General features: G+C 43.4%; 3 protein-coding genes and 1 long non-coding RNA gene across 27 annotated transcripts; all 4 read right to left on the bottom strand.

Annotated features, from left to right (window-relative positions):
* Positions 1 to 1,525: 1,525 nt before the first annotated feature.
* PRRC2C (proline rich coiled-coil 2C) lies at positions 1,526 to 72,015 on the bottom strand. Of its 19 annotated transcripts, none has more exons than XM_065072165.1 (34): positions 71,878 to 72,015; positions 53,062 to 53,216; positions 51,672 to 51,849; positions 49,061 to 49,167; positions 45,882 to 46,019; positions 44,052 to 44,302; positions 43,602 to 43,681; positions 42,534 to 42,667; positions 42,363 to 42,450; positions 41,948 to 42,083; positions 40,846 to 40,920; positions 39,476 to 40,091; positions 38,471 to 38,640; positions 37,602 to 37,848; positions 36,320 to 36,533; positions 33,160 to 35,523; positions 31,761 to 31,969; positions 31,004 to 31,158; positions 30,205 to 30,559; positions 29,631 to 29,716; positions 28,482 to 28,670; positions 25,521 to 25,772; positions 21,432 to 21,521; positions 19,640 to 19,741; positions 15,344 to 15,548; positions 14,210 to 14,413; positions 13,405 to 13,526; positions 12,691 to 12,827; positions 10,449 to 10,683; positions 9,872 to 9,994; positions 8,069 to 8,287; positions 6,921 to 7,024; positions 5,068 to 5,194; positions 1,526 to 3,412 (listed from the first exon to the last, which is right to left on the bottom strand). In XM_065072165.1, exons 2-34 carry the CDS (start codon positions 53,174 to 53,176, stop codon positions 3,152 to 3,154), a joined length of 8,088 nt encoding a protein of 2,695 aa, XP_064928237.1. In that variant the 5' UTR covers positions 53,177 to 53,216; positions 71,878 to 72,015; the 3' UTR covers positions 1,526 to 3,151. The 19 variants fall into 19 exon arrangements, with proteins under 19 accessions (XP_064928237.1, XP_064928244.1, XP_064928243.1 ...); XM_065072172.1 differs by having other exon boundaries at positions 44,052 to 44,287; XM_065072171.1 differs by having other exon boundaries at positions 44,052 to 44,287; positions 71,830 to 71,984.
* Positions 72,016 to 72,501: 486 nt separating this feature from the next.
* On the bottom strand, positions 72,502 to 79,571 carry FMO4 (flavin containing dimethylaniline monoxygenase 4). Of its 2 annotated transcripts, none has more exons than XM_065072203.1 (9): positions 79,115 to 79,571; positions 77,636 to 77,805; positions 77,149 to 77,337; positions 76,616 to 76,778; positions 76,087 to 76,232; positions 75,528 to 75,727; positions 74,996 to 75,348; positions 74,620 to 74,689; positions 72,502 to 73,256 (listed from the first exon to the last, which is right to left on the bottom strand). In XM_065072203.1, the coding sequence occupies exons 1-9, from the start codon at positions 79,566 to 79,568 to the stop codon at positions 72,869 to 72,871; spliced, it is 2,133 nt and encodes a 710-aa protein (XP_064928275.1). In that variant the 5' UTR covers positions 79,569 to 79,571; the 3' UTR covers positions 72,502 to 72,868. The 2 variants fall into 2 exon arrangements, with proteins under 2 accessions (XP_064928275.1, XP_005498907.2); XM_005498850.3 differs by having other exon boundaries at positions 78,987 to 79,198.
* FMO1 (flavin containing dimethylaniline monoxygenase 1) lies at positions 79,559 to 87,201 on the bottom strand. 3 transcript variants are annotated; one of them, XM_013368909.3, is made up of 9 exons: positions 86,964 to 87,201; positions 85,351 to 85,533; positions 84,944 to 85,132; positions 84,697 to 84,859; positions 83,840 to 83,982; positions 83,308 to 83,507; positions 82,650 to 83,005; positions 81,501 to 81,573; positions 79,559 to 80,548 (listed from the first exon to the last, which is right to left on the bottom strand). In XM_013368909.3, exons 2-9 carry the CDS (start codon positions 85,474 to 85,476, stop codon positions 80,206 to 80,208), a joined length of 1,593 nt encoding a protein of 530 aa, XP_013224363.2. In that variant the 5' UTR covers positions 85,477 to 85,533; positions 86,964 to 87,201; the 3' UTR covers positions 79,559 to 80,205. The 3 variants fall into 3 exon arrangements, with proteins under 3 accessions (XP_013224363.2, XP_005498906.2, XP_005498905.2); XM_005498849.4 differs by having other exon boundaries at positions 85,351 to 85,521; XM_005498848.4 differs by having other exon boundaries at positions 80,494 to 80,631; positions 85,351 to 85,521; positions 86,964 to 87,102.
* A 206-nt stretch (positions 87,202 to 87,407) lies between these two features.
* LOC135580110 (uncharacterized) lies at positions 87,408 to 104,213 on the bottom strand. Of its 3 annotated transcripts, XR_010474291.1 has the most exons (8): positions 103,770 to 103,860; positions 102,212 to 102,533; positions 97,344 to 97,459; positions 96,981 to 97,176; positions 95,066 to 95,234; positions 91,909 to 91,999; positions 89,306 to 89,382; positions 87,408 to 87,530 (listed from the first exon to the last, which is right to left on the bottom strand). It is a non-coding gene; the product is annotated as an uncharacterized LOC135580110 (long non-coding RNA). The 3 variants fall into 3 exon arrangements; XR_010474290.1 differs by lacking the exon at positions 87,408 to 87,530 and having other exon boundaries at positions 89,247 to 89,382; XR_010474292.1 differs by lacking the exons at positions 87,408 to 87,530; positions 96,981 to 97,176; positions 103,770 to 103,860 and adding an exon at positions 103,926 to 104,213 and having other exon boundaries at positions 89,247 to 89,382.
* Between the last annotated feature and the right edge of the window lie 1,739 nt (positions 104,214 to 105,952).

Genomic DNA, 105,952 nt, shown 5'->3' with positions numbered 1-105,952 from the left:
CCCAAACTAAATAGTTCCTTAATTTATGGGAGGCTCAGCACAATTATTTGTGATGACCAGAGATTGCACACTAAATCCCACTCAAATTAAAAAAAAAAAGCAAGAGCTATTCCAGCGTAAATGTCCAGGAGCAAGTTATTTGGGTAAATGTCATAAAAATATTCAATTAACCAGTGTCAGTGACTGAAAGCTCAACCTGGCCTCAAGGCAGCCAGGGTGGTTCAGGGCTCTTTTGAGGAGACACACACATCAAAACCATGTTATTCGGATGCATTAAATGCCCAAGCATTTGCTTTTAATTAAGTTTCTGCAGAAATATTATCCTTGTTCTACTGAGCTCAATAGCCAAAAGCTTGGTCTATTCCCACTGCTAACTGTGGGAAATTTGTCTGGCTTTTCTAGTGGCTTTTTAGAGAACTTCAGATTAATCCTTCTAGCAGCATTTTCTTAAAACCAGAATAGCCTGGTGAAGCAGTTCCCATTTTTAGGGGGTCCTTCCAAGATGAACCAGAAGACAGAAAATAAGGACAACTTCCTCAAACCAGGAAAATATCAGCATAACTTGATAACCATGGAAACCATCTCTTTTATGGCACATTTACAGATCAAAACAGCATCTGTCTTCCTTCAGTTCTCCTACTGTCATCCTCCTTTCCCCGAGTGTTTGCTGTAGTTGTGCTTGTACGGTTCCTGTAAAAACAGCGATTTACCCCAGGTGTTACCTACTCAGTTACTTCTGCTTATTACTCCCGCTGTGGATTAACAGCACATTTATTTACTCCACTTGGCTATAGCTTGACTAGAAACCCCCAAATGAACCAACTCCAGCTCCTCTGGTGCCCCAAACCACCGCAGGGCCAGCAGCGGCACCCTGACTGCAGGCAACTCCACGGGACTCCACCCTGACACCTGCTGTCCGTCCTTTGCAGCCCTTGGGGGTGCAATGCCAGCCAGAACCTCCTCCAAGGGCAGGAATGACTTCTCAGGAGGCTTCGTGTGTTTGCCGCGAACCCAGAGGTCCCTCTGGTGGCAGCTGACATGAGTCAGTAACCGTGTGATTTGAATGTGTGGTGGCGAGCGTGTGTTGTGGGAAGGGAGCGGGTCAGGAGCAGCTCAAGGAGGGAATCTCCACATCCTCGGAAGGAAACCTCTTGCTTTTCGGAGCCTGTAGTCAGAGACACTTGCTGGGCTCATCCAGGTCTCCTCTGATGAGCGGTTCCTGCTCTAGGAAAGAAAACTTGAGTCTCCAGCAGCAGGCAGCTCACCGACACGCTGGACATGCAACGTCTTGCAAACCCAACCAGCGGGTCCTTCCAGAGCTGCGTGGAAGTCGTGTCCTGCGAGACCTTCACTGGAGGACAAGATCAAAAGTGCTGAGGGAAAGAGAAATAAGCTCTTTCAAACTGTTTTTCTATAGAAGTCTGTTTTCTCATGGTGTCTTACCCACTCTTCGCTTGGCACACGATGTTCAGGTGCTCTCCTCGCATCCTGCAGCACTGTGCTAATCATGAGATTACCCGGATACTTTATTTAGAGAATACTTTATTAGTTTCTGTAATCAAACCCATGTAAATAAGACCGTACATATTTCATACAGTGCATTACCCCTGTACAAATGGAAAAAAAAATTAAGTTTAACATTTCTAGACCAATATGGCTGTTAATTTCTGTACAATGCCAACTCACACTACAAGTGGGATACTTTTTTCCAAAGTTGACATCACAGCTAAAGTTTCCAAAAATTCAAATTATATATATATTTATATAAAAAGATAACCAATAGCGATTCACTAGGCATCAATAGCAGCAACAGCCTTTCCAGCTTCTGCAGTCATTTGAACAAAATTATACACATTAGACTTTCAACTCACTCTTCCTTCCAAAAAAAAGTAAAAAAAAACAATCCCAGAAAAAAACAGCAAATTCTGCTACTGATGTGGTACCTGGTGCTTTTTATTAGCTTTCTCAATCATTGTCTCGAAAAAAAACCTCTAGAATAACATTATTAAAAACAGCTCCAGAATAGCACAGTCACTACTACATATCATAAGCAGGTACAGGATATCTTACATTCACAGAAGTATCATACAGTACTGTCCTACAGCTAGAATACTAGAGGATACAATTAAAAAGGCATTTATTTGACTTGATTCTACTTTCCAGCACACTGTGGGCAAGGAGGTGGTGCAATGCAGCTCTGATATAAAGAATGCACCTTTTTAGATAAAACTCTCTTTAATCCGATAAGGTTTCTTTTATTCTTGTGGCGCACTGCTCAGTGCTCGTTGCTGTATACAGACATAAGCTGGAAACCGTTTAAAGATCACTCGCATCATATAAAGACAGCTGGACAGAGGTGAACAGAACAAATTCGACTACTGATGCAATGAACCTTCCAACTCCAGAGGTGAATGACTGAGGGGGAGGGAGTGGGTGTAAAGAACACAAGTGGCCAAGTAGCATTTTCATGTGGTGATCTAAATACAGTATATTGTCATCCAAGAAGCAGCAGCCAGCAAAGCACTGCCCTCAGAGGGAAATTCAACATCATCAGCGTTACTCTGAGTGTTACGGTAGGTTAGACGTCGTGTGGCAAAGGCAGTTTTGCCAGCGATATGAATCCCTCTGTTTCGAATAAGACAGAAGCTTCTTAAGTTGCTAAAAACTTAACACACGTTACTTGGCCCAGCACCATCTTCAGATCTGCATTTCTCATACTCATGGGTTTATAAAAAGATAAATAGCAGCTGAAGATCAGAGCCTGAAGAAAATAGAGAGTATTCATCTTGTCAGCCTGGAACATGCCACCCCAGCCACCTTCTTCCCCACTGTTGCCATTTCTCTTTTTTTTCCTCTCCACTCTGGGAAGCATACAGGTGTGTAAGTCAAAACACGCGCACACGTGTAGAATGTGCACACACCAAAAGCAGCTTTCATGCTGTTAGAGAAGATACAAGCCCGAAGAGCCCAGAAGCTCAGCTGGATACACAGCAGTTCGCACCCATAACTGCTGAGAGCTTCCATGCCCCTTCACACTGTTCAGAGCCCCGCAGGAGAGAAGACTCTTGTCTCATCCTTTGGGCTACGAGTTCATGCTGCTGTCACCCCACCCGCCCTCCCCTCTTCCCCCGCCTCCACAGAAACACAGCCTCTAAGATTTTGTTTCTTCAGTTTTGATTGCCTGAGGTTTGATTGGTCCAGTTCTGACAGGTTTCGTTGCTGCAGCGGGCGCAGGGGGAGGCTTCTCCTCCGCTTTGTCCTGGCACACTCCTGAAGAGTCAGGAATTGCTTCGGCGGGTTTGCTTCCATTCTCCTCCACTTTCTGAGCTTTGCCTCCCATGGGTTTGCTCTGCTGCTGCTGCTCCGAAAAGAATCTCTGGGTGGACTGTAGCACCTCTGCTCTCTGCTTTGCCTTAAAGGGAGAAAATATGTTTACTGAAGAGAGGACATTGGAATAAGTGACTTCACAAAAGTATTTCCCTAAATGAAAGAGGAAGGACTGACCACAGTGGCCAGACTTTCTTAGAAAGGCAGGGTCCATCCAGTTGCTTCCTAGCTGTCACCACATCTGGGTGCTTGGCTCCTCAGCAGTACTTCAATGTCATGCCCAGGTTTCCCTTGCTCCTCCTAATACTCACCCCAGAAACAAGGATCAAGGACAACAGTTTGAAGCATTATTTAACATCTTTTAATGCTACTATTATTGTGAAGCTTAAAAAGTATAAATGCTGCCTACAGGAGGTCCGTGCCAGCTGCCGTCTCTCCTGCCGCATGGTCTGGACCTCTTGAGGGCTGTATCACAGCAGCAGAATCTCATCTGAACACCCACATTTTTCCCCCTGTTGTTCTGGACACAGACGTCAGAGTCCTCAACGGGAATACAACTGAATCTGGTTCAAGGCTGCGTTATATGTAAGGTGAAGCCTTAACTGCTTCCCAATCAAAGCAGGCGCTCATTCCAGGGAGCAGAACTTACTGCTTGGCTTCCTTTAAATTCCTCCTCTGAATCCTACTGGCAACCTTGACTTGCACCTGTTATGTTCAGCCTTTGTGCTTCTATGTTCCAGTTCTACACTGGACCTTCCATTTGGCAGTGAAGCAGGGTGCAAACCAGATGCTTCAGACCAAGCACTTGGCTTTTCTGCCCAGACTCAAGCAAAGCAGGACATGCATTAAGAGTTCAATCTTTTGGAAGCAGCATGATCAAACCCAACACAGTCAAACACCGCTTTTGAAATGAAAAAGGTCTATCTTATACAAGGAACCACAACCACAATAGAGACACTAAGCCTACACATACCTCTTTAAGTATTTATGCTTTTCACAGAAAATGGGGGAGGGGAAACAAAAAGCCAAACCCGAAACTAAAACAGCAAAAGCTTGTAGCAAGAGGTCTTGGCATTAATACTGTGTAGCTGCTCGAAGTAACTCAACCAGCAACAAAAAAAAAAAACAACACCCTATGAACTCTGGCATGCAGGACTGCAACAATAGTCTGATGTTACTGGAGCCAGATGGACACCCAAAATCCTTTGCACTGATTTCAGCCGTCCCCTGAGGTTAAGGCTGGGATGCTGGATGACTTGATCAGATGTAACCAAGTGTGACAGAATAACTCACATTCTTCTCAGCAGTGTTTGCAGGGAGATTCAGAAAACCAGGACTGCGTATTAGTATGTGCTAAGACTGGCTAGATTCAATTCATAATATGGTGATCAGGACATAATGATCAGGTTTTGCAGGACAAGGTGCATTACAGCTGCATGGGCAAGTCAGCAGAAGCAACCAACCATCTGCTTTACATCATTCGCAACTTGTGTTAAATTCCTTAGCGTGCACAGAACTCTCAAAATTAAACACACCACAAAATCTGCACTACTAGTTAGTAAGATCAGAGAGGGTTTTTTTTTGCCTTCATCTTGAAATCATTTTTCTCATGCCATTTCATTTTAAGGATTCCATCTTATATCCCTCCCCATGATAAAACCTGAGGAATCACAACAGAGTTAAAGTCACCAGGTTACACAGAGAAACAGATTAGTTTGTAGGAAGCCACCAGTCACCTACCTGTGGTGCAAACTGTGCAGGAAATGGCTGTGTCATTCTCACAGCAGCAGCTGCTGACTGAAACTGCTTCTGGTAGACAATGCTGTTCATTTTATTGGACTGGTTGTTAGGACTTGTAGAACTGGCCCTAAAGAAGAGAACACCAGTTAGAATCACAGTGCTCTCATCAAAAGAATGATTCTGCCTTTAGTAACAACTAAACTAGAAATTCAGCACTGGAGTGAAGGGCAATCTCTTAGAGAACCTGGTCTCATATTCTTCTGTACCTACAGTTAGTTTCAAATACAAACAACTCAGAACTCAAGAATACATAAACTATCATCAGGAATATTTAGGTTACGGAAAGACCCCAGGGTAGTCTGCATGGAAGAGACCTTTCCCTAAAGTATTCACAAGACAAATACTGACCTTAAAAGTGTATTCCCCTTCCCCTCCCTGCTCTCTTACATTCAGTCATACTCCCCCACACTCTTTGCTCCGTAGTGTCAAATTCAGAGCTTGTCACAACAGGCATTAAGCATGCACAGCAGAAGCTGCAATGTGCAGCTGCTTCCACTCTGACCTCTTGTCAAATGTTTCAAAATGCACTTGAACAGATTTGAAGAATTCACAGAAAATACTCTCCCTCTATTTTATTTGGTTAAGAACACAACCCTCCATTAAAAATCTTAAGAGGTCTTGAATGACCATGAATTAAATGAAGCCTGAAAGATTATCGGGGGAAGGGCACCGAACAGCCCTCAAAGAAAGAGTGAACAGTGTTCTTTGGGAAATGGACCTTGACTTGCAGAGAGTTCTCATGCAGACCGTGTGGGTGATTCACTTAAAGTAAAATGAGCAGCAGGGCACCGGTGGTAAGGAAGCCAGAGCTAAACTCAATGCATAACAACATTTTGTAAGCTTAAAGCAGTCTGTGTTCAGTTTTCACTTTGAACCCTTGAGACCTATTAGTTTTCCCAGTACCTGTACACTTAAGAGCAAAAGCTTATGATAAGCCCTGCTTTGGTTGCTGGAAGAGCCATCTCTTGTAGAATCTGAGATACACCATCCAGTCACTTGCTCTAAATGCTGACTAGCTTGTGAATTCACATGTTTCTTCTTCCTCATCCCTTCACTTTTTTCTTACGTAAAGTATTGGAGGCACAACTTCAGCACTGCATGTAGGAGGTCAAACTCTCTTTTCTGCTTCACCAGAAAAGCCTGAACATGGTCAGTCTGCTACAGCAAGAGCCACCAAACACAGCTTCTGTGCATGGCAGCACAGCTTTTGAGAACAAAATGATCTTGAAGCAAAGTTCCAAGTTCCTTCAGCCCACTAACAACTTCACCCACTAGAAGCCCAACAGGTTTACCATGAAGTGAACAACTTTCTATTAATTCTGACAATTAATCAAGCAAACCTGTGAGCAGCTTACTAATTTCACTTGTGAGAAGCTTATAGATCTTGCACCAGCTCTTAGGTCTCTAACAGAATTGTTGACACAACTAAGATGTAAACCTTTAAGTGTTTTTACTTTAAGCACCGCAGCTAAGAAAATGTCTTAAGAGTTTTACCCAAGTACAACTTCCCTGCCACTTCTTTGTTTTCCTGGTACAATCCCAGGTCATTTTAACATGACTTGTTTGGCTTAACTTAAAAATATTTTAAACATTGTATTTCCAAGCTATTTACTTCCAGTCAAGTATAGCAGATCAGATGACCTACTGGAATGTTGCTTTTAGGCTAAGATTAAGCACTGTATTTTACATTAGTAGCCTCTCACTTCATACCTTTCAGAATTAGCTGCTCACACATGACTAGGCACATTTTCTAGATCTGATTTCAAGGCATTTTGAGTTTAAGAGAGATTTACCGGAAAGGACTGGAGGTTGGAGTAGTACTTCTACCAGTAACTGGTGGTGTTCCAGGTTTAACATCAATGCCACCTCCAAAGGCCTTCAGGTCCATTTCTGATATCTGAAAAACACAGCAATTGACATGTTAGTTCTTATTCAAAGAAAAATTACATTTACTAAATAACTGTCAGCTTACCTCACCTTTTTCCCAATGAAAACAGATCAGTTACGTGGAGGTGAAAGCCAGATTGCAAAACAGCTTCTTATAATTAAAGACAACCCCAGCAGCATAAAAACATCTGCGTACAATTTTCCTGCACCATTTGGCACTTCCAGCAATGGTACTGGATTTCTAACTTGATTTTCCTGCATAATGAAAGGGGGTTTGTGACTCATTTCACATATTTTGCCCTAAAAAAATGTTTTGGGGATGAAATTTCCTTCTCCATCCCAGGTACCACATGAAATTATTACGATACAATCCTGAAAAATGCTGAAGTGAGAAGTGTTGTAAAATAACCCAGTTCTATTAAAAAAAAACCAAAGGCACAGCAAAAACAGAGCTGCCATTCATGAAAGAATCTGCAGACTAAACAGAGCAATGAATCCTCATGTTATTTTGCAGATCCACTCGACAGAATAAATTAGTCTGGAACAGTATCTGTCCACACACAGCCATGAAACAAAACACTAACAATAGGTCAGTTTCAAGCCAGTGGCTGCTTTAAGTTGACTTTCTTCAGTAGGAACATGATAGAACCCTTAAAACAGGACAGGAAAGTCACCTAAGGCCACCATCCCACTGTAGCTCTTCCTCTTTTCTTGTTGAAATGAGTGATCATTTTCCAGTGTTAACTGTAGCAAGAAGTACACTGCTGCTTGGAAGATGGGTTCATAAAAATTATAAAGGTAAAAAGGTCTGGACAGATCCTATGAAGCAAAAAACCTGCATGCTGCAAAAATCACTACATACTCTGGTAAGAGAGCTTCTACATTAAATACCCTACTAGTCCATGATTAAACTTCACTGGCTTTTCTACCTTCCCCTCCCTACCTTTCAAGGTCAATGCAGATGCAAGAATCAAAACAGGTTGCCATGCTGGTGCTATAAATCAGCATATAGCTGTGCTTTGTACCATTTTTTGTACTGTAGATTTACTGTTACCTTTCCAGTTGCGGCAATCATGCTGTGTTGAGTTCCTGCTGGGATTAATCCTCTGAAAGGCTGGGTTACTTGTGCAGGTCTGCTTAAATTTTGAGCCTGCGCTTGTGGTGGTGTGTGCTGTAGTGGCGGCTGTAGAGACTGGGGTAGGGCGATCAGCGGCTGTGCTGTGGATCCAAAGTTGGGCAAAGAAATCTGTGATCCTGGCAAAGGTACTGTCACCTGGAAAAAAATACAAATCCACCAGTAACATATACAAGGGCCATTATTTAACTTTCTTTACTGCTCTATGATTTCAGCTACGTTCAAAGTAAATGGCTTAATGAGTTCATAAATCTACTCAGAGAGCTGAAAGTAAATAATTTATTGTTTAGCCTGTCTTTATCATCAGTTCTAGTGGCGTTTGGGTCTTTGCTTTTCAGAAACAAAGTTACATGGAAAGGTACTAACTCCAACATCATTCAACGTGATTTCATGGTATGAAGAAGTAAATTTAATTAACCTCAGAAAACAAAACTGGAATGAAAGAGCCAGTTGTTATGGTGTGATTTTCTTTTTTTTTTTTTTTTTTTTTTTTAAATTTTTTTTTTTGAACTTCAAATAATTTTAGTCATTATAAGGACAGTGCTTGGGATGAAAAGTAGATTTTACTTTCTGGGAGTTCCAACAGCCAGCATTTCTGAGCTTAAAAACAACCAATCAACCAACCATGCCCTGCTCCTTGTTTAGATTAACAGGGAGTGCTGTGAGCTGAAAGCAGCACAGAATGGTAGTGATAAACGTGAAAAGACCAGAGTGACCTGACTGGCAGAACATGCTGCATTTCCTAGTCTGACTATCAATCCACAACCTGCAAAAATTATATTCTGAATGTGACTAGAAGAATGATATATTCTCCAGATGTGAAAGATTCACTAAGGTTCTACTCTGAAGGATAACAGATTAAAAGTACAGAAGCATCCAAGCTTGAATGCATTAAAGACATAAACCCTTCTATAAAAGGTCCTTAAAACTTTATTCTAGATTTTCAATAAATGAGATCAAATTTTTTAAGACTTTTTCAGATATCGGTCTTGACAACTTTTCATGCACATGAACTAGCCTATTATGATAAACCATCCCATTATAAGCTGTATTTTTTAAAGCCACTTACAAAAAAAAAAATAAATTAATCAGAAGATGAACTAAAAAGCATCCTGTGAATACAATGGAATACTTGCACATAGCAAATGAACAGGTCTTTCACAAAAGAATTCAGAAGACTTAAAACTGCTGGAGTTATTTTACATACCACCTGACACAGGTTACTGACTCGGTTGTACTGTTTGTCTATATGATCATCTATCTGTTGACTTCTCATTTGTTTTCTACATATTTGAAATTGTTGATACATGTAGCAGCTCCGAGGTTTCATTTCCATGAGACTTGGTGTTAAGAATTATGGCTACACTAAGCACCTGGAGTTTGTTCCTCTCTCCACCATCGCTAACCCATAGCTGCTCCCACAAAGGCTACATATGCTGCAATCAATTAACAGCATCACTGTTCCAACTAAATCTTTGCCTGTCACTGGAAAAGGAAGAGAAGGATGCCAGAGACAAGTGATCAGCATGAACTTGTAGGCCATTCAACTTCTCAGCAACTCAGTTTTTCAGTGCTGCTGCAGTAGCTTTCCTTTGCTATAAATTTTTAATTCTTGCATTTTAGAAGAATTAAGGATTATTTCAGCCCCCATCTCCATGCCCACCCCACAAAAAACATCACTGACAACATGCTTTTAAGAAGTATACAATTTAGGAAATTTACCATGCCATAGTTTACCTGCTGGAGAGCGCTGGGAGACTGTGCAGTGTTGTAGAAATTGCTCTGGCCAGGCTGTTGAACTTGTCCCGAATACAGATTTGAAGCCTGGGTGAGTGTAGCTCTGGCCTAGGAAGAGCAAAAGACACCATTATATTAAGAACACTTCAGAGAGCAGTTCAGAGACAGCATGGCACCTTATTCTGTATTTCAACCAGTACAGTGGAAATCACAGCATAGCAAGCTGACAACCTGAAGGTTTCAGGTGGTGATAAAGCTTTCATTTGCAAGTGGCAGAATAGCTATGTATCACCTACCATAACAGAAATTAAACCTGAAGTTCCAATTAGCAATAGAAGGGCAAGGAGCCCTGTAGTTTGGGGAACATTCCTCAGAGATTATGCTAATGTACCTTTATGAAATTAAAAGAACATTCTCTTCCAAGAGTCTTAAGTTTCCTGCCACCTTGACTATCACACAATTACGACAGAGGTGGGCTTATCCCAAGCTTGAGCAGTACTTAAATTATCACTGCATTGTCTGTATCAAACCATTAAGTTTTGCATTTTGGAGCACTTCCTACCTGAAGAATGTGTGTATCGATAAGCTGAGAGCCTCCCAGTCCTGAAGCTTGACCAAGCTGATGTTCGTATAAGATAGGGATAGGTTGTGTATTAGAAGTCTGTTGAAAAGCCAGGCTTGACTGTGCCTTTGCAAGCTCCTGGTGTTGCACGGCTGGGAAGTTGTGTAAGGCTGTACCAGACAGAACTACTGGTGACGGCTGAGACAAACCGCTTTGCATAAAAGCTTGCTGGGATCTACAAGAGATTGAAGCATTATACATAAAAATGCAGACAGAACTCAACAACGAGCCACCAAAAATTAAGAACATGGGTTATATTCCTCAAATAGAATTAGAACCCTTAGCTCTATTGAACAGATTTTCACATGAGAAAGGTAGATTTTTATAGTCACTCTGCACACTATAAAATAACAGATGCTACTTAAGGTCACAAGAAAAAATTACTAGGCTTTTTATTTAAATCTTTAAGCACACTTAGCTATGTAGATGTGCAAGCCATAGTAGTTTTTGCATAACTTACCTGTAATATACCAAAGCTATTGGTTCTCAGTTCCTGTGCTATAAGGCAGAACAGTGGTAAAGTACCACATGTGAGTAGTTCCACCTAGTCATAAAGTAAACTGCTTTGTTCCCTTGAGTTCACAGATCTCCATAGTCCAACTCTGAATACTTACAGGTTAAATCACTAGATGCTGACAACCGAAGCTTCCAAATGAATTTTTTGGCTTCAAAACAGCAACACAGACACACACCACAGCCTTTAATTTTAACTAGATATTAAATTCCATTGTCACTAGCACAGGGAAGTTGCAGTCTGTCTAACAGACAAAACCAGTACAGTGATGCACCACCAACGGGTTGTTTCAGTCCGTCACACTTATTCATCCAAATGTTTCCATTCAGAGCCCAATGAATAGCCACCTTTGGACTGAAGAATCAAGAGTGTTTAAATAAATGCCTTTCTCAAAGCTCCTCAGCTCAGAGGAGAGTGTTTTTGATGTAAAAACACTTTTCACTCTATCACTTGGGTGGTATGTACCAGCATAGCACTAGTCCTACTAATCTGTTAGCATAGCGGCCATGTGCTTGCCAGCCAAAACACCTGGGTTAATTTTGTTCTGTTCCTTTTCTTAATTACAAAACATTCTTATAGTTGCACTTTGAGCACTAGAGAAACTTTTCCAGAATGTTTGCAGAGGACTGCCTTCAATGTAGCCAAAAACATTTTCAGAAGCTTTTTGTTGTTGTTTTTTTTTGTTTGTTTTGTTTTAACCAGTAACCTGTACATCTTAAATCTTACCCTCCCCTGCACCTTTACAGATGTGGGAAAAGTATTTGGACTCATAAACAGCGCAACCCAAAACTCCATTAATACTGGGTTTGTGCACGACCAGATCAGCCAGCAGCATTTATTTAATCTGGACTACATGCCAGACTGATTGTGTTTCTCCAACTAGCCCACTGTTCGCAACAATTTTTGTCAGCTGTAGCAAGACAAGCAATATCTGGTCCAACAAAGTCAGCCATGAACAAAGTCGGGATACACATGTAGCCAATTAAACCTTCTTTGGCTTCAGCCTTCTACAATGCAATGAGCAGGTTTTTCTACAGCACACGCAAAACCTGTAATTAAATTTCCAAAGAATCTTTCTCAAAGTGAAACTAACAAAATTGGTCAGAATTATACCATTGTTGAATGAGTTTTGAGAGGAACTGCAAGAAAGCTTTGGAAAGGCTTAGAGTGGAAATTTGGCTATCAATGCCATTTGAGAGATACTGGTCTGCCTATGATGTTTTAGAGCAAACAAAAAACATTTATTCTAAAATGTACCTTGCTATCCCCTATGCATCTGAAATCAAGTTTCCGCCACCTATGGGGTTCAAATTAGGATTTTGAAGTTTTTCAAAGGCTCCAATGTTGGTCCGATTAGAAGATAAATACAAATCACTGAATGAAAGGGACAGACTCCTCTTTTGCTTTTCTCTTCATATGCAAGACTGATGTTTTCAGTTTTTTAGCCTCATTTCCTAGAGAGATAAGTATTATGCAGAATTTTTGAACCCATGATTTCACAACTACATCTGCGCAGGCAGACCAGCCAGACAATCCAGACAAAAGAGATTTTGGGGAAGACAGAAAGATGAGGCAGCTATTGAGAACAGAACACAAGTCAGCAATGAAGCAAGTTCTGTAAATTCTGCTGCTTAAAAAAACCCAAAGAAATCTGCATACACTACCTACCTATAGGGTTGTAAAGAGGAGTTAAACAACTCCTGGGCTTGTGAAACAGCTGGTGCTGCTCCTAAACTCAGCTGAGCTTGATGCTGTCCTTGCAGAGGTGCATAGATGGGGATGGGGATCTGCTGAACTGAAGCAGGCTGCATAAAAAAAGAAACCATTAAATATCCAAGGACAAAAGTCACAGAGAAAAGTGTGCCAGGATTTGTATAACATTATAAAAAGTAAACAAAGAATGTCAAATCATTATACCATGCTGCACACTTGCTCCCATTCAGAAAACAACTTTCTAGTTAAATTTTACACTTTCCCTTGCAAATAGCCAGCAGAAGATGAATGTATCATTTAGATTTGTGTACAAAACAACTGCACAAGATTGCATATAATTTTGTGCTACAAAAGTTGAATAAGCCTGCACTAACATGGCCACACAGAAAATTCCTGTGAATAAGTACTTTTACATAAAGTATATTTGTGAGTGAAAGCTTATTATCTCTGCTTTCATGACAAATGCTTTCATTCTCAGGAACAGCAGAGATCAAACACCACCTGCATGCACCAGAATAAAATGGCAATGGCAGGCATGAGCTCATTTTTGCAGAGTCCTACTCCCCTCTGCCTCCATTAGCTCAGTAGTAGAGCTTTAAAGGCAATATGGACAGGGAGGGGGGGAAAAAAAAAAAAAGAAAAGAAAAGAAAAAAGAAATCCCCAAATACCTGAGAAAGCCCTGGTTGAAAGCCTTGCTGCTGGGCCAGAGAGGGTGGTGCCAAACGTGCATGTTGGGTATTGAACAGATGACTTGTATCCATATAAAATGCTGGGATTTGAGCTGCAGTACCTCAGGAAGAGCAATACAATTAGTACCTGATTCCAAAAAACTCCTTGCTAGAAAGGTTTTAATCAAGAGTTTAGAGATGCAGCCACCCTCAGTACTTGTCAGTGTCACAGCTACCAGAGAGACTGGGAAAGAAACAGAACTAAAGAGCCAGGTGCCTAACCAGCTTTGGTATTATTTCCAATTCACCCCAGAATCTATCAGGCTTGCATACACATCTTCAGTCCCATGCAGTTCTTGGGGGATGACCAAGAGATTCTGGCTAAAACAGGAGTTTTGGTGAAGGGTGGGGAAGAACATACTATGCTGTAATGTAATTTAAGTTAACTATGTGTAAGGTTTTCTTTAAAAAAAATGCCATGATTCTAAACTATTGTAACATTTTAAGAAATAATTCAAGACTTGGTCATTCTTGGTCTTAAATAGTGATCTAAAAGTCTGCAACAGAAAAATGGTACATCAAGAGATTCAAATTTACTTTCTTCAACAAGCTAACAACAGCATTATCTTGACACTCATAGAAACATTCATATTCAGAGTAAGACACAATTTGTGAGTATTTCCTTAAAGAATGCTCTCCATCATTCTCTCTTTACTGCAGATAAAATCAGAACTGAATTCCACTCTTCAGCTTCAGAACTCCATAAAAAGCACATGCATGGCTTCTCGGCCACAAACACTATTACCTGCTGCAGACTGAGATACATAGACCTGGGGACTTTGCTGCTGCTGGGCAATGAGGGATGGCATGCAGCTCAGCTGGGAAAAGTGACTCGCAGAAGCCAGGCTGCTGGTCTGCAACTGCTGTGGCTTCACTTTACATATATTAGGAGGGTCTGAGGTGCTTGCAGTCTTCGTACTCAGTGAAGATGTTGTGTATGTTCCAGCTCCTAGAAGGAAAGAAGCAACTGATACATCATAAACCAGCTAAAGATATTGCAAGGCCTCATCTTTCAGTGGTCAAAGCTTTGGGACAGCTATGCAAGCACAGCCACAACTGGTGAAGAACACGGAAACCTGATGCAGCTGTTTCCATCACTGTAAGATGGACAGAGAGGACAATTCTCTTAAGTTCACTATAGGAAGTGCTGCAACCATAATATGTCTCCCTTCTCAAGTATAGGAGCATATAAAAATACTGAAGTAGACATCTTGGTTAGTTATGCAACAAAATATTGCAATGTACAGTGGTTGTGAGTCTCACGGTTGACAGCAGTGTGCCAAAAAAAGGCTTTTTTCAAACACTTCAGCTGAGATTTGGGCATGCATTCTAATATTCCAAGGTCTGAAGATATAACCAAATATAGCACCTTTTGCTTGCTACAAAGAACCAAAGGGGAAACCAGCACTGTTTGTGAAGAGCAGCTGGATATTTGCTCTGCTTAGTGCGAAGGGCTTTTGGCACAAGCTGTCAATGCTCTGACTCCAAAAGAAAGGCCACAAACCAAAGAAAGACTGCAATTAGTTAGATATCAGAACTATCATCTGCTCCAAAATCTACTTGCTTGCCTTCATTCAGCTGAACAAAATGAAACCAATAAGGCAAGCAACAGGAGAAGTTTACCTTCTCTTCTGAGTCCATGTAAGTAGCACAGGCAGAGAGATGTCATCTTAATATTTTCAGCTGAATGAAGTGAAACAGGCAAACTCCTTGTTAATTAAAAGGTATTTGGGAAGCTGCTGTCTAGATTTGACATTTCATACTAGCATAAAACTTCTGTTAACTTTGTGTTAAACATAATTCCAAAGGGAATCTGACCTCTTGAAAAACATAACCAAGGAACAATTCAACAGGATTATACAACCTTGACATCTGGTACCTGATAGTGAAGTTGTTGGTGTAACTGAGGCCACAGGAATAGGAGGCATTGAAGCACTAGAGAAAGAGCTGTAAGTACCACTGCTTGGCCCAGCGTTGCTGCTGCTGCTACTGCCACCAGTGATGGGAGATGCTGCCGAGGTCACTGGCGAACTCTTCTCCCCCATGTTTGGGGAATTCTCCCATGCTTTGCGTGCAGACTCCATCTATATAAAAGAAAACAAATTCCCTCATCTATTAGGAAGTTTCAACTAGTCAAAGAGTCTTCCTTTTTTAACAGTTTTTTTTAGTTCAAAAGGCAATTCAGGCTTCATGCGAGCCTCTTTTTTAAAAGTCACCATAATCGTGCAACTCTGTTCATGCAAAAAGCATACAGCCTTAAATTGGAGCTTCTTATCTGTTCCAGCTGCACACGTGCACCGTTCATCATCTTAACATTCAATGCTCAAAAGAGGATTCACTCACACTAATTTGGCTTGGTTTTGTTTGACATGAAGAGCAAAAGACACAGTGAGCAAAAAGAAAGTTAAAAAACCCTCTAAATATTTTCATTAAGTCCTTTACTTACAAGTTACTTGGGCCATTTACATGGAATAGCCCCTTGCTCACTTGATAAATCATCCACTTTGACCACCAAAAATACCTAATGTACACTTCAGTAAACATGAGAGTAGTCAAGTTTAGATTTCCAAAGCAACTGCTGTTCAAGAAACAATCACGAGCTGGCACAGCTTGTGCACACTGCTTTACATTAATATTAAAAATGCTTCATGCTCTCTATTTCTATAACAATTAGAAGTTTAAGTCTTGCACAGCAAGAAAGATGAAACTTCAATTTAAATATTGTATACACAGTTATTTTCCACTTAAAGTGGAAAGAACTATTGTTTTACTGCAGCCAATAATGATCTAATTATTGATACATTAGACACGCAATACCACATCTGAGTTGTGACATTTTTGAGGGACAACTGAAAAGGAAATAATATTCAGACTACACTCACTAATTTAAAGGTTCAAACACAGCCCGTGGACTTCTCTACATCCTTCAGCTATCCCCAGCTCAAACCAAAGATTCTGCTAGGAGAGCTGGATGCCACAGGCTGAAATCGCTCACCTGCAGACTGTAAACTTCTCAAGGCCAGGTGCTGTCTATAACAGTGTATGTAAAGGGGCAAATACATGCTCACCAACAAATCTGACCTCACTGCCCCCTAACTTGACTTGCAGTCTCTGAAAGTCATACCTTCAACCTACTCTGTTTTACATGAGTTAGGCACAGTCTGGACAGACCAAACATGACTTAAGTTTATTTGTCTAGATGCTTCAGAAGTCATCAAAAAAGCAAAGCAATATTGAAAGAAGTGAGTAACAGGTGATCAATACACATCCACACAGAAAGTGGAGATCTGTATTACTCAAGGGAGTAAAAGGGAAGGAGGAAAACTTCGTTACACATTAAGCTGTTTGGAGCTAAGTCACGTATATTCATTTTTGAGACCATCTTCTCCAGCAATCATTCTCAGTTTCTCCACCACAACATTCTCCTCCAAATTGTTCCGATTTTGGCAGACAGGGTAAACTATAAAATTTATTACTAATCTGCTGGAAAGGATTTTGCTTAAGGTGGAATACAGGTAAGACTACAGTCTCCTTTCTGAACACCACAGGCTCTGGTAAGACAGGGTAGTGGTCTTGTTCTGCATTGGTATTAGGAGAAAGTGAAGTACCACCTGTGAATGTCTGAATACAGAGGTGTAGAAGTTCTATGTTCGAAGAGATTCTTGATGTTCTAGAGAAACTACCGATAGCAAAAGCTTGAGTTTACATATTGTATTTTATTGTCTTCTATTGTCTTCTATTTTCCAATTTGCAATAAAAGGCATAAAACAGAATCCTAGCAGCTTTGCTTTTAGACAGCTCCATAATAACCTCTGACTTCTGAAAAAAGATGTAAAAGCAACTGGTACTCCAGGAGTGCCTACACAGCACCATCTACAGACCGGACCTGAAGGAGTGAGAGGCTCAAAATTGAAGCTGGGGAAAGTGTTGTAATTTTACTGCTTGTTTAGTTATGGGAAAAGAAGAGCACAAGTTGGAGATCACGGTTGCTCGAGGCTTCTCTTCACTGGTGACACATTTGGACCTTCTCATCGCAATAATGGTCCAGTACATGTTACCCAAAAACTTCACAAGAGACAAAATGCCAGTGTGCATATCCTTAAGTAAGACAAAGTTTAAGTGATCAGGAAAAAAAGGGGAAATGTGTCAGATTCTGGACCAGATGCCTACAAAGGCATTTTTGATGGAACCTCAGAACATGGAAAAGGTTCAATCAGCTCAGTTTCAGATTGCTTTGACTTTCTTTTACTCAGTTCCTTACCTACCGGCTAAGTCCTTAAGAGGATGTCTGCCTTAGTAAAGGTGTCTTTAGCAAGTTACTCCAAGGAGATCTCAACAAGGCTTCCTATAAGAGCATCTTATACCTACACCCTGGCAGAATGATGCCAAGTAGCGAGAGCAATTGTGGCTCAGCTGCCCTGCTGAGTCTCCTCACAAACAGCTTTCTGTCACAGAGGATGAAGGAAAGTGGAGGGGCAAGGATTATTCCTTTATGGAGGCAGAGCCTGGAGATTTTGTTCTTTAAGGAAATGCTTTCCTCTCTGCTGCTCCAAAAGCATCTTTTAAAAGAAGCAAGGATTATATTGAAGAGGATGACAAAGAGCAGCTCTGCTCTGTCTGAACCAGAAGGCCTGTTGTGAAAGTGATAATCTCAGTGCATGCCTCAGGAGAATCTTGTTGCCTTCTGCATTTGCAAAAAGGAGCTAGAGCTCCAGTGGCTAGAATAGAGAAATTAGAGACAAAGCTGCTTCCAAATGCCTTTCAATTCAGATTTTGGTCAAAGTGTTCTTCAAAACAGCCTCAAAACATGGATCTTCAACATATTTTGTTAGCACACATCCAAGACCTATCATTCACTGAGAAAGCAATCAAATCACTGACACTGGAACAGCAGGATGAATGACACAAACACTGCAATTTGCTTTGGAACTGAGTGGTGTCACATTCTTTGCAGCATCATGCTATAGTAACATTCCTACCTGTGTTACATATGAACCAGATATCCAGCTGCTAAACAGTTAAGAGACTGCTATTTTAGAAAAATGCTTTTAGGCACCAGAAAGTCAGATTACGGTATTTTATTACACAAGAATGCCACAGAAAACCAGATTTTTGTTAAATTACTTGTCCCTCTCCAGCCCTCTCCCCATTTTTGGTCTATTGTTTCAAAGTGATGTTACATTTTTTTCAGAAAATAAAGCATTAACAAAAGAAAAGCAAAGATTCAACAAGAGATCATTAATTGTCATCTGTAGAGAACACGAGCAAGCAGCTGTCAAACCACAGCAGTGAGATGCAGACCTCACTGGGATTGACAAGCAAGTTTCTCCAAAGTGTTAGTTTCTGCAGTTTCATTTCCTCTTTTAAAAATTTAGAGAAACTGAAAGTTCAAACATCACTCTCCCTGTATACTAGCAGCAGCAACAATATTTCCACTGGTTCTCTCCTGCAGTCACAATCACAAAGCAGATCTCAAACACCAAAAAAAAAAAGACCAAAAACTTCTAAAGAAACAGTAGCAAAGCTAGAGCCCAACTCTATGTTAGTGAGTTATACAATGCACACAGTCCAAAATCCAACAAAACAGGAAAACACCATTCAAAATATGCTACACACTTGCTCTACACTGGAGAGCAGAAAACAACAGAACATTTTTAACACAACAAAACACGCTCTGACTACCTGATCAAACTGCCCCTCATAGACATCAACACACCACCTACTTTTCATTATTTAGAACTTTAGCCATCCAACTCAAAACCACATGATCACTGCACCAAAATCTTATAGCTAAGAAGAAATGAAGCGACTCCTTACAGCCTTTAATAACAGCCCAGGCACCTTACTTTAAGCTTAACTCTCAAAAAACCCTCAGAGTCTTATAGTTTGCCATGAACACTATGGTACAATGCTAAAATGCTAAGATTTTTGTTTCAGGGCAGTGGGAGCCAAGATCGGTTGAGATGCCAAGTGTTAATGCAAAACGGGGTTAGAGATTTATAATTTAAATGCATCCTTTGATAGAGTCTTGTGTTTCAGCCATCCGTTTATATGCGAAAGCAGTTCAGCAGAGGAAACAAAGGAAGGCTCTAAAAAAAAGGTTCACCAGCAAGTTCTCCATTAACCTTTTCCCCTGCATGCAAGAAAACGACCCTTAGAGGGATGTGGTACATACCTTGAGGGTGAGGTCGACGGTAGCGGGAGAAACTGGAGTTAGGCTGGAGCTCTGTTGTAGAGTCTCCCTCCTAGGGAGGGGAAGGGTGTGGGGCAGGGGCACCTGAAAGGCAGGCAACACACATCACATTCTAACTACGTCTACTACAAAAGCCCCAGAAAAGCAAAGCTCAAGCTTTATTAAGTGAGCTACAATTTCTTCAAGGCTTGAGCATTTGGCAGGGAGATTTTGATAAAATAAGGTGAAAATCTGGTAGGTGGGGAAAGGTCATCCAGCAGTTGCTGAGATGCTTCTCATTTGTAAGAGGCTGAAGACTAAGGTTCTAAAATGTCCATGTCTTCTGCATTAACAAATACCAATTTTCTGTTTTGGGATTTACTTTAAAGTACCATTTCAGTTTAGTGATATGCAAAAATTCTTCCCAAGCCAAGTTTGTCCCCTTTTGTACCAACAGAGTACACATGGGGGGCTTCATGACCTTGAGGTCTGAGATGCAGTTTCTGGAAAGAGGAAGCTGTAAACCTCCAAAGTCACAGGACCATGAAACAAACCAGAACAGATTTGCCCTCCAATCAGTTACCTTCTCTTTCAACTATGAAAAAGGTGAAACTTCAGGAAAGAAACTTGACATAATGCTATTGCTACCTTTGCTTAAGAAAACACTGCTGGATTTCCTGGAAGTTTTAAAATAAATGTAACAAAAATACTGCAGTGGCCAGTCGATTACTTCTATTCCTTTCTCCATTCAGAGCAGAGCTAAATGACTTCAACTGGATGAGATGATGCTCCTCTGAAAGACACAGATAACTGAAGCTTTGAAGCAGGTAAGAGCACAGTTCCTTTTCAGCCAGGAGCCCCTACGTTGGAAATCCAACTCCAACACGCCACAGGGGAGCATACATTAACACCATTAACACTGAAGAATTCAGTCTTCAACACTAACCACCAAAGGCACAAACCACAACACCGCCACAAAATCCATCAGAAGAGTAAATTCAACAAATATTGCTTCAAAACTGCACTAAAGGATGCTGCAGTAAGCTGAAAAGCACTTAGATGGAATTCACAAGGCAGCTTCATAAAAACCTGTACGATTCTTTCCTCCCCCAATCAACAAGTGACTCAACTCTGAGCTAATTGTATGTCTGCTACTCAAACAACAAAATCCACAAGATCCAAGTTCCCTGACATGCCAGCACACTCCAGGTAAACTTGATTTCACTGTAAGTTACAAGCCAGCTGCTCCTCTCAATCGTTCCACCATGCTCACACAGTCAGGATCATCAACTTTACAAGGACTGCAAATATCTTATCTCCGTAGCACCTGAACAACAGAAAGCCTGCTGGTTGCTTTCAGAAACCATTCAGCTGCTCTCTTTATGTGCAGTTGCTGTGATTTCAGGCTACAGTTCAAAATTGCTTCGTCTGTAAAAGCCGTTCTGCAAATTCCCCTGCAGAGCTTTGCTGCTGGTACCAGGTTCAAGCCCCAACTGCTGCTGAGCACGCACACCCTCACTGTGCCTATCTTGGCTTCTCGACAATTGTCCCTACACACATCTCCACTTTCTGTGCTCTTTAGCTCATTGTGGTTGTTCAAAAGCCAAGAAAATACCTGAAGAATTCCAGAACAGATCAAGTGTCATTCAGAGTATGATAACTGGATAATGCAGAGCTAGTTAACGTGAAAGAAACTCTAGTGACTTGCTTACTTAAGGCACTATTTTGTGCTTTAAAGAAGTGTGAAAATATTTTCTTGTCTTCAAAGTCAAGACGATCACTGCAATAGACTTACGTTCGTCACCAAAGTCTCCTCCATTTTTGTACTGCTAGTAGCCACTGTATTAGGATGAGAAGAAGGTGTAGTGTAGTCTGTTACAGACTCCTGTGAAGAAAAATAATTCCATTAAAATATCTCCCTTACCTAAATTAGATTTAAATTTCTTGGACAGATGTCAGCCTTTCTACAGGAGGAGCTCACGAAGCAACAGAAGATTAGAATGTCACACCAATTTTAGTTTTTTCTTATAAGGCATATCCAGCAATCCTAATTACTGAATTGTACTGAGGTTACGAGAATTCTTGGGACATTACAGCTTGTCTCATGACCTCACTATGTACAGCTGGAGACAAGTCAAAATACAGTACGTAAAGCAAGAATATATAGAGCAATGTACTGCCTGGGCACCAGACATAATGAACTGTGGTGGTGAAACCACAGAATTACAGAATGTTAGGGATTGGAAGGGTCCTCAAAAGATCATCTAGTCAAACCCCCTGCCGGAGCAGGAACAATTAGCATTTGTCACCCAAGATGCTTTAGCCACCTGTAGGCACTTTCACCCTATGTAAAACCTATTAGCCGAAAGCTTTCTGTAGCTTTAAATAAATACAGAAATTTCTTGGGTAAACATATGACAAGCAAGCCCCCCCACCCCAGATTAAAAGGAACACACAGTGATGGCTGCAATTTGCAAAACAATTTTCTTTCCTTCAAGTCTTGTCTCTGAAAGCCACAGGACTCCATTTCTTTGGATGATGAAGTCTACCTCCAGATTTCTGCACTGGGCAGTGATTTCGAGGAAGAAAAAAGCTGAAGTTTCCAGTCTACCCAGAAGCTTTCCTTGAAGCTTATTTGTCACAGTTAAGTGGACCTTAATGCACTCAATGAACAAGGTCCCATGGACCCAGCTGTAGCCAGGGACTTCTGCAGTTGTAGGTACAAACTGCCTGATTAAAGCGGATCATTGTGAACACTATTAGCTCTCTAGAGAATGACCTACAACGAATGAAAATGGCACCAAGTATTTCTGTGAAGCCACATTAAACAAGTTTTTTCAGTTCTTGTCACTGGCTATCTACTGAACATATTCTGTACAGGCAAACAGGTGTTATCAGAACCTGACCCAGAGACGCTGTTCGGTAAACACTGTGACCCTGGATTAGCCAAGATTAATTCTCTAGCAAGCACTGCAGACTCCTCAGTTTTACATGTCTGAAGCCCAAAAAAAGCTGTCATTTTTACAGAGCCAAACACCAACGAACTGAAAGACAAATTAGCAGCAGAACTGTCGATGAGTGCTGGACTTGCCAACACATAATGATTTTGAAAGCACAAACCACATGTTTGTCTACTTGCATCCAGCCAGTACGATAAGCTATTAAAAAGTGCACACTCAATTTACTCCTGAAGCCTACGGCAACGTCTCCTAAAAGAGCAATTAAAGCATCAAGATACCGCCAAATAACAAAGAATCTTCTTTAAAAGGATGACCTTATTGCTTCAAAACTTCTTGCTTCAAAATCAAGTTTTTCAAGCCTAGCACAGCAAGCTAAGCCATAATGGGGTAAGAGAGGAAACAATGTGCACACTGACTTATTTTTGTATTTATGAAGCAAAGAGATCTGTTTTTTTCCATTTAGTTATTTCATTTGCCTATTAAACTAGTGAAATATGAGATATACAATGTTTTCCACAACCCAAACTACCAAGTTGCACATTTGTATTTGATTGTAATGGGTAACCTTAGTTTGGGTAGAACAAAGCAAGCACAGGAGGCAGGTTTACTCACAAGGTCCTTCTAACGAGGTAATAACTGGCTTTTCTTTTTTTTTTTTTTTTAAACATGCATTACTGCATAAGAAAGAGAAAGCTTTTAATATAACGTTACTAAAATTCCTTCAAGGTTTGGATGCAAATTTTACAGAGTCTCAGCTCTTAAATTGCTAGTTTTCTCACTTCAGAAACTTAACAGCACAAAAATGCTTTTCACTAGAATTAATAACAAACCACCATATCAGGTCTGGCGCCCTTAGAAGTATTTGTGAAATGCTGAACAAGGATGAGTTACATGCTGAACATGCACGTAAGAAAATGTTTTGGCCATAAGACAACCATTCCATAAATGGTAGGTTAACCACAACCCTTCATTTACTGGTACATTAAGCCTAGGAATCTCCATTAGATACTGCTTACCACCGCAAGCTTTTATAATTCAGTTAAAGTGATCCTCCTGTACAACTACTTCATTGAAGAAACTAACTGATTATTATAAAAGAGTAAGAGTAATAACAGCAAGAGCAAAAAGCTGTACATGCTTTTTGGAGTTACCTACAAGTTATTTATACCTGAAGAACAGGTGAACTTTTTATAACTACCTACTTTGCCAAAAGGAAGAGATCACAAAACCTAAAGTGACTTTATGAACAAAAGGACCCAGCAGACCTCAGAGCTGACCTTGCTATGAAGGATCACGGTATATATGGTGTTAATTAGCTGTTTGATTCATTACTGATTTATGTAAATCACTCAAATGAGGGAGCTTGTCAGATACTGAAAAACTATTCACAAGTACAGCCTGTGTCGTTTCAGACATAATCTCTGTAACACGTAGCTGTTATCAACTACCTGTGCAAACGTTTCAGTGCCATGTCCACAACCAGGTACTGATCGTCCCTGTGACCTGAAAGCTTCAAAGCTTTAGAGATGGCAGGGTGGGGAAAAGCAAACGGTAAGGTGTCTTACACCATTCAGAGACTTATAACACAAGATAGTCTTTACTCCAAAAATACTGCAAAACCCAAGAGAAACATCTGCAACTGCTTCAGAGCAACATGCTTATGTTCTGAACTTAAATTTCTCACCAATATGAGTTGATTTATATTTGCACAGTTTCTAAGGTAAAACACGCTCTTACTAAGATGTTTGTTTTGGATGGATGGGGTACTCTTACCTGCTTCTAAAGGACAGCTGGCTTGACTTTCACAAACACTTAAATGGCCAAACACACTAAAGAAAGTGTGCTTTCCTGGAAGCTCAGTAGTAGTCTCTGAGAAGGATGTTAGAGTGTCAAAATAGAAATCATTGAGGTTTGCTAAAACTTGAACATCTGACATTCAAATAAATAGACTGAAGGTTGTCATCAGTTCTTCCCCTCTCTAAGGAGCAACGTAAAGAGTACAAAAACAAGAAGAAAGCAGTTGTGATACAGTATGGGAACTCCAGGGTTGGAGCAGTATTTGAAGCCATTTTAAAAGACACTTTAAAAAGTAGCAAGGCCAGTTTATTCCTGCAAAATCTACATGAAGCTTACCCAATAAATATGCACGTTGTTGGTTCAACTTGCAGAGAATTAAATATAAAATATGGTCCCCAGGCAAAAAGGAAAGCACCTCTGTGGATGTTTTTCAACCAGTGCTATCAATGTACCACAGCCAAGAACCGAGCTGTAGAACAACGAATCCTGACAGCAAGTCACCATCTCACTGTCGAGCAGTTACAGAGAAGTCAGCAGAGTTCCACACAGACAGCTATGATGAGTCCTCAGCATCCTGAAGGAGTTCTGCCGGGGCTATCTTGACAATATCCAAGCCAACAGGAGCTGACGACCCTTACCATGCCCAATGATTTAGCATATTCCTACTACAGAGATTTATTTTTTTCCACAGAACAGCACTTAATTCACAGCTGCAGCTCATCCACACACTCAAACAATGATTGTGCACACTACTTCACTCCAGTTCTCTGCTGAAAACCACTCATCTTGAATATTTCACATATATTTGAGCTTTCAGAATCTACCTACACCAGGCTCCAGAGCCACTCCACAGCAAGGCTCAGGACAGAGTTTTCACATTCATAAGGCAGCAAAAAAGTTTAAAACTTTCCAAGCTGATCCCTGTACAGGGTTATGACAAACAGCATGTCTCCATATCACTTCTGGAGAACTGTTTAATTCAAGCAGTAGCAATATGTTTCATATCTGTTAATTTAGTGGGCTCTAGTGTCCAGGTAACTACAGCCAGCAGACAACCAAGTGCCAATTACATCATTGTAATCGTATTGTTACACATAGTGCTCAGTAATTTGTTAACATTTTCTTACCTTTGTGTTTGTTCCAAACTCTGGAGCTGACACAGATATCATTGTTCCTATTTCCGTGCTCAGTTCACTTGCTGCTTTGGTTTCCTTTGTAGTGACAGGTTCTGGACTTCTGACAGAGGTGGGAGATGGCTTCTCCTGTCCCTCAGGCTCTCCCTGTTGGGCATCCTTCACCTTCCTGTTCTTTAAAGAACGCTCTTTCCCAATAGGACCAGGTTTATACTCTTTGTTCTCTACCGGACTCAAGTCTGGAAGCTAAGTTAGTGTTAACTTGTCAGTTATGTCTTCCCCCCATGTCTTATCCCACAAGAATACTCTAACATGCTTAAAATAATTTTGTTTAAATCTACCAATCCTGAAGGGTAAGGATTTTCTAACAGATAAATCATTTAAGACTAAGTTAGCAGTATGTACATTAAATGCATTCATTTTAAACATTAGAAATCTAAACCACTGTTTTCAAGCAATAGGATGTCCTAAGTAAAGTGGCAGAATTCAACTAAATCTAGTTAAAACCTATGGAAGAAAGCCAGCCTGACCCTCCTTACACGAAAAGCACACAAACAGGTTAATTTTCAGAGAACCAGGATTTCACAGGGCCCCAGGAAACTAGAACAGAAGACTCTACCTTCATTTGAAGATATGGCAGTGTGTGGATGTTGGCAGCGTTTTTCCCTAGGAACTGAGCACTAAGGGGATATCCAGAAAAAAAACAATGAAACACCAGTGGGCACTCATTGCCTTATATTGCAGACAGCATGGCTGGAATAACTGCTGCAATTCAGTAGTTCCTTTTTGTGCAGCTGGATTAAAGCAGAATGAAGACCCTCAGGGAACCAGAATGCTCTGCTGTTTAAACAGTCATATCCTTTCTGGCTGAGACAACTCAGCTCTTTTCACTGCAGAGCAGCATTAAAGTTCCTTAAAGGGAGTCCTTAAAATCCTATTCCTTAGGCTTTCAGAGTAGAAAGGCAGAAGCTGCTGGTATTGCCTCTATAAATACAAACCAGCTGTTTCAGGAGCAGATGAAGACTCTCTACAATACAGCACCTGTGGGCTTTGGAGAGGATGGAGTTTCCCAAAGGTATCTGGTACCCTTGAGAGGCCACAGAAACTGGCTTTCAGAGGGAAGGAAGAAAACAACAGTGGAAGCAGATGCCTGAGCTCTGCAATGCAGCAGTCAGGAACATCAAACCCACCTCGCCCCAAATATTTTTTTGTTCTAACAATTTAGAGAGGCAGAAATTCCTCCAGACACTCTAAGGTCACACTTGGAAAGGTAAATCGCTTTATTCCAAGTATGGTCCTCTTCCATTGCCCATATTAGTACAACAATACCAACCTCCAATCCTGACCATAAGTTTCTATTTAGGCTTCATAAAAAACATCATCACCATGGGGGTGGTGGGTATGTAGGAACTGTTGGTTTGTTGGGATTTTTTTTTTTTTTGTCATCAAGACAGTTAAAGGATTACAGCCCTCATATATTCAGAAGAGGGCACAAAAACCTTCAATTCCAATGAATTTACTGTTTAGTCACACATTTGTCTTTCAACAAAATATAAAGGAGTCTTGATAGCCATAACCAAGCAGAAAAAAGGAACTTTCTACACAATGTAAAGCAGACTCTCAATATATCCAACTTTGTGAAGTTCAGCATCTTTAAGTGATTTATGGGGGCAGTTTTAGGCATGATGCTAGTATCCCTGAGATACAGGTTTTGAATGTGCTGGGCTATTACAATTCACCACCAATATTAACTACTGTGTATTTTTCTGCTGTATGGTTTTTATATTTTACAATAAAAAACATGAACTGCAGCATATTCACTGAGCGCCTCATATAGCAGAAGTTAAATTAATTCTATGTAGGACCACACTTTCAGATTCCAGCTTTTTTTTTGAGAACCAAACACAACGAACACAAAAAAACACCCAGTCTTCTAAAAAGACAAAAAGGCTTTAATTACATTAGAAGCGCTGCCAAATCTCAGACATCAAGAGAGACTGAAACAGCTAGTTCTATAATAACCAGCCAAGTTTATCTGCTATAACCATCTCTTTCTGGGAGTAAGAAGCTGGTGACGAGTGTTAGCAATGCACAGATAAGTATGCATTGGAGCTGGAAATAACAAGAAAGTTAATTTCATTAATGTGAAATATCACTAAGTGCAACCTAAATAACAATAGAACATATTACTCTTCATGAGTGGTAACAATGTAAATACAAGAGGATGACTGAATGGGGCTCCTAAATCTCCAGAGGAGAAGTGAAACACCCTTTTAAAATTGAGATAACTTTGATTACCTATCCAGTCTTCCTAGAATAGTTACAAATAATTATCCAGACATCTGTGCATTTGAATTTGAGACTTCAGATCAGTGGCTCTAATATTCCTTCTTTTCCTCAAAACACTTATTTTCCCGCAACTTGATGTACTACTTGTTTTGGTAATCTGGCTACAAACCTAAGCAGGGCACCATCATTTAAATGAGAACAAGACAGGGACGGTGGCAGGAAGAAATACTGGAACTGGAAAGAGAGCCAGGGCAAATACAGAATGTCTGCTTCAAAACAGCTCTCAAAGCCTGAGCAAAGTAAACTCAAGAGAAAAATCAAAACCCCCAAACTAGAAAACAAAAATAAAACACTCCACCACATCCACAGTCTCCCAAATCTATTGCAAACTGTAATTCCACCCCTGCTCGAGCCCCGTCTGTTCCAAACACAGAACCAATGGACCATCTCTGCTGGGCTGGGCCACTGCTCTCCTACACTTGCTTCTTGAACTCAATCCCCCCATCTTCTCTGCAAGAATCAACTTGTTGATTGTTTTAGGAAATATACAAGGGAAACACAATTTTTATAGGTGTAGTCCTAACTGAATGAGCATTCCGTTAATTGTGATCTCTTTTTGGCTGAACTTTAAGTTTAAAAGTCTGTACTGACGATATGACCTTTTACCTTTTGTGCTTTGATGGGTCCAGCCCGAGGCTGCTTCTGTCTTTGCTCTTTTGGTTCTGGCAGCTTGTCAGCGGACTTCTCAGAAAGTACAGGGCCAACTTCATTGTCACTGCCACTGGAAGCTGGGGCTCCAAACTGAATAGTTTCTATACCAAGATCGACCCCACCTTCTTGCCCAGGCTTTGTCCCCTAGTTAAAAGGTAAACATTTAACAGATTTCAAAAGATTTCAAAATTAGTACAATGTCACTGGTTCAGAAAAGAATACAAAAAATGCTTGATTGAAAACCACTAAAAGGGTACTTTCACCTTCTGCCAGCAAAAGCATTATTTATGACTGCAACAGATTTGCAAGAGTAAACAATCTATGCATGTACACTTCCTCCTCCTCAAGTCCCTATTGTTTATACAAGCTCAAGAGTAAGGAAAAAAACAGTAGAGAAATATGTAAACAAGATCAAGATGATTAACTGGTGGAGAAGGGGGAGAGGGACAAGTGTAATATAAAAATATCCAGATTCAAGTTCACAACATTTTCCTGAAATTTCAAAAATATTCAAATCAAGACCAATAAGAAATTAAAAACTATTTCCAGATCTCCTTATGCAGTTAAAACGGTCTCTTAAGAAAGTTATGTCACATTCTTACAGTTTGAAACAATGAAGATCAGAAAAGCCCAAGAAAACAAAACCACAGGAGTTTAAATGTAAAATTTAGGGCTGTGCAAATTACATGGGATAAGCTGAGCTAATAAAATCAGACAGCATCTACTGCTTTTATTACCTCTGATTTAAGAAGGTACACAAAAACCACTTAGTTTCTTGGAGATATCCTGTTTCTGCCTACATTACTGAACCGTATAGATGCTAACTAGACAATATTTTTACTTAAAAAAATGCACTGAGTGACAGCTATCTATAGAATCTGTGAAGGGCTAACATTTTATTAAGAGAGCAGTTTTTCCATGCTGCAATCATAAAAGCACTAGCCTGTATCCTGTGTTGCCGTTCTATCTCTTAACTTCATGGAATTCTACACATATGTGTAAGTATGCACATGCCTGAATAAATGGATAAACTGTACACAATCCCAATGAGATACAGTTTAGATAAGCTTCACATACAGCTACTCTTCTTCCTGCCATTCTTACCTCTGGAGATGTAGCTGAACCAAAAGATGTCAAAGGCTTGTTCCAAGCACTGACTGAAGGTGGCTGAGGTGGGCTGATGGGTCCCACTGGTAATTAAGAAACGAGAGTTTATAAAAAAACCCATGTTGCTAAATGCATTTGACTAAAGTTATCAGTACACTGAGAATTAAAATTATGGAAGTCTTGATTAAATGAGGTTTGGTTAAGAAACTGTCAACCTATTCAGCAGTTAACAATATGCTACCTATTTGTCTGCTTTCAAGTGGGGCAGTCATCACGTTTGGAAACATGACCAAGCCCAACAGAACAGAGATTCCTGATGGAAATGACAGCTGCTCATTCAAAGTGAATGAAGAACATGACAACAATGTAAAATACTGAATAATATCATACTGCAGAAATCTCTTTCCAGAGGTATTTGTAGGTTACAGCACTGCACTCGGGAATGCCACTCTCTGTTCCCTATGCAAAATTCATTTGCAGGTTCAAATAAGACACCAACAGTGAGCTGGCAATCAGCATTCTCTAACTACAATACTTGCTCCCCACCCCAAAACCAAAAGACACCACTTACATTTTTTGGAGATGTCATTTAGAACTGCTGTAGGAGGCACTTTGTTTTCCCATAATTCAGTTCCTAGACCGTTGTGAGCCTGGGTGTTCTGCAAAACTTTGCCTGACACCGTGTATTCCGTGCTGGCTGTCCCTCCTGCAGCCTGAGTTTGTGTCTGAACAGGGGCTGCTTGTGGCTGTCCTGGAGTCTGCGCTGTACACGGAGGCTGTGCCTGAGCTTGAGCCTGAGCTTGTGCCTGAGCCTGAGCTTGCTGTGCAGCTGCAGCTGCTGCCTGTTGCTGCTTTTTGGCAAATCTGGGTGGGAGCTTGGAATTCTGACCTCGATTTTTTTCGCTTGATCCTTTTTTGGTCCAAACCTGTAAACAGAAGTCAATTATTACAGCTGATTGTATGAACAACCAGTTGTACACTGTGCAGCAGCAAAACCCAAATTGGTTAAGCCAGTCTTAAAGCAGTTTTCATTAGGAGTATTTAACTACAGGAACAATGATATATTTCTCATCCATCTCCCTCTTGGAATCAGCTGATATACAAGCAATAGTACAAATATCACAGTATGAAAAATAGTGTTTCCAGTCTGCCAGTTCCACCTGCCTGACAATGACCAATCAGGATGTATGGAATTCTAAGATCACTAAGTTAAAATGAATTTCATTTACTAAGTCTGAACAACTTAATAACTAGATAGCTGTATTAATATTAGGTGAAAATATAGCTTCTTGGGAATGAAGATACTACACATTTCACAACATTCTCAGTACTGCAAGGAACTCGTTCCTATTATAAATGTTGGTCTGTACCTGCACTGTTTGTTCTTCCTTCTTTCTGCGCTCTTCATCTTGCAAGCGTTTTTGTTGCTTCTTAGACACCACTTCTGTGAAACCATCATCATTCAAGTTAGATTGGGAGTCTTCAACTACTGTCACTTCAGGGTGATCATCAATGATCACAACACCTATAGAAAAATGAAATGCTGCTGTTTTAACAGCTTCAGATGCAGTGCACCAAGCCAAAATCTGCTTTAGAGTGGAAGCAATTTCTCCCCCCACACAAATGGTGGCCCTGATTATAGGTAAGCTTCTGCTTGACAAGTTCTTTCCCATTGAGTTTGGAGACAAGGAATTAATCTTTAAGAACTGAAAAACTGGAAGTTCTTGTATCAGACTCTCCAGGAAATAAGAACTAAAACATAATAATGAACAGCATTCCTGAGTATCAGCTGTAAGCTTATCAGTGATCCACCTTTGCTTATGAAGGTTAAGGAAACTATTAGTGTGTAGTGGAAAGCTGTCTGAATGACAGAGTTAAGATCAGGTGATAGAACAAGACTGTTCTTATCTATTCATAAAACCACAATGAGATTTGCCACCTTTTAGAGGCACACACATTGTTAATTAGATACGAAAAAGGTAGCGTCCCTCAAGTACACAATTATTCTGGTGTTTTTTAAAAAACAATCACCTTTCCTCTTTTCTAAGTTTTCCAACGTCATCTAGCTCTATATGCAGGAAAGCTATCAAGATTACAAATTGTTGTTAGCATTTTATCGGTACATACTTGCGTAATTATTAAGATCAAATTGAGACAAGGCATCTGCTTTTTCTTTAGGCTTCTTTGGACCAGCCTTAGGCTCTTCTCTCTTTTTGCTACTTGCATCCTTGGTGGTCTTTTGTCCTGCAGCAGTAACACCTCCTTCCTCCTGATGCACAGAGTTGCTGTTGGTGGGATCAACACTAGGGACAATCGCTGTCTGCTCTTCAAATGGCCTATATCAAATTAAAAAAAAAAAAAAAAGGCAAAATTAATGACCAGCCATAGAAAACAGCTAGCAAGCAAATGCAGATCACATTATAGGGCTACACGTGTCTACCGTGCCACTTCTTAGTAGGCTACAGACTTTTACTCAGCTCCTCAGTGAACTTAACAGCAAAGCCCTTTTGGGGACATATCAAATGTCCTGCTACCAAAAGGAATCACACTAAAAAATGCATAATTTTAAGGCCAACTCTGGTTTGGTCTATGTAGCTAGGGACACTAAAACTCAACAAGTATGCAATTCAGAACTCAGTAAAGCCTTCCATGGAAAAAAAACCCAAACAGCAGCTTACAGCATGCAACGTGAGCAAATATATAAACAAGGTACAACATACTTGCTCCACAGGCTCACTTCCCAAAAGCTATCTAAAGCCATAAGAATCAGATTTGCAGCATTCTAACTTTGCTGCAGAACCTGAAATACCCAGCTTTTGCTTTAACATCATCTTTAAGTGACTAGCCAAAGAAACTTTTAATAGTTTTCACTCAGAGGTTAGAGCACTGATCAGAAATTTTTAAGCCCAAGTAAAACCTGAACTTAGGATACAACAGCCTACAAGCACAAGAGTCCTGGAGTACAGGGTAAGCATCCAGTGAAGGAATGCCTTGTCCTGCCTCCCACTTGTCAGACTACTGTGCAGTGTGACTACAAAACAGTGGGCAAATAGTAACATTAGATAATGATCATGTTTCAATCGATTTTAGCATGGAGAAACAAAACAGTCCCATGGGCAAACATTCCTCAACTTGCTTGTCTATGGTAGGTGATTGATCTAAAAATACAAAAAGCCAAATGTGATGCAGCAACCTGTATATTAAAGTGAAAAACTGCTCACACTAGCATTTCAGCTTGCATCCAAATCTTGAAAAACACAGCTCAACTCTGAGAAACAGCACTGCTTTTTTTTAAAATTAGACTTTAACACTGCACACACCAAGAATACTCTGCTCTTAACCCTGTGTTCCAAGTGTCTGTATATAAACGAAAAAAAACAGAAAGTACACAGCTACAGGTGCATGTGTTAAGTCTTATTCTCTTTTCTAACAGTTATTACAAATCTAAAATAACTACTCATGATTTTGAACCACAAGAAGACAAGACTAAGACCATATGTGCTTCCTAACAGAAGCTGGTACTCACCCTCTTTTTCCATTCCTGGGAGGAGGACCACTCCGCCTTTCACCCCTAGGCCCTGAGAAGTTCCTCCCTGGTTTAGTTGGCCCATTGTTGCCACGTCGGTTTTGACGGTCTATTCCAGGCCGCTGACTAGAAAAACTTCTCTTGGCTATTTCCCTTTTTGGAGCTCCAGCATTTTCACCTGCTTTTGCAGCCACCTGTGCTGCTGCATCTGCTGTTTTCTTCTCATCCCTCTCCCGCCTCTCATTGAAGTCACTGCTTTCTGAAGCCGTTTCCCACTCTTCATTTGCCTGGTCTGATGAGTTCTGGTTGGACAAATCAGGTGTCTTACTTCCTGACACATCCAAAGCAGTGTTGGAGGGTTCATTAACCGCGTTACTAACTGTGGCACTTGTTGATGAGCTGGTTACCGCCTCATTTATCTTTGATGCGGCCTCTCTTTCTTTTAGGCGCCTAAAGCGTGGTGGCTTATCTTGCCTTGGAGGTCGAGCAGGCCTCTGTCTTCGTGGCCTCTCTCTATTTGGATCAAATTTTCTCTCAAATTTTGGAGGTCTTTTGTCTACTGGTATAGGACCATAATGTTCGTTTCTTCTTGGAGGCTGCCCATCTTCTGGTTTAATGATCTCTGTTTGCCTAGGGTTCCACTGATTCTCTCTGTAGGCTGGTCTCCTTATTGTGGATGGACGTGGAGGACGACCACCAGGATCCCTGCCACCACGCCTGTACATTCCGCCTCTGCCCCGTCTAGAAGGCTCTCCTTTAGGAAGAAATCCTGGTTTGGGTTTGTTCTCATCATCTCTGACATATGTTTTTTCTAGGGATCTGTTGTCTACTCTGATAGCATTTTCAGGTTTGAATGACAGGGGCTTTGGAGGTTTCTTGACATCAGTTCGCTCTTCTCTTTTTGGGTGCTTGCCTTTGATTAGACTGTCTTTGTCTGAAAGCAGTGTGTCACTTGCGCTTTCGTGAACTTCGCTGTCAGAATCCGTCTCTGAACCATGCTGTCGCCGCCGTTTTGGGATTACTTCAAAGTCAGAACTCTCGCTACGAGTTTCACTCTCTTCCCTTTGCCTCACAGGCCCTGAAGGCACGTGTTCTGATCTAGGCTTAGGATCTCTGTAGTGTGGGTACTCTCTATTGTGGCCTCTACTACCCCGACCACGTCCTCCATAAGAACCCCTGTAGCTACGACCTCTAGAATAATACTCCCCACGACCTCTGCCTCTGTATCCCTGATCTGGGAACCAGTCTCTATCCCTAGCCTCTTTCCAGTATGTCCTAGGTGGTAAGCCAGGCTCTCTTTTCACAGGTCTGGTTTCTAAGCGTGGTTTCTCCACAACCTCCTTGCTAACAACCTTCTCGGTCTGCTTTTCTTCCTTCACTGCAGTAGCGGGCTGCTGAACGTGTGGCTGCTGCTGCGCTGCTGGCTGAGCAGGCGGCTGCTGTGGTAGCGCAGGGGGAAGCTGTGGAGCAGCAGGCTGAGCAGCGGGTAGCTGCTGCATGACTGCAGGCGCAGGTGGCTGAACCACAGCTTTAGCTGCAGGTTCCGTTTGACCGCTCTCCTGGCTTGCTGGTGTCGGAGCAGCATCCAGGGTTATCTTCTTAACCAGAGCAGCGCTGCTGGAGGCGGATGTCTCAGGCTCAGCCGGAGGCAGAGGCACTTGAGGTGCTTCCTTTTTGTCACTTCTTTCAGACTTGCCAGGCTTTTCACTAGCTGGCTTTTCTCCTTCTTTCTCCTTCCTCTGTTCACGCTCTTCTCTCTGTTCACGCTCTTCCTTCATATCTCTAAGCACAGGCTTTTTAATAGGACCCGATCTTCTTACTGGTCTATCACCACCTTCATCTCTTCTGCCATAACCTGGCCTAGGACCCCATCTTGTTTCAGACTTAGGTTTGAAAGTTTTTTCAGGTTTTGGTCCTTCTGATGTTCTATTACTAATCAAAATTTCTTTTTTGGGCTTAATCTCGAGTCTCTCAATTGTCTCCTTTGTCTCAACAGACCTGTTACTTAGTTTAGGGATATTTGTTACTGTCTCATTCCTCTGGTCTTCCGATTTTAGAGAGTGACTTGAACCATGGGAAATGCTTCTCTTCAGTGAAGAATGACTTTCAGCCACAGGCACCAACTCTTCTGGAGAGCTACGTGTAACTTTCTCATTCACTCCTTCAAAATTAACAGCAGTGTTAGGTTTGTCAGTTTGGAGAGGCTGCACGTCTTCCAAAGGCCTGCTTGGAAACTTCTGTACCTCCAGCTCCCCTGACTCTCTGAAAAAGTCTGTCTTTGGATGAGGGTCCAACTGGTTGTGTTCTACAGAATAAGCAGCAGCAGGGACAGCAACACGTTCTTGCTCCAAGTGTGCCTCAGACCTAAACAGCAAGCAATAAAGATTGTTAGGGTGAGGGAGAAAATTTTACTCGTCAGTATTTACTTAAATGAAATAGTTTTTTGTTTCTATGAAGGATTAATATCAGATCAAGGAAATAACAGGTATTAATTTTCACAGTGGCTGCTAGTTGTGGAGGTCCATTTATCTTTTATCCTGATTAAGAGTTCCGTGTCAAATGTACAATTTGTTTCAGGAATTTATTATTGGCTATACACGCAATTTTAAATGGAACTTCCAAGTTAGCAGGCTAATATCACACTTACTACCCAGACATTAGTACAGCAAAAAGAATTTTTGGGTACTTTTAAGATGTAGAGGAAGCTTTCCTGGCCATTCATCATGCAGTCAAGGTCCAAAGTGACTTTCTTGCTTTATACCACTTGTACGTAACATGCCACTTTTGAAACTAACATACATCAGACAGAAGTTCTCTGATATGGATGTATGGAGAGCAGATGGAGAACATGAAAACACTGCAGTATTCTAGAAAACCGAAAATTCATAATATTACTGCAATTACCATTCATCAAACTAGGTTAAAGATGCTAAACGAGGGGTAAATTGTCCTTCTACATCCCACTCTGTACTAGGCAGCCATGTCTCTTGTCTTATACAACAGTGCCAAGCATCCCCCAGTCTCAGCTCCTTTTAAAGTTCTGTGTAAAAAGCAGCTATGCCTCAGTTTAAAATGCGTTTTACAACACAAATTACAGCCAAGCATGTAAGCACGGATGGCTTGGAGAACAGTCAGACAAGAGCACGTAACTCAGGCTTACCTCAAGTCATCAGGCTCTTCTAACACTTTGGGAGGAGAACTAGGTTGCTGAGATTCTGCGTGAGGGTACGGGTCTGACCCCCACATCATGCGAGGCTCTGACAGAGAAACAGTGTGCTCTCTTGCTGAGCGAGCTATATGTTCAAATGAATCTGAACTAGTTGCTGATCCCTCTATCTGGTCTCTTCTCATCAGTGGTTTGGGAGGCATCATTCCTGTGACAGATTTAAGTTCAACAATTTAAACCAGTTTAACATTAGCAAACAACCCCACCTCAAGACAAACAAAGCATATCAGGAGGTACTGAGGAAGACTATTCTCTCTCCTCTGATCTCCCTTCCTCTGTGCCTTCTGTTGTTGAAATCAAATGTCTACTCTCTGCCAGCTGACCTCAGAATGACTAAATCATATTCCCCACTAGTACCAAGAAAAGGAAAACCTGTCTGCTTCCACTGTAATGGGACAAACCAGGTCTGTAGACCTGTAAACTTGTGGGTGAAGTTTCTGATGCAAGATCTGAATGGGAAAAGGCAATATGAGTGTACACACAGGCGGGATTTTTGTGCTCTACTAAGCACTCTGGGTCCCTTTTCGGGGTAAAATTTAAAAGAAATTCCAGAGTTTTCACTGTCTTTGCTTAGCCTGCCATTTCTTCCATTCATTCCTTGTACTCATTCAGGATACCTATTCTCTTGCTCATTAGCTGGGTAAGTATCTCTGTTATACTGCATGCCAGACTTGTATTATTTATGCACAATAGCTTTCCTAGCTGCAAGTCAGATGGCCATTCCACAAATTAAAAAGGATGTTTTAGAGCCAAGAATCTGAAAATACAAATTTAGTAAAACTCTAGAAGTGCTAATAAACAAAATTTCATGGTTTGTTTTAAATAAGCAAAGCAGTATCAAGTGCTAACATGTAATGAAACACAAAAAGTAAATACAGTATTTTTCTCAGTTCAACTTAACCCATGCCAGCCTTAATACCTGTAACAAAGCAAGGCTTACACCAACATTCTGAGTACATCCTTAACTGACACTGACATACCTGCACTACAGGAGAAAGCTATGATTTTACTTTATAGTCAAAGATACACATTGACACATGACTATAATTTTTCCAGCATTACTAAAATCTATTTTGTCTCAAACAACAAAAGAATGTCATTTTCTTTCTAAAAAAACCTTACCCATTCAGTGTTACCATACATAGTGTGGTCAGCAAAAGACTTCTATTTCAAAACCAAAAAATTTCAATGGTCAGAAGGTGCTGCTGAATTTTACCTGGATGAATAGGAGGCATATCCATTGCAGGTCTTCCGGACATCATTCGTGGGTCCATGTAAGATTGCATCATAAGCCACCGTGGATCAAAGCCCATTGAAGCTAAATGCTGAGGATGTGGTTGCATGGGCTGGTAAAGGGGTCTGTGCTGGGGAGGCGGGACAGGGCCACTCGACGGTTGCGAGGGAGCAGACTGTGGAAGGACACCTTGCTGTTGTTGCTGCCACTGCTGCTGTTTCATTTGCTCCTGCGTAACAGAAAACAATAGTACAAGACTTTTTGTCAAGATGAAGACTTGAGCAGAATTTAAATAACTTTTGGAAACAACAAGTACAGTTATGTCCAAGACACTAAGCGTTCTGAAAATTAATCGCAAACGTGCATCAGGATGAACTAGGAGAAAAGGGGGAAAACCAGACTGGACAATTTAGAATAGCTACTGATTTGCTGGTATTCAGCAGAGACACAGAACAACCTATACTTCAGGCATGTCATTAATGCAGAGTGCTCTATCAGACCATAGGACCCAAGTCCAAATAATATTTGTGAGTGTCATGTCCACTATGGAAAAGCTGCAGAAACAATGATCATCAACTCCCAGGTTCCACAGGGCAATGCTCTACTTTGGCAAGTGATGAAAAAATGGCCAGTTTTAAAAGCCTTTTGCCTTCTGCTCACTTGCATACTTTACAAGTGACAAGAAGAGTTTCAATGCAGAGCAATTCCTGCCAATTCCATACATATTATAGAAGCTGGAAACCAACAACTTAAGCTTTTTGAAACTACTGTGATCACATTCTTATCCAGAAAGAGGCAGAAGAAATCATTCCTTTAATGAACTTCCTTCTTTTAATGAACTGGTTAGTTACCTGCTGCCTCTGAAATCTTGGTGGTAATGATTTCTGGAACTGTTTAGAATAGCCTGAGGAAACAGCAGGACGAGGCTGAGATCCTGAATCTGGCTCGCTCTCATGAGTCACCTGTGAAATCTCTTTCTCATTCCGACCACTGTCTTGTCGTGTAAAGACTGCTTGATCTTCTGAAAAAAAAGGGATGTAGGAGACAAAAGTGAATCTTAAAACTACAACAATTTCACGACAATGTCAGATAGAGGATTTTGTTCTAAAATGAAAACAGTCTGCCTTCTCTAACCTCACAGCCTTAGTCTGCAAAACCAATATAGGCAAAAATAGTTAAAAAAACAACCCCTCAGAACAAATGTTGTTAATACATCTCTCAGTGTCCCTTTTAAATTCAAATACACTGGTTAATCGACCACTGGCATTTAGGTTGTAGCTATTATGTGATTTAAGAAGTGCTGTCTCAGTGCTACCGTATTACATTTGACTCAACTGGTAGACTGTGCTTAAGAAGGTTGTGTTATCCTTTAAATGGATAAAAGTGATTGTAAAACCAAATCTTCGTTTATAAAAAAAAAAAAAAAAAAAAAAGTTATCTTGTGGCATTCAAGTTCCATTATATTAAAAAAAAAAAAAATGCACCAAGCTTAAATACGCGCTCTTTGTGTCTACTTCTATAGGCTTGCTGAAAGAACAGAATAGCTGAAATAATTTACATTGCTTTTTAGCAAAATGAGTTGCTGACCCTCCTTTAGCAAGAAAAGAAAAACTGCTTTTCTTTCTGTATTCTTCAAAGTCCAGCCCAAATGACAGAGCCCAGTTTTTCCTTTAACATTTTGATGAGCTGGTCAAACAGGTCTAGCTAAAAGGACAGTTAGCAGCTGTAATGTACCAGGAAAATAAATGGTCTAGATGCACTAAGTTAATTAGGTATGCAAATTAGACTCCTAGATTACAACTATGCTCTGTGACTCAGCTTTAAGACAGACAACTCCTACTCGCATGCAAGCATACCTTTTTCTTCCTTGTTATTCCTGGTTTCACTTTCTTGTTTTTCTACTACAGGTGTTGCCACAGGTTCTACAGGCTCAGGAACCTCATGTACTGGTTTCTCCTCTTCTTTCTCTTTTTCAATCTCCTTCTCTTCTTTTTCTATCTCCTTTTCTTTCTCTAGTTCTTGTTCTTTTGCCTTCTCCAGTTTTTCTTTTTCTTCTTTTTCCTTTTCCTTCTCCCTTTCCCTCTCCTTTTCTTTTTCCTTCTCCCTTTCTTTTTCTCTTTCTCGCTCTCTCTCTCGCTCCCTCTCCTTTTCCCTCTCCCGTTCCCTTTCTCTTTCCCGCTCCCTCTCTCTCTCCCTCTCCCTCTCTTTCAGAGGGTCTTCCCGGGAGGGTTTTGTCATGCAGCCAAATTTCTCATTTAACCGTTTCAGCTTTTCAGCACAAGCTGCTTTTCGCTGTTCTTCCATTCTTCTTTCTTCTTCTTCTCGTCGCTTACGGGCTCGCTCAACCGCAGCGGATATCTCTGACTGCTGTCGTCTCCTCTGTTTCCAGATTTCATCTTCATCTGGTACTGGTTTAGGGGGAAAGGGTCCCTGCCTTCCAGGTCCTATCTGGCGATCAGGTGGAGGTGGGTGCTGCAATATTAGCATTGGTTAGGTCAAGTCAAGCACTTATTATATAAACAACTATCTGTCAACACATGTATTTGCATGGCACCTTTAAAAATCAAGATTTGGATAAAAGAAAGCAAGCCTCTACCTTCCTGCTCCAGTTCAGACTCAAGCAACCTGAGCTCAAAAAGGAGAGGTAAAGATTTATTTGGGCTCACATCACTCCTTCTCCCCGTCACTAAGGCACAGTGACAGTAAAGATGACAAACATCTTTTAGATTTAGTTACACAACGCCCTAAATCACAGATACCCAGGGCGGATGTCAGACAAAAGTCCCCCAAGGAGCCAAAGAAATGCAAGGTAGCTCAGGTTAACAGAGATTTTAATAAGGACTGTTGAAAAATCGGTAAGAAGTTACTACACACACATTTCAATTGGGACTTCATCTCCTCACCTGCCTTGGCAGCCAGCTCTCCAGCATTGTTCCCATGCCCCTGTCCTCTCTGCTTCCCAAACGGGGCTGGAGAACTGAAAGCTCTTGAAGTTCTCATGCATTTCATATGCCACTTACAAGATGGTGCTGCTTTACACAACTAGCAGCACAGCTCTGTTGGAGTCCCACTCTTACTGGTCCCAGGCACTATGACCATTTCACTTGCTAAAGAAAAGGCTTATCCCTGTGTGAAGCATATTTTTCCTTTTCTAAGTCAAAATCCCTCCACCACAGCATTAAAGAATTTAACTCAAGGACATGAGGAAAGTTCTAATCTTTCTTACCGGTGGTAGAATAGATTTTGGATGAAGAGCAGGACCACCTCTTTCATGTATAGAAGGCTGTGCCGGACCCCGATCCTGTTGGATCAGATGAAGTACAAGGGTTAAGCAAGCTTATAACAACAGTCAAGCTGACAAATTTCAGATTTTCTACATTATACTGCATTAAGATACTACAATTAATGAACTATCTGCATACAATATAAATTTGCATGCAAACCAAGGCTAAGAACATTTCCACTTTATGTACTGAGAGCTACACAATTACTTTAACAATTCAAACATCCAAATTTCAGAGTTTATATTACTGCACTGTTTTTCCTCAGATTCAATGTAGCATCAAACCCTGAAAGAAACTGGGACATTTATATACAGAGAAAGTGCAAGTAAAACCAATTCAAGATCTTCCAGTTTTATTATTACCAGTATCAAGAGAAAACATTTCTGGGAAATTTTTAAATAAAGCCAACAGTAGCTTTTTCTGGGGGAAAAAAAAAAGAAGGGGCTGAAGCAAGCACAAGCTGAGGTGGTTGCCAGCCTTCCTCTACTAGAGGATAAACCCAAAACCAAAACAGTTGAGCTGATGAATTCTCCTAAGTCTGTATAAAATCTGACTGAGATGTCAGAAGTGAGCTGACACATTACTGCTAAGTTGCTCTGAAGAAAGTGGGTCACAGTACCAAAAAAAAATAAAAACCAAAACACACCCAACAACCCCACACCCAGGAAAGATGTGTGTGCCAAAAGGGTGCTATTTACTCTGTGCCACTATGAAACATGACGGACACCAGAATGACTTCATTCACTATTACAGGGATGGACAGACAAGTATTGAGTTAAAGCTTGTCAGCTGAGTCGCAGTAACTGACACAAGAGTTCTCATCCCCTCACAACTGTGGATTAGAACACACTAGATAAAGACATCCTATTTTTATTTTGCGACCCGAAGCAGTCAAGTTGACTAAGCAGCACCTGATCAGTTATCACAGCTCAGAGAAGTAGTAGCTAGTGCTTTCACTCATGTGCATAACCTTAATTGACCTGACACCTGAGTCAGACCTCTCCTGATGAGGCTGTTGCCAGAGGAGCTGAAGAACACACAAACCTGATCAGGCTGAGAGCTTTTGCTATAAGACCCTTTGGTTGCTGCTGTGGAAACGTGGGTGGCAGACTTAGTCTGTTCTTCTGCTTCCTTCTGGCCATCAGGACTCTGGGAATCTTTTGATGGTGTTTGTTCATCACTATGTGCAAAGAAATAAGAAAAATTGAAGGTATACTCCACACAGGTATCTTCTATCCTCAATGTTTTTTACCAAGTATAAGGAACTTTTTTCAGCAAAGATCATTTCTACTACATGACCAGCTGACTGGAGTCTACAGGAGGCCAATGCATTTTAATAAGGTATTAAATGATTGGAATAAATGTTATGGGAATGAGTACTTGCACTCATTTCATTCAACCTTTCCAAAAGCTAAGCTAGTTAAACAGCATTCACACCCAACTGGCAATACCAACTCACCCACTTTCCTTCTCTTTTTGACTACTTCCTTGTTCATCATCATCACTGAAGTTCAACTGCTCAGTGTAGTCCACTTCACTCTGAGCACCTGAATGCATAAGCAAATATTCAGTTAATCTTTCAGAAAGATTCAATGTAGAAATAACAGAAACCATTAATTTTATTCCTTACCTGCCCAGCCTTCATCAGCCTCAGCATCTAGATTATCAAATTTATCAAGTTCTTTAAGTTCACTAGCACTAAGAATGGATGGGCGCTCAATGGGTTCTGAACACCATGAAGGTGGCCCTCTTCCTCTTGGCCCTCTGAAAAGAGAGAAACAAAGGCCACTGTCACTGTTTACCCAAAAAATTACTAGATAAAGGGTCAACTTGTATGACAATTATTTGAGGTATACAATACTGTTCTCTCAGCTACAACATATATGTGAATTATAATCCACATGTAGTCAAAATAATCACTGCTACACCACCAGATGGTTCTTTATGCAAGATCAGATGCTTATAGTCTTGCTTGTCCACTTCACAAACAAGTGAAACATTAGCTGACAGCAGAATGCCTTGTCGCTTTCAAACAACATACTGCATAGATCTGACATCCTTCTAATTACCAATGTATCCACCTCAGATATTTCTTTATACTTTCCATGCTTTCCCACTGTCAAAGGTTCTGTACATTTTCCCTATGACTATACTTAAGTTCTCCCAGCCATCCTTCTCAGCCTCTCAGTCCTCTTCCTGATCCCAACCACAGATCATTTGTCAAAGTTTGTACTATAGCATCTCTTGCTTCCTCATGCATGTGCACAGCCATCCTCAGCTATGGAGAAATGCACAGAAAGGACAAAAATTAATTTTATAGTGCATTACAGTTCTACTTTAGTTGGAGAGCATTAGAGTTGAGAACTGGGAATCAACTCCTTTCATTATAACAATGGAAGAATTCTTTTACTGGCTAAATACTGGCTGAACAGTGTCCTCAGGTGACTCCTGCTCTTCCCAATCAAAAATCCTGTAATGTGGAAAATTCCCTCAAGTTTTGTAGTGGAGTTGTCAGACACAAACCACTCAATGGCACTGCTCCACAGAAGCCCAACTTATGAGACTGACCAGTGGTATTTCTTATGCAGTGCATACTCAACCAAAAATACTCAGTGCAAGTGGTTTTTTATTTTTGTTTGTTTGTTTCCATTGACTCAGAGAGTTCATACTCAGACAAAAGTAACACAAAGTTTCTTACCTGCTAGGCTCAGAATTGGGAAATCTCATTGGACCTTGCATGGAAGGAGGATATGCCATTCTAGGATACTGATTGAACATCTAAGAAAGATTTAAAAAAAGAAGCCATTCATTTAAAAATATTGTATTAAGCATACTGAGATCAAAGGAATCACACTGGAAATACAGCAAGACTCTTAAGACAGTTTGCTTAATATTACAGAGTGTGTGACATGAAGTCACCAAGGTGGAGTGATTACGAGTGTAAATGAACTCCTGGCAAGTTCAAACTCAGTGTAGCAGGAGCAGCAACAGACAGCCACATCCTCTGAGGAGTCGGCTGCAATCGGCTGCCCCTTCCAGCACAACTACTAAGTGTGATATGAAGGGAGGAGAAAGGGGCATTAGGAAACCACATAAGCAAATAACCGATCTCTGCTTCTTAAAAACTTTTGATGTGACCATCACTCACATAAGGTGGCATCATTGCTCTGTACTGAGATGAGATAGGTGGTGGCTGCTGGCCATTCAGCTTGGGCTGAGGAACCTGTGGTAACCGCACATCCCTCTTCTCTGCTGCCTTCTGGCCATCGTTTTGTTCTGCAGGTGTCGCGTTACCATCTTCTTGTCCAAGAGCCTTAGCTTCTGGATCAGACGGAGAACTGGGCGAGTTGCTCTTATTACCACCTTCTCTCCAACTAGTAGCATCTACATGGACAGAATCAGTACAAGAAAAAACAAGAACAGACTTTATATTACAGATTTAGAGACAGGCATGATGAAAAACACATTCTTCCCACCCAGTTTTCAGTGACACAGCGACCTGTGCAGACACATGTTCATATGTGGTACTGAAACAAGCAAGGGCCACTTGAGAAAACAGGGTCTGTTTTCTCATCCTTTTCAGCCCTACAGCTGTGCGCCTGAAGACTAAAGTTTATCGACTGCTCTAGTTATCCTACTCTACCTTCCAAAACACAATGCAATTTAAGAAGGATACAGATAATAGCAGAGGAGAGCTTTAGCTGTGGCAAGTCAGGGCCACTGTTGACTCAATTTGAGAATGCTGTTAAGGGAAAGATGAAGCTTCTTAAGCAGCAAAGGTCCACCACAGAACCCTCAAGCAGCTCAAAATAACACATACCTTTGTCTTTCTAAGTAAAGACAGGTAGCCAGAGTTTACCTCTGTCTGATAAGAATGAAACAGAAGCAATGAGAGCTGCACTTCTGGATGTGAATATAGCAAAAAGTCTAGGAAAACTAAAGGATTTTAATGGCCTATCACTTGTGACAGGCAGCCCATTCCTTTAGGAGTTTCTGCCTACGAAACATGGGTTAGGACACAAAAAAAATAAAGAGTAAACTTAGCAGAAGTACTCAGATCCATGGGGACCAAAAAAAAATTCAAACGCACACTGTAAATAATGTTCCTTTAGGGGTGCAAGCCCTTTAAGCAGTGCTAAACTGTGCTCCTACGTATCCATTACAGTTCTTCCACTTATCTTTGCTGGGGAGCACAGCTGCTAAAGGGGCAGCACTTGCCAAGCTCATTTTGCTTTCTGCTGTCAGACCTGAAAGAAGGGCTTAATATAGCATGTACAGTGCTGACCAAAACTGTAACTGTCTGAAGCACGCTGAACAGGCGTGTGTAGCCAGTTTCTCAATTTGATGTTGGACATCTCTCAAATTTCTTGACAACTTATTCTTTACACCAAAATCAAGCGAGGACCTGAACAAGCACATGGCCTCAGTCTGCAGGACCTGACAAAAAAACTGAGATAAACCGAGGCCTGGAACACAGTAACTAGTTTATGATCCCCTGAGAACCCAAGCCCTCTGAAAACAACACACATCTTGTCTAGCACTTTCTGTAGATTACAGGATTTTTCAGGCTACTCTCCCAGGAGTACTAACATTTGTGGACAACCTTAATGATGATTTATATGATTAGTTAATATTAGCAGATTTATTTTAGAATGCATTTTAGCTTTTGTGACATCAAGCAGCTGGAAGAAAATTCCAGTGCTGTGCAAGTAACAAATGTTCCCCAGAGCACAAGTGGAGTACTAAGTGGTGGAAAGCAAAAGTGAACTGCAGGATAGGATTAAATACCCTATTTTCCACACACCAGAAACACAATAAAGCAGAAGAAAGCCCTAAAAAATCTGTTTGTTCAGTGTAGAAGTGTGTTGATTAAACCAATCCATCAATTTACTTTGTATGAGATGCAAGTAGTCTTGTAATATAAATGAGTCCCACACAAACCCATGCAATTTCACAAGAATTTGTAGCATATACTTACTTTGCGGTCGCAAGTTGGGTCCTGATCCATGAAGCTCTTCAGGAGCATCTTTCTCTTTGCCTGACTTTTCCTGATCCCCAGCTGCCGGCAGACTGGGAAACTCTTGCTGGAAATAACTATTTACTTGAATAGCTGGACCTACACAGTAAGATATACACAAAGTCACAACTTTCTGTAGTCAAAACAGTTCAGAAGGAGATAAAAGCTTGATCATCCTTAAAAAAAATTATCTTTAAAGCCACATTAATTTGTTGGTAACATAACTCAAATGAGTGAAGAGCAAACCTTGTAAAGTATTCACATTTGCTACCAAAGTTGAATTTACTAGGCCAACTATCACATTTGTTGCGGCTGAGAAAAATCCAGAAGCGCCGGAGAGCAATAATGGGCAATAGAACAAGACTTAACACAGGAGTATCTGAAGTTCATCAGCTCTGTTACCACTTTTTTTTTTTGCCCCTCCTTCCAGACAGAAATTTCGTTTGTTTTATTCTACAACTACAGTCAATCCAAGAAACGGCAGCTAAGTTACTGCAAAAGCCTTTAAGATTAATTACTGTTCTAATAACAAATAATTATTCAGGACTTTAAAAGGTCACATATTTACATTATGAGAAAAGTATCAGAACTGTAGCTTTCTTTGATTTCTAAAATCTTTGACATCCTAACTCTGGATTGGAATTTAAGACTTCTGTTGCAAATGGTAGGGAAGCAAAATATATAGACTGTCTTCCTTTTTAGCAGCTTTTTTTAGAATTTACTTTGAATCCATTTCCCACACTCCCCCTACAGATAATGGGTATTAACCTATTAGGTCAACAGCATTCCAGTGCCAAATCACTGATAATCTTACTGAGGGAAGACTTGTATTCCAATAGTCTGAATAATGCCCTGTTCCGACACCTGTCTTTACTACTGGCTACTATAAGACACACCATACTAGCCTGCATGGACTATAGGGCAAACTCACAAAAAAGGATGTGAGGATATGCCATCCAAAACCCCCCAACCTCTATGATAGACATTTTTCTAGCTAACAGGTAGAAAAGCTTCTGTTTTCTCCTATCTGTGAAATAATAAAACACAGGGATTCCGTTGTTTTGATCTTTTGTTGTTGTTGGTTTTTGTTGATGAAGGTTAAGAGTCAATCAGAATAAACTCTTTAATCTTTATACTTTCTTTGTAAAGGCGTAACAGCAAATACCACTATTTATCCCTGTGCCTACAAACTGCTTTGAATCTTTCAATCTTTATTACAAGTTCACCTGCTACAGATCACATTAACTTGTTTCTTGATGATCCCAAGCAGCTACATCCAGTGACTTAAGGGAACAGAAAACCGCAGCCACTCTAACCAGGTGGCCTGCCCAGGAAGGGAGCCTCTTTGAAGGTCCTGTGCCATGCAACATTCATGAGTTTTATGAAACTTGAAAAATGTTTTCTGCTTAAGTCTACACAGAGAGAGCAATCATGTTTTAATTGTAAAGCAACAGCATCCTCAGTGATCAGCTTGACAGCGCCTAAGCTATCAACCTGAAATAACCAGATGGTCAGCCAACAGTTCAGAAGTTAAAGAATTCAAAGATGTTATTTATGGTAGCAATTAACTCCAACTCTTAGCCAACGCATGCTGCCATTACATTTTGAAAGTCTTCCCTTTCTGCACGACCACCAACAGCATCAGAGAAGAATTTAGTCTTGCCTCACTCAACCGAAAGTTTTACAAGAGCATGAGGCACCAGCTGAACACAATGACGGCTGGCATGCGTTCAAGGCATCTAGAAAAACTACAAGTTCCACCAGCCAATTGCAGATCAGGAAAGCACGAGCACAACAGGTGTAACCCAAGTTTCAAACTGAGGAGGAGAACAAGCAGCTGATACAAATTCACATTCTGCATTTCTTCTTGAAACAGCAAACCCACTACTGCATTAATTAAAAGAAATGAGGGAGCACCATCTGGGCTTGGCACACAAGCTGCCACAGTAACTACAACATAATTAGCTAAATGCATTTTGAAGCTACTGAGCCAAATCACTATTTCCTGTGTCACAGAGATGATCTTATCAGCTTATGTAGAAAGGCTGGCATGCAGATCACTTTCCATCAGTGTTAATTCCCTTTTTTTTAATTCTACAAAACTCCTGCAAAAGCTTAAAGGTGGAGAGAGTTCCTATATTTGATAAGGAGGAAACACTAAAAGCTAGAGAGGAGAGCAAGAAGTGGGGAATCTGGAACTGTCACTTCTAATACTTACTGAAAAAAAAGGCAAAATCAGATGTGCAATGTTAACAAATTCCAAATAATGTCTTAGAAGTTAGCTCTACGCAATTCAGATTTTACTATTCATAGGTCTATCCAGAAGAGAGCTGACTTCAACTTGGAAGGCAAAACTCTATTTGATAGCCTCAAAAAGCTTGCAAGTCTCAAATTTAAGGAATAAAACATGTTGTAGGTTATTTCTCATAATGGAGACACAGGAATTCCAAGTAACCTCTCACTCTACAAGCAATTAAAAAAAAAATGCTAAAGATTTAGCTCTGATCTTACATCTGTAATGAAACCACTCAAACTAAGGTGCAGGCTAATGGAAATAGTTCTCCATCCTTTCATACGATTATGTTAAAAAAACCAAACCACACCTTTAATGCTTTTCCTAGAAAAACACCTCTACTTGAACACTATCACTTTGAAAACAAAATAATCAAGGAATCCTAAAATAAAGGAAGAAGTATTGTTGTAGCAGTAGCAGACATTTAAATAGAAGCAAGACTACATTTTGCACAAAATGGTTCAAAATTATTACTACAATTGCCAATAACTGTTTATGGTTCTCCATCCCATGCCAAAATTGTATGCATTATAACTACTGACTGAGATCTTCCTTTGTCACCACAGCCATGTTCAAGATCTGTCACCACGAATTCCCTGTCAATCCAGAAGAGGTGACTGTGCCAGACTTTTAAAAGGTAGTCAGGCCAGCTGCTACATCAGGCTGGAGCTCACCCAAGTGACAAGGGACCAGCTTACATTCTGGCCACAAAATTTGCTTCCACAACATTCTTGTTTCCAACTGGCCCAGGTCAAGACTCAAACAGCTGCTGAGTCTTGGGGTCTCACAGCAGCACTCACAGCCTGCTAGGCCAGTCAAGAACCCCTCCACCTCAAACATCACTTACCATCTTGTCCACCTGGTTTGGTGTTGGCCCATGATTTGGCAACAGGAGCTGCTTCTGGAGGAGCAGGAACAGCAGGTTTTGGCTGTGTCTGCGGCACGTCTGGCTGTCTGAAATGAGAGGAAAAACACTTCTGAATACAAAAGGGTGAGCACAGAATAAGATCATCAGGGTTACCACTGCAAGCAAGTGAAACAAACAAGGTAGCTATGCAGCTGAAGAACCAATGAACAGCTTTCTGCAGAAAAAATATTTTCTTATATAAAAGGAGTCATTATAGTAACAGTTAAAAATTGGAATAAATTAGCTAATTCTTTCAAGAGTAGACTTCCCAAAGTGCAGAAGAATGAATGAAAATGGCTGGGCGGAAAACGCAGTCAGGCATGAATGGAATTATAACTTTTGAAGTAGTGTACTGGACAACCAAAAAACAATCAATCTACAACTATGGAATCAAATAATTTGGAATAATGTTCTCTTGCCTCAGGAGCTAATAGACAAAAGCACTTAAAGACCACCATAAGCTGAGAGAAGACAAACATATGTCTGAAATTATAAAGTAAAAGGAACTGATAAGGAAAGCTAAAGGCTTTGTGAAACAAATTTATTGGTATCACGAACCAGATCCCAGAAGTTTAAGTCTATTAAGAATAAAGTCTCAATTTCATCATCTTAACAATGAAGAGGCAGACATAAGCACTCATTTTGTTCAATGTAAGAACAGGCATATTCTTGAAGTCTACAGCTTCAGTGATGATGTTTAACCTCTTTCAAGAACAGCTGTTTCTGAAATCTGCATATTCAGACAACTTAAGACTCCAAAGCATTAGTATCTACAATTCAAGACCTCCAGCTCAGTAGTACTCATTTTTGATATAACAAGAATTACGGGGCAAATCCAGTAGCCTAGAATGACTTAATGAGAAGTCGGTTCCATTTGGGTTCTGTAGCAATCAGTCCAAAGCACTATCTGGTAGTCTCAGAAGGGACATAGAAGGAAACACAACAAAAAAAACCCCCAACCAAACAAAAAACAAACCACACACACAAAAACAACAACAACAACAACAAAATCACTGCCACAGAGAAACACAGTGGCTTCTCATACGGATAACTGAATGCAACTTTGCTTCCATACATTACCAGAAAAATAATAAAAATAATCCTCATCTTTTCTGCTTCCACTTGGTTAGCTACACATTTTCTAAACAGACTTGGGAAGCTGGAACTTACATGGCTGTACTCTGTCACACAGAAGTGAAACAAGGAACAAGATTGTTAAGAGTTTACTACGTTCACTTCTACTGTTTCAAAGCCAAATCCATTCGGAATTTGAGTTATGCAAACACTGTCCTATAGGTGTGCCATTTGATAAGGGAAATAACTCAGCTTGGTGCTAGCTGAATTCATCAAATCAATACACAACAAGCTGCACTATCCAGAAAAAACAGACTGAAGGCAATACCCACAGAAAGTGTGGCATGTTGGGAAAGGAGCAGAAAAAATTTCCATAACCACAGCAGTAACTCAGTCATGTGAACTCCAACGCAGTGATACAAGAGAAAAAGAATTAAAATTGTAAACTTGTGTTTCATAAGCTTAAAACAAAAAGTTAAACACAACAGTATGCTCCTGAAGTCTAACAGCTTTTCATAGAGATGTCAAAAATTGACATTTAAATATAGGAAAGTATACAGGGAGAAATAAGGGGACAGTAAGAAGGGAAGAAAAATCTTTAATAACCTTTTGTTTTCACAAGTGCTAGTGACATACGATCAGTGACTCTTTCTTCAAGTGTTTTTCAGAACAATTTATGTCAAAGAACAAACACTTAAAGCCCACTTCTACTTTTGTAGTGAGAATCATATCCTATTTTCAGCTTACATGGCAAAAATTTGCTTTAAAATACTTCCCAATTAGCTTACTGAACAGTTTTTCTATTTTATTTAGCTGACCTTCTGTACAAGTGTGAAATGAACTTATCAGATGAAACTGTACTGAGCGTGGAAAATTATACACAGTATACAGCAGTGCATCAATACCACTATCACTTCTAGTTTGTTTATGTTACATATTGAGGGAGTGTGAAACAATTATGTAAAGTTTAAGATACAGATTTTTTATAAGTCTGTAGGATTTATGGCATATACAGCATACTAACCAAAATGCAAATATTAAGTATCATTAGGAAAAATAAAACAGGGATTCAAACAAATGTATACAAACCAAGAATTTTTTTACCTTTCTTTGCCATGCATCAGCACAACCACACTAAATTAAACAGATTTATTCACACTCTCACAAACTTTCAAGTTACTATTTAATTTATCTGCTATGTACCTAAGGGTACCTAGAGTTTCAAGAGAATTTTAAGGTGATTACACTGATTTTACAAACACATGCTATAACATTTCCTGTAAGTAGCCTTCAAAACTTACACAAAGGCAGCCACCTCAGGTGGCGAACCTCAGATGGAATTCATAATATTGCTTCCAACTTAAGTGTGAAGTTCTGGGGGTGGGGTGTTTTTTGGGGGGTGTTTTTTCTCTCTACTTTTGGGGAAACTTGAGAGCAATGGCACAGCAAAACGACCCAGATCTCATCAGCCACTTACTTTTCTTCTTCGTGCTGTTCCTGTTTTGAAGCCCATCCTGTGCCATCTTTAGGCACAATGTTCACATTAGGGTCATTGCCTTTGTTCTCTGCTTTGAGACTGGGGAGGTTGGCTGGGGGAGGCATCCTCCTTGAAATAGCAACTTTTCCAAGACTCTGTAGTCCATGGCGTGCGGCAACTGCATGCCAAAATAGAAAGTGTAAGGTAACAATGCTGTTTAACAGGTAGTGTTCATGCAAAGCTACATAAATCAATAAAATGGTTTGCAAGAAACTCAAAAAAAAAAAAAAGAGTATAAGAATTAGAAATTCAAATTTCTTCATAGTTTAATTAAAAAACCAAACCAAACCAAAAAAACCCCAACAGAATTAGAAATACTTGCTTTGGGAGAACTTGAGTAATTTCTGAATAGTGAGTCACTATAGTTAGTCTATTCCAGAGATTAAAAAGAATATACAGCCCCACCTTTATACACAATGCTCAGTAACAGAAATCTAGAGGAACCATTTAAAAATACGATGCTGATGTCTTAATATCCTTTTATACATTTTCAAGCATCATTATCTTGCTCCTTTTGGAGTTTAATGTACCTTAATGAGTCCAAGAATACCCACATGGGTCCAGCCCATTTTTTTTCTTCTGCCAGTTTCAGCTGGCAGATGCTGCTCTTGCAAAAACATTGCTACAAATTGCATTTACTCCAGATCACAAGTAGGAAAAGCAATATGAAGCTAACACACTACAGGAAACGTTCAGCCTACCAACTGATCAATTCAGGTGAACAAATACAAAACACTCCTGTAGGCATGTCCTATCATTACAAACATCTGTCTCAACCTTTAGAAATAATATTGTGGCAAACTTTAACACAGTTTGAACAGACTTGCACTCTTTCAGCCCCCCAATTTATGCAGGTATGTCAGATCAAATTCATCCCCCTCTAGTTTTCAAATCAATCAGTCATGGAAAAGCAGGCCCACAGTGGCTTTATGTGAAACATCAGTATAAGTTTCACCCAGTCTTTGACTGCAAAACAGACACAGCACCTGATCTGAAATTGAGCATTTTGTTCTTGTTAATCCAACCCCTCCAGTGCTGCAAACATTTTCTGAAATAAAGGGCACAGTTGGGGAATGGCATGTCATACGCTGATAACAAATGGAGACTGCAGCTATAAACCAGTTTTTATTTACCTATACTCCCTACAAGACTGCAAATGCTGCCTCCCTGAACTGATACTCTTGTTTATAGCTAACCGGAAACTGTAATCAACATTGCTTTCCAGAATTAAAAAAAACTTGCCGTGGTTAAGTGCTCATATATTTTGCACTTTTAATTAGTACTACAGTAATGATGAAACAGAATGCAAAATTAAATTGGGCTTACTCACCTGTGGTTTTCTGAGTTTCCAGTGACTTTCCCTTGTAAGTATTAAACAGACTGAGTGTTGCATACTTTGTTTTTCCATCCTTTGCTTTTGTACTCTGGCCTGACTTTTCCGACATTTCGATGGAAAATCATCGAGTCTGGTACCTCCTGCTCACCCTTCAAAATTTGCCCAAAAAGAAAAACAACAGAAAAATAAATCAATTTGACTATAAGTCGGTACTAACACAGAGTTCACAGGACAAATGTGGTCAGCATATTTAACACCATTAGCAGTGTTTCATTTAAGCATACTAGAGATGCCATAGAGTACTTTAGCCCCACAAATACCTAGCCTTATCTAACACTATGTAACTTTCAAGTATTTCCACCTCCACAATTTGAATGTCACAAAATCAGTAAAGTCAGCATTTAATTAATATCAAACCCTGTAAAAGTGGTAAATATTGTCCACAATTTCACAGAAGAACCCCACAAGCAAAGTTTACATTAGCAGCTCGCTCCCTGCTGGGGGAGAACAATGACTTCACCTGCTCCCAAAGCAAAGTGCTGAGATACTATTAACTGTGGTACAATATTTCTGGATTTTTTTTTTTCTATTAAAATCATCATGAACTCAGCAGCTATAGAAAGTAGATACACCAAGTATTCTTTATCAAAACTGGCAACACAGTATGCTTAGACAGGGAGAGTGAGAATTCTGAAACTGAGAGTTAGACTATTCTTCTTGCAGCAGTAAATGACAGGGCTGTTATGGCAGGTCATCTCTTCTCCTTCCTCCTTCCCCCAGAATAGCAGGCCTTCAGAAAAAGAACTCAGTAATTATCAGTGATACTTCACTAGAACTTCTTAGAAGGAACTTGCTAGAGTTGCTGCCCATCAGACAGGAACACAAATGAACATTCACTTGAACAGAATATTAATACAAAGTTGATTTATCTTAACAACACTCAAAAGCCCTGCTACCCTCTTTACAATAACATTTTAAAAATACATTTCCATATGAATTCCAAAATAGTTATGTATTCTCAAATCCTCTTGTGTTTCACTCTAAAAGTAAATCGCAAGAAGCAATTCACCCTGCTCAAACCCTTTGATGATCGACAAACTCCCTGGTCAAACTCAGAGCCTCAGAAGATCTTCAAAGGGAACTTGATTCACATGCAAGGCACTAATGTATTAAGACGAGTCTGCACAGACAAGCAGTTCAAAGAATAAAACACTTATTTGGTCATTGCAGACATTAACCAATGTCAAAGGATCAGGGAAGTTTCTTTTATAGAGGACGATAACATTCCCTCCTCTGTTTAATACCTCAATTTACAAGCTGTGCTTGAAAAGATTAATAAATGAAGGTGGCAAACAACCTTGGGATGGTCTAGCTTCAGCAAGAGTTGGGCCAGAGAGTTGCTATTCTATTACAATACACACAGACAGTCTTCAACTTCATATTGGGCCACACACATGGCTAAGAAATACATCCTCCCTCTCACAAGGAGAAAGGAACTCCAAGATTTTTTTTTTTTTTTTTTTCCCAGATTGGTCAGCATTTGGCTATTTCAACAGTATGTGTTATGCCAACAAACATTCCACATGCCATCAAAAAAAATGAAATACAGGAAAGAAGCAGGGTGAACCCAGCCCACCACGCAGAACACGTCACCAGAACACAGACCTCAGATAAAGCTGTTAGGCCATCCCTTATCTATCAAAAATACTACATATTGAGGCTGCAAGCTTTCACTGGAAGCCACAGCTCACTACTCAAACATCCTATAGGCACAGGGAAGGAAGGGAGAAAAAGACAGCCTGATATGGGAATTTAGATCAGCTTATCTATGGAGCTATCAATCAAGCAGATTTCAAGCAACCATTCACTCTTCAGGCTGCTCCAGTACTTATTTGCAATTCAACAACATGTCAAGCTTTGTCCATTATTATTCATGGCCACACAGCCGCTTTCAGCTTGTCTGGAGACCTGAATCCAGGCAGACTAGTTTATCAAGCTGGAGTCTAAATCAGACATTAGGCCCTGCATTAGCCTCTTCTTCTGTGAGGAAAGGCAATTTATCATGAGTTCTTCTGTAAAATGTCCATGACAGAACCTGGCAGATTCCTTTCCTTCAATTCTCCTGTTACTTGCTGGTCCCAGACTTCTACTTATGGTAAGAGAGTCTATCACAATCATCCTGGAGCATCAAACAGAGGAGAAGGTACTGGGCAGATGATCACCAGGAGCGCATGGGTGACAAACAAGCTGTCAGGTGTGCATATAACTGTATCTAGTAATACTCTATAATAACAATGCTTGTGTATGCTCAGATGCTCTTTCAAGTGAGAACTCATATACAGTTTTAATTTTCAGCCCAAGCCTCACCCCAGGCCCAGATTTTGTAAACAAGAAGTAGTTTTGCAATGGTGAGTAATCTAGTTGGTAAAAAAACCCAACAAAATAAAAAGATGACTCAGGTCATTTCTTGTACCCCAGTTCACCAAAGCAGTGAAGCCCTAACGGATACAGGCAAAGAATGTAGTTTGAGGATGGCTTAAGACAATGTTGAGTTTTAGTCATACTTTCCAAAGCCTATACCTCTGGTAGAGATCAAACATGGAAAAACTTAATCATAACACTCTTCTTTACAGAGTAAGACATAATTAATACTTGGACAAATCGTAATTGTAACAATGTTCTCTCTAGAACATTTGATAGCTTAAAAACAGGAGGTACTGATCATGTTCCCCAATAATGACTTTTTACATCAAATTTACAAAGATGGTCTGTTTGTTACAGCTGAGCTCTATGCCTTTTACAGTATTAAAATTCATACTGTTTGACAAGTTGTTCCAAAGTTACTCTACAAATTAAAAGAAACGGAATATTTTAAATTAATTAGAAATGCACATTTCTCAGTAATCTGACCTGTGGAAAATAAATCAAGCACTGCAAACAAGCCAGTCAATACATTCATATTTAACTAAGTTCAGAATCACAGAATGGTGTGGGTTGGAATGCACCTTAAACATCACCTTGTTCCAACTCCCCTGCAATGGCAGGGATACCTTTCAGCAGACCAGGTTGCTTAATGCCCTGTCCAACCTGCCCTTGAATGCTTCCAGGGCAGCTTCTCTGGGCAGCCTGTCTCAGTGCCTCACAACCCTCATTGTGAAGAACTTCCTCCTTTTATCTCATTTATCTTCTTTCAATTTAAAGCCATTACCCGTTCTCCTACCACTACATGCCCCTGGTAAAAGTCTCTCTCCAGCTTTCTTGTAGGTACACCTTAGGTACAGAAAGGCTGCTAGAAGGTCTCCCCGAAGCCTTCTCTTTTCCAGGCTGAACAAGCCCAACTCTCTCAAGCTGTCTTCACAGGAGAGGTGCTCCAGCCTTCTGATGATCTTTGTGGTCCTTTTCTGGACTTGCTCCAAGAGGTCCATGTTCCTGTTATGTTGCAGGTCCCAGAGCTGAACACAGTGTTCCAACTCACAGGAGTGGAGTAGAAGGAGAGAATCACTGCCCTCGACCTACTAGTCAAACTTCTTCTGACACAGCTCAGGATACAGTTGGCTTTCTGGGCTGCAATTGAACATTGCTGGGTCATGATGAGCTTCTTTTAGAACTGATACTGCTTGCCAAGGAAGATACACTTGCAAAATTAGCTTTTAAACCAGGTACTCAAGCCAAGGATGACAAATCCTCCCTCTGAAGAGCCCATCTGGCCCTTATAAACATACCTGCCAGGTCACACATTAAATAAGCACCCAGTGCCATCTAACAACAATTATACAGAGATAACTGTATATTTTCAAGCCACATGAAATGTATCCAGCTCCAAGACCTCTGCCTTTTCATTCAAACTTCAGTGGTATATGCTACATTCCCACACATAAGCATTGGAATCATTCCCTCTGTAGAAACACCTACAAGGTATTTTAACCTAGGTCATATTTAATTTGTGCATACAATAGGTTGGCAAGTACTAGACTCACAAGCAATTCCCAATTTGCCCTGCTGTTTATATTTTTTGTTATTATCAGTAAGGTAGCTATTAGTCTGAACACTATTAGTCAAATCCTTAAATGTGAAGTGCTGCTGTCCACTAGGTTTAGACTCACTGTCACGTGAGTAAGAACACGAGACAGCTGCACATCCCTGAACAGTAGCAACATGTAAAAGATGTCAGAACTGCTTACCAGAATTCAGTAACTAACGTGATATCGAACAGAAAGACAGGCAGCAGCACAAGCAATAACAGCAGCTGGCTGGGTTCACTGCACTATTAAGTTTAAAGAAGTCAGTATTTCATTTTGAATGACCATAAATTCACTGACCTTCACTGTGGCCTTAATGTTTTAAGGTTAAAATTATTACTGTAATTTCTGTACCAGACTTTTTTCAGACTGCAAATGGTTGGCCTGTTTAGATCCTGCAATGAACACAGAAGCATGTGTATAGAAATTAGTACAGTAAGTAGCTGCCATAAATTCTAGATATCCTAGTCTCTCTTAAGGAATATTTACTTGTACCCTCTTAGATACTTACAGTTGGTAGAAAAACAAACAGAACACAGTATGTAGAACCATATTTTAATAATAAAAATGCAGCAAACAAAACCCCCATATCTACCACATAGACCTTTTCCACTAAATTCCTAGCTCTCCTGATCATTTCAGAATTTCCCAAAAAGACTTGCTTAGCATTTAATGACACTAGTTCATATGTCTGTAAACTTTGCATAGTGTTCCATTCGGACCAGCTGCATACGAGACGAGATCTTGCCTCCACTTTGGAAAAAAAGTTCTTATGTGATTCAATAAGGAAGAAAGTATTACATACTTTGAGGTTGCTTTTGAGGACTAGAGTGGTAGAGAAGTTTAAAACATCTAACAACTCAGCAACTCTTGTCTGGTTTCCTTCCTTCTCTCCCACCATGTCCATTTCAGTATTTTGTAGTTTTATTTAACATATGAAAAAAAAACAGTTTTACACACATGTGAAAACAGAACAGCATTCTCAGTAAGCTACAGTATTTTGTTGTCTTGGTGAAGAAGCACAGACAGACACAGAAAGTGGAAGAGAGCTGTGTGAAGTTTAGGTAGAAAGTTAGCTTCTTTATTCCGTTTCTGATAGGGAAAGATCAACTCTTCTTATTACAATGGGAAATAACTGTATTCTCTGTGTTACTGTCTTCCAATTAATATGTTTGTGTATGTGTTTGGGGCACAGCATACAGCATTCCTCACCTTTGGGAGAAATATTACTATTCCTTGTATTTTTCAGACATACCATCCTAGCTGATGTAAGCACAGATGACCACATGACAAACTCTCTAGATCCATATTTTTTATGTTGTATTATTAAACCTCTAAGCATAAGAAGTCCATATTTTTGCACAAGTGTCAAGAGACTTCAGCAATATTACAGTTATCTTTTATGCAGTCCCATCTCAATAAATCCCATATCCCATGCCTATTTAGCCTAAAAGCACAAAGTCGGGACCGGTAAACTGTACATTAGCTTCACAGGATTCTGAACTCTTAAAAACATTAAGTAAATACTATAATAATTCTCACATTCTCTATTCAATACAGCTGGGATATCTAGTCCCTGCCACCTCCACTCCAAGGGCTATATTTTGGCTAAATTTGAAGGATAAGCTGGAATTACTTAAGGCAACGCATATCATTCCAGACTCAAACCTGCTGAGGATTTCCTAGGACCTTCAGCTCTTGGTACCTCAAATGCTCATCTGTGAAGTGGGAAACATCATAAAAAACACTACATGAAAGTTTATTCATAATGGGACACATTAGCACCTCTCTCAAAACAGAAAACAAGAAACAAAACTAGAAAGACTTTTCATACCCTATTTTGAACACAGTAAAGAAAGTGGTTAAGGGGCAAAAAACATCATATACGAATGTCATTTGTATCCAGCCATAACTCTGCTTTTCTTGGAATAGCTTTGTTTCTGGCACACTGAATAATGTGGTTCTGTTAAGTTTTGGAACTAAACAATACAACCAAAATAAATGAAGTTTTTTTGCCTCATGCTCAAAATCGATGTTAGAGGCAGATGTTCCCAAGTTCAGTGTTATTAATTTCAAAAGAGCACTCTTGATCTCTCAAACAAGCCTTGTGTGCAAAATCCCATATAAATGACATGGCATTAAAAGGAAAGGCTTCATTTCAACTGTAAGTCTGGCATGATGATCTTACACTTACACCATTCTAGTGCCCAAAGCATCATTCTGGGACTGAGGTTTTCAGGTCCCATTTTTATAAAACCAAACAAAACAAAGCACCATTTTGGGTATTTGTCCCACTTTTAAGAATTCTTAATAGCTTCAGCATTAGTCAGCTTAATACGATGTGAAAACAAGCCTCAAAGACCTCCACTAATACTTAAGTAGAAAAAGGCTCTGTCAAATCAAAGTATCTACTAAGAAAAGCTTCTAAGGTCAGGATTTTCCTCTCCCCCCAAGAGCAATTTGCAGCAGTGTTCGTTGTCAAGTAGGTTGTTGCTAAGCAGGCTGAAAATGGCAGTAAAGACTTCAGGGACATTTGAGCTTCTATTTCATGTAGCTCAGACATGGTTCTATGACCTACTAGAATAGAAGCTCTCCAGATCTTCAAAGAGTTCTGGGTAGATCCCACTACAACTCATTCTTGAACAAGATATTTTCTAAGTTTTATTTTCTTATAAAGCCAAGCTAGTACGCATTTCCCCCCCTGTTTTTCTTCACCGTCTCTAGATTTTGGGCTCACCAGTTTTTAGCAAAGCCTGAAAGAATGTACACAATGCAAAGAGCACATTGTTTCTATAAATTCTGTGGAGGTAGGTGGCTGAACAGAAAAAGAAAACCCTTTTCATCACCTTCTCTTCCACACCCATCACCTCAGAGGAAAAACTGTAGCACAGGATAATCCCCGAGGCACTAAACAACCTATAGAGGAGTATTATTAATGGCCACCAAACAGGAGAAGGGGAAAAAAAAAAAAAAAAAAAAAAAGAGCTTTGCTCCTTACAACCCAAACACTGTCATGAGAAAAGGCTGTAGCAAAGCAGGCTTTGCTAGTTCTATTATTCTTCAAATTACTCCCCTTTAAAGCCTAAGAAAGTCTTTCCAAAACATTACCAAAACTAGATATGTCAGGTGGAAAACAGATCATGACAGAAGAAAGCCAATTTAGGACATTGTCCCACAAACACATCTTATAAAAATGCAGTCTGCGGATGCCAGAAATGAGCATCCACAAACATGTCTGTATCAGTTTTAAGAGACACCTCACAACAGCCTAAATATAGCTACTAATCTAAGCAATGAAAAACAACCAAAATCAGCCACCCACAAAAAAGTCTACAAAGAAACCAACTTTACCACAAAGCATATGTTATCTACAGAGCAAGCAAATCTTTTGCTGCCTTTAAAAGACTAGAAGGCATCTTGTTGAATTGTTTTCTGTGAGAAATACTAGTCACCAAGAATATGGCCTTCCAAAAGAACCACCAGCAACAAACCACAGACATCTCAGGGAAATTAGGAGTCTCTCAAGCCCAACATGGTACTAATAGCACTGACTAACACTTTAAAAATAAACTTTTAGGACACAACCTGCAGCAGAAAAATATTAGCACAGACTAAAATAATCTGTCAGTTCTATTAATTTTTTCCCCAGTGCATTCTCGAGAACAAAAGGAAAAATGAGTTAAGAGCAGCTGGCTGGAGTAAAGAAAAAACCTCACAGGTAAAAGGACAGCAACCATGCAAACCTCAAATTTGTCTCTATCCACCAATTTGAATATATATTTAAATATATGTGCAAGACTATTTCACTTAACACGCGCAGAAATCATATTCCTCTGGAACAGCCCTGACAAAGGAAGCCTGATCCATAGGATCAATCATGATCGACATGCCTTTTTAAATGTGCCCATATAACAAGGAATCAAAAGCCACAGACAGGAGAAACTTACACTGGCAATAAAACTGTCAAAAATGCACTAAGTATTTTCATGTGTCACACAGCTTCTTTCTTTAGCTAAGATAATTTCTAATACTTGTACTGTTTCTGAAATCTTCTGAAGTAACCTCAGGTAATAGAGAAGTTATGGTCCCCTCCCCTCACAGACAGAATGATGCCAGTACAGCTAGTTAAGAACTCTTGGAAAAGAAAGGACAGTGTTTATCTTACTTAGTTTGAGGATTATTTTTACTGCATGTTTATATTCAGAGAAACATTTGAAGCTGTTTAGTATTTTGACAAATACTATCTAAACATTACCTAAGGCAATACTGTTACCCAGAGATTCAATGCTTTTAATGTTTATATGTCTCTTTCTTCCACATTTTACACCAGCAGCCCCATCCGTCTCCCACTGTCTAGTGCAGAAGAGCAGCTGTTCATCAACACAGATTTTATACTTCCTTTTGCTTTTTACAAGGACAGAAGGAGATAATGTAAAGAGACACTCAAACATAAATGCAAGTATTCTTACGAACAATACCCTGGAATTAGCATGCACCTCCCTAAAAATTTTATTCAGTTCTCAACTATTGTATATGCAGAAGACATAATACCTCTGTCTAATTTAGCTCTATAATTACACTTTTAAAGTACTCTCCCAGCTGAAGATTCTTTCCAATTTGATATATAAACTGAGTTCTATCACAAGAAGTGATTCAAATCTAAAATGTACAAAGTTCTATCAATGAAACGTTTAAATAGTATAAGACTGTCTACAGAAGGCATGTGATAAATTAACAAAGAACAAAAATCCATGTTTTTGCAATGAATGAAGGTAGCAGGTTTTAAAAGTTAAGGCACCTAAAGATGACAAAACAATTGACTACCTTTTTTTAAAACACTTTTTTGTTGTCATCATAAAGAGATGCAAAGCAAGTTCTCTTGAAAATAAAAGGTTCTCTCCAACCTCTGTACAGATTTCTTTTGGCTGTGATAACACTCAATGTGGGTCTTTAAATCCTTATCATTTCAGGCAAAATAAATAGTTAAGAAATGGTTTTAAGTAAAAAAAAAAAAAATTCTAAGGAAAAAAGCTGGAAGGACAATGCACTGGCACCACTCCTCTCACTGGTAGAGGCTGATGAACTGAAATTAAGTTTCAGTTCAAATTTCAGACTAAAGCCATACCTTTTCAATCTATTTAGGTATATATCTCCTGCTAAAGTCAATGGGAATTAAGCTCCTTCACAGAACCATACCAGCTAAAGCTCCCACCCTGCGACTCAAACCAGCAGAGTGGCTGGTAACTTTCTACAGATAGTTTCACTGTTACCATTCAGAAACTCACCAGGAACCAGCAACATATTTAACTTTCACTTTGTAGCTACCAAAATACAAACAAGCTCAAGAAGTAGCATTGGGGTTTCCCACTGAAACAAACAAAATTCGTAAGGAGGCAGAACATAACCACGGAGGAGAGGACCCAAGAAAGGAACAGCCACCCCCAGGCAACCAGCAGTGAATGGGTTCTGGAGTCCAGACACCTGCTAGCCAGCAGCACATGAACAAAGGAAGCTCAGGACCAACTAACAACCCAGCCCCGCTTTTCTTTCCAGCAGGGAGAAACATTTCATCAGACTACTGGCTCTTATGTCTTTACATGAAGGTTTTAGCTCTTTCTAGTCAGCTTTCCAGTAAATTTACATCCTCTGTAAAGGAAAGACAATAACTTTGTAAACATAAGTTTAAAAAAAAATATTCTATTTTAATTGTAAGTATCAAAGTCAAGTGTCAAACAAGGTCAAATTAAGAAACTCTCTTCAATGTGTTTTGTATCTTCAACCTACAGATGATAAAGGCTCCAAAGCTCTCCCTTCTTGCTTGTCACATTAAACACTATTTTCAGATTTTCAGAAGAAAGCAATAGTTGAATATAATTCTTGGAATTATCAGAAGATAGATAATGAAAGAGGGTACAGGGATCACCAGAGTTTTAACAAAAAAAGGCTCTACTGTTGCCTGCAACTTCCAAGTCTTGAACATATTCACTCATCACTGTACCTCTTTGTTCCACCACTCACACAAAGCCACACATTCTCTTCCCCTGAATAACTAAAGTACAGTTGAATAAATTCAAGAGTAACTATACAGCTTATACTAAATTACATACACAAGCTGCTCTCTAAAAATCATCCTGCTTAGAATATTTATATCACAATTCTGAACAGAAAATCCAACATTTGCTATGTCAAACAGCAGGACCTTTAGGCACACAATGCTCCTACAGAAACCCTCTCCCATACTTACTGTAGCATTCAAGTACCTAAGAAGTGAAATACACAATGTCTAGACTCAGCCTTAAGTCTCTACTCTTCTACAGAGTCAAAAGAATTGATGACTGGCTTAAAATAGATAGAAATAATTTCAATTTGGCTTCTGAGCTTAGAAAATTTACTTGGGTCATTTCAAACTTCTTTGCAGCATGAGGGATACTTCTTTAGATTAACATACTGATGGAATTTGCATAAAACCAAATAATAAAGACACTGGACTTAAAGGCTGAATTCATACAGCATAGTTGCACATGTCACAGGCACCATAATATTATGGGAATCAGAAACCTTGTATGTGCCACTAGACCAAAGGCATGTTAGGTTCAGCATTCACCCCTGCTGGAATGGACCAGAATGATCCGGGTGTAGGCACACCAACAGTAACACTGACCCAGCCTACCTTGCTTCTGTCCTTACAGTCATGGTTTGGGAAGGTTGCATTTGTCCCAGACAGCTTTCCACTGATGACCAAAGTAAATGTGGACTCATGCTTAAAGAAATAGTTCCCTCTACATCTGCCAGCAAGCTCAATCAGTAATGACTGACAGCGGAATGAGCTTACAATTCTTTTCAGTGCAATTCCCAGTTTGGGTTGAGTCACAACAAAGCACTAATACAAAACTAATCTCACTGATACATGAATGAAAACCTTCGCAAGACTGAAAAGACTACAATCTATATTATATGAGAAGAACACATTTATTAGACTAGAATTTTACCAGTGGGGTATAGTAACCACATAAAAGAGTACGACCTTCACTGGTACTACAAGCATCTAGCGCTTCACTCACTTGTTCTACATAAACCAGACTAGTACAAAAAAACTTAACACTACCACCACATCTAAAGTAAAAATGACAGACCAATAACTACTAATAAGTGTACTGGATTAGAATAATTCTTTCAAGTACGAGCCCATTTTCAAGTTATCGAAGTACATTTAAGCAGCTTCTTTGCCAGAAAGGATTTTTCAAGATACTCCAGTAGAAACTGACAGTGCGTGCCACACATAAGTCAGAACTAGCACACCATAAAGCTAATGTGCTAACACAACACAGCTATCTTGCCATGTTCTGAAAATCCTGAAACATCACTTCCAAAAATTTAAATGTTTTGCAAGATTATGAAATACATTTCAATACAAATATATTTTTTTTTTTCTGAAAATGCAAGATCCAAAACTTTGCAGCTCACATTTAATACAGGCTATTTTATTCCTTCTTAGCCTGATAATTTCTTTGCAAGTCTTTGTCACTAAGCATTTATTTTTTTGCAAGACAGATTTTTGCTTTTCCAGCTTCATGCAGTTGGTTAAGAAACTTTTTAAAACTGTAGATTTTTAAGTGTGGCAGGAGTTTTGAAGTGCTGGAAGGAATCCAGAACTAGAAAAAAAAATAAGAACAATTTCTATACAATTAAATAAGCATCATAATGAGATGCATTCTCATTACTTCTGAGAACAGAACAATGTAAGTGCTTTCACCCAATTAGCTTTTCAACTTGCAGATGCCAAATGAGATTTTTATTTTCAAGATTTGCAAAAGCATTTATTAAAGAAATTTCCATTATTTAGAAGAATGAGAAAACTTCAAAGCTTTCAAAACTGAATTGCTGTCTATTTAAGAAGATAACATAATAAATTAAGACAGAAATAAGCCATGTACCTGCTATCAAAATATAGTATTCAAACAGTAGGTTGGTAGGCAGCACTTTTCTCTGAATACAGAAAACTAATGTGACCCGTCGTACCTATCAGAAGTATTTTTTAACTGAAAAAGTTACAGCTATTCACTAGGCCTCTTACAAGCTAATTTAGGTCAGTTTATCCTGACTACAGCTGCTCTCTCTAATGGCATCTGTTAATGTTTAAGATCACAAACAGTCCCTTAAAAAAAATTACACACACACTTAGCATGCTGTCACAAGTATCACTTTGTTTCTCGCTCCACTGCATCACCTCATTCAGCAGAAGCCTGGAAAGACAAAAATACTGGCATACCCATTGTTCCCAGGCACACAGAAAGTGACACAGAGAGCTTCCTTAGTGACATCCTGAGCAGCTGTCGCTCTGTCCATCTGAGAACAGGGGAGCAGAAGGGAAGTCCACAGCAGGGCTGCAAAAGCAGCTACACAACGGATGACATACAGATGTTCCCATGTCTGTTCAAACGGGAGTGCTGAAAATATTCAAACAGTCGGCACTTCTCTGCACTTGCTACATATAGAATTAATTGCATGAAAGAATAATCAGAACTGGTGATGGTGGGTTTGAGGATCTATTTGCAAGAATATAGAAAAGAAGCAGAATTCCTCGCACCCCACAGCAAAATAGTTATGAGCAAGAAGTTTTCACATATTACCAGATTTTCTCTTATTTCTACACATCCAAAGCAACAGCCAGTTTCAGCTGCACTTGAGCAGATCTGACTTTGGCTGCAGACTGAGTAGGGCTCATGATCTGTTCTTCTGCAGGCGACTGTCCGGGATGAGCTACCAGAAACAACAGCTGAGCTGAACAAGAGCTGACTCCTTAAGTCAGTCACAGTGTTTGCTGAAAAACACTTCTTTTTAGAGTTAAAGAATATTTTTAGGAAGCTGAGGAGAGATAATCAATAGGTACATGAATATAGACTAGATTACTGACAGATGAACAGAAGCTGCAGCCATTTAAAAACACCCATTTCTCCACTGTTTCATTATTCCCTTTCATTTTAATACTCTTGCTCCAAAAGCCCTTGCACTTTAGTACAAAGTCTGAAACAAAGTCATTTAAACCAGTGGCATATTTCCAACCTTCCCCAACTCACCGCATGCTGAACTGGACAGTGGAAGAGGGAAGGACAGATTAAGAGACAAATGCAAAGCTATTCCTTACTGTGAATAACTCAAAGAACCTTTTTCGAAACTTCCATTTCCTGCTTCTTCACCACAATTTCCAAGCCAACTGCAGTAATTAACATTTCTTGACAGAGGAATTGACACTTGCAGCATTCTTCCCATTGAACCACAACTCACTCTGAGCAGTCAATTTTTTCTCCACATCATGCCCTTCTGCACCTTTCAAGTATCCCTGACCTCAGCTGCAAATAAGCAAAGGTTTTTATGCAAAACTTGGTTTTCCAAAGCTCCTATTCATAGATCAGTCCTTAAGTAAAATATATAGTTATTTCTAAGGGTTCTGACTTCAGAAATCAGTTAGATGTTGCTCTGAAATAATGTTCAAGGTAAGCCCTTCTGTTCATGAGCTCTTTCAGTGTATTTTGGAAGTGCACAAGAACCAGGGCTACATTCTCAAAGATTTTCATTCCTCTTCAGAACAGCTATGCCAAAATGAATTCCCTCTTCTCTAGCTATTTTTCCAACTTTTTTCTGTTCACCTTCTCAAAATAGTCATCAACAGTAGGAATCTACAGAACACAAAATTTTAAACAGAGTTCTGTACAATCTTAGCACAATGAAAAAAACTGTTCAAAACCAGCTACTCTAATCAGATATCTAATGACTCGAGCTACTTATCAACACCTTCAAAACTTCCCGGCTTGCTCAGTACCCAAATTCTGTGTTGCCTGTAACTCCAACCATACTCCCAATCTCACTCATGTATATCAAAAAGAATAATTTCTCCTCTGTATTAAAAGATGTTAGAGCATATTTGGTTTTAAGGCTATCAAAGATACTACCACTGTGATAGCAAGAGCCAGGGTTGACAAATGTACCAGCTTGTAACATAACATTGACTCCATCAATAAAAAACTTCAATCCTGTGCTTACAAAGATGGTAGAATTTGCAACTTGGTCTGGTCCAGCTTTGAAGAGAGCTCATGGCTGCTCACAGTCCCTTCTACCTGCTGCCTGTTATCCTCTGGATCTCTGGTTACACATTTTTCCCTGTGACTCACTATTTTCTTAGAACAGAGATCATCTTCTTCACTGAAAGAATGCTTAGCATGTAAGAGATGCAGCTTCAAAAACCACACTGACAACAGTTCTGGACAACAGTGGCTGATTACAGTACAGGTCAATTTCAGCCTTCTGCTTTAGACAGGACTCATTTATGTTTTGTTAGGAAAAAAAAAAAAGATATGAGCTAAATTAGGAAAGCCTTATCAGCATACTCAGCTTTCTGCATCTGCCTTTCAGCATTACAGAACCCATTTTCCATGGAAGTTAACTTGCATCTGCCAAATGGCTACAGATGAAGCTTAACATTCTCAGTTGCTCTTGGTTCTCTGTTTTTTCTGCTTGGAAAAACACAATGCCATGTGTCCCCGATACTCTGCTTTTAAGATGCATTAGGTAAATAATTAAGGCTCAATATATTACCAACATAAGTATCAAGAAACTTTTATTTGCCCAAATCTAAGTGCATACTACAAAACTCTGTCCATGTGGGTAGCTTGGTTTGTAGCATGAAAAACATCTCCTAACCATGGTGACTCCAGCAAATTAACCAAACAGCTGTATCACAAACCAAAGGCAAATTTTTCTTACTAGAATGCAGCCTTTCCTCCAGACTAACTATACACATTGGCAAAAGAATATGTTATTGTTTCTCCTCACTAAAACACTTCTGCTGATGCACCTATGTATACCTAGATACAGGAGGCACAGACTGTCCCAAACGCTATAATAAAAGCAAGCTCTGTAAATACAATAATTTTCTTTTTCAAAATGAAAGCATCAATGCATTGATCTAAAGACAGTGAGGTCCTTCAGTAGAATATATGGTTAGTTTGAAATAGAAGAAATAATTCATTCCTAAAGCATATCAAGTCTTAAATTGGGAGAAAATCATTGGCTTCTCAAAGAAAATGAAGATATTCCTGCACGTTCACCTTAGTTGAAGATTCCAATCAGTCAAATAACATTTCTTTTAACAATAGTAATGAACTATTACTCCTGCAAACACAATTTAAGCCTACCATCACAATTTTGATGTACAAGTTAAAATTTACAAACACTGAAATCTAGGAATATAACGGTCACATTGTTACAAAATATTCATTATAAAACAAGTTGTAGCTGTTTACATGATTTAATGAGGACAGCCTGAAAAAGTTTGCTTCTCTAAGCTGAAAAAGTTTGATTTGATAGCTTAAGCAAGCAGTGCAGCAAAAAATGGGCAACCCAGCCATTGCTGCGTTTACTACGAAAAACCATTTGGTACCTCTGAGCATGATGAGCTACATCTTCTATTCCAACTAACTAAAATTTGAGTAAAGCTGCCAAGTCACTTAAGAATCAGCTGTACATTGATTTAAAGAGATATTTTAATAGATTCCTCTCGGTCACCTGGCACTGGGTGATGCCACAGTTCTTCAGGCACTACTTGTATATTTGATGTACATTAAAATAAATGGCAGTAATTCCTGTCTCTGATACTGTAATCCCCTGAAAATGTAACCCACTTTATTTTCAAACACATATCAGTTAAAATTTATCACCTCATACTTCGGATTGAAGATATATAATGTTGATTCTGCACTATAACTTTACCGTTAATCAAGACAGTGTCAGACACATAAAAACATGACCAATGTGAATGATACACAGCTTCTCCCTTTAATACGTGTTTACAATCTGTAACAGATCAGTTCGTTAGCATTTAGTTAGAATGTTATGTAATGGTTGAGGTATTTGTAATAAAAACAGCCTATTTCTGCTAGACTGTTCTTCATAGACATAAAAGCTGTCTTCATCTGATTTTTATTAGGACTTCATCTTCCTTTGCTCTTTATGCATTTTTTAAGACTCCTGTGCACTCCGTTATTGTTTCACCAACACACAGAGTATTATTGCCTCAAACAAATCTCAGCTTTTATTTTCAAACCTGCTTTCACCCACGAGAAGTTTCTATGGGGTTTTGTGAAACCCAGACCCCTCCAAAAAAAATGAGGGCATGAATGAAGTTGAGTGAAGAAAAAAATTTCTTACAGAAGGTGAACAACTGGTTCTACCAGTAAAAACACCACTGGCAGTCCCATCACTACAAGCCAAACATCCATCCCCAACTAGTGGAAAGGTGGTGTATTTCCAGGGTGGAGGGTTTTTTTCCCCTCAAACCTTCCATTACTGTATATGGCCTCTGAAGATATCCCACTCCTTTTTTTTAGCTTACATCTCCAATACTCTGTAAAAGGGTTTATTCCTCTGATGGAGCACACTATAAAAGGGTTTAATCCTTTTGCAAGAGCTACCTTTTTCTTTTTATCTGCACATCTAAGCCTCTTATCCACACCACCCTTATATGGTATTTAGAATACATTTTCCATCCTCTCTCCACTTTCACATCACTCCTGTTTGGTAGCCTGGAAAATATTCTGCAACAAAGTGACTTGTGCTTTCAGTAACACGGGACACCTGGCTGAAGTCAACCCCATACAACATACCCACTGCTTTGACTTACATTCTTTCTCTTGACATACAGCATTCATTCAGACAGAACAAAACCCTACAGGAGAGCTCCCTTCTGAATCGCATCATCTTTTCCTTGCTCATTTCACTCTCCCTAATAGACTCCAAGATGTGGGGAAACAACCTATAGAAGACCACAAATCTGTACCATCGAACAAGGACTCCAGCAACCAAATTAAAACCATTTTGCTGTACAAAAAACTAGGGTTCTTGTTATGATGTCTAAATGAGAGTAAACAAATTTTAAATTGCTACGAAACTTCAAAGAGATATAAAATTTATATTAGCAAGACTCATAGAAGTGACTGTGTATTGATTTGTACGCATTTTGCAAGCTATTTTTTACCAAAGCAACGTGCATTATGCAGGAAACATATACACTAAGGCAGAGTTCTGGGTGACAGAGACACACAGAGGCCATAACCCCAGTCTCCACATATAAGCATTGGCCTATGAGAGAGCTAAGTTCTCATTTTAAACAGTCACCTCTTAAGCACACATGTCCACCAAAGCAGTCATACTCCTCACACACTGAGCACAATACTGTGAAGGACAAATTACCTTTTCACTGAATATTCTCCAAGTTCAAAGAACTCCCAAAACTTCAAGACTCCTTAGTCCCAAGGCGACTATGGCTGAGTTGTACTAAACCACCCCAAAATTAACATCGAAGAGAAATTCTCTAGACTATAGAACACAAAAAAAATTGACAGCCATTCAGCTCCTGGCAGTCAGTATTAAACGGTGATCCTTTTGTTTCTCACTGATGGACAAATGAGATCATGTCCTGTTTCCTCTGCACTCTGAAAAGCAGTTTCTTCTCTGAGCCGAGCTCTTAAGACTAGACAATGGGTAGGCCCAATACCTCACTGCAGAAGAAATAAAGCTATTAAAAATTAGAGTTCTGTTCCTTCATTTGGAAATAATATTAGTTTCTACCAACATGCCCATCTGATATCAATGAAAAACAGTCCTTCCTCAATGATACAGAGTTCAAGACCTTTCACAAAGAACACAAGCTTACAAAACGTATGTAAGAGACACAAAAAAGAAAAACCATTCAATGCCCAATGCCACACTCTCATGGATGGTCCCCTTCCCCATAAAGAGAGCCTGAATCAGAAGCTCTCTGGGCCGTCTTCAGCCCCAAGATTTTCAGTCCCTGCATTGCTCCATGATGGCTCCCATTACACCCACTGCATTATGCCCACTGCAGACAAGCTACCTGAATTTTAGCCATGTCATCTACCCATGCTCTCACCATCCTCTAAGCGCTATCAAGAACACCTCTGACTCTGCTCACCCCACCCCTACAGATCTCTTCCCTAGGAGCAGAAACAACAATACCTCTCAACCAGGGCTTCACTCAGTCCTATGTCAAATAACCCAGAAGGAGCCTTTTACTGTACACCTCAAGAACTGTAGATGAATATTTCAGAGTAAGAAAACCAAAGTACCGCGCCCCGCGTGTGCCTCCAGCATCCCTTAAGAAAAGGCTCCCTTCCCCGCCGCGTTTCTGGGGAAAGAATCACAGCCACAGAGCGAGCACAACCGCACGAAGGGGATGGCGCGTCTTCCGAGTAATCTCCCCCGAGACCTGGAACCGTTAAAAAAATGGGGGGGACACACGACAGGAAAGAGCGCGGGCGAAGAAAGCACAGCCGCAAGAGCGGCCCTCAGCCGCCTCCATCGCGGCAGCCCCCTCCCGCCGCCCCCGTGGGAGGCCCGGCGCTGTGCCCGGCGCGGGGTGCGGCCGGCCCCAGGCGGGGATGCGTTGCGGCGCGGCCCAGAGGCGCGGTAAGGCTGAGGCCCGGCCTGCCCGCCCGCCGCAGGCCCAGGGCCGCGCCGCTTCCCTCCGCCGGGCCGCGGCGAGCAACGGGGCGCCTGCCCCCGGGGGCACCCCCTTCCCTGCTGGCCACAGGCCCGCCGCCGCCAGGCCGGCCGGAAGCCGCCCCCGCCCGGGGCCATGCGGCGCAGGCCGCTCGTCCGCTCCTACCGGTGCCGGTCCGCGTTGCAGACCGGCGGGGCGCCACGGGTAAGCGGAGGCGCCGCCGTTTACCTAGCGCGCAGAGCGGCGGGCCGGCGCTCCGGCCTCCCCGGGGCTCACCGGACTCGGCGAGGCCGCTCTGCTCCCGGCGCCGCGACGCCGCCGCCTCAGCCGCTTCCACACAGGGGCCAAGATGGCGGGCGGCCAAGCCGGCGCCAACGACGTCTGACCTCACCGCGCCGCGCGCGCGCACCCGCCCGCCGGCCCCGCCCCGGCGCCGCCGCTCACGTGGCTACGCCGTGCCGCAGTCGGGCGGGCGCGCGGCGGCGCGCTCTGCGCCCCCTGGTGGCGCGGGGTGGCGGGTGGTGCCGCCCCACGCGTGGGGACCGGCAGCTCCGAGCACCCGCTGCCGCCGTCGGGAGAGGGCTGGGAACACGCTCTGTCGGAGGGCAGGCGTTGCAGCCCGAGCACAAACGGGCAGCGCCCACCCGCTGGGTTTGCAGGAAAATCCCCAGATGAGAGCACCCGCCGGTGCGTAGGGAGGGTCTGCCTTCCGCTCGTGGTCTTCGGGGTTCCCTGCAAGCCTCAGGCTGCTCGAGTAGTGGTGGGAACGCTCATCCACCTGGATTTGTCACTGGATATACTATTTCTTAGGAAGGAGCTCTCCCCTCTGCCACTACATGCAGCACGGGGGTCTCCTTGACACCCCTCCACTGATAAGAAACCATTTATAAAACCGTCAGAGAAGACCAAATCTGTGAGGTTTATTTCTAGCACCTTACTGATGTTCCAGAAGTGATCAGAACAATACAAAGATCTCTACAGTTAGCACTTCAGAAAATCACCAAGTTTTGCAGGTCTTGCTGAAATTTCGTGGAGGAAGCTCGGGGTGAGCAAGGGGGGAGGAAGGCTGGTCCCGTGCACACCAGCCCATCCCAAAACAGCTCTTTCCAAAAGCCCTTTGGAGATCCAACCTTGTGCGGGTGCAATGCAGGCATGGATTGCGGCAAGTTTGGGGTAAATCACCCATATGGCCCCTGGTGGGTGTGAAACATGGGCAAGAGGAGGCCAGGGACCAGACAGCCTGCGACTGGGTCTCACCCTGTTTCTTCTACAACTGGGAACCTGCCTGGGAGCTCCAACCCATCCGGGGGTATTTAGAAAAGAGAAAACCCACCATGAGAGCTGCTGGCAGGGCCAGAAGGCACCTCCAGCACCAGCCGGAGGAGCTGTCAGAGGAGTCATCCACCACCCGAGTTCTCAAGGGCTTCAGCGTCCGCTGCCACTGGGTCAGGATGGCCTCTCTGGCCCCGCTCCACCTCCCCCGTCCCACCAGTCGGTACTGGTAGGGTGTGCAGGGGCCAAAGAAGATGGCCAGGGCCAGGCGGGGGTCCGTTAGGAGCAGCCTTAGTACACTGGGCTTTACACCAGCACACGAAGCAATTTCATCGGTGTAGCTGATAAAATTTATTTTCAAGTTCTCCCTCTCAGATGGATTCCTTCAGTGAGACATAAAATAGACAAAATTAAATTGCGTCTTCCTACCTCGGTTCCCAGGTCCACAAAACACAAAATCTCTGGACTCGGACAAGCCATCATGTTGCAGGGGACTCAGCTGAGCCCCAGTCTCTGCAGCTGAGCTCCCTCAGCCCCCAATCCCAATAAACCTAAAGGCACCAATTGAGCATCTGTGAGGTTGTTACCCAGCAGTTACCTGGGACAGGGAATAGGCACAGGCTTGTTTTGCCTCTGCAGCCTAGTTGTGGCCCCAAAAATTATTCTAGCATAATACTGTATTCATTGTAATGCCAGAAATACCCATGCTACATCCTTCACCGAGGTTCACAGGTGTGGCTTTGGCCAATTATGAGAGGCAGAGGAGTAGACATTCTCAGAGAAGACTGCCAAGGGGACTGGGAAGAACTGGGAGATGCAGAAAGCTTCCCATGCTAGGAAAGACCTCCAGCGTTTTTCTGCTTGAGGCCTCATCTCTCTTGCAGGAGGGAGGACGTATGCTCAATCTGCTTCTGCAAATTTGGGACAGCTTTGTGGTTAGTTCTGTTTCACCTTGTCCTCCCATATTTCTGTGTAACACATGACGTCTGCAGCTGCTGAGGCTCCTGGTGACAATCCCTGTGGCTCTGTTTTGTCCCAGGTTTTCATCTGTGCTCTGTGATGCAGCTGTGCCTTGCTGCCAGACCTAACCCAGACTGCACCTGCCAGGCCTGAGGTCCCCCCTTGCTCCCGAAAGCTGCTGCAAGGAAGCATGTCTACCATCACCCGTCCCACAGCCTGGAGGACACATCCCAACCTCCTGTGTAATCCCAGTGCCAACAAGGCAGGGCTTTAGTTCTCACATACATAAAGATGAGTTCCAGCTTTGCCTAATACTCAGTTTGACCCCCCAAAAATTGCCACCAAGCTGTCTCCCACCCGCACCGCTTGGCTCCAATGGGGTTTCTGGATGGGGCGTGGCCCTGATCCCAGTCCTCTCTGCTGTCTGGATTTGAGAGGGAGAAGCCACGAGATGGCACCCTTAGTCTGGAGGAAACCAAACCTCCATCTTGACATGCTGGGGATGAGGACATGACTTGGAGGCCTGGCAGAGGGGACCTGCAGGTCCTGGGCCTTGCCATGAGCTGCTGTGGAGCACTGCCAGACCACTGTCTTGGTCCACCATTCGTAAAGGAGCCACAACAACACTTCCCCACCTTGCTACGGGTGGTGAGGGAATAAATACATCCAAGAAGTTCTGGGTGTCCTGAGAGGGTCTGTCTCATGCCTACTGTAGGGGTCCCCTTTTCCTGGGGTTACCTAGACACACAGTGTCTGTCATATCCTGAACTCCAGAGCATCACGCACCTTTTGACCGGTGGCTTCTTCTTCGAAACATCAGCCATCATCCTGCTGGCAGGAGGGAGCTTGTTCCAGCCTGAGAAGAGCGGAGAAACCAAAGACCTCCAGCAGCACCTTAAGCTGAAGAGCTCACCCCCTTCCCATGCTCCCAGCCCCTTTATCAAGGGCATTTGTGTTTGCTGGTTACAGCAGCATGCGCTGAGCAGCAGGGATATGGGGATGCAGTTGGAGGGCAGTTGCTATGTTGCTACTAATGTCCATGGCCACCACAGACACTGTAGCAGGAGCTGTAATACACCCTAGGCTCTGTAGACAGCAGGTCAGGTTACCCAAACCTCCCATCCCAGCAGGTCTGCCCCCATCCCTGCACCTTGCTTCCCACCTGCAAAGATCCCTGTCACCCAGCGAGCCTGCATTTCTGATCCCACCATCACAGAGCCGGTCAGCTGGACTAAGCCGATGATGGCCAGCGTCGGCTTTTCCAGCTGGGGAGGGAAGATGCATTTATAGAGGCAACGGTTATTGTCAAAGAGGCTGCGAACTGACTCTTCAAGGAATGGAAATGGGGAGATATAGCCTGTGGCAAAGAGCACCACATCGATGTTTTCTTCAGTTGTTCCGTCTTCAAAAACAGCAGAGCTCTTGGTGAACTCCTTCACACTTGGCTTCAATACAACGGCCCCAGAGAGAAGGCAGAATGGCAGCTCTTCATTGACAATTATCTTAAAGTAGGAGCTTGCAGGTAGAAAAAGAGGACAGCAATATTAGCATCTAGGAGCAACCTGAAACGTCTTTTGTGGCCACAGTTCCCCTGCAATGTTTTGCTTTTCCACAAATACCCCATGAAACTAAACAAATGAGCATTTCATGCCGTTAAAAGCCCCTGACCAACCAATAAAACTCAGAAAAAACACCTTTTGGTGGAAGCCAAGCCATAGTTTGCATGATTAAACCATGAATTGAACTTCCGAAACTTGATCCACTTCATGAGGTTTGATGGGAGAAGCCAGTCAAGAAAGTGTTTGAAGCGGGTGGTGTTAACCATGTCCAAGGGGAAGCCATGGTCTGAGACCCGACTAAACAGCCATGTGCTGCTCCTGGCACTCAGGAACACCTGGGGGAGAAGGCAGGTCTCAGCCCCCTGCCCAGACATCTCATTGCCAATTTTTACCCCAAATGGCAAATCCTATCTCCTGCACTTGGGAGCCCTGAGGTTTACCCAGGGGGAAGAAGCCAGTGTATGGATGAACCAAACAGCTCGTGGTGGCTTCTGCAAAATTCCCACAGCTGCTGAAGAGCCACTCTGCTCCTGAGGTGGCTGAAACCCTCTAGGAGCTGCAAAGCTTCTTCAACTGCCCCTAATTTGAAGATCTATATATTGAGAAACCCAGTGGGAAAAGCTTCCTCCACATAACTGTGAGCCACCAGCTCTCATGGTCCCTGGCCATGCTCAGCACCACTGCAGAACTGTACCTTTGCAGCCACGCGGCTCAGCTCCACAGAGAGGTCCCCACCAGTGTTGCCAATGCCAACCACGAGCACCCGCTTTCCCCGGAAGGCCTCCGCATCTTTGTATTCCTGGCTGTGAAGGTACCGGCCTTTGAAGCGGGTCTCAATACCTAGGCAGGGAACAGGGAGCATCTCCTACAACCAGATACGTTTGCTTGCCCCAATCTGGTGCCCAGACCCTCTGCCCCTCCATGCAGCTGAGAAGCCCATGGTCTCGTCTCCCTGGATGATGTCACCTCCCTGCACCACCTTATCTTGGTTCTGCTTTGCAAATTCTCATGCAAGAGCCTGTCTGTGTCTTTACGAGGAGTTTTTCCCATTTCTAAGAATGCCCACAGCCGTTCCCATAGGGTGAGGGTCCCACCTGCCCCAGCATGGTGGCTTTGTGGAGCGGGCTGGCTCGCAAAGGTAAATGCAGCCAAGGGACCCATGGGTGCTGAGTGAAACCGTGGGGGGAAGCCCCAGCCCGCCTGACTGCTGAAGCAGGGCTTACCTGGGAAAGAAGCCAAGGGTAAGTAGGGCTCCTGGTAATGGCCAGTGCAAACCATGACGGCATCGAAGATGTGTGACTCCTGGACACCATCGGTCTCAGTGATCACCTCCCACTGGCCTGAGGCAGCGAAATCCGGGCGCTTCCTCACGCTGACAGCTGTCGTCTTGCACCAAAGCCCAAAAAAACAGCAGTCAGGGACTGTGCCATGTTTCGGAGCCAACCTACCTGCAAAGGACTGGGGCTGCCGGGGTCAAGCTGAGTTCCTCGGGAGCTGCATGTCACCTCTGAAGCTGTTAAACCCCACCCTGCACCTTTCCCCTGGTGATGGCACTGGCAGGGGGGATGGATCAGGCAGCTCGCATTTGAGCAGCCCAGTTTAAAACATGGAGTTGAAAAGGCTGCATTTGGGATGCAAAAGGCACATCGTCCTTGCGGGATCACACCCACCATTTTCCCATCTCATTTGGGCAATGCCCTGGTATCTGCAGCCACTGACAACCTTTCTCACTGTGGCACTTGGAGCACCCCCTCACCTTGAAGTGTATGTACCGCAAGAGGTCGAAGTGCTGGGCATACATCCGAAAGTACTCCAGGAGGAGGCTGTGGGGTAGGTAATTGGGAAAATCCTCTGGGAAGGGGAAGTCGCTGAAGCAGGACATCTCCTTGGAGGTGTTGGTGATGACTGAACGGTACACAGTGACCCTGCCACCATCTGTGGAGTCCTGTGTGAAGCCAGTGGTGGTATTTGCAGACATGCAGGGAAGGATTTTCTCCCCTCAAAGTATTCAGGTATTTTTTTCCTAATCTTCAAGTACAAGCAATAAACCAGGACTAGCTCCTCGTGACCATAGCTTCTGCTCCCTCCATCTCCTTCTCCACTGTGGAGCTGGTGGGAGCCCTGTGCCTTGGGACAGGGCTGCTCCCCGGGGGCATGGCCACCTCTTTGCTTCAGGCACAGGGTATCTGTGGGAAGGGACAAACCCCAGGCAAATCCTCCCCATGCAGACAAAGCTCACTGACCGTGTAGCGCCAGAGCCCCCCAATGTCCTCACTCCTCTCGAAGCAGGTGGGCTCCAGCCCCTCATCCAGGCAGCACTTAATAGAGGCCAACCCACCGACTCCAGCCCCGATGATGGCCACACGCCGCACCATGCTGTCCTGCAGCAGGCAACAGGCCGGTGTGTGAGCACCTGGAAATAGAATAGCCCAGGGATTAGCAAAACACCAGTCTCTTCACCCCATCCCTGGGAAAACACCCTTTGTCTTCTCTGGTTGCAGGTGTCCCTGGAGGAGAACTGTCCTTGGAAAAAGCCATCACCTGCTCCTGACTCAAGCATTACAGACAGATGCTGCTCATTACCCTTCCTGCTGTGCTAAATCAAGGGCTCAACAATTCCCCTCCTGCAGGCAGGGGAAAACAAGGCACTTTTAAACATCTTCACACTGCTGCTTCTATTTATTCCCTTTTCTGGCCCAAACAAGGGCATGCAAAGAAGGGCAAGGGGCTTGCAGCTATCCACTTCTGCCTGCACAAAGTGAACCTCCTGAAACCTTTTCAAGAAATGCTTTCAGCTAAACTGGCTTCTTTTCACCCTTTCATTTTTAATTTCCCATTAAATGACTTTTTTTTTTTTTTTTTTCCAAAACAAACAGTTCTTGTGTTGTGTGCCTGACGCCTGATTGAGCAGGAGCACAGCGCAATGATTCAGAAGTCAGACACTGTGAAAGTGCAGCTGGGATTACAGCATATACAAAAGCTAGGAAAGCCAGGAAACGCAGGTTATAAATGGGCGGAACTCAAAGCTCGGGGTGTGTAAACTGAGCTGCACTAAGCCCAACTGGAAAGAAAAGAAACTAGGAAAAAAATGAACCCACGTGAACTTTGATTAGATAACAAACACTCCTGTAGCAAAGCCTGGAAGAAGAGTCATTTGTAACTTTTTTAAACCTGGTTTTGTGTCAAAAGAGCAAGTTAACTTGAAGAGGAGCTGGAGGAAACTGCAGAAATGCAGTGAAATACAAGAGGGATGCAACCCCCCAGCCCTCCTGAATCCAAAAAGCCAGTTGCTCGCAGCCTGAGCCGCTCCTCGATGTGCAGGAACGGGGCAAGACAAACCAACACTCACCCAACCCCTTTTTCCAAAGCCTCCCTTGGCTTTAGGAAAGGGCAGGCGTGTGCCTGCAGAAATAAGGTCACCTCTCTTACCCAAGTGCTGCCTACAGATGGCTTCGCTCAGATTGTCCCCACTACACCCATTTTCTCCCTGCCAGCAGCAAAGCGAAGCTGGTGGCGAGCGCCAAAACCCCGGGGAGCTGCCTGCCCACTTTCAAAGCCTGCAAAACCCAGCTTGGAGAGAAGCAAGGAGCAAACCTTGTTGGGGCAGGGATGTGTCTTCGCTGCTCAGGCTTCAGCCAAACTTCGCTTCGAGTTTCTCTAGCTGCAGATTTAAAGGAAAGACTGGCGTCCAGGCAGCTCACCGTGGCTTTTGCACCACTGACCTTTACACTCGCGCTCCCCTGCTCTGCTCAAACGTGCCAGCAAAAAGTTCTCAACCTCCCCGCAGCGGTGCCGAGTGGAAATCCAGACTGTAATCCCAAGGGGGCGATGCTTACAAGCACTCCCACATTGTAGCTTGCCGCTGCCCCAGCCCTGGCAGCAGTTCAGGCTTGTCCTGACCTGATCCTGACATGCCGCCTGTGCTGGGCAGATGCTCACTTTGCATCCCTGGGAAGTCAGCAAAGCACACTCCCTTTGCCCACGCTGCAGTAGATAGCATGGATGGGGGGACGTGGTGCGCAGTGCAGCCTGATTTTTGGTGGTCAATGAAAGCCCTTGCAGCCCCAGGCTTGTGGGTTGTCCATGGCACCTGCTGGCATGGTCCCAGCCCAGGCACGGGACCCACCAGTTCTTCCCATGCACACAGGGAGACAGCAAGGCAGCAGTTTGCAACATGCTTCTGAAATTTTATTGATTAAAAGTCTCTCAGTGCACAAAACAAAGCCCCGTAATTGCCTGGTGGTGAGGAGAACAGGGAAGCAGAGCTGGGACCACTCAGCCTCACAGGGTACCAGCCAGGGCCCCTTTGCTGGAAAGATGCACCCATTAAACCCAAACTGGGATTTTTGGCTCATAGGGCTTAAGGTTGGAAGAAGGAACAGCCTGATCTGCATTACCCAGCCCAGATAACTGCTTGCTGAACTACAGACCTCAAATACCGGCTGATTTGGGGCAGGGTTCGACACTCATCCTTCTTTCTGGTTGTGACACCTGAAGCCAGTTTTGCTGGTAGTGCCCCTGCTGCCTCCTGGCCAGTCTGGTCCAGGCATAGCCCTGCCACACAGCTATGCCCTGCTCATGCCAGGAGAGCAGCAGAGGGGCCATAAATGCTGGGAAGAGGCTGCCATCCCCAGCTCGTCGGATCTGCAGAGCTGTTCTTGGTGGTGAGCTGGGGCAGAGAGAAGTTTGTGCTGCTGGTTAAAGTTTTAAACTTGTGATCTGCTGAAATCCCTTTCCCCATGTCCCATGGAACCCTGTGGAGCTGCCTAACCTGAGATAACATCAAGAAAACAACCTAAACAAGCTCCAAAATCTACGGGAAGCCAAAATACAGCGCAGCCAGGAGCAGGAGAAACCCCATCACAATCAGGAGAGAAGGGTAAGGGCTGGAAGTACTGGCAGGGACTCGCGTTTTGGTGGGCTTCAGGATCCGGTCCCACTGGGTGAGAATAGCCTGCTGTGCACCCTCCCAGCGCCCAGGGCCCTCCAGCCGGTACTGGTAAGGGGTGCAGGGGCCAAAGAAAATGGTGAATGCCAGCCGAGGATCTCGGAACAGCAGCCGCGGCACGCTGGGCTTGGCACCAATGAAGGAGGCGAGCATGTCCAGGTAGGCCAGCCACTCGGTTTTGAGGACTTCATCAAAGCTCAGACCAAACCTCAATGAATCGGAGAAGAAAACATTGGTCTTTCACTTCATCACTGACAAGTTGCATCGGGCCACATCTTCACCTTGGTGGACCTTTTGTAAAAGACTTTGTGAAACCAGTTTTTTTCCTTTCTCTCTCTCTTTTTTTTTTTTTTTAAATTTTTAATAGTTTTCTCTTTACTCTCACATGCAGCATGAGAAAGGCAGGATCCTTTAGTTTCCCTTGCAATCATTTCCATTGAGTATTTAAAAAATAAATGCGTGGTGAATTGAAGAATTGCTTCCATTTCACCTTTGCAGAATTTACCATTTCATGCCCCACCTTCACCTGTTTAGCCTTGTATTATACTGCAATTGTTCTGTGCAATTCTATATTTCACTCTTCTATACCTTTTCTACTATAGCAATCTGGGCGAATAATGGATTAAGATATTGCCCACTTTTCTGGTTTTGTCTCATTCATCTCCTAATATTTCTTAGCATTTGATTCCACCTTTTGCCTGCCCGTGAACCATGTGCCGAGGCACCTATTCACAGTGATTCAGATCTCTGTGCTGAGATGTGAGACTATTTGTGAGTATGCCTTGGGTTGGCTTGCCTTTTTTTTTTTTTTCCCTGCTGAATTACTTTGCATTTATTACCATTAATTTCTCTGCCATTTTATCTCTCAGTCCCTGGGGACCCTGGCACACTTCCCCAACTCCTAATCAAGGGTTAGCCTCAACTACTCTGAATTAATTTACTCCCATCATGAACAGGCAAAATATCAGCATCAAATCAAAGAATATATTGGCTCAGTGCAAGTAAATAAAGGAGTGGCTGGATCTCAGTATCCCCCCCTCACCTCTGCTACATGTGCAGGGAGCAGCTGCAGAGTGTGAGCCTGTGTGTTGTTCCCCCCCAAACTCGAGGGGCTCTTCAATCCACAAAAAAACCTTTGGGGCTCTGGGAGGATGGCTTACCATTTCACTTGGTTTTTCTTCTTCTCATTTACTTCCTTCTCCATCACAGACTGAGGCGGCAACTGACACAAGCCTAGAAGAGAGAGAAGAGTGTCCCGCAGCACTTAACTCCTGGAGGGGTTTGTGAATTTGTTCAGTGATGCAAAACATGGGAAGCCCTTCCCCAGGAGGGCAGGAAAGCCTCATTGTTCAGATTTAGCTTGACAGTGGTAATTCTGCCAGAGAACAGCCCTCCACATTTTTTTTTTCTTGTTCACCCACACTTTTTCCTGCTTTCACAGATTTATGCTGTCAGGGCACAAGCAGATGATGTGAGGTGAGATGGGCCATGAAAGCCCCAGAGAGAATAATTCCAAAGAGAAACACCAGAGCTTCCCCTGGCTCTGTGGAGGAGCCTTGATACAGCCTTCCATACCAGCCCAGCCAGAGGATCCTATTATTATTTTTATAAAAAAACCCAAACAATACAAAACAGCACCAAAACAAATTAAAAAACCCAACAACAACCACCAAGTAGTTTTTCCTCACCCCAATAATTATAAATAATCCTCTTGTGGGGCAATAGGACTTTTCTCCTCTGCCAGTCATTGTAGACAAACCACCCTGTCCCTTAAAGAGCAGTGAATTCTGCCAGGATGGATCCCCCCCAGTACCTTAAAGACAATCCTTACTTGTGCGTCCAGGTTTACATATTAACCTCTGTGCTCTGACTTCTAACACATTTTAGAAAGAAAATACTGTCTTGAATAACCTAGTTTAACCATGGTTTGCAGGCTTGGGTACAGGACTGCACATCAGCCAAGTCACAGTAAGGAATGGAGTACCCACTCTTGGCTTGCCACAGGTAGAGTAAAGCGTTAGCTTAAAAGCATCAGCTTAACAGGCAAAAAAAAAAAAAAAGAGAGTGATTTCAGGTAAAGGTTGTGAACTTGCACATTGCTTGGACCAAGTGTGCACTCATGTTGCTGTATCTCAGCGAAAGTGAAATAACTTGGGAAGTCTGAGCCCCAGAAATGCTCCATCACCCACTTTGAAGTGAGATTCAGGGTCCCCAAGGACTGTAATTCCTCTTGGTGCATGAAGGGGTCAAGACGTGTCCAGTCTGAACCGCATTTTGGTACGCGGAAGAGTTCACATTTGCTCTCCTACCTTTGAAGACACGGGCTGCCCAGCGTGCTTGCATCTCTATCACAGGCATGATGCCTCCCAATGGCCTGATCAGCCCAAGGACGGCCAGGGTGGGCTTCTGCAGGTGGGTTGGAAACACGTATTTGTAGAGGCATGCATGCTTGTTTTCCACCTTGACAATTTTTTCTTCTAGGAATGGGAAGGAAGCATCGTAGCCCGTGCAGAAGACAACAATATCGATGGGCTCCTCCTCAGGGCAATCGTGAAAAACAACTGAGTTGTCCTTGAACTCCTTGACACCCGGCTTGATGGTGATCCTCCCTGTCAGGATGTAGCTTGGAAGGTCGTCATTCAACACGGGCTCACGCACCAGGCAGCTGCAGAGAGCCAAGGGATCTGAGTGTTGAAGAGCATGAACAAGCCCTGTGGTGCCCCCACTCCTTCCCCTGGGCCTTCCGGCCTTACAGCCTCTTGGTGTCACTTGGTCTGAGCAAACAGCCCTACCTCCCCACCCTCCAAACACCAACATGTTTCACCCTTATCTTCCACCCCTGGGTTACAAACTCCCCGCTGGATATCACCCCGGTCTGGGCATTGCTTGATGTTGGCTGTTGGAAATCTGCCTGTGTGCAGCACTAGCCCTGTGACACCATGTGGGTTGGGAGCCACCAAGAAGTACCTCTTTTCTGGTTGAAGGCCATAGTTCTCATGATTGAACCTCTTGTTCACGCTGTAGTTAATCAACGCCCGTGCAAGAGGTCCAGGGAGGTTATTTCTGATCAGGCTCATAAGGCGGGTGTTGAAAACCACGTCCCATGGGTAGCCATGTTCAAACACACGGCCGAGCACCCAGGCACCTCGTCTGGTGCTAACAGTCACCTGGGAGAGATCACAGAATCAACAATTTGGGGGATGAGTTTGCTGCTTTGCCTTTATAAAGTAACCCCAGGAGGGCACAGTGCAGACAGCCACGGAATGAAAAAGCAGCAGCATCCTTAAGACCTCCCAGCAGCTGGAGATGGAGGTGAAACAGGAGAGAACAACCACCTTTCTTTCAGGGTAGGTTTTTGAGTAAGAAATGCAGGTTCAGAAATACTGTTTGGACACCATGCAGGATAAACCCAGCTTGCTCTCCCTGCAGCAATAGCAGGCTGAGGTGTTGCCCCCAGCATCATCCTCCCCACACCCCTGCGGTGCCTGGGCAGTGGTACCTTCGTGGCTACATGGCTGGCCTCCACTGCGATGTCTACTCCCGAATTGCCCATGCCAACCACAAGGACGCGCTTCCCCTTAAACACATCAGGACGCTTGTACTGCCGGCTGTGGAAGTACTGGCCTTTAAACCTCTTGATGCCTTAGGGGAAAAAGAAGCAAAGCTTTGAATTACTTGAGCATTTGCAGGCTTTGTTGGGAGCTCTGGCATAGAAGCAATCCACATGGCAAGTGGTGCAGGTGCAATAGCTGGCCACCAGGGACTAGGGGAGGTCCAGCCCTCCATCCCCCCCACACAGAATAGGCGCTTCCTCTCCAAAATGTGGTCTCGTGCATCCCTGCATGGCAGCGAGCAGGGATGAATGTGCTGGGTGCATCTTGGAAGACAGTTATGTATTACACAAGAACGGTGCTGGTGCAGTTTCGGGATTCAGCCTCTACAAGATGGGGACACAGAGGTTCAGAAAAGCCTGCAGACCTGGTGTCCTATAAGCACCTTCAAAAGCACTTGATAACACCGATGACAATGCAACCTTCTCAGCACAGACAACTGTGGAGATTCATCACAACAGTGATTAATATAGCCCTGCCAAAGATGATGGAGCATTACTGAGAGGACCTTGCCTCATCTTGCATATTGTGTTGACGGTTCAGCTAAGGCTAAACCATCCTACCTTGGAAATTTGCTCTGAAGTGACCTGTGCCTGCAAAAACAAAGCTGCTGAAGCAAAGCTGCTGTCCACACCAGGAGGTTTGAAAAGCAGAAGCAAGACAAGGAAAGGTTCCCTGAGGAACCACTAATCCTTCTTCCCGCAGCCTCTGGAAGCAGATAACCGCAGGCAGCCATGTAGCCTACCAGGAAAACTGTGCAGGGGGATGGTTGGTTCAGGGAAATTGCCAGTGCAAACCATAACAGCATCAAAGACGTATGATGTGTGCTTCCCGTCAGCCTCCGTGACCACATCCCACTGGCCCGTGGTGGCAAAGTCGGGGCGTTTCCGGATGCTTACAACAGTGGTCTGGAATGTGGAAGTGAAGTGAAGTCACCACTGGCACCCAGCATGTGCAGGGAGCGGTGGAGCGTGGGGGCATCCATCACTCACCCCCAATTTGATGTGCTCCATGATGCCAAAGTGGTTAGCATAGCGCCGGAGGTAGTCCAGAAGCTTGGCATGGGGCAGGAACACCGGGAAGTCCTCAGGGTATGGGAAGTCAGAGAACGCCGACAACTCCTTGGAGCTGTTGCTGATGACTGATGCATAGAGGCTTGGCCGGCCAGGCTCGATGTGCTCCTGGCATGGCACCCTACGGTGCATTAGTCCAGCACCCCGGGGTGGGGACCGTCCCTCCCACTCCCCTTCCCCTGGTCTTGGGGGGTGCAGCTGGGAGAGGGCAACACCCAGCAAATCCCCACCTCCCCTGCCCCTCCCACTGGAGCCCAGCTCAACCCAGTTCCCAGCCCACAAAGCTGCAGGTCCTGTGGGAAGGGGTATGGGTGCCACCAGCTCACCGTGTAGCGCCAGAGCCCCCCAATGTCCTGGCTCTGCTCGAAGCAGGTGGGTTCCAGCCCCTCATCCATGCAGCACTTGGTGGCTGTCAGCCCGCTGACACCCGCACCCACCACTGCCACTCTCATCCTCACTGCCTCTGCTGGGATCCCGAGCTGTGGACAGAGCTGAACCTGGGGGAAAACCTGCAGATGGTCACCACAATCTGAGGGAGCAGCTGCCAGCATGACCTCTATAGGGGATTTCTCTGTATGTCACCCCCAAGCCTTCATTCCCTTTACCAGTATTCTGGGCTCTTACAAGTTAGATTAAATATTTTTAAATCTTTTTTTTTTTTTTTCCATTTTTCTTTTTAAATTTTTAAAATAAATGCATCCACTTTTACACTGTGCTCACCAGGCTGCTTTTGAAACCCTGCAGTTGCTGTGGAAATGCGCTTTGAAAGTATGTAGTTAAGCCATGAATCACTGCCAGTTTTTAGTTACAAGTTGTGTTTAAACTATGGCCCCTTATCAGTCCAGCAAACATTTGTATGTTATTTTTGGAGAGCTGCCTCTGCCTTTCTTTGAAAAGAAAATGAAATGCGCACCAGGACTACTCAGCCTCTGCATCAGTGACTGTAGTCCAGTCCCCCATCCCCGGGGATGACACTGGTGACTTTGACATGGCCACCAAGGCCAGCGCAGAGGCTGCAAATGTAGCACACCTTGGCTTTAGGGATGTTTCTGTGTCTGTCTCCCAAAGCCACCCCGCTGAGGAGGTCTGGGCTAGACAGACAGACTTGCAGGGCTACAGACGACATGAGCCCAGGGCTCAAAAGACAGCAGCCCCCAGGTCAACATCCAGCCCTCTGAGGCCCCCAGAGCTGCAGGGGGAATGACAGACCCAAACCCTTCTTGCTACTGCAGGGTGATGAAACAAGGGATGATGCCCATGCGCAATAGCTCGGACTGGAACATTGCCCATGCAGGAGCCATCACACAGGTGCCCACGGGGGGCTGTTGCAACCCCTGGTTTAACCCCAGCACTGCTGGGGAGTCTCCTGCTCCACTGAATTATTAACTCCACGTAACAGGACAGCACAACAGCCGGGTGGCACCAGGTCCTCCATTCTGAGAAGCACTTTCAGAATCTACCAGACAAAAGGCATGGTGCATTTCACCAGAAAAAAGCTTTCTGTAGGAAAATGGGGTTGCATGCATTTTTTTTTCCTACAAAACAACAAATTCCCCATGAACAACTTCAACTTTCAATAAAAAGGCAACACCTAAAGAATACTTTGCTTCCCAAGTTTGGAACGAAAACTGGACTTTTTCCTTTTTAAATGAAAAATGTGATGATATAAGCTGCTTATTGGTTCACTGGTTTGCTTCCTTTTTTCCCCAACTGGGTGGAAGCTAACACAAACATGCTGTTTAATCCTCTACCCTTTTGCAGAGAAGCTAGAAATAACATACCAAAAGCACTGCCTTGACCACCCCAAGCCTGGTGCTGCCACACTTTCCGTATCATCCCTACAAGTATTCATAGCAGCTGAGCTCAACAGTTTTGTGCTGCAAGGTGCTCATGTGAGCAGGGAGGGATGGAAAAGATTCACACCCCCGTGGACACTTACCTCCCAGCCTTGGCCGTCTGTGCTCTGTCCTGCAGCTTCACGGAGAACCTCTCCTGCTTCTGATTTATAGGCGAGACGTGGGGCTTTGGCAGAGTCAGGGGCGGGCGGGCGGCTCCCCCCGCTCTAGCACGGCCACCCCACTCCCACGGTGGTTGCACAACCTGGGTTTGCACTGGGAGGAGCTGCTGGACTCTCACACTATAAAGCAGGGTGAGCTGGACAGCCTGGCTGGTGATTCCTAAAGTGAATCGAGGGGGTGGGAGAGACCAGAGTGGTCCAGATGTATCCAGTGGCAAGGAGGATCAGTGTGTGTGAGGGGAGCTCTAGTTAGGAAATGTTCTCACTTGCCTCATGGCTGCCTTCCAAAAGGGAGACAAATCAGCCAATGGACAGTGCGGTTTTGGCAGAACTTTGCACCCAGGACCCCTTCCAAAAGAGAGAGATGGTTTTCTGGTCACTGCTCATGGGACTTGGAGGCTGCATTTTGCCATTAACCACATGTACAGGAGGCTCCCTATGCAAATTGGGAGAGTGTGAAATGGCCACAGACATCAGCGTGCAAAGGTCCTAAGCACAAAGAAAGTGGAAATGTTAGCTGAAATATCAATGCAGGACACAGCACCTGCCCAGGTATCTCCTGGAGTAAATGATCATGGAAAGGAAGGGGACAAGGATGGCTTTGGACAGGGCTTTCCCTCCAGCTACTTAACTTATTAGGGGTGACTGGTGAGAAATTTCTGCATGTGAATATAGCTGGATACAGAGGCCATGGATAGACAGTTGACAGAGCACTGGCTCTTCAGGATAACCCGTGTTTCAAAGAAAAAAAAAAAAAGTGCTATTTGTGCCATGGGAGTGAGGCTCTGCAGTGTGACTGCAGGGGACGTGATAAAAGCTGCATGCTCCATCAAGGCATCTCCATGTCACTGACAAATGCACTCAGAGCGATGGGTCCAGATTTTATATCAGCTCTTTAAGCAGCTTGAATAACCAAGGAAGCTGTAAGAAAGTGGGGAGAAAAACCCATGCAAAGTCTTGTGGAACAGACGGTGGTAAATAAAGCGGCTCTGTCCAACACAGTCACCTGCTCCCAGCCTGCGTTCAGATCTGCAGGGGCACATGATAGGCTGTAGATGGGAGTTGAAACTAGAAGTGGAAATAGGATGCACATTGGTACCAAGGAATGTAATCAGCCATAGGAAAAGTCTGCTGAGCTTTGTAGCAACCCAGGCACTTGAACAAACTGTGTTTTGCTTGTAGAGGGGCAGAACTCACCACTCCTGTGCTGAGGCACTGCTGGCAGTACAGCAGCCTGGGCTGCCACCCATCTACATCACCCAGGAGGATTCATCAGCCTTTTTGGGCTCCCCCTACTGCAGGACTTCCCACTGCTTCTGCCTGATGCTCCTCGGTTTGACCTCATTGGATCCAGAGCACATGCCCGGTCTGGAGCTGGCTGTGCCAGCCATGCTCCAGCAAAGCCCACGAGCAGCAGCCTAAAGTGATGTGCTTGCAGGGGCTGGAGTCTGTGAAATCAAACTCATTCGAGTTCAGGTTTCAAATCACTGTCAGCAGCGTGAAGAAACGTTCGGATTTTGCTCTCCCAGGCCAGTGCGACGTCATTACTGGGCAACAAGCCTTGCACATCTTTGATGCTGTTGGAGTTTGCACAAGCTACATCTACAGCTTTACCTCCCACTGGACTCTTCTCCAGATGCACAAAACTTTGCACCTGCAAAAATACTTGCCAACACTCAGTACAACAGACTAGGAAATCCACAAAGGCAAATATTTTGTTCTTTATCTGCTCCTGCTTTTCTGAGTTTCCTAGCAGGCACCTGAGTGACTCACAGTGAGAGGGATACTGGCAGCTTCCCAGGAGTGGTGTTAATGCTTTTGGGACAGCAGTTCAGGGAAGTTTTCCAAAAGAACAAGTTGTATTTTGGTGTAGGTGAGCTACTGGCACAGAAATAGGGCCAGATACTTTTACTGCAGCTGCTTACACGAGTGGTGGCTCTGACCACCCCTGATGAGGAGTCAAGTCTGGAAGTGCAGGATGAGATGCAGTGAGTGGTACCACATGAGTCTAGGGTAGAAACACCTCCAAAGCCCCAGTGCCCTGGGATTAAAACTCTCCTGGGATCTGCCTCAGATCTGTGTTGTTCCTCTCTGCAAACACCCCCTGAGGTGGTCTGAACCAAGTATGCAGAAAAAAGTATTAGTGTAGATGGACATTGTGATAGCAAGGAGGTAATTACTGTAATTATGCACATGTGTGTTCATGCCCTGGGCACTGAAAAGCCTTTGGAAACACACAGGGAAATTCTGGTTGCTTTACTCACCTCTGCTCCTGGTACTGCAGGGGATGGCATCCCAGGACACCAGGGAATCACCTCTGCAGCTTCTCTCCAGGGACAGCCTGTGCATAGCAGAGACAGAACAGACAACACATCAGTGGGTTTTCATATGTTCTCAGGGCTAGAAAAAAGCCTTCACGGCCTGGCATTCCTTTAGAGCATCCCTTTGTACCCTGGGGCCAGTCTTCCTGAATTTCTGTCATTGTGAAGACAGGAGCAGACACTGCTGCAGAGGTCACCGTCCCTGTTTCTGGGGAAGCGGGATCTGCTGCCTCTCCTGTTGCGGGGGAAGGGAGGTCCTGCTACCAGTATCACACACAAACTGCTGGGGAACATGGGCTTTCACTGAGGGATGGCGTGAGGCCAAGTGAGGGCATGTGATTTGGAGGACTGTTTTACCACCTTCCTTCTGCCTAGCCTGGGACACCGAACAGTGGTTTTGTCCACATCCTGACATGCTGGGACACAAGCCCCATTACATGCTGGGGGTGTATCAGTCACAGGGGACCATGGGGAGAGTCAGAAGAAGCAAATAGCCAGTGGTGGCTCAGGACAAGAACTGGGAACAGAATGTTCATGTGTCTGCCCACTGACCAGTCCCTTCTTCCCTTGAGAAGCAAAACTCTATGGTGCAAGCCTGGGGTCTGCAACAGGCTCTTTATCCTTAAAGCAGAGGGAAAGAGAAACTTACTATATCCATTCAGTCTTAATCAGATGAGAAACACAACTTCTCTGCAAAACTCTAGCACCAGTTTTATCATCAGTGTTTAAAATAATACTTTAAGTCAAGGAGGGGCAGAACTATGTACAGACAAGTCTGAGCACAGCCCACTTTGCTTCTTTCTAGGCTTGTGCCAGCAGCTTTTGGTGTGTGTCACGGTGAAGGGGGATAAGAAAAAAAGAAGTGGATTTTCTTGTTAAGCCACTCTCTGAGCAAAGCAGGGTACTCACCACCAATCAGCCGCTGCTGCCACATGTACTCAGAAACTGATGGAACGTGGGGTCTGGGCTCGTCAGTGAAACAACTGATTTTGCCCTCTCCAATATTATCACTGCCCCCCCTTACTGACCAGAAAGCTTTAATCACCATCTCTTCACTGCACATGGATGCAAGTCAGCCCTAAGATGACTGTTGCCTCCCATGGGGCTGCAGGATATGTCAATGCATGAAGTGAACGGAGGCTGCAAGCAGCTGCTGGTGGGAAAAATGTTTTTTCCTCCCTATTTCTTAGAGCCTGGATTTTTGGCCCTGAAAAAATTACTTGTGCTTTGGCCCCAAGGCCAAAAGTCAACTTCCTCCTTAAAAAAATCCAACAAAAACAACCACTAAAAACCCACCCCCCAAAAAACAAACCCAAAACTCCTCCCCCAAGCACCAGGGACTATTTTGCTACTTATTTTATTATCTCCAGCACATAAAGGAGACTGAAACACTGCAGCAAACAGTGATGAACACTGGCAGAGCTGTCTTTTTTTTTTTTTTTTTTTTTCAATCAGAGCTAGGTGTGTTCAATAGCTTAAACTCCTCATGAAACCTTTGAAGAGACATTGCTGTTAAGGAGATCCAAAGGATGTGATGGAGCAGACATGGGCTGCAGCAGGTGCTATAGGAAATGGGATTTGCTTGCTATGCAAGGAGGTCTCTGCATGAAGGGCACAAGTGTCTTACTCCAACATACTTGGCAAAGTTTAACCTGATTTAATAATAAGTCACCGTGTTTTCCAGGCGTGTAACCTGCAGACTTTTTCAAGGAATAATTGCTTGTTAAATCTGTTGCCTCCTATTGCATTAATTAAGCCAACAGAGCTGCAGTTTTAAAATTCTTGGGTTTGAGGATTTAAAAATGTACAATTAAGAGTTTTCTAGACAACTACTCAAAAATCTTCACAAGAACAACCCTGATGGACACATACACCCTCCCTTGCTCACTATGTCTTTGCACTGGGACTCAAAGCAGATCAACACATACACTCCAAGCACCATGGGAGATGCACCCTGAATAACATGCAGCACTAAGAAGGGCTCGAGACCCTCCCCATCACTTCTGAGCCAAAACTCAGGAGTTTGGGGTCTGTCTCTGTTGTTTCACAGGTAATAAAACATAACCACAGAAGAGACTGTCAGAGCAAACAGGAGGACAGTTAAGGTAACTTGTAAGCAAATAACCATAAGGAAAGCAGCCTAGAGAACACATGTTTAAAACACACAAATCCTGTCCAGAAGGCCCCTTCCTGCCACATGAAGTCACCCATCAGCGTTCAAGTGTTTTCAAAAATTCAGTCAGCGCCATTGATTCCTTCCTGTAAATATTGACCATGCTCCCAGACCAGGTAGTTTGAATACTTTTGATTCCTACAAACCCTCCGAGAACATCTTGAGCAGAGGCATACTCATGGCTGACATTCCTGTCCCCTGGCACAGGGATGCAGCAGCACTCCTAATTCAGACAGATATGTACTCCTACACCACCCCAGCCTTCCACCTCAGAGCACTTTTGTGCACCTATTTCCAGAAAATATATTTTTTTTTAAATGGACAAACCCCCCAACACTAAGCAAGATGTTACTCTCAAACCACTCAGAAGTACCTTGCCAAGGAGCCAGCACAGGCATTGAAGAACTGCACTAGGTCACATCAGCTGGCAGGCCTTCTCTCACCTCTGGCAGCTTCACCAGACCCTAGGAGACAAGATGGAAAGAGACCTCATGAACATCTGACCCATCCTCTCCACCAGAGCAGCTCTAACTGACCTTTACCACCTTGTTTCATTCACCTGTTTTAAAAACTTGTGGTGATGCAGACTCCAGCAGCTCCCACACAACCTTCTACTTGCCTCTGAAGTGGCTGTCAAGTTTTTTTTATCTCCACAGCAGTGACAAGCTGACAACATCTGGAGATAATAAAGGAGAATTTGCAACATCTCCTCTCCATCAGTTTAAATGGGAACTTGCCCGATTAAATTTATAAGAGGAGCTCTGATTGGCTTATGCCTTGGTCTGAGCACTCACAGGTGGTCCTGGGGTCTTGGGGCTGCTCAGCACTACCAAAGATTAGCCCCACCAGCTGGTGTTTCCAATTTATATTTTGGAAATTATTTTTAAAGAGGAAATTGTTCTGCAGGGGACCTAGTTTCGGATTATTTCTCTGAGAACTTCACCCAGCTGATGAGATCAGAGTTGAGGAGGTTGGACCACAGTGGCCAAGGCAGCCAGCATGCAAGTAGTTGAAAGGACTGATGGCAGGAGAGGAGACAACAACCCAGTGTGCACAGAAAGGTGCAGCAAGGAGGCACAATGTTGCTGGGGAGCTTGTGAGCCAAGCTCTGCCACTTCTATCCCCTCTGATTGAAAGGAGAAGGGACACATTGACCTTGAGGGGATGGAAAGAAAAAAGCCTGGAACCTCTGATTTAATACAACATGGGTCTGGGAACAGGAGCTGTGATGTGTGGAATAACCTGGCAATAGCTGCTCCTAATTAATACCTTGATCTTACTCAGACCTGGGACAGACAAATCCTAAGACCAGCCACCTCGTATCTGCCTTTTCTAAAGCAATACAGGCTCTCCAGTGCTTCTGCCTGACAGCCCAGTCCTCTCCTTAGCTGAAAGACTCCCATGGTTTTGATCATGTGGCAAAATATGTAATCAGTTCCACAATACAACAACAACAAAACATCTTCTGTCTGGAAGCATTAGTATCCAGACAGTAACAATGGCTTGGTCAGGACTGGAAACAAGACATCTGTCCTGTCTTCCCAGGCATCAGATCCTCCATCCCGTGTGCTCAGAAATACATGCAGTGTGGGACTGGGCCATAGCCCTCGTGGTGAAATGACCTGCTTGTAACACATCAGTCACAAAACACACAAAAATTTCATTATAGCAAACACACAATAAAAATATGTTTTCCTCTTATTTAAAGAGAAAGTGTGGCCCAAAGTGGTGTTGTTCTGCAGGACACATAAACTAGAATTTTCAAGCTCTGTTTCACAATAGTTCTGATAATCGCTGCTGTGCCTTTTTTCTTTGAAGATGTTTTGAAAGATCGTAGTGTTGCCAAACAGGGCGTTAGCTCCAGGAGGTGATCTCAGGACATATGGAAAGGCATGGACTGACCATCCGGGAGGGACCATACCCTCTGTTCTGGAGGGGTCCACCACCTCCTTGGCCTATAGGGAGAGTCCCATTGCCATGTCAAACCACAGATTCCCCAGACCAAATGCCAAAATTGTCTTCACTTCACACCCCTCAGGGGTCTTATGGAAATATTGGCCCTTGAACCTCTCAATATCTAGAAGGAGAAGAGATGGAAGGAGTGTCCAGGTCTGCAGGAGCCTTGAACTGCAATATTCAGCACAACTTTTGGTACAACCTAAAATCCCAGGGTGCTGGGACCCAGACTTTGGTCATGGGGACATGGCATATTATATGTGTTGAGAGAAGCCAGGGCTGAGCTGAGGGCTTCATTTCATTGCTTTCTTCAGGACCACTGCATTACAGAGCTGCCATTGCCTGAGCTCAGGCGACTCATAAGAAACACATCCATGCTTGAAAAAAAACAGCTGTGAGAAGTGAACGAATGCAGTAAACGTAAGTTTTCAGGAAAGCATGTAAACGGCCTGTAAGAACCATTGACCATTGTCTTGCTGCTGAGACAGCAGAAATGGGAGCTGCTGTGTGCTAAGTATTGCAAAACAGCCATGTTATTTTTTGGCAGACATTTAAAGACTGGCTAGAGGAGTGGAGCCAGGAACGTGTGCTCCTCCCTGTAAAATGTAGTGTTACACAGTGATGGGACCAGCTCAGACGCCCAAGCTCAGAAACCATCTCCCAGCACCCTGTTTCCCAATGCCACACATAGGAGTCATGCAACACTGTTGCTGCAAAATGTCAGGGATGCAGACAGAAAAAAAGCTGGGATTACAAACAGCTTTGTTTTTTGCAGTAAACCTAGATGGTAACTCCTGCTCTGCACACCAGGTCAGATTTTGCCAGCATCTCCAACAACCAACTGCAGTAGGGACTGAGCTTGTAAGAAAGTGGGGAAGCAGCTACCATGGCCTCTTCTTGCAGCCACCCTTTCAGGAGTTAGGTGGAGTTTTCCGGAGAAGCGTGTGAGCAGCTTGGTAACCCACCTGGAGACCATGGGTCTGCATCACCTGCCTCCTGCACTGGCTCCCAGGAACAGCAGCATGGTCTCCAGGAATAGCGTCAGTTCTGGGTTTTACCCATGAAACCAGAAACACAAGCAAAACCAGCTGTGATATATTTTCAAAGGTATAAGCCTTGTTTTGTGAGGCATTAAGGAGGAATAATCCAATAGCAGTGAATCATCCATCTCGTGCCATGCAACATTTGTGTCAACAGCCAAGGATGCCGCCATAGCCCGGTTATAGCCCCATGCTGATGGATGCAGCACCCAGGTGTTGGAAGGGGATGGTGCTGGCTGAGCATTTTGGCTGTTTCTCTGCTTTTCCCCAAACCATGCAGGATGGTACCTTTCCAACCCTCATAACAAACTTCCATTTGCTTCCAGCCAAAGACAGGCTGAAGGCTTTGCTTTCTCCCCCTCCAGTGAAGTAGGTACAGGCTAAGTCTCAGGTGCCAGCATCTCCCGGCTTCCCACCTTACAGCTGCTTGGCTGGTATTATCCTGCAAATGACTTCCCCATCTGGTACACATGCAGCTTGTTCACCCTTCCTCTATACATGTGCCTCTAGCAGCACTCCATAAACAGCTTTTACCTCAGATGGACTCCAGCAGGACACATGGATGTATCTGGTGACTGACACCAACCATCACAGCATCAAAAATGGCCAGTTCCTCCTTTCCATTAGTTTTGGTGACAACAACCCAGTGGCAGGTGGTTGAGAAGTTCTGGTATTTATTTTTTTTTATCCTGATGACTGTAGTCTGAAAGAAAAACATAGCAAATGCATCAGTCTATGGGTCCCTGCACACTGTGATGCTGATGCAAACCAGGCAGAGCTGGATGCTCACTTGTGCTTCCCATCCTCATTTGCCCTAAAATAGCTGGGCCAGCTGTGAGTACTGGGTCAGCTCAGGCTCTCCTGGCTCATTGCCCTTAATCAGTGAGGAATTTCTAGGAAACAAGTGCTTATTGACCCATACAGAGGCAGAGATCCTGGCCCTAGTGGCATGGGACATGGGGAAGCAGGCACCTCCTGACACTGATGCTGTTGCCTCCCACCATTTCAGCTAACTTTGGGCCACAGGAGGCAGGCTAGGTGGGCAAACTGGTCCTTGTTGGGTGCAGCACTTTCTACAGCAAAGCAAAAATAATTGCTGTGGTGCTTGATCTGCAGGACACCATGCAGGTTCATTTGATATTCACCCAGCAGCTGGCCTTGGTGTTGGCATCCCCAAGACATCTAGCAGTAGTAATGTCATGAAACGCTGGCTAAAATTTTGGCTTTTTGGAGCAAACTGGTAGTGGATGAAAGTATCATGGGTGGTTACTGCTCCCGCACATGTAAAAATAATTAATTGTTCAAATAGCAGAGGAAGGTCAAAGGTGGTGGCTGGTGTAAAAGTAAACACAGGACACATCTCTGCTCTGCAAAACACTACCGTGCAGTGCCCTCCTTTGGAGGAATGATGTTGGTTTGGGGGGTTTGGCCTCTTGGTGGAGTTGCACACATTAGAGCAGCTGCAGAACAGAGAAATTAAAAAATAGCAGCTGGGTATAGCTTCTCCATGATACTCCAGCCAGCAGTAACATCTTGTAGTGTGCCTAGGGACGAGCAGTGCAGTCAGTGTGCCATGACCTCAGATCTAATTGTGATGAGGTAATTCAACTTCTTTTGCAGGTGTAAGCCAGCTCCAGAGATCCCTTGTGGCAGCCTTGCACACATGCATTTCTTGGCAATACCTGTGGTAGGGTAGCTGCCCTGCCAGCACCCCGCAAACCTGCTTCATTCATTCTCCTGACACCTCCCCAGTGCACCCTACAGCTCCCAGCACCAACAGCTGCCTCTTATCCCTGCTGCTCTTTCTTCCATATAACTTGGTACCATGTCTTCCAAAAGGCAAGGGCTCCCAGTCCCCATGGCATTCAGCATGGGTCTTGCCAGCACCCCACATACCCAGCACAAGGGAAGCAGCCCTGTGGGCCACATCCTAGCCAGTTAACTAGGCTGCCATCATTAGTGAGAAAGATAATTACAGCGATACACCATGCATGACTTGTTAATTGCAAAATAATTTTAAAAACTGATCAGACGATGCCACTATATTTTTAATTGTGTTTGAGATAGGAGGTACACCTGAGGTCTTTTGAGTTGGACAACAATCATAAGAAGGGGTTTCTTCCCACCATGGGTACACGCATGTCATTTGGACTAGAAGAAACAAGAGCAGGTAAACGTCTTCATCTCCTGGCAGGAAGAAGAGCATGAACAGAGGCACTGAAAAGGGAATGGCAGGTGTCCTGTGGTCTCATTTCCAAGGCTGGAGTTCACAGTAACGATATTATTTTGCATTTATGTGATGCCACTCATAAAACCATGGAGTATTCTGCAAAGCTATAAGCTATTGCTGTATGAAGGAGAAAAGTCGAGATGCCTTCAGCTTCCCTCAGGCAGAACACATCCTGGGGAGCATTGAAATCTCTTCCCCTCTCCACTCCAGGCTTTTTACCTTGAACCGTTTGTGTTGGAGGAGGTTGATGTGCTTGGCATGCTTGCAGATGTGAAGCCTGGTGTTGTGCATGTACTTGGGCTTTCCAAGGGATCAGCTTTGGAGTCATGGTTGACTTAATACAAATGAACTGCCAAGCTGGCTTTATGGATTCCCAGCCTAAAGGAGGTGTGAATCCTCTCCTGCAGGACACGACCTGCAGAAGGAGAACTTCTATGAATTAAAACATTTCTTAGAAAATGACACCCAGGAGTGATGCACAGAGAGAGAGCACGTCTGCTCCTGGCCCTGGTATGGGGACAGAAAAGGTCAACCCAAGGCAGGAGGAAGGGAACAAAGGTACAGGAGGAGTCAATCATTTACCTGGAGTGACACAGCTGCCAAGCATCTGAAAAATGAAAAGGTCATGGTCCTCTTGGCTCAATTTCACAGCTGCCATTTTCTTCAAAAGAAAAAAATATTTTGGACGTTTCTTCTCTCTAAAAAGGAAAAAACAAAGGGAAGAAGAACTGCAGGTGTGGGAAGGCAAAGAAAGGGAAGAGAAGGAGAAAAGTTCAAGTGGTTTTCCCTGGGGGTAGGGAGGGAATAATCAAAAGTTTCAACATTTCTAATGGCACCAGAAGTAGTTCTGCCCCAAGTCTGCAAACTCCTGTTTTTTATGACTTTTTATCATATGCCACAGAAAGGTGAGAGCAGAAGATGGCTCCCAACCCCAAAAGAGCAAGAACAGTCATGAAAAAGCAGTCTCACAAAAACCTGCCTTCTTCCAGCCCAAAGCTGCCTCACACCAGCAGCACAAATAAGGCTGGAGGTGGCTTCCTGTGATGCTGGAAGCAGATTACAGCACGGCAACAGGAATCCAACTGGGGACAACCTGCAGTGACAGGGATCATGAGAGGCTGATGCCACAGTTTGCCTCCGTGCATGCTGTGACCCTGGGCCTGTGCACAGCTTGTGTGATTGCAGCTCTGTTTGTCCTGGCTACTATCAGGGCTGCTGTACCACAAGAGACACAGGCATTCATTAACCAAGGGCTGATACAGGTGGTGGGTATGGTGGGTAGGGGTCACTGGCCACCAAAACCAGTCCCTGTGCTTTCGACCCTCCCGCTGGTAGCTGCAGCAAAGCAGAGGGTGAAAAATCCTCAAATTTTGACCCATTTGCTGCACCTGAAGGCTCCCTGGCAGAGCAGCCAGAGGGATGCTTGGCACAGACGCTGGCTGCAAGGCTGGGCAGCGGCTTGTCCATGTGCTGCACCTCTCCTGCTTCGGCTGAACTGGGCTCTGTGCCACTGTGTGTGAAACAATACCCACAGCGAGAGCCAGGTACTTCCCTAAGGAACATTTCTGTCCAAGCAGCTGAAAAGAGGAAAATCCATCAATGTACCAAAGGGCAATAAATCCCAGTGCAGCACCTTGACTGCAGCAATCAGCACGGGGACAGCTGGGCACCGTGCCAGCCAGGAGCAGCCTTTGCCTTCACAGAGAGCACATGGGGACTCCTCTGATAATATCACCTGGCGTGGCCGCAGAGCCACAGCTGGGCTCCTGCCCGACTCTGCTGGCAGCCAGGGACAAACCAAACTTGCCAGAGGTGCCGTGATCATCCTCTCCTACATCCCTCCAGCCCTGCTCAGCCCTTTGATGCGCAGCTACATTGTTCAACCATCTTTGAAGTGTGAAATGAGAAACACCCCATGCAGGAGGCTGGGCAGAGCCTCCAGAGCAGCCAGCAGCGCTGCAGCAGCCGGGGCCAGTCATGGGGGACAATAAATCCACAGCTGGAGCTCTACAAAGTGAGGCAGTAAACAAGAGCCTTTGCTTCGCATTTGCTCTCCACTAATTGTGTCAGAGCACTTTCTTAGCCAGCTCTTGTTTTTCTTGAATGCGGCTAAAGATATATTTTTCATTTGCTTTTCCACACCCTTCTTCCTCATTTTTGTTTGTGAGAAAAATCCTTCCAGGAGAGGACTCCAGGACCATTCAAATCAGGTTGGGTGCTGATGAATGGAGCATGCCAGGGGAGGCCTTGCCATGGGGGAGCAAATGTAACAGCATCTCTTTGCTCTCCTTAACCCTCTGTAGCCCTGAAAATTTGTTTTGTCATTTCCTTGGGAGCCATTCTGATCCACAGCCTTTCAGCAGAGGTGGGAGCTCTGAGAGCACCTCCCTCAGTTTCACAGCTCACCACCTTCCCAGACAAGGAAAAACCAACCAAAAACTCACCATGCCTTTCTCCCATGAAATCTTTTTTAGGTACAGCAGTTGCAACAGGACAACATGTCTCACTGCATCCATCTCAAATCTCTCCTCTAACCCCTTTCACCCAACACTATCACCCAGACTTGGAGCTTGGTGTCCTGCAGAACTCCAACTCAACTCCACACCTTCTCTGAGGTTCAATCTTAGCCAGAGTCTCTCTCTCTCTGTCCTCCATAATTTTTAATCCTACCCATGTTCTGTTTTCTAGAGGTGCTGTCTTGATGCAGGCAGAATACCTAGAGCACCCATAAACTGCTGAGAGCAACACACAAAGCCTCACAGAAGCCACAGACACCCCATTGCAGCACCTGGCTATTAGGATATCACACAGAACCATTCTTTCCTTGGACAATCACCTGGCATTAAGTCACCCAAATGTGTACTCAGCTTCTGCTCTGCTCCAAGCCTTGCACAACCTGGCAGTCCATGACGACATGTGTATCAAACAGCTTCACGCAATGCTGGCAAAGCACCACTCTGGCTGGTCATGCACAGTCCTTGCCCTGGCAGAGTGTTTGCCACAGCTTGCCTGGGGCCAGAGTCTCTACAGACATACACAACCCATGGGATCTGCTCCCAAGTGTGGGAATCATCTCATGATTACTCTTCTCACAAGAAAACCCCATCCTCCTGGCTGCTCCTCTTACCCCTGCCCTGCCAGTATTTTGACAGGGGTCTCCCTGAGGAAAAGGTTGTCCTCCATCACAAACATACAAGACTTGCTTGGAGCCCCAAGTCTCAGTGAGGTCCCCAGCTGGGATTGCAAGGTTTTTCTGCACACCCCCACTGCAGAAGGAACAAACACAGCCTTTGTTCTGCGAACAGGACACCGCAGCTCAAATCTTAGCACAAAACTGCTCCCGGATGCTTTGTGATCATACCTGCCTGAGAACAGGTTTTGTGGATTTAATGGTCACGTCATTCCTGCTAATTCACCTTGCTCCTTTTTGTCCTCGGGAGACAGGGACCTTACAGAAGGCGTCTGGTTTAACCACCCTGGAGCAGGAAGGCGGCAACTACCCTGAGAGAAAACGTTCATAAGCAGTATGTGAGAAAAATTTCCCCTTTACACCTTAAAGATAAGCCTTAAAATTAATCTCTAGCTCCCTCCCGTGGATCTTGTATACAGCCTGCTCTAAACCTGGCTTGGATAAAGCTTTTCTAAGGGGTATCCTGCTTTCTCTATGGGAATATTTATAGCTCCCAGCCATATACTGGAATTACTTAACACACATAAGCAAAATGTGTCCAGATGCTTAAACAGGTATTAGCATTGCACACACGATCCAGTTTGTCTGATGTTTGTGCCAGGCAGCCTGGGAGAAACACTAAATGAACAGGTGAAACCCTGCTGCCTTTTCCATCAGCGTTCAGATCCATCACACAAAAGCCCACCTCACATCCCAGTTTTCATACCCACACTCGCATTCCAACTAGCTCTGCCCTTTCGGGATGCTAAATCACTGCTGCCCCAAGGAAGGCAGCCTGAAGGAGCTGCCCAGCCTGGCTGGCTAGCCTATATTTTATTTATATTTATTTTCATTTTCTCCACACTATATTGGGTCATGTAGCCCACAGTTCTGTAAGCTATTTTATGTGTTTAAATATTGTATAACTTCCCAGGTTCACATATTCAAAAGCAATATCTCTACTGCTAAGATGTCTTTATGCTTGTATTATTTATTCTTCTCATCTTTGCACCCACAACCCATCTATACTTCCCATGCCCTACTCCCAGGAAGTCCTAGTAATCAGATTGGTTTTAAAGCAAAAGCATCAAATTCTTCATGTTAAAAACCAAAAAGCTTTGACCAGCCATGGGTGCAACACAGCCCCTTTTTTCTTCAGGGCCTGCACTCCAACACAGCTACACATTTCTGCCTTCTTCCTCTACTGCACATGTACTGAGTAGAAACTGGCAGCTTTTGGGTGGAAAAGACTCGTGGCTGTCCCTTCTCCCTATGTGCCTCCCTCCAAGCAGACCTCTGCTCCATGCACTCGTAAGCTGCTTGCAGCCTAGGAAGCTGGAATAAATAAATCTCTGCATGAAAAACCATCACTGGGGCTTTTCCCCTGTGGCTTGCTGCCTCAAGAGCTCCATTGTACCCAGAGAGATGAGCAATTCTGTTGGCTGAGCCTATCCCAAACCCCAGATCAGTGGAACTGATTTCCTTCCATGCCAATGCCCTTTTGCATTGTTGTCTTGCTATTGCTCTGCCTGTTGTCCAAAACTTGCAGAAATAACCCCAGAACAGCTTCTGGCCTTTTTGCTGTAGGGATATTGTTAAATCTTATTATACTTGCTGTCATGCTAGGAAAAAAAAAATAAAAAAAAAAAAAATCATCCACTTCAGTACAACCATTAATCATAATTAGTGCTCAGTCACAATCTGGAATGGGCAATTCTGATCTTCTGCTACCATTCAATAAATATCCTCAAGTAAACAGGGAGCAGACAGCAAAGCGCGTAATCACTCCTTTATGCTCCTGCAACTACTTTCAATTGTCCCAGCAAGCTTGCAAAGAATATTTTCCCTGTTTTTCTAGCCCATATCTGCAGCCCTTGGCTTTCCCTGGTACACCAGGCTGAGAGACTGAGAGCCTGACAGATGCAGCCCTAACATACTTGGGTATCTGGGGCAGAAAAGCTCTCAGTCTTGAAACAGGCTGCTCCTGGCCCAAACCCTGCCTGCTGGGCACACGTAACGCCATGCCTGGAATCCAGTTTGTGCTGGGACTCACTGGGCTGCTACAGCATCTTCTGTTCCTGAGGCTGCTCCCTTCCCAGCAATCTCTTTATATTTCCACAGACCTTTTATAATCTCTAAAACCATGCAGCTTGGCTATGTTGACACCACTATCTGCTCCTGCAAGGTGAAGGCCCTGTTCTCTGCAGGGGTTTTAAGGAGCTGATAGAAGATGTTGTCTCTAGGGTTAAGTTCATTTTCATTAAGATATTAATTAACTTACCTGTTGAATTTTTAAGTCTGTCTCTGGACTCTGAATAAGCCTGGGGCCCTCCACAAGTGATGCAGAAGTTGCCCTTCATAGGTTGGTCTTCTCACACTGCCTTTGTCTGGGTCAGTCCAGGGATGTGTAATGGATCAGCAAGGTCTGCTGGTTGCTTCCCAGGTTAGTGCAGCCCTCCACTGGGTCTGCAGGCATTCAGGCTCAGCCAGGACAGTGCTGGAGCACAGAGACCATCCTAGCAGGGGCCTTTGAGGTGCCATTCAGTGTGAATTTCATCAAACTCCCAGCTCACTTTCCCTGGCTTAGGGAAGTATTCTATCCCCTGAGAAGAAACAAACCCCAACTCAGCAGGAAAGGTGTCAAAACCGGACCTTTCCTACTCCCAACTCAATGCAGATAAAGGCTTGGAAAAATTCTCAGAAGGGGGAGTGTCTGAGCCTGACCTTAAATGGGGTCCCAGCAACAGATGTGTGTGTGTGGTCCTAGATGAGGCTGCCTGGGGCAATTAAACCCATTAGTGCCCTCAGGGCCTTGACACTCAGGCTGATGAGTTTAGTTCCTCCCTTAGGCTTAGTCATGGTGTAGGTTAAACAGCAGGTGAGAAGCATTTTGCTGAAGTTAACCCAGCTCCTGTCCAAAATGGCCCAGATGCAGAAAGAGATGCTTATGGCAGGAAGGGTTAAACAGCCCCAGACTGGTTTCTGTGTGGATGCAGCCATCTCTCTGCTGGGTGCAGGGATCCAGAGCACATCCATGCTCCCCAGTGCCAACAGCCATGATGCTGAGCAAGCCCAGAGCTGTGGAGGCCAGACTGTGAGGAAACCCATCAGCTCCACTCCATGCACAGCCCAAGTACCAAACACAGGTGGGTGGGAAGTGCACAGAGCCTACACTTGCTGTTCCACTCCATCCTTCCCCTGCAGACACAGAGCTTCCCTGCTCCAGCTGGTGCCATGGGCTGGGTACCAGCTCCTTCAGCAGCACCCACAACCAGCCCCACACCGGTACATCAGCACCCCACCGTTCAGGCTGGGACATTTGATGGTACCAACTCGACTCTTGCTGTTCAGCCTCCCCTCGCCCAGGGGCTGAGCCCTGTGGGGATTGCGGCAGCTGTGGGCTCTCAGGTTCCTCTGCGGACCACGGAGGGGCCGCTCCAGCACCGCCACTGCCGGGCTGGGCTTTTTAAGGAAGCTGCTCATGGTCCAGCACACAGCTCCTGTCCCTGGGCTTGTGCCGTGGTGAGGACCGAGATGAGGCACTGCTCTGTTCCCACGCTGGTGACGCATCTGGACACATCATCCTGTAAACTGGGAGGACAGCCCCACATCACCCCTGCATGACAGCATCACTCTGATCCCACCAGCTCCACAGAAACAGAGGAGTGAAAGTGCTAATAATTAAGCCTCTGTTAAGCACAGCAAAGCTCTTTAACTGCTGGTGCTGCAGTGACAGGGATTTGCTTTGCATCTGCTGTTAAAAGCAGCCTGTGCAAAACTGCCGGCTTGTGTGCAAACCCCAGGGTGAGGAAGATGCCCCATCAGCCACCCATGTTTACCTGCTTCCCTCTCGCAGTCTGGGCCTCCAAACACCAACTCACACATGCTGGTGATGCTCCAGCTCCTGCATTGGGAGTGCACCATGGCAGCTGCTCTGCTGCACATCACCCGCTCCCCGCCCAGAAAACTCCCTCTGTTAAAGGTCTGGTTCTCACCTTCAAAAGACGATGACTCTAGCCAGTGGCTCATCACTTCCTCTTTGTAGTATCATTGATGTAGCCTTGTAAAAACACTCTTTCTAACTGCAGGTCCTTGTGTGGTGACTCCATCCCACCCTAGTTAAAAAATCCAGCTCCTTGTCAGCTCATACTGCCTGTAAAGTCCTGAATTTTTGCTCCAGAGGGGGATTTCTCATTGCCTTGCACTGGGCTGTGATTTTGCAGCCCTAGTCAGCCACTGACTGCATTGCCAGCCTCTACCTGAGGACACTCGGGTGCATCAGTGAGGGCTGTCACAGTGCCTGTCACCTGGGGATGAAGGGGCAAAGGGGTGGCACTGCACCGCCAGTCCTTACCCTGCAGGCTCCTTGGATGTGCACCAGCTCCAAGGCGGGGGAAGAAATCTCAAAGAGATGTTTCTGGGCTGATTAAAGTTAATTAGCTCAAATTATGCCTCTGAAGGGAACTGTTTCTTATTTCAGGTTCCCGCCGACTTGGGCCCAAGCCTGGTTTTCATAAGGTCGGTAACTGCAAACAGATAGAGCCCTTTCATTGGAAACAGGCAGCGCAGCATATAATTAAAGAAGTATGCACTGGCATCTCAAAGAACCGTTTTCAATTACTGCTATTTCGAGAGGATTAAGGGGAAATATTTCAAACAAGACCACTGCAAAAATAGATTTTGTTTGTCATTAGCTTTGAAATAATATTTGACTTAAGGGCTGAAATTTCCATATGCCAAGTCTGCCTCTGGCAGCACTTTCCCCAAGGGCTGGGAAGAGGATGATTCATAGCAGCATGGGAGCAGAGCTCCCTAGGTATGGTCCTGTTTCCACATGGGAAATGCCTTCTTTTTTCCCTGGCCAGTTTTATCTCTGTGGCAGCCTGAAAGTGACGCAGAGGGCAGCCTCAGATGCAAGGAACACACCGCATGGGACTTACTTGGTTACCAGACTGCACCTGAAGTGCTCTGGGGACACATTGCTGCTGCTTTCAGATAGAAACACCCTCCCATGGAGGGAGTGATGGCTCTCTTCGTCCAGATGCTCTCCTTGGCCAGGCCAGCTGTACCTCTGACCCTTGTGATTTGCTGCCCTGTCTCTGCGTAGCACGAGCCTGTGGGTGCGAATTTGGGCTGGTCTATTCTGCCAGCGGCCATGCAGGTGGCCTGGAAGATGCTGTTTTGTCGTAGTCACTGCAATAGTAAAAAGATGCATACTGTAATGTACCCGGATAGGATGGAGACCACTTCACCCAACCACAGACATTTCAGTGCCAGGATTTGTTGAACATCTTCTGAGATACCTATCATACGTCAGACAATCAGAAGTTGGTTACTAGCCATATGAAAGGATCTCAGACTCATACTTGCAGGTTCAACACCTAATTATCAGGCAACTTGAGTGCATTGAGAGTTTCCAAGCTTTGTTTGGCATGCACAAAGTGGGCATGTTCATCTTCCCTTTGTAGGGCTTGACTTCTCCGAGAAAAGGGCTATTTCTCACAGCACCTGAAACAGTCGTGCCCCTGACTCCCCAGGGGCTCCTAAAGGCCTGTGTGGAGTCAACAGCATGGGAAGGGCCTGGCCACAGGGTGTTGAGAAGGGCTCTTCACTGACATTTGCCTAGGGAGCTTATGAGGTTCAAGCAACAGAAACACTGGTCCTAGTAGGATCATGAGAAATCATTTCTCTGTGCTATTTACAGCAACAAATAACATATTTTTCCTTTTGGAAACACCACAAGGAGGATGTTTCTCATGGCTGTTGAGAAAGAGGGGTTCGACTTTGGGGAATAGCATGGGTTGGGGTGCGTAAGCTTAAGGCAGTAAGGCAACACATCAAAGAGAGCCAAGGACACCAAAAACGGAGTTTGGCCACTTCCATGTCAAAGTGCGAGGCTGTTGGCACCAGCTCAGACTCTTACATGTGAGAGCAGCTGCAGAGATTTCTGATGAGCAGAGGCACCAAAAGACAGCTCCCCTCCATGTACACAGGCCAGAGGCATTTCTAAATGCATGGCCAC

This window comes from Columba livia, chromosome 8 (assembly GCF_036013475.1).
Source record: "Columba livia isolate bColLiv1 breed racing homer chromosome 8, bColLiv1.pat.W.v2, whole genome shotgun sequence".
Taxonomy (NCBI): domain Eukaryota; kingdom Metazoa; phylum Chordata; class Aves; order Columbiformes; family Columbidae; genus Columba; species Columba livia.
This window is presented reverse-complemented; position numbering and strand designations above follow the sequence as displayed.

Bases quoted from the DNA above. Each gene is read 5' to 3' on its own strand.
- PRRC2C (XM_065072165.1), bottom strand. From the start codon at position 53,176: ATGTCGGAAAAGTCAGGCCAGAGTACAAAAGCAAAGGATGGAAAAACA. The intron at 46,020-49,060 runs GTAAGTGATGTT...CTTACTGTGTAG, and splicing joins CAAACCAGGTGGACAAGATG to GTCCAGCTATTCAAGTAAAT. The intron at 21,522-25,520 runs GTAAGAAAATGT...TTTTCTTCACAG, and splicing joins AGTTTGGAACAAACACAAAG to GAGTCTGTAACAGACTACAC.
- FMO4 (XM_065072203.1), bottom strand. From the start codon at position 79,568: ATGTTGCAAACTGCTGCCTTGCTGTCTCCCTGTGTGCATGGGAAGAAC. The intron at 77,806-79,114 runs GTCAGTGGTGCA...TTCTATTTCCAG, and splicing joins AGGGGAGCGCGAGTGTAAAG to GTGCTCACACACCGGCCTGT. The intron at 75,728-76,086 runs GTACAGTTCTGC...CTTCTCCCCCAG, and splicing joins TGAGCCGCGTGGCTGCAAAG to GTGTTCCTGAGTGCCAGGAG.
- FMO1 (XM_013368909.3), bottom strand. From the start codon at position 85,476: ATGAGAGTGGCAGTGGTGGGTGCGGGTGTCAGCGGGCTGACAGCCACC. The intron at 83,983-84,696 runs GTAGGCTACATG...TTTTCCCCTAAG, and splicing joins CCCCCTGCACAGTTTTCCTG to GCATCAAGAGGTTTAAAGGC. The intron at 83,006-83,307 runs GTACTTCTTGGT...GGCTCTCTGCAG, and splicing joins GGCCTTCAACCAGAAAAGAG to CTGCCTGGTGCGTGAGCCCG.